This window comes from Sarcophilus harrisii, chromosome 4 (genome assembly GCF_902635505.1).
Source record: "Sarcophilus harrisii chromosome 4, mSarHar1.11, whole genome shotgun sequence".
In the NCBI taxonomy this organism is placed as follows: Eukaryota; Metazoa; Chordata; class Mammalia; order Dasyuromorphia; family Dasyuridae; genus Sarcophilus; species Sarcophilus harrisii.
The window spans coordinates 354530219-354650511 of record NC_045429.1 but is presented as its reverse complement, the minus strand read 5'-3'; the positions used below and the strand labels follow the sequence as shown (position 1 = coordinate 354650511).

Genomic DNA, 120293 nt, shown 5'->3' with positions numbered 1-120293 from the left:
GTGCTTTAATCTAAATACAAAAACTAAAGGCCTCAGTTGAACCAGATTGGGCCAGGAGCATAAAGTGCTGAGGATCCAGGAGCTCAGGAATCTAGGCAACCATTGCAGCCAGTACAGCAGTGATGCCCTTAGTAGCAAGAGTCTGGGAGTCCAGCCCTCAGAAGCAGCAGCAAAGTCAGCTTTAGATATGAACTTGTTAGGACCAGTATTACCTAGAACTGAGATAAATGATCAGCCTGCCTGGCCACAGCTACTGGGGGACATTCACTGATGAGAGAGGAAACAGATATAACCTATCTAGGGTCCTCAAACTATTTAAATAGGGGGCCAGTTCACTGTCCCTCAGACTGTTGGAGGGCCGAACTATAGTAAAAATAAAAACTTTGTTTTGTGGTCCTTTAAATAAAGAAACTTCATAGCCCTGGATGAGGGAGATCATCGTCCTCAGCTGCCACATCTGGCCCATGGACCGTAATTTGAGGACCCCTGCCGGCTAACCCCTTGTGTTGGAGAGCATCAGAGAACTGCATGCTCCTTGGTTGGATCTAAATGGATTGGTTCCAGCCACACACATTTTCTATATGTGAGCCTCTCTACTTGGGACCTCAGCATGATGTACCTGAATGTACCTGCGGGAAGAATGCACCCATTTATGGTAAAGGCATTTAGTTGCTTCCTTTTTGACTCTGCCAAAACATTTCTTTCAGCTGATAACTGAAAGGAAAACACATTGGTGGGGGCTAGTAAGCAACACTGTTAGACGTACAGAATGACAGAATACTCTGAACCTGAAGTCGTCATCTTCTGAAGAATCTGTCCTGCAATTTGGGGAGGGGAGGAGACGGTTAAAAATAACCAAATGCAGAGAGAATTATTAGGGCTCTATTGTAACAGTTCAGGCTTAAGGTAATGGGGGATGGAACCATGGCTTTCTAAAGTGATCTATATTTACTTAGCCACTACCTAAGGAGCAAAATATCAATAATTGAGGAAGTAGTAAAATCTAAATTAAGACAGTGAGAGAACCCGAATATTTTTGCAATAAATATTTATTTAGACTCACAGGGCCTTCTTTTGCACATTTTGATCAGACTAAGGATGTTTGCTTTTTCAGTCTGCCCTGATGGGCTAATGGGCTTCTAGGCTTCTCCAGAGAATCTCCACCCTTCCAGAAACCCCAGGTTATACAGCTCCCATTCCCTCCTGGCAGCCGACCCATGTTGCCACATGTGCCGGAATCCAGCAGCCTTGCCTAAGAGCTCTTTCTCTCTCTTCTAGTTTCCATGGAGACGCAACAGTTTACTTTTTCCCCAACTGTAAGCCATGGTTATTTTTGAAACACAAAACTCTGAGCCAGGTCACAGCTGGGATCTGGATGATGCAATGACGTTCATATCCACCCTTTTCTCCCACAGACTCTTCCTTTCTGCAGTCAGGGATGAGGGTGGGCGGAAGAGGGAAGCAGGCACTTCTCAGAGATTTTTCACTCTTGTGTAATTCTTCCTCATAAAGTTAAAGCCATGCCCTATAGTACCTTCTGATAGTTGAAGCTATGAGTAAATACCTGAATGGTATTTACCATTCCATATCCATGGTCCCAGGATCATAAGTCTAGAGGTGGAGAGGCCCCTGACAGGCCATTGAGTTCAACTCTTTCATTTCACAGACCAGGAAACTGAGACCAAATGAGGTGAATTACTTTGCCCAGGGAAGCACAGCTACCTTAGGATCTGAGATCTTCCTGACTCCAAGTTGCACATCATATTGCTGTAAAGACTCAGATTGACTCAATGGGGTTACTTCTCAGTGGCTGGGTTTTTGGAAAATATGCTTTGGTCGATTCCAATAGACTTGTGATGAAGAGAGCCATCTGCATCCAGAGAGAGAACTGTGGCATCTGAATGTGGATCACAGTGCAGTATTTTCACCTATTTATTGTTGTTTGCTTGCTTGTTTCTTTCTCATTTTTCCCCCTTTTATCTTATTTTTCTTGTGCAGCATGATGTGCTCACACTGGAAATTGTAATTTTTAGCCAGACAGTTCCCCCAAATTAGAAGACAAAATAAGGAGGTCTGACTGGTTGTAACGGTTCACATTGGCATAAGGGTTTAAAGTTTGCAAAATACTTTTCCACATATCTTATCTCTGGATCTTTACAACAGCCTGGGTAAGATAAAGTGCTATTAACTATTATTGCTATTAACCATTTTGCAAATGAGCTAAGATTCAGAGAGATTGAATAATTTATCCAGGGTCACACAGCTAATCTCTGAAGATGCATTTGAACTATCTTTCTATGTCCAAGTCTATTCCACCCAGCTGCCTCTGTACATTTAAGAAATTCTCTTTCTAAATCTTTAAATCCCTGAAGTCTCCAGACTGGAAATGCCTGGAATGGAAAGGCCTAGGCAAAGGAAGTGGGAAGGGAGGAAGGTGGACTCGAACTTGCTTATTGGGTAACACAATCTTAGGAGGGGATGTTAAATAAGGGATTCACAAGTTCCATTTCAATGTCTGCTGACACTAGAAGGGAAAATTCCAAAGAAATAGTTGTCTGAAGCTTAATGGAAGACAACTAAAGCTCCAATCCCCTGATATAATTTAAGAATAAGGGAATATAAATTGGCAGAATTGCTGTTGGAGGAGGAGGAAAATGGGGAGGAGGAGGAGGAGGAGGAGGAAGAAGAAGAAAAGGAGAAGAAGGAGGAGAGGAGGGATGCATTAGAGGTGTCAGGAGTTAGCGCTTAGCTGTCAGTTCCCTCCCTGAAGAAGGGTGTTAAGATGACAGCATTTTTAGCATCTTTGTTTGGATGAGTTAGGGCTTAGGAAGGAAGACAATTCTGAGTCTTTCTTTCTTTGCCTTTCTCCCCAGTGGGTGCCAGGTGTGTTTCCATATTCCCAAAGGCATCCTGGAAGCTTTCTGCTTAGTAAAACTTGTGGTCCCCCCAGGTCAAAGCTGAATGAGAAAATTATTGGTTGGGTAAAACAAGGAGATTAATCCAGCCCAGTGAATAGTTTGGGACCACAGAAATCCATCCCTTGAGCTCTGGTGCAGAAAACAGCCATCACACACAATCAACCAGCTGTAAAACAAAAGCAAGGAAGTTCTTGCTGCCCCGAGCCCTCCCTAGGGTTTTCCCGGATGAGGGAGATGAGGCACACACACACACTAGAAGCACCATTTTGGAAGCAGCACAGATTTCTATATTCTCACACAGCCTTCAGCCTGTGATTCTTAAGCTTTTCAATTGTACCTACTCACCTGGCACTATCTGCATTCATCCCCTTTCTTCCTAAGCCAGGATTGCAGCAGGAAGGATCTCTGCAAGAGTGATAGGTTCGTAGACTTAGAAATGGAAGGTGACCCTGTGAAGTAATAGGTGATTAAACTGAGGCTTGGAGAAATGAAATGACAAGGTCGCCTTGGCCAAGCTGGAACTAGAGCCCGGGTCCTGGCACTTCACTGTATCTTACTGCCTCCCATGACAAGTGAGCCAAAATGACATGGGAGGATTTTTTTTTTTTAATGTCAACTTCAGTGGACTGAGCTATCAGCCTTTTCCAAATGTAGCCACTTCGCATTTACAAGTTTAGTAAGTGGCTCAAAAGGCAGTTAACACCCTCTCCATAAAAATGACTGACATTTAGATAGCACCTGAAGATTTTCAAAGCACTTTACATATATTATCTTATTTGATGCCATGAAGTAGGCTCTATTATTATCTCCATTTTAAATATACTTAGACCATGATAGGTTATAACCTGTCCAGGATTGGAGCAGGAAGATTTGAACCCAAGACTTCCTGATTCCTGATTTAGCTTTCTAGTTATTACCCATACTATTATGGTAATGGTCAAAAAAAAAAAAAAAAAGTAGACCAAGAATCCCTCTGCCCACAAAGAGCACTGGGGATACAAAGAAGGCAAACAATATCCCTGTCACTTGACTCTTTTCAGCAATGAGGTGATTCAGGTCAATTCCAATAGACTTGTGACAGGGGAAAGCCATCTGCATTCAGAGAGGGGACTGAATGTGGATCATGACGTAGTATTTTCACCATTTTTGCTGTTTGCTTGCTTTTTTCCTCTCATTGTTTCCTTTTTTATCTTATTTTTCTTATGCATCATGATAAATGTGGAAATATGTTTAAAAGAATTGTTTAACCTATATCAATTACTTGCTGTCTAGGGGAAAGAGTTAGGAGAAAGAGAGAGAGAAATTTAGAACACAAGGTTTTACAAGAGTGAATACTAAAAACTATCTTTGCATGTACTTTTGAAATAAAAAAAAAACTATTATCAAAAATTTCTTTTAAAAAATTCATTCCTGTCCTCAAGGAGCTCACAGCTTAATGGAGGAGATGAGTTAAGTTTTGCTTTCCTTCCCTCCTCTTGGTTTTTTTGCTCTTTTGGGAAAAGTTGAAACTCATGGTTAAACACTAGTCCAGTGGAATCTAAGAGCTGGTCCCAGGCTCAAGAAAACATGGTTTTACGTCCAGCCTATGACACATTCTGCCAGAGGATTCCAGGCAAGTCAGACCCCAAACCTCTCAGTGCTCCAAGCAAGTCTCTTGGACTATAAATTGCAAAGAAAGTATAAACCTCCAGAGTGAAGCAATTTTCTCACAAAATCTTTTAACAATAACAGAAAGATAGAATTTGCATTATGGCTTATTATAGTTTACAATAAAGTATTTATGGGGCAGCTATGTGGCCCAGTGGACAGTGCACTAGTCCTGGAGTCAGGAGGATCCAAGTTCAAATCCACCCTCAGACAAAACTAGCTGTATGATTCTGGGCAACTGACTTGACAAACAAAACAAAAAAGCCCCCTAAAGTATTTGCTATATGCTTTCTCATTCAGACTTCACTATAATCTTGTGAGGCTGGTACAATTATGATCCTCATTTAAGAGGAAACGGGCAGAGATGAAGTGATATGCCCTTGGTTACACACCTAATTAGTATCTAAAGTCACAGTTGAACTTGGGGCTTCCTGACTCCTACTCTAGCATTCTATCCAGTGTACTACCTGGCTGTTTGTCAATGTGGATGAAATTATAGGTTAACCTAAAAAACAAAAACAAAAACAAAAAGACCCTGCAGATTCTTAGTTATGCACCTATTCTCTCCTCAAAGACAGCATGATGACAAAACAAATCCCACATTCTGCAGACACCTTCAGGCAACTGCTTAGAAATAGCTACTAGAGAACACAAGTATTTCTATTTAATTTTTACTCCCAAAGAGTATCAATTCGGGGGTAATCCTGATGAAGGAGATTCCTTTCATTCCTTTGTCATACCTACTATTATTATGAAACTAAAGGGAATGTTCTTCCTGAGCCAGAATTGCCTGGGAGACCCTTTCACAAATTTCTTAAATCTTAAACGTGGAAAGAGGTCATCTTTAGAGGCAGTCTAATCCAGCTGGCAACCCCCTCCCTCTATGTTATTGTTCTTCATTATTTTTTAGTTGTGGATGACTCATCTTGGGAAAGATACTGGAGTGGTTTGACATTTCCTTCTCCAGCACATTTGACAGATGAGGAAACTGAGGCAAACAGGGTGAAGTGACTTGCCCAGAGTCACATAGTTACTGATTGTCTCAGACCAGATTTGAATTTAGGAAGATGAGTCTTCCTTACTCCAGGCCCAGCACTCTATCCATTATGGCTCCTAGCTGTCCCCCTCTCCCTCTATACTTGGTAACAAGGGTTGCTTGTCAACACCTATTATGTGCCAGGCACAGTGCTGAGCAAGTGGGGGTCCAAAGAAAGGCAATCAAGAGTCTCTGCCTTCACTGACACTTCCATTTCAGTGGGAGAGACAACATGTAAAGGAAATAAGTTACATATAGAATAGAGAAATTATTTTAGAAAGTGACACTTGAAAAAAAGCTACTCTTGAGTTGGACCTTGAAAGAAAGTCAAGAATTCTAAATCAAAGATGAAGGAATGAGGACATTTCCAGGCCTGAGAGGCAGCCAGTACAAAGACCCTGAAATAGGAAATGGGATACCCAGTGTGAGGAAGCCCTGGGTCTATTCAATTGGATCACAGAGTGTATAAAGGGGAATAAAAATATATGAAGCCTAGAAAGGCAGGAAAAGGTCAAGTTTTGAAAGAAAATGGCATTCTCTCACTGGACTAAAGGGGATCTCTTCTAGCTGAGGAAAAAAAGACAGCTGCCTGGATAGTAACTGAGAGAAAAGCCAGGCATTCAGAACAATTATCGAAGAAAACATTGGATCCTAAAGGCAACACTTTTCGCTACTATGCTACTAGAAACTTCTTATAACTGTACTAATTTCTTCATTAGATCTACAAAACTCAATCTGGTTCCTAGGCTTCCAAAATGTCCCACTTCCTTTGGGTTCAAATTGGGGTAAAGGTGGGTTCTTCTTCTTAGGTCGCTTCACAGAGCAGTTTATTCCCAGGAGGGCTGGCTTTACAAAAAGAACATTTTGAAATTCTAGACTTAGTTGCAGGACAGAACTAAGAGATGCCATGGAAATATACTTGGGAGTAGATACAGAAATACTCTAGAAGGCTATTTGGGAACAAAAACAAACTGCCTCAAATATGGTAGAAAGTCATTTTTCAAGGTGAATATATGAAATAGAGAGTTTCTGACTAACGAAGTCATTTGACATTTTCACTGACTAGTTATAATTCCCTTGATGCATTTTTTCCTAAAACTAGGTTAATTTAACAAGTGGTATTTTGTTGTTGGGAGGCACAGTGATACAATGCTGGATTCAGAAGCAGGGATCTAAATTTGAATTCTCCCTCTGTGAGATGCACACAATCTCCTTTACCTTACTGGTTCTGCTTCTTCATCTTTAAAATGAGTGTGGTTCTATGATCTTTCTACTTCTATGATCCTAGGATGTCTTTGAAATTCTGATTTTATTTAAATCTGTCTCCATTTTTTTCTGTGTGTGTGTATTGTGTTTAAATTTATTAATTTTCAACATTTACTGTTATTGCATTTTGATTTTCTTTTATTCTTCCTCTTCCTCCCTTATCCCCTCCCCAAGAGGGGAATAATCTGATAAAGGTTATACATGTATAATTACATTAAACATATTTCCACATTAGTCATGTGAAAAAAAGAAACAGAATTAAAAGGAAAAACAAGGGGAAAAAAGTGAAAATAGTATACTTCGATCTGCATTCAGACTCCATAATTCTCTCTGAATATGGATAGCATTTTCCTCTTTTCATCTTTTTTTCTAGCTAACTATCAATGCATGCTGATAATTTATTAAATCAACAGGAAGCTCACTGCTCTCACTAAGGAGTCCCAGGCATTAGGATTCAGAGAATTCAGAGGAAAGAAAGAATAGTGAACAAAAATGTTTAATTATTTTTTAATAGCATTTCCCTCCCATTGCATGTCGACAATTTTTACCATTCATCTTTATAAGATTTTGAGTTCTAAATATTTCTCCCTCCCTCCTTGCCTGCCTTCCCCTCTTCCTAAAATGGTAGGCAATTTGATATAGTGTTATACATGTGTTACCATATAAAACATTCTCATATAAGTCACAATTATGAAAAAGAAAAAAAACCATGAAAAATAAAATAAGTGAAAAAAGTACCCTTTTTATGATATAAAAAGTATCCAGAGTCCATCAGTTCTTTACCTGGATGTGGATAGTATTTTCCTCTGCAAGCCCTTTACACTTAGATCATCAAGGTGCTAAGAAGAGCTAAATCATTCATAGTAAATCATCCCACCATGTTGTTGCTGCTGATACTGTCTACAATGTTTTCCTGGTTTTGTTCATTTCACTTTGCATCAGTTCATACAACTCTATGTTTTTCTGAAATCTGCCTGTTCATCATTTCTTATTGCGCAATAGTATTCTATTACATTCATATACCACAATTTGTTCAACCATTCCCCAATTATGAGCATCTTTCAATTTTCAATATCTTGCCACTATGGAAAGGGCTACTATATATGTTTTTGCACAGATGGACCCTTTTCCCTATTATGTGTTCTCTTTAAGATACAGACCTAGTATTGATATTGCTGATCAAAGGATATACCCTCTGGGTTTAGTTTGAAATTGCTCTCCAAAATGCTTAGTGTCCCAATTTTCCCACATCCTCTCCAATATTTAACATTTTCCTTTTTTGTCATATTAACCAATATGATAGGTGTGAGGCAATATCATAGAGTTGTTTTAATTTGCATTTCTTTAATCAAAAGTAATGTAGAGTGCTTCTTTGTACGCCTATAGATAGCTTAAAGTTCTTCATCTGAAAACTTCCTGTTTATATCCTTTGACCATTTGTCAATTGGGGAATGAGTTTGATCCTTTTAAGTTTGACTCAGTTCTCTATAGATTTGAGAAGTGACCCCTATGTCGGAAACACTTGCTATAAAGATTGTTATCCAGCTTTATGCTTTCTAATCTTGGTTGCATCAGTTTTGTTTGTGCAAAAACTATTTAATTTAATCAAAATTATCTATTTTACATTTCATAATACCCTCTATCTCATTTGGTCATGAACCATTTTTTTCTTGTGAGGCAATTGAGGTTAAGTGACTTGCTCAGAGTTACATAGCTAGTAAATATTGTCTGAGGGTGGATTTGAACTCAGGTTCCCCTGACTCCATGGGCCAGTACTCTATCTACTATGCCATCTAGCTGCCTCCTTCTCTCTCCTTCCCCCCTGACTAAACTTAAAGAATTTGGATACTGTATCACTTGAGATATATATGTATATTTAGTATTGATATTACTTCATTGTCTATGGTATCTTTTAGCAAGATGTAGTTTCCTTGTTTTTCTCTTTTAATTAGGCCTATTTTTGCTTTTGCTTTATCTGAAATCAGATTTTTTTTAACTTCAGCTGAGCTATAACAGATTCCATTCTAGCCCCTTATTTTACTCTGTGTGTGTGTGTGTGTGTCTGCTTCAAGTGTTTCTTATAAATAACATACTGTAGAATTCTGGTTTTTGAGCCATTCTGTAATCCACTTTTGTTTTATGGCTGAGTTCATACCATTCACCTTTACAGTTATTAATATTCATATATTTCCCTGTATCCCATTTTTCCTCTCTCCTTAACAGTATTTTGTTTCTATTTATCACCTCCCCTGATCTGCTCTTTTTCTTTCAGTCCCTCCTTCCCTTTATTTAATCTCCCCTCCTAAACTTTCCTGTTGGGTGACACAGGTTTTCATATTCAACTGATTATGTATTTTATTCCCTCTTTGAGTTAGTACTGATGAGAGTAAGATCCAAGAGATGCCTGTGATCCACTCTCCCATCTTTTCTTCCTCTAATAGGTTTTTTTGTACCTCTTCATGTGAAATAATTTACCCCATTCTACCTTTCCCTTCCTTCTGAATATTTTTTTTGTCATTTTCTCAAATTCACCTTATACCCCTACCTATCATGTATATTCTTTCTACCTATATTGTAAGTATCATCTTCTCACATATGGATGTAAACAGTTCAACTCCATTGAGTCCCTAAAAAAAAGGGACTCTCTTTTTAAGAGTTCTCTTGGGTGTTGATTGGAGATAATATTTTTGTTCAGTTGTAGTCTTCCCCTTGTGAGAGCTTGAAATCCTTCTATTTCACTGAATGATCATTATTTCCTTTGAAGTATTAAATTTAATTGTTCTGGGTAGTTATCCAGATTCTTATTAGATCCTTTGCCTTCTGAAATATCATTTTCCTTAATCTCTGATCCTTCAAAGTTGCAGCTGCTAAGTCCTATATAATCCTAATTGTGCCTCCCCAATATTTGAATGGTTTCTTTCTGGCCACTTGATGTACTTTTTCCTTGACTTTACAATTCTGTAATTTGGCTATAATGTTTCTTAGAGTTTTTGTTTTGAGATCTCTTTCCTGAAGTGATTAGTAGATTCTTTCAATGCCAATTTTGCCCTTTAATTTGAGGATATCACGATCGTTTTCCTTGACAATTTCTTGAAAGAGGTTGTCCAGGTCCTGTTTTTGATTTTAGCTTTCAAATAGTCCAGTGATTCTGACATTAACTCTCCTGGGTCTATTTTCCAGGTCAATTATTTTTCCAATGAGGTATTTTATTTTCTTCCATTTTTTCATCCTTGTGAATTTATTTGAAGATTGATTCTTGATGTTACAGTCACTGACTTCTAACTGCCCAATTCTAACTTTGAAGATGTTTTCCTCAGTTATCTTTTGTACTTTCTTTTTCATTTGACCAATTCTGCTTTTTAAGCAATTTTCTTTTTCAAACTGTTGACTTTTCTCCATGATTTTATTGTATCATTCTTCTTTCTTTTCTCAGGTTTTCTTGTATTCACTTATATAATTTTTAATCTCTCTTTTGAGCCTCTTCCATTTTTTTTTTTTTGAGTTTGACGCTACTTCTTGTTTTACTTTGGGGGTTGTTACTAACCTCTTCCGAGTTTGTGTCTCAATCTTCCCTGTCACCATAATAGCTTTCTATGATCAGATTCTTTTTTTGTTGTTTTTTGCTGATCTTTATTTTTGGCCTTTTTCCTTTTAAATTTGAGCTCAGCTCCTAGGGTGGAAGAGGGACTGTCTCAGCCTTCTTGTGCCAGGCACTGCAGACCCTGGCTGTTTACCTGATGCTGGACTGATGTTTCCCTCAAGCCCACAGCAGACCCTTGTATCTGGTGCTGGCTGAGGCGATAGGGAAGTTGGAGGCTGTAGCAGTCTGGCAGTTTACCTGGTACTAAGCCTAGCATATGCTAAGGCCAGTGGGGTGTTTCTGCATTTCCCCAGCACTGAAGTCTGGCCACTGGATTGCCTGTTTCCCCAGGGCTATGTTGAAGCACATGACGGTTCTCAGAGTTCAGAATGCCCATTCCCCTGGTTATGCTGAGGCATGTAGGGGGATAGGTGATGGTGTTTACCTGTTCCATAGCACTGGAGCTCCCACTGCTTTGCTGAAGTGGGGTTGCTACTGGCTTGCTGGGATGCTTCCTTGTAGATTCTCTTTCACCTGAGACAAACCTTTTTTTTTTTTTTTTTTTTTTTTTTTACCAATCTTCCAAATTTCTTGGGCTAGAAGACTGTTTCATCCCACCTTTGTGCTGGTTCTGATGTTCTAGGATTTGTTTGGAGGTGACTATGGAGGAAATCCCATGATTTATTGCTTACATCATCATCTTGCCTCCAATTGTCCAATTGTTTAGGACCCCATTTGGAGTATTCTGGGCAAGGATATTGGAGTGGTGTGCCACTTCCTTTTCTGGCTCATTTTACAGATGAAGAAACTGAGGAAAACGAGTTAAGTGACTTGCCCTTGATAACACACCTAACAAAGTGTCTAAAACCAGATTGGAACTCACGAAGAGAAGTCTGGCTTCAGGCATGGCACTGTATCCCTTGAACCATCCAGCTACCCCCCCCCCCCAAAAAAAAAAATAGGGCTGGGAATTGGGATCTGGGAAAAGGGCCAAGAAAATGGATAGCTAAATTTTTTAATTTGAGGGGTTCTATGAGCAGGCTTAAAACCAAAACAAGAATGATTAAGATTAGACATATATTAAGAATTTTATTTTATTAAAAATCTCAAAGCAGTTGATTGAGTTACAGAAGAAGGCTAAAGAATCTCCCTCTTTAACTCTTTGAGATTAAGAGGGAACTACAGCAGAACAGGTTGGGTTACCAGATGGTAAGTGTGGGAAAAAGGGATTTTAGATGCTTTTTGGTGGATCCTCCTAGCTCTAGATTTACAGGACAGAATCAAGTGACATAAAGATAGTCTTCACTAGGTAACAACAATGTGGGAGGAAATGGTATGTAAAAGATGGTCACAACAGACGCAGATAATTGCTTTTTTACTGCTAAATATGCAGAATGGTAACAACTCAGTGGTTCTGTAAAGACCCGTTTTTCATCAGAGCTGGCCAAATATGGTGGTTCTCAATTCTACCCAAAAGAGGGACCTTGGCACTTCCTAAAACAGCTCCTCAAGCAGCCTTTTTCACTCTAATTAGTTGTTTCAACCTTTCCACTTCTCTTCTTATAACTGTACTAATTTCTTATCAGATCTACAAAATCCAATCTGGTTTAAAGGCTTCCAGATTATCCCGCTTCTCTCCCACTCATAAGTATCCCAGCTGCCCTTTCTGTTCTAACCAAACAAATTACTAGGCACTTCTCTCCCTCCCACTGCTGCCTCCACATCTTCCACCCACTGTCTAAAAATGTCTTCCCACTTCCATCTGCCAAGCCATCCCTCTTTTCTCATTCCCATTATTTCAAAATCCACCTCCTCCAGGGAGCCTTCCTCAGTTGATAGAATAGGATAGAATAAGAATAGCAGAACTCCATTCTCTAATCAAAACTGATGGGATGGATTGCAAATTAAACTTGAAATCAGGGAAAATGTCCCCTGCCCCCAACACACACACACACACACACACACCTACACACACACACACACACGAGAATCCCTGGGATTCTATTTCAATAGAATGTTCTTTTTCCAAAGACAAAGAAGATCCTGCAGGGTCAATCAGTAATCTGATGGAGAGGCAACTGTAGAATGGTACAAAGAACAGTGTTTGGATGGATAGGTGGATAAAAAAGCATTTTAGGCATTTACTATATGCCAGGTACTGGGGCAAGTGATGAAGCAAATATAGATAAGCAAAGGTAATCTTGCCTCTGTAAGGAACTTACGATTTAAGGTTAAGATCTAAGGTCTAAGCACAATGCCTAGCACATAGTAAGTGCTCAATAAATGTTGGTTTAAAAAAAAAAAAAAAAAAGAGCTGGGAACATGGTAGGATGATGTGGAAATTGCCAAGAAGGAATGTGAGAGTGAAAGTTCACCTATCAGAATCCACAGCCCCATGGGAAAAGTAAAAGATTTGTGGGAGGGATGAGGAAGGCAGCAAGGGTGGAGGCAACATGGATGTATGTACGAATACATCCATCCATACCAATGTGTGATGTATCTAAGTTTAGAGAAGGTAGACTATGAGTTTTGGGGGGAAGGAAAGGAAAATCTCTGCAGAAAAAGGAACGTTCAAGGACAAAGAAACCGAACTATAGTGTCGTATAAACAGAGACAGCTCCTCAGCAGCATGACAGGCCTATTGACTATCTTGAAGGAGGTCAGCATTATTAAGAAACTTTCTTCCTCCTGGAATATTTGACAAGAGTAAACATTTCATTGTTACAACCTGATCTTTGGAATCTCCATAGTCCCCAAGATTAACCCTTCTGACCCCAACCTTAACAAATTCCCCCTCTGAATCATCTGCATCCTTTCCCTGTTGCTCAACTTCCCAAATAAGGAAAGTGTATGAGCAGCCTCTCAGTCACCTTCTTTGGCTTCCTGAAATGTCACCTCAGACTGTGTAAAAACCCCACATCTATATGCATCTTTTCTTGTTCTATAGAGTTGCTGTTGATCCCATCAGCTGAGGCTAATTAAAATTTTTCTCTTCCAAGATTTACTGCCCTGCAGTCAAACTGACAAAAGATAGGAGCTCCAATTTGGAATTATGCTCAAAAAGTTAACAAACTGTGATCCAGCAGTGTTTCTATTGGGCTTACATCCTAAAGAGATCTTAAAGAAGGGAAAGGGACCTGTATGTGCAAAAATGTTTGTGACAGCCCTTTTTGCAGTGGCCAGAAACTAGAAACTGAGTGGATGCCCATCAATTGGAGAATGGCTGAATAAATTATAGTATATGAATATTATGGAATATTATTGTTCGGTAAGAAAAGACCAGCAGAAGGATTTTAGAAAGGCCTGGAGAGACTTACATGAACTGATGCTGAATGAGATGAGCAGGACCAGAAGATCATTATTTACTTCAACAACAATACTATATGAATATCAATTCTGATGGACGTAGCCAGCTTCAGCAATGAGATGAATCAAATCAGTTCCAATAGAGCAGTAACGAACTGAACCAGCTACACCCAGCGAAAGAACTCTGGGAGATGACTATGAACCACTACATAGAATTCCCAATCCCTCTATATGTCCGCCTGCATTTTTGATTTCCTTCACAGGCTAATAGTAAGCCTATTTCAAACTCCAATTCTTTTTTATACAGCAAAATAACTGTTAAGACATATATGCTTTAACATACTTAACATGTGTTGGTTAACCTGCCATCAGGGGGAGAGGAATGGGAAAAGAGGGGAAAAATTGGAATAAAAGGTTTGGCAATTGTCAATGCTGTAAAATTACCTATGCATATAACTTGTAAATAAAAAGCTATAATAAAATTAAAAAAAAAAATAGGAGCTCCAGGAGGATCTTAGGAGTTTGAGGAATTCCCCAATGTGAGTCCTTCCTGGAGTCTGAGGACCTTCCCAAATGAGTCTCATCTCCAAATTATATTCACTATGTCCCAAATCCACATAAATCCCATGTCTACTTACTTCATTGTATTCCTGTTGATGTGAGCTTTCCCTCTACATTTTTTGCTGACCTTGCTCCTATGAGGTTGTATTTACAATGGATATTAATTTTCTTGACTCATTTTAGGACAATGGAAAGAGCACCAGTATCACCTCTGCCATCTTGCCACCTGTGTCACTCTAAAGCTTTCTGAGATTCCATTTCTTTATAAAAATGAGGGAAAATGAGAGCCCTTCCAGTTTTGAGTTTGATCCTATGAAATAATATTCAAAATGCTATTCAGAGTAGAGATTGTTTCTTCCTTCCTTTTTCTCTTTTCCTTCATTTTGACTGATTTATTTTGCATTTATATGTCTTGTGCTGAACCTGACACATAGTTCATTGCCTATAAAGTAACAAAATCAACTGGGATTCTTTCCAGTCATACTAGGATTCTCCAGAAGCTTCCTCCAACTCTACTTCCATCTTTAAAGAGTTCTCTATTTTAATTCATTTGCTAGGAGGTTCTCTTTCCATTCTTTCCATCTCTTGAGGAAATGGGATCCATCTGCTCAGTTTACAAACCCCTCAGAAGCCAAAAGGTCTGAGCCTTACTCAGAATCCAAGGAGTCCAAGGCTGCTTTCAGGAGAAGCTTGGATGGCAAACAGAAGTTTGAATTTCAGTAACAAAGGGTTTGGCCCAACCAAAGTTGCTGCCTGGCGCAATGTTTCCAGGAAGGGAGGGCTGTAGAGCAGGCAGCCTGATTCTGTGAATTGACTGGGAAGGCAGACTGAGACCTCAGTTTCAGGTTTGGTCAAACTTCCCATCCTTAGACCTGCAAAGGGACATATTTGAACTGGCCACTGTTCACTGTTGCATATGCTCTGGTTTTCTTCCTTTTTCAGCTACTATATTTGTATACCCATAAAAGTTTGGAATAGTGGACCATGCTAGGCTTGGAGTCAGGAGGACTTGGTTCCTGGCCAGTCTTCAACATCCTAGCAGTGTGATTTACCCAAATCACTTAACCTCTTGTTGCCCCAGCAAACTTTCTAAGACAATAAATTAATAATCAGTTGCAGATTTGCATTTGTGAAGCGAGTTTCTACACTAGGAATTCCCTACATGGATAAAATTATAGATCCAGCCTCCCTAACAAAAAATAAAATAAAGTAGCACACTTCTTGCCTTTCGTCCCTGAGATCTAAGGTTCAAATCTCACAAATCAGGAACATCATTTCCATCCATCAGGGTCCTCAGGTCCCAGGGTGAGATAGGCAGAGAAATCTAGGTAGGTCCTGTTATAGGGTATTCATTCCCTTGAGGGGTGGCACCAAGTTTTAATTCATATCCTCCAGAGATTAGCACATTAGTGAGTTCTTAATAAAGGCTTGTTGACTGACTGATAGTTGGGAGGGGAAGAGAGTTTAAGGGGGAAGAGCCAGTGCCCGGCTCAGAGCTCTTCAACTGCACCAGCATTTGACACACCCACAAATTAAATAGGAAAACATTTTAATCCATTAGTTCTAAAAATAACAGAGACAGCTTCCAGCCGGTGGGCGCCACACTCTGCCACAGACTGATTAGAGAGCTAGCTTGACTGCAGTAAGTACCAGGCTAAAACCAGTTGATTGGAAGACACAGTTCAAGACAAAAACGACACAGACACAGGGAGACTGGCAGTCCCTCTCTCACCAGGATCAAGGGAGCTTCCAGTTGTTGGCTTAAAAAAATAAACTTAGAAGGGTCAAGTTTCCTCATAATCTCTAAAAACATTTCCTTGTCTTCAAGGCACTACCCTCTCTGACTGTAAGGTATTCAAAAAGCTTATGTCTCAGCTACCAAGCTAATGAGCTGGGCCCCTGCGCCCCTGGACTTCTGGGCCCCTGGGTCTGGTGCTAGTTTGACTAGCACTGCCATGCAAGGTCCTATGATTCTCATTTTAGTCACCAAGAGGCATAAGGAATAGATGCCCACTCATGTTAAGTAACAGCTTGGCTGGCACACAACTCTGTAGCGGAATACTGATGATGACGATGGGAGCCTTCTAAAGCAGGGTGGGGGAGAGAAAGTAGACACTCTGATACAAAACTGACAAAATGCCCACGTCCCCAACACAACTCGCTGGAATTCCCTCGGCCATCCTTCCATCGACCACATTCCAAGCACCTGTGATCTGGTCCCAGGCCCTGCAGGCCTCATGCTTTGGTGATGTACCCTTCTCGAATGAGGAAGTCATAGATTTTCCGGGTCTTGTTCACGTCTATCTTGATGAGAGCTCTAGCCTGTGCCAGTCTCAAGCTGCCCTGTTTGTTGCACTCGTTCACTAGAGCTGATTTGTATTCTAAATAGGCTCCAGGGACCAACCTCACCATCTGACAGAGCTGGAAGACATGGCAAATTTAATAAACATTAACATCTGTCACTCTCATCATTTTACCCAACAGGTATCACCAAAAAGACAGAGAGTGACTTCATCCCATTGGTATTTCCACAGGAGCCACGGGCTGGCTGAGCTACATTCCACCAAGGGCTTCTCCTTTAGAACAAGCCCTAAGGGGAGAGAGCGACCTGGGAGAGAAAGCCAGGGCAGGATGCTCAGAGAGCTCAGGAAGGAGGCTGGCTCTCGGCCCGGTGCTGATTGGAGGAGACCCAAGTGTTCCTGGGGAGGTAGGAGACCTCTCTCTCCCTAAGGAGATAACAAGCTCCATTCACACTCATCTCTCAGGGCATATGGCCAAATGTGGCAGTGAGGAGGGAAAAGGTACTCTGATTTCCAAAGCCAAGATGCTTTTTAAAGTCTCAACCAAAAGAAAAAACTCGACAATCTCTTGCTTTGGGGCAAAAATTCCCGTCACCAGGGGTTATGGGGAAGGAGGGGCGGAGTGTTAACAAATACTATGAGAAAGCAGCAGGGGCTCCAATAAATATAGCAATACAGACCTATGTCAGTGCACTGGCCTGCCTAATTTGAACTCCCTAGTCATTCTGCATTGAAATTAATCTGGTCTGGGCTCCTCAAACCAGAGTCAGCTAAAACCTTAAACTGTTTCCACTATCCCTAGCAGGGACAAAAAGTAAAACAAAACAATCCAAAACCTCAAACATCAATCAAACAAATATTTTTTTAATTTCTTACTATGAGTTAGGCATTGTGCTAGGTGCTGGGAATATAAAGGAATTTTATGAGAACATCACTCATCCCCCATACCCCCCTGTCCCCAGCTCCTTCTAATCTGGCCTGGAATAAAATAGGTCTCTCACTTGTGTAGGAAGTTTGATTTTGATTGGTAGTTTAAAGACCAGACTAGATCCTCTGAACATGAGCATGCAAACTCACTGCAAGTAAAAACTGCTTCTTCCTTTGTCTAGCACAGTACTAGGCACATAAATATTTGCTGATTGATCAATTAAACATTCCTCACCCTCAACCCCACCCATTACTCCAGTAGAACTCAAGCTCTAGAAGAGCAAAGAATGCTTCATTTCTATCTCAGGTATCCACAGTACCTAGCACAATGCCTGGCACATAGTAAGTACTTAATATAGAATTGAATTAGCAACCCAGATATTTATTATTAATATCTATCACTCAGGTTAGGTGAGAGAAGGGTTAACCCTTAGGGAAATCCTCAAGGAACTTTAAGAGAATATTGAAAAACACAAAAGGAATTGTAGCTTTGACAGAGCTTTTGACAGTGAATCATTTTTGGAAACAGCCAAAAGAGCAATCAAATAAAATGGTAAATAAAATGGGCAATTAAAATGAGCTATATTATTTTTAAATCAAAACATACAAAATGGCATGATCATAACTTAAACTGATTTTCCTAAGTGACTCCAAGTATCTGCATTTAAGCAACTTAAAAAAAAGGTATTGCAACTAAGTTCACCCTAGAATAAGCTTACCACCTTTCTGGAGGGCTTCTTTTAAAGAACAATACTTATTTAGATGTGAAAGTTCTGTTCTGCTGGGGGGGTTTTTAATCAGTCACAGTACTTTCTAATTTTGTGTTACCAAAGAAATGGAGTATCCTTCTTCTACTCTTGCAAATATCAAGAGTCAGAGGGAAGATTATCTTAGAGGCCTGGACATGTATTCTTGCATTCTTCTCTGCCTGGAAACACCAAGAAGCCCAGACAGCCCTCTGCCTCCCATTTCTCCCTGGCTGGGTCACGGCTCTGCTATGTCCAGCCCTGAATTCAGCAATTAGGACAAATTAATTCAGTGAGAAACCAGCCCCAGTACTGTGGATCTTGCTCCTTTTGTTACCTCTTTTTCCTTCTCATTTAGCTTCTCGGTGCCTGGGAGGCCAGTGAGATTCAAGGGAGGTGCACTCCGTCTACCTATAGTCAATGAAACAAACAGACACTCAGTAAGCCTAGCAGTTGCACAGGGGCACATGCAACACGTCTGGGGACCACAAGAGCACAATGAAAAGAAAGATAAATTTGGAGGCAGAGGACATGGGTTCCAATCCCAGGTGGCTCTGCTACTTTTAGCTTTGGGTACGTCTAAGAGCCTTTTAAATGAAAAGGTTGAAATAGATGACATATAAGGAAGGACCTTTCTGATTCTTAATCAACCAATTAATAATATTAAGGACCAATTAAATGCCAGCTAGCCACTGTGCTAAGGATTGGGGAGACAGAGACAAAAATGAAACATTCCTTGTTCTCAAGGAATCTATATATGTATGACTCCATACAAAATAAAGACAGGATGGTTCTGAAGGATGGCACTGGCAGCTAGAGAAAGAATAAGAAAAAGCTTTATGTGGGAGGTAGTGATTGAAGGGAGAGTTGAAGCAAACAAAGGAGTCTAATAGGTGGAGATGATGTAGTTAGACTGGCAAAGAAAATATTGGTATCTATCTAGAGACTGTTGGGCCTGGACCCTTGGGCCTCTGTCAGCAAAGGTGCTATATACATAATGCTTTGGGCATGGTAGCCAGAAGACCAAAGATGGAACTAAGACAGTTCCATCCCTCCTGGGCACCCCCTTGTCCCCGTCCCAAACATACATACAGACACTTCATGAAATTCACACAATAATAAGGAAAGGGAGCAGCCAGGTGAGGCCCCCACAGCCTCCTACTTTAAAAGGATTCACTTGAGGAAAGATTATTTTCTATTCACCTTATTCAAATACCCCAGTTAAACACTGTCAATTCCCATCTTAAGCTAAAATAATCAGTTCTAATACTTAGGGGCTGGATGTCTGGGTAAGTCATTTTTTACTACAGCAGCTTCTATCAATGAAGCAGGAAATCCCATCTATCATTTTTAGAACAAACTTTATTGAACTGTTGTTTTTTTAATCCACTTTCATTTCCAAATAGCACCATGCCCCTGCCTAGTAGGCTATTTCTTGGAAATGTAGAATAAGAGAAAAAAAAGTTGAGCAAAACTAACCAACCTATCAACAGAGTTTGCCACTCTATACAGTGTTCCATATCCATAGTCTCCCACCGCTGCAAAGGGAAGGAAATGTGGTTTTTGTTTTTTGTTTTTTCTTGGATCAGACCTGTTTTTCACTGTCATGAATGCCCAGTAAGAAACTTCCCTTTAACAAGGCAGAATTTGTATTTCTTTAGTAACTTCTTGAATCCTGGGAGCACTGGGAGGCTAAGTGATTTGTCCATGGTCACCCAGCCATAATGTGTCAGACTCAGGCCTTGAACCTGGGTTTTCCTGACTCCAAAGCCAGGTCTTGATCCACCACTCTCCAGTATTTTCCCTCTTTCTTCACTAGGACTGAGTCTAGTCAGTATAATTAAGCAACATTCAGATTTTGGATTTCTGTTCTTTCCCTTTGCATGGTTGTTGTCGTCACTAAATATCTTGTTTTCCTGATTCTCCATACTTTACTCTGAATTTTTCCCAATCATCACTTCTCAAGGCACAGTAAAGTCTGTTATGATTTATTTACCCATTTCCCAGCTCATGAATACCCTGTTTCCAATTTTTTGCTGCCACCAAAAATGTTGAAGAGCAGTCTCCTTAACCCAGCTGGAAAACTTAAGAACCAGTCCTTCTTGGCTGCCACCTCTAAAATGCCAGGCTGAAAGAGACATTGGTTCCCCCACACAAGCTTGCCAACTAGCTGACCTGCAGGACAGGGCTAAAAGGGTAATTATCCAGACACTATTTGACTTTAGATCAAAGGGAGACTGTTTGGTTTTCTTATTTACTATATGAGGGAATATCTGCTCTTTCTATACCTGCCCTGTTTACCTGAGAGATTCAGGTAATGAGGCACTCATGATATAGGATATAGCCTGGGATTACCTCAAATACCGGAGTAGAGAATCAGAACAGCAGATCCCTGGGAAAAATGCTGTCCTAAATAAGGCTTTTCATCTGAATCTGGAATTTTGATTCAAGAACAGAGGAGAGTAGAGGGTAGGGGACAAGGGGACAAGAAGTCTGTTTAACCTCTGAGGCAAAAAGACTTTAACAAAGGCCAGTCTGTTAGAAAACAGGCCCTTCTGTAATATAATCAGAAAGGATGAGGGCCTCTTTCCAGCCAAAAGGCCTAACCAAACATGGTCTGGAGAAAAGACAACCATTAGAGGGTGACCACCAAAAGAGGGCTGAAGTCTAGGATATCAGGTTTAAGGAGACAGAGAACAATACAGAAAGGGCAGAGGAAAAAGGGTTCAAAAGTCTATAAAGCACAAAGTACTGAGTCTAGCCCAGCAAGCCTCAGGGCATAACTGAGAGAGTTAAAAAACTAAGGTCAAATTTAGGGAATCAGGGCTTCAAGATTTAGGCCCAAATTAGCCAGTCTGAGGTAGATGTCTTGCTTAAGATTTTTTTTTCCAGTTTCTAGCAAATAAGCAACCTAGATCTAACTGGTTAAGCAATTCCATAAAATGTTGGCTTTTTCTGTTTTATTATTGAAAAAATAAAAAAGCAATTAAAAGAAAATAGATCTGTAGAAAATTTAGTGCAAGACATGAGAGTAAAACTGGAATATGTTCAACAAATAGATGAAAGGAAATAACAGAAAAAAAATTTCTCTCTCCTAGCAGTGGAATGTCCTCTGAGCAGTTCATTTAAATCAAAGAGGGCTTGAAAGGTCCTTTTATGACTTAGGTCATGTCACTTAATCTACTTGAGCCTCAGTCTCTTCATTTGTAAAATGAAAGGGCTGGAGACCTGATGGCTTCCGAAGCCCTTTCCAGCTCTAGAACTATAATCCTATGACTAATTGTGAATGAGATGGCAATAGCTTCTCTTTCAAGTCTTCAAAATGCTAAAAAAGTTTAGGGTGAAATATATATATATATATATATGAATATTATATGTATGTAGAGAATATTCATAGTAGTACCTTTTATGGTAGCAAAAAACTGGAAACGAAGTGGGTGGCTCATCGCCTGGGGAATGGTTCAACAAACCAAGGTCTATGAATATGAATGTCTGGGATAACAACTAAAGAATTCAGAGAATCATGAGAAGACCTGTAAGAACTGATACAGAATAAAGCAAGAAGAACCAAGAGAACAATACTGCAGTAATACAAATAAAAATGACACTGAAAAGCAGCCAGACTCTCATTGATTTTAATGATCCAATCTAGTCTAGGAGATAGAAGATGAACATTTTTTTCTCCTTTAGAAAGAGAGACAAAAGGGAACCAGAACTATATGATGTTCTATATACTATCAAATATGGTGACTGGGTTGATTGGTTTTTCTTAATTTTTTTTTCTTTTTCACTAGGGAGGGTTTTATAGAAAGTAGGCATATTTGGAAATGTCCATAGTATCAGAAACAAAAGCCACCACTAAGTCTTAGAATGGAATTTCTCAGTGTTTAAATCCCCCTATGGGGAAATCCCACCATGAAGTTGTCTGTCCTGGTTAACTAAGAAAACAATTACTCCACTCCATGCAACCAAGTGGAATAGAGATAGAATTATGTTTTTAAAAAAAAAAAAAAAAAAAAGGAAGAAGCACTATCATCTTTTATATCTTCTAACCAGTATTTGATATAATACCAGACATCATAGATAAAGTATGCTGGGTTCACTCTCCAGGCTGTCCCATACTGAAGAGGGAAAACACAAGAAATGCACACACACTACATTTATGAAGTATTACATCACCCTTGGGTTTCTGGGAAGGGACATTCTTCTTGGTTGGCATATAGGCTGTATCACCTACAATTAAGAGGCAGTGTGGTGTAATGGCTAGAGCACTGGACTTGGGAGCCAGAAGACCTGGCTTCTAGTCCTGGCTCTGTTATATACTAGTTGAATGACCTTCAGCAAGTCACAACCTCTTTGAACCTGTTTCTTCATCTGCAGAACGGGAATGATAATATTTTCACTCTCTACCTCCCCAGGGTTGCATGAGGATCTAGAAAGTTAATGTTTTATGTCAAGTATTCTGTCTCCCAGAAAGTGCTCTACATATTTTTATTACTGCTACATATCTAGATGGGATAATTCCCACACTTTGCAGCAATAACTATGGTTAACAACTACGAGTAAACAAATTATACTAAAGAAAGTGTCAACTGGAAAACAAACAAATAGAAAACCCCCACCTGCAGGTCTTCCCTCCCCAGTCTCAACATAGTTGGAAGAGGAAAGGAAAAGGAAACTCTATGAATCTGATGACAAGAACCAAGGAAATACAGTAGTATTTGGATACATGGGTCACACTAGAACACGCAGACTCTGGCCATAGCCCAGAAGATATCCTGAGTTGATGCTATTCCTGCCACTCTGGATCTCAGGGATGAAATAGTAATCCTAAGGACAGACAGGCAATCAAATTTTCATAGTCACTCCAGTGTGAGACATAATTACCTGAATTTGAAGACACTGGAACTGAAGGATTCAAGCCTGAATCGCTATAATGAAGAAGAAAAATTTGAGCTTATGTTATATCACATCAAGAAGGCAATGGTCACAAAAATGGCCCTTGGGAGTCTTCTGCTATTCCAATGATCACAACAAACTCTTATTTTCTAATCATTATTTTGAATGACCACAATGAAGCTGGGCCCAGGATCCCTTAGAGGCACATGACTACATTTATTCATGAAGCAGGAAAACTCTCCTGGGGGAAATAATGGCCTGGACTGGCTGGAACTGTGTAAGGGCAGGGTACACCATCCTCAACTGAAGTCTTAAGACATCACTGGGATGGGAGGGAATATCTTTTTACATTTTAATAGAATCAAAATGATCAAGCAGAATAAGAGGACAGTCATATTTCCTCAAATTAGGAATAAATCACTGTTCCTATGATGGGCTATTTGAGAAAATTCTTAGGGCAGAGGGGTGAGAGTCAGCCTGGTGTGGTGGGAAGACCACTGCCTCTAAAGTGGGGGACCTGGATCCACTGTGTGACCTCAGGCCAGTCACTGCATCCTGTTAGGCCTCAGCTTCCTGAGAGGGTTAGGATAATCACTAAGGGAGGCAGTGGGCACAGGGGGAAAAGAGGTAGATTTGAAGTCAAGAGGCCTGGGTTCAAATCCTCCCCCAGATGCTAATTAGTTATGTGGCCTTTGGGCAAACCCCTAATTTCCTTATCTGTAAAAAGTGGGTATTGGACTAATGGCCCCAGGATCCCTTTTAGCCCAAAGTCTGCGATCCCATGACGTCTCCCCACTCTAAATCCTATGACACTGGGCTCTACAGGCCCCAAATTCCCTCAGCTGTGGACTATGGCCATACATGTCAGCTTGCCGACGGAGCCACTGTTGGCAGGCGCTGCTGTCCTGAATGTACTGCAGGACCTCCGACAACATGGTGCGCTTCAGGCGCTCCTCCTCTCGGGTCTTCTTGAGATGATCATAGGCTCTGGCACCTGAAGAAGAGGCCAAGATCATGAAGTCCCTACCCACCCGGCAGGGCTGCCTCGGCCCTCTGCCCAACCTCGGTCCTGGCTGAGCTGCTGCTGCCACTTTCTTTAACAAAATTATTTATTGAACTGGAGGAAAATCTAAAATTTTTCTTGCCACGGGATGAAGACTGTACAACTTCCCCAAAGCATAGGCTATTTTGAAACTGCCCAGAGGGTTTTCCTTTTCACTGTGTATTAGAATCTCTGATATGCAAAGACACCCAAAGTCTGATCCTATTCCTCCAGGGCTACAGCATCAGAAATACCTGGGGAAGGGGGAAGGGAGGAGGAAGGACAGCTTTTAAGGACTAGAGAGATAACAGGGAGGAAAAGGGAAGAGGAGGCACTGATCTGGTCAAAGATCTTGCCTTCCTCTTTTGTTTGTTTTCCTAATGCTCCCCAACCTTTCCTGCTCCAAATAAACTTAACTGAAGGCACCTCAGATTCTTGAAAAACTTGTTGAATGGGGAAGGACCAGATTCTCCATCTCTGAAATAAAGAAGATACAAGCTGGAACCTAGTACCTGATAATCTGTATCAAAAATTAAGAGCTTAAGCATAGGCTCAGGTCTTAAAGGAGAACCCTGGCTCTAGAACTGGTGAGGTTCTTGACCTTGTTTGGGCCCTGGATCCCTTTGAGAGAAGTCTGGTGAACCTATAGACCCCAGAATCAGGTTTCTAAATGCATAAAATAATATGCATGGGATTAAAAGCAAAACAAGTAGTTTTAAAATAATTATCAAAATATTTAAAACAGCAAGTTCACAAACTCCAAATTAAGAACCTCTGTTCTACATACATTCTCTCTTTTTTCTCTGATGACATCTTCCATCCTGAAGGACATACATGACTATTCAAGTACAGACCTATGTCAGGAAGTTTTAATCTATGGTTTATGAACTTGTTTTTTGTTTTTTTAAAAAAAAATATTCTGATAACTATATTTCAATAGAATTGATTCACTTTGTAATCTTATGTAGCTTATATTTTGCACTTAAAGACAATATTGTGATGAGGCATTCTTGGGTTTTATCAGACTGCTCTAGGATTTAATGACCCAAATGAAGGTTAAGAACTTCTAATTGATTGAGGCTGCACAGGAAAAGAAGGAACTCAATCTGTACCAGTAAATCTTGAAATAACGCAAATCTGCTCCAGATCCTGGACAACACCAAATCTGAAATGGGGGCACAGGGGTCAACCTGAGTTACTTACTACAAAAATTGGTGATTCCAGCTGTCCTGTACTCCTGAAGCCGCTTGATTTCCCTTCGAAGCTCAAATTCTACTGTCTCCCCCCCAAAAAAAAGAATGAAAAAGGACAAATAATAGAAAGATAAAATGATAAGTCGGCAAACAGTTCCACTGGCATTCCCACAAGTGAGTCATTCTATCATACCATAAGAGCAGGTTGGGGAAATTCTATTTTGGGAGGCTTATTTTTAAACTCCAGCTTTAACCAGAAGCTGATAAAAAACCATTACAGATGTTTTCCAGCTGTTGTGTCTAGATGCTTACAGGACTGTTGTCTCCAAGGGAGCTGAGAGTTAACTGGCTTCAACTAACTCTCCTGAAAAAACAAAATCCACTTCTGAAAAGTTCAGGTCCAGAAGACCAAATCCTTTCACCCATGAGGTCTGTCTCTGAGAAGAGTTGTTGTATCCCTTCTTCAGGGAAAGCACAAAGGCCCCAGATAGTATTTCTTTGCAGTTTTTCTCATAGAGGGACAAAAGAGCAGTTTGTTTTCCACAAATCCAAGGTTTTTGTCTACCCTGAAGAGACAGATTAAGTTGCATAGGTTGGAATGTTAAGCAATGGAGCACTCTAAGCCTGGAAGGATTTAGTTCTGTCAAAGAAATGGCTCAGTCAATTGGGAGGGCCCCATTCCTGAGGAATAACATAGGAATAGGGTTAGTCCAAGCTGGGGTAGGAAGTGAAGAATCACTTCTCAGGACAAACCACACATGGACAGAGAGCCAAAAAGGACCACAAAATTGGTTCAGACTGATGCACACAATTCTCATGCAAGCAAATATTTAAGTGATGAGACACTGGATAAATATGTTGGTAAGGTGCCTTCCCAAAATCCACTTCTTGGTAATTTTGGGCAGGGTAGTAACCATGTACACAGAGCCCACAGTTAAGGCTATACATTTGAGTAATCCAGTCTGTGGTAGTTTAGTCTGCATCTCACTGCCCAGGTTACCTGGGGCTTTAGGTGATGGTGGAAATCAAGTAAGGGAAGCTGTTTTCTCAGAAACTTTATATAAAGAGAAGTGAATACTGGTAATGCCATCCGGATGATTCATTAAGTCTCAGTGCCACTGAAACACCTTGTGCTTCCCCAGAGAAGTCACTTAGAAAGAAGCTTCTCATTACTCACTCTTCTTCCACCCCCAGAGCTATAAAATTATCTCTAGGGTCATAATAGAAGACCTAAGACAGAAATACCCTCCTATTAAATAAAAGTATATGTTAACAACAGTCTAGAGTGTCTCTCCACTTTATGCAAACACACACACACATATTCACAAATATTGAAGTTCATTGGTTCCCTACATGCATAACTTTCAATGAATTTGTCATGTTCAACTGGTCCCACAATCCTTGCAAACCGCCGCATTGTCTCATAAAGATCTTGGACCTCTTTGGGATAACGCCGTTCCATCACTACAAGAAATAACAAAACATGACCATTGATACCATAATGAAAGGAAAGAGGTCCCTAGGTTATCTATTTCCCAAGAGGGAAGGTGGAGGGAAAAACAGCAAAAATAATTCATTAAGCACATCCTATGAATCAGGTACTGTGCAAAGTGCTTTACAAATATTATCTCATTTAAGGGAAGGGAACAGTTTCAAACTACACGTGACATAATTTGTTCATGAACAGGAAGCAAACAGGAAAAACTAAGAATACAAAACATTAATTATAATAAGAACAGTCAGCTTATAACTACCACACATTGATATTATCACAGGAGAGCATCTCCACAGAGCACCAAAATGACTGAATAGACCTTGTGTGTCCTGGTCAGAGGAACATACTAATGGGAGATACAATTGAGGGGTGACACCTGGCTTGGCTGAGTCACACTTTTTGATGATATATGTTATATGATGCATTGGACCCACCCAAATTCATAGCTTTGTTTACTTCTCCAGAAAATCCAATAGCCAAGCTAAAAATGTTGTCTTATCTCTGACACACACATCCCCATATTAAATTATGTCTTTCTATGTGCCCTAAGTAAGGGCCACACTTCTTCATTGTATACATAGAGCATTTTGAACCCTGATGATAAAGGTGTGGAACTTGGCAGTTACAACCATTAAGAATGACATTTGCCGCCTCATCCTTCAGGCAGGCCAGGCCCCCATCCACAGCAGTCAAAGCCAACAGCTTTACAAGTCACTTTCTTTTCAAGTGTGTGAAGCAATAGGGAAGGGGACTGGGGCGCTGCAGAGGAAGAACAGGGCCCACCTAGGCAGGGCATACCTGACACTGTTCTCAAGGCTTTCCTGAAGTCACTTGTTTTTTCAACTTCTGAAAAAAACATCATAGGCTTAGGAAGAAACCTCTGTTTTTGCCTGAGATTAAGATGGTGTCTCCTTTTTGGGGGAAATCACTTCCCAGGCAGAAGACATTCTTCCTGTTAAAAGTCCATGATCTGATGAACAGCTAACAAGAAAGAATCCTCTAAAACTACATGGGAAATGTATTGATATCCTCTCACGATATGAGAGGACAGAATTTGGCCATGAGACCAATTTGTTCTGGACTTTGTTCAAGGACTTTGACTGTACATGGAAACTTAAAAGTTGACTTTCTCTAAAAATGTGTCAACTTATGTACTCAGTATCCTGGCAGCTGAGCCCTTCACACCCTCCCTGGCATTCAGCAGCAACAAACCAAACTTTTGTACTTGTAGTACAAAGCTGTTGCTAATGAAATAATAAGGCTGGGGAGATATCTTCCCATTCAATGATAATCAAAACAGGGATGACCAGGCAATCTCTATGGTGAGTAAAGATCAACATACAAATGGTTTATGAGCTTGGCTATTTTACCCTTCAATATGCAGAGAAACTCTAACTTCCCCAGCTTCCTTCAAATTTCAGTTAAAATCTGACCACCTGCAAGAAGTCTTTTCTAATCCCTTTTAATGCTAATACCATCCCTTCATTGCTTATCTCCAATTTATCCTGTATGTATATATCTATCTATCCATCCATCCATTTGTCTGTCTGTCTAAATGTTGTCTTCCCCATTAAACTGTGAGCATATTTTTGCCTTTCTTTGCATCCACAATACTTAAAACTATGACTGACACTTGAGGCACCTGATAAATTCTTGTTTGACTTTATCATGGGACCAAAAGGACATTATGACATCAATTTCACCTAGGAGGTAGCCCCTTAAAGGTGAATGCTAAGTTACCTTCTAGGGGACAAGATGAGCCTAGGAGGTATCAATTCAGGATTTGTTATTTATACTATAAATACTGAGCCAACCATTATTATTAGCATTATTAGATTCTCATCTTATTTTACTGAACAAATTATACTTTGCTGATAGAAAAATACATCATGAGTTTTAATCTGGCTGGGCTATCAGACATACCCTCTAATGACCCCTTAGGTCAATACTGTGGCCTTGAATCCATGCCATGAAAGGGTTGATTAAAGGAAGTGTGAGTATTACGCCTGGAGAAGAGAAAACTAGGAAGAGATCATCACAGTCACCTTCAAGGATTTGAAAGACTATTCCATGGATGACAGATCAGACTTGTTATGCTTGGCCCCAGAGAGTAAAACAAGAAACAACATGTAGGAGTTGCAAGAAATAAAAAGCAGACGTCAAGAAAAACTTCTTAACAATTAGAGCAAATTGGAAGTGACAACGGACTGCCTTAGAAGATATTGGGCTCCTCTTCAGTATAGGTCTTCATGGAAAGGCTAAAGGCTCATTGGATGTATTGTGATAGAGATTTGGAGGGGGGCAGGAAAGGAATGAATTAGATTAGATGGCTCCTGAGGCCCTTTTAACTCATCTGAAAATCTGGATACTCCAAGTTAGGGTTCATGATAGTTACAGAATTTGACTTTAGCATCACTAACCAAAAGTGTTTAGCATTCCCTTATGTTAAGTCCTTTCTGTTTCACAATATACAATTAATTCAGAACATGATTTTTTTTATAAAACATGTATATAATTCAAAGATCAACATATTTGTGTTATTATTATTATTTAATAGGTGATTCCAAAACATTTCATCATGCAGTTTTAGAAAGTGATCTAGTTAGCTATTCTACTAATATTATGACTTTGCCCTTTTAATTTTAGAAATTACTTTGTCCCAAACCAGAGAGAGTGCATGATTAGTTTTAATCTAGTCATTCTCTCTGCAAAGAATTCTTCATCATTCATTCTGGCAGATATTTTAAAATAAATATATTAATAGTACTTACATTGAAATTTTTTAAGGTTGATTAAGCCATGATCTCGTATGATCCTAAAATGAAAAAACATGATAATAAATGTGGTGTATCCTCCACCAAGAGAGGCAGGAAAGGGTAATGGATAGAGCTAGCCTCAGTCAAAAATGGATCTAGTCATTTTGAGTTCATTTAATCTCTCAGTAATTCAGTCAACTCTCTAAGATAAGAGATCTTTTTTTTTTTCCCATTTGATCCTTTTTTTTTTTTTTTTTTTTTAGATTTAACATATTTTTTTTTTTATTTAATAGCCTTTTATTTACAGGATATATGCATGGGTAACTTTACAGCATTAACAATTGCCAAACCTCTTGTTCCAATTTTTTACCTCTTACCCCCCCACCCCCTCCCCTAGATGGCAGGATGACCAGTAGATGTTAAATATATTAAAATATAAATTAGATACACAATAAGTATACATGACCAAAACGTTATTTTGCTGTACAAAAAGAATCAGACTCTGAAATATTGTACAATTAGCTTGTGAAGGAAATCAAAAATGCAGGTGTGCATAAATATAGGGATTGGGAATTCAATGTAATGGTTTTTAGTCATAAGATAAGAGATCTTAACTCCTTGGGTTCCAAGGATAAATTTAGCATTCCATGAACTTAAATAGGAAAAAAAAAATTATAAATTATTTTCACTAACCTCTAACTTAAATTTAGAATTTTTTGCAATTATTCAAAAACATAATTCTGAGAAGAGATACATAGGCTTCACCACACTGCTCAAGGGGTCCATCATATAAAAAGTAATTAAGAACCTTTGCTCTAAAACTATTAGTTGCCCAGCAGGTGCTAATTTGCCTTGAGAGGGAATTTCCTTGCTGGGGGGAAAAATCCACCAAAGTCCTTGTTTCCTCATGTATGGAGAAGCCAAAAAACCTCCTTGAGTTCTCAAAGTTTAGACTACCTGAATGTGAGTTCTGGTATGTTTACCCAGTTGTTTGGGCTGATTGATGAAAAGCTTCTCGGACAGGCTTGGCGATGAACTGTATATCTACTATCTGCAGATCTGCCTATATAAGACCAGAAACCACTCTTGAAAACCAACTACTAACAGGATAGCTGTGATATGCATTGATACTGTCTAGATTAAATAAGAGAGCTAATAAATAAAGAAGTAATTTAATGGAGAGCACTACTTTCTATATACAGTATTTATTAGGTTAAAAACACTACATGAGGAGGTAAAGAATAAGGAAACTGAGTCCCCAAAAAAGTGAAGTTATTCTTTCTAAAGCTCTCTAAGCCAGTGAATTGAGAACAATATCCAGAATCTAAAGTCTCTGATAAACTCAACTTTTCCATAAATCCTTTTTGCACTGTCCTGCCTCTATATTCCTGGAATACTTCTATCTTCACCTATTGAAATTTTACCTGATTTTCAAAGCCCAATAGAAATTCCACTTGTTGCATCAAGTTTTCCTTGATTCCTGTCCCATTTCCTAAATCTGGATGTAATCCCTCCTCAGTGCAAATCTCACAACACTTTGTACATTTTGCTGAACTTAATTATTCTGAATTCTAGTCCTTTGTGGACATGCCTTATCTTCTCTGCTAGACTATCAACTCCTTGAGGGCAAGAACAGGCTCTTATTTCTGAATCCTCCCTAATTTTCCAGTGCTCTGCACATATGCTTTGGTAAATGTTGGTTGCATCATATATTGTTTTCTTGTCTACAGATAGAGTAGTTGCTTAATAAATATTTGTTAAATGAATGAATCAATCTAGGACTGCATTTCCTGGGATAAGGGATGTGTGCCTGCTACTTATGAGGATGCATTCCAGGCCAGGAACACTGCTAAGTGAGAGCTGGAAAAACCACTTAAGTCACTAACTTATTAGTCAGGAAAGGGTATGATTAACAGCCATTCTTTTACATAATGCTTTAAACTTTTTACAACAAACATTATTTACTTCCAGTTATGTGAAAGGCACTGTGGAACTATGAACCATTTCTTGCCTTCAAGGAGCTTCCATTCTACTAAGTAAGTATGGCATTTACATAAATATGTATAATACAAGATAGAAAATGATGGAGGCAAAGGAAAGATGAAGACAAATTAACCTAAGAAAAGCTGATCTTCAGGGATGAGGCAGGCAGCATGTGACTGGCCATTGGAAGATTTTGACAGATGGGGATGAAGAAAAAGTGCATTTAAAAGGAGTTTAGTATAGTGAAAAGGGCACTGGATATGAAACCATACTTGGTAGTTCTGTTGTAGTCTTCTCCTTTGTAAGGGGAGAGGATGGGACTCCAACCCCTTCCAGCTCAAAATCCATGTCTTAGGGCCTAGCTGTATGAGACAATTTGTGAGAATGCAGAGAAAGCCACTAAATATCTTCCTGTATAATCCTGGTTTAATGGAGGGAGCAGGATTGTGTGCTGCACACAGTCTGCCAGTGAACCATCAGAGGTTAATTAATGTCAGTGCTAAATGAGGCTAACACCAACATCTGAGTCTCGGCTCTAATCCCCACTCTCTATTACTCTTTGTCCCTAATTGTGTTTCAGGCAGAACAAAAGCTTGTCTTCTCAGGAACAATGAGTAGCTGTTTGCTATTTTAGAGCTTTCTAGCCCAGAGAGCGTTCCATTCCCACCAGGGGCACTGGGCAGATGGGACCTGTCCTAGAAGGGAGGGCAACCCTAGGAGGCTCAGAGTCCCCTGCATGGATGCTTTTCTCCTTCACTATTGTTTCCTGAGTTCCAACTCTAGTAAAGACCATGTTAATCCACACTGTCTGTCTGTCTGTCTCTGGTCACTCTCTCTCTGATAAAGTTCTTCCTTGAACAGATAGATACACATACACTCCATACAATTTAGATCATCTAACCTAAACCCATCATTAATCAGAGATGTGAGCACTGGGGCCCAGAAAGAAGCAATAAAGTCTCAGTACAAAGGCATCAATCAATCAGCAATCATTTATGAAACATCCTTTGTGTGTCACATATTGTACTAGGCACTAGGGAAACAAAGCTAAAAACCAAATGGTCCCTGTTCCCTAGGGAGAGACCAAGAATTCTTCCCACTTTACAGATAAGGAGACTGAGGCTTGGAGGTATTAAGTAACTTGCCAGCAGTGGCACAGCTAGCAAGAGGACAGAACCAGGACTTGTACTCAGGTCTCCTAATTCCGAGTGCCAGGGACTTTCTCCACCCCACTGTTCAGTCTCTGTAAGCAAAGTGTGTTCTAGTATCCCAAATGTAAGTCTGTTTTGGGGTCTATTGGAACACAATCAGAGAGATACTTAGGAATTCACCTCAAAATTATCCAATGTCTCTGAAATTCTTTTGAATGAAAGGCTCCTTATATAGAAAAGCACTTGGTCATAAATGAGAGCATTTAGAAAACAAATAACAAAAAAACCCCAATAATCTGTGCAACACAAACCCCCTTGGATTTAGATCATGCTTCTCTTCCTGGGAGATCAAAACTGCACACCTGTATCATCTCCTCTGTCATCATGACATTCCTATGAGGTTAGGAGGGAGTAAAAATGGAACGAGGATTATTATCCCTCTGACAGACGGAAAATGGAGGCAGAGGGACTTGCCCAACGTCACAGAGTGAGTCATAGCTCCAACGTGTCCCATGCATATTTCAATGTCAGGAGATTAGAGTTGGTTGAGTAAACTTACTTTTTCCGCCTCTGCCTCTCCTTTAACCTGGAGTGATAGATATCTACCACAGCGATCTTCAGGGCTGAAAACACAAAAGCCATGACAAAAATAAATCTGTTATTCAACCTCCCTGGTCCTTGAAGTCCACGTGGACAAATGATGCATACTTAATCACTAGACAGTTTATCTCTGGAAAAATGAAAATGTCCCTCAAAGTTCTCTAGCAGCAAATTCTAGCCTAGGATCCCAGGTCTTCATGCCTTCTCCCATACAGGTATAAATTTGATTATTTGATAAGAGAAAATAATAATGGCATCATCTTGAAGTAGATATCTTCAACAAAGAGAAGATTTAATTCAGTTCCAATTGATCAATGATGGACAGAAGCAGCTACATCCAGAGAAGGAATACTGGGAAATGAGTATGAACTGTTTGCATTTTTGTTTTTCTTCCCGGGTTATTTTTACCTTCTGAATCCAATTCTTCTTGTGCAACAAGAGAACTATTCGGTTCTGCACACATATGTTGTATCTAGGATATACTGTGACATATTTAACATGTGTAGGACTGCTTGCCATCTAGGGGAAGGTGTGGAGGGAGGGAAGGGAAAAGTTGGAACAGAAGTGAGTGCAAGGGATAATGTTATAAAAAATTACCCAGGCATATGTTCTATCAATAAAAAGTTATTTAAAATAATAATAGCATCATCTTTTTTGTAGAACTTTGCCTTTATCTTTCTGGCCATCTCTCTAAAGCAAAAGTTCAGTTAAGTATATACAAGATAGACATGAGACTTGGATATTTTAAAGTAAATCAATAAAGTAATTCATCAGTTTACCATTGTTTGTATTCTTATAAATCTACAAGTATTCATTAAACACCTTCTATGTACCAGACATGTGCTAGGGGATATGAATGCAATGAATGGAGCAATGCCTGTTTGCAAGAGGATCATAGATGTGGAGCTGGAAGGGATTTTAGAGGCTATCTGGCCCAGCTCCCACATTTTAAATAAGGGGGAAACTGAGACCTCTCTTTTAATTTTAATTAAGGTTAAATGACTTGACAGATAGCCAAATGTCAAAAGGTAGGATTTGAACCAAGGTTCTTTAAGTTTGTAGCTGGTGCTCTTACAAATGTGGTAAAAAAACAAAAATAAAAACAAACAAACAAACAAACAAACAAAAAAAACAACCTAACATTAATTGTAAACCCAAACGATCAGGCATAAATGTAGGATTCCCACATGAAAAGGGAGGCAATGAAGTCAATAGGTAATATGAAAATGGGACTGATGTAAACTATGGTACAGTGAAGTCAGGAGAGGACATGGAAAGGGGGACAGCATTTTCATCTACACTGGGACATAGTTGGTTTAATATAGATCCACTGGGACATAGTTGGTTTAATATAGATCTTTTTTTTTTTTTTTTGGCAGGGGGGAGAGGAAGGAATATGGAGAAGCAAGGAGATAGATGTTTTAGGAGTAAAGCTTTGCATCTGGTTTGTAAGAAACTCTACTCCTCCTATACTAAAAGCTGCTTCTAATCACTTGAACCCCTCCCCTGATTTTGCTTACTACAATCCTTTTCTCTCTAAAATCTTCTGTGAAGCTATGGGGAAAAGAAAGACAAAGGGAAGCAAGAAAGGAAAAAGGTGCAATTGGATTTGTCCAGGGATTAGCACAGTTTGTATTAGTACTAGGTTCCAATGCAAACTAGGATACTGAATAATACAGTAATGTTCATCTATGAATTACTTTTGAGGCAGATTTGCCATATCTTTTTCTTCTCCCTATTTTATGGCCCTGCATTCATAAGTCTATCTCTAGATAGTCTATCTCTAATCATTTTTTCTCAAATTTAATTATATTTCTCCATCTACCCACTGGATATCTTCCCTAATTCCTGGTCATCCACCTTTCAAGTTATCATCTAAAATTGAACTCATCCATTCCAAACCAATTTCTTCTCTTGATACCCATGTTTCTGTCAAAAGTATCCTTTTGATGCCAGTAACCTAAAATCAAAACTTATAATTTTTGATTACTCCAAAAGTAGTTACTATGGCCTACTGCTTCTTCCTTTATAATGTATCTCATTCTTGCCTCCTCCTTTCCATTTCCATAATTACTATCGTAGACAAGGTGTTCATTTGCACATCTTAATTACTAAAGTAGTCTAATACTTGATCTTTTTCCTCCAGTCTCTCAATTTCCTAAAAGAGCTTCCATTATATCATTCCCTTATTCAAAACCTTCGGGAGTTCCCCATTACTTGGAGGATAAAATCAAAACTCTGGTTTATCATTCAAAGCACTTCACAATATGAACTTTAACTTACTGCTTCAATTTATCTCCTACCATTCTCCCCAATAAATTCTTTACTCCAGGCAAAATCACCTTCCTTCTCCTCCCTTTATCCTTGCCTCTGAAGATTCCTTTGTTCTAGCAGTTGTTCCCCATTGAATTCTGTCCATCTACACTAAGACTCAATGTCTTCTAGGCTTCAGGAAAATATGAAAATTGCTTTCAGGTATCTGAAGAGCTACCAGGAGGAAGAGATATTAATTTTAATTAGGCTGGTCTCAGAGAGCCAATGAATTAGAACAATCAGAGCAATCAATAAATAAATAAAAACAATTAGAGCTGCTCATAAATGAAATGAACTGTCTCCAAACATCATAAGTTCTTCATCACAGTAGGTCTTCAAGCAGAAGTTAAATCATCATTTGTCAGGAGGGATGCAGAAAGATTTTAATTCAAATTGAATTGGAAGACTTCTAAAGTCCCTCCCAAGTCTAAGTTCTCTAATTCTTCTATGTTAGCTTCCCTGATCTCTCAATTGCACAGGAACCTTTTCTTCTCAGAACCCCTAATATTACTTCGAGGCATTCAGGTAGCATAGTGGATAAAACATTAGGCTTAGTGTCAGGAAGAATTGAGTTCAAATCCTGCCTCAGACACTTTTTTGCTATGTGACCTTGAGTCCCTTAATCATTGTCTGCCTCAATTTCCTCATCTGTAAAATGGAAATAATAATAGCACCCATCTTATAGGGAGATTGTGAGGATCAAAAGATATTTGTAAATCACTGTGCTAACTTTAAAGAACTATATAAAGAGCCAGCTGTTGTTGTGATTATTGTTGCTAGTACTGGAAACTTAGCCATAACATTTTATAATGTTTCTTATAGTATTGCCTTGAACACTGGCAAAGTTAGTTAATATTTTATATGACTACATCTTATATTAGAGCATAAATTAGTTGAGGATAGGACAAATATATTATAGGTCTTTGTACCTTTATGGTGTCTAATACAGTACTATTGTCCACTGTGAGTCCTTCATAAATACATGTTAAATGAATGGTAAGAGACAAAAGCTAATTCTGTTACTTAATAACAGCTCTTAAAAAAAAAAAAACTTGTGTAGAAAAATGTCAACACTATTGTTCAACAGGTCCTTATTTTTCATTATCTATAGATTTAATTTCTCTGTTTTTCCTGTTTCCTATTACCATGGTAAATGAGAATGGAATTCTTATTTTGAAAGAAGAGTCATATGTGAAATATCCTCAGTCTCAGATTTTTAAATCAGCAAGTCTCTAGAGAGGAAGAAAGCAGTTGGTTAAGAAAGACAAACTCTTGCCAACTCTAGGAAAAAAATGTGGGGAGCTAGGGTGGGGGAGGGTGATCATGTAACCAATCCATGCTACTCTGAATCATTCTTCTCATTTAGATTTCCATGGATTCTGAAGGCAACCTAAGGTTACATTTTCTGGGTAGGTCCTAGAAATATCTTGATGAATTAGTATCTCCTTAAATAAGCTTTGTGTGGGCTGGTGGGACTTTTTTCTTTTCTTTTTTTTTTTTTCCTTTTTTTTTTTTTTTTTTTGGCTTTAAGTGAGCCAGCAGAGATTTTCTTGCCATTATTAAGTGCCAATGTATTCCCAAAAGAAACTGGGCTGGGCAGATGTCCTATCTTTAATGCTTTGAGAAACCACAATGCATTAGGCACTTAGAAAATGTTATCAGAATTAACAAACAATATACCAGCTTCTGGTGTGAGGCAAGGTCTTTAGCTGTGTCTGTTTTGTTTTTTCCTTTCTTCCCAACATTGGAATCATTTCTTCCAATGGAATTGTCCTAGTTCAATGACACAGTTTGGCACAGTCCTCTCCCTAGAGACTAAAGAACTCTGGTAAATTCAAATCACAATCCCTTTGACTTCTCTTCTAAGGAAGTTGAAAGGCAAGCTCACGTTAAGGTGATACAAACTTAGTCCATGACAGGAATGAGTCATCACTCAATATGCATTGGCACTTTAGTACTGGATTTTATAGTAGGAAAAAAATATACAGAGATCAAGATCCAAAGGGAAAAACCAAGACCAGACCATGTCATCAGATCTGCCAATTTGGAGCCAAGGTGTATTCTCAACACTAAGCTGCCAGGAAATAGTCAAAATAGTTGGCATTTACATAACTCTTTGAGATTTACAAAGCATTTTACATACATTATCTTTTGTGAGCCTCACAACAATCCTGTAAAGTAGGTAGTGGAAATATTATGTGCATTTTTTATACATGAGGAAAACAAGAGGTTCATGGTTCCACATCAGGCAAGCAGAGGCAAGGTTGGAAGCCAGGACACTTTTGATGCCAAGCCCAGCACACTTTTTATTATACCATACTCCTTAAGGATGTCAGATAAATTGTTCTGGAGACAGCAAATAATGAAGGAAAAGAGTGTTGGTAATAGGTATCTGTCCATCACTTCATCCTCAGGAAATTTTCAAAATTATAAAACAACTGCCTAAAAGATGTGTGTGGATACAAACTAGTTCAGGAATAAATGGGCAGCAAGGCCTGAGACTCAGTCATGAGGACGTATCCACACAGCCCTCCTCTGTTCTGGTCCAAAAAGAAAGACAGCCTGAGTTACCACAAAAGGCATCTGGAATAGTAATTTTAAACTTGTATCAGAGTTAAACAGTCCCTGCAATAAGCACTTTGCATTTTGCAGAGAAAACACTGGACTCAGCCAGGAACAGCTCTTCTACTTTTTGCCTTTGTAATTTTGTATATCAGTTACTGGCCTCCTCTGAGCCTGAATTTCTTCATTTATAAATATCGGCAAAAATCCTTTAATTGTTTAAAAAAAGAGAGAGAGCACAATGCTTGAAGAAAGAAGCAGAGTTGGGTTTTCATGTCCAGTTAGGACAGTCCCTAGTGGTGTGACTCGGGAAACCAAAGTTGAAAAAATACTGGGCTGGGAGTTAGAAGCAGACCTGGGTTCCATTCTGGGTTCAAATCTTTCCTAGTTACATGATTCTAAGTAATATAATTTCATTTCTCAAAACATCAATTTTCTCACCTGACTGTGTTGTTGCACTAACCAAGTCAAAGGAATTGATTGTGGAGAACATTTTGTAATTCTCAAGATGTTAGTAAATGGGAATTATAATAACTATTATGCCTGAGATAAACAAAAAAATATTCAAAGATTTCATTGATGGTTCATTTTTTTTCTTACTGACAGGATACTTTTCCCCAGGCTTTTGTCCTGCATGACCCATCAGCCTGAGTTCCTCTCTCCCTGGGCAGGCACATAGTTTCCTGTGCTGTTGTGACAAATGGTGACTCTCTTCTTCCAAAGTGATTCTAAGACTTGCCCCTTCCCCAGACACCATGTAATAAGACTAACACTTTTATTTTTCTTTCTAAATTTTATGGTTTAAGGATATTTTAGAAGACATATTAAATATGACCATTCTATCTAAAAATTTAGATAAATGAGAACTCCCATAAAATAAGTGTTGAAACACAAGAATAATGCTCCTATCATCACTTTCAATGTTATGCTGACATAAATGATTAATAATAATAACAATAACAGCTCATATTTATCTAGTACTTTGAGTACTAGATTAAGTTTGCAAAGTGCTTTATATAAAATGATCTCATTTGAATCTTACAACAGACACATGATAAGAACCATGTGACTTCCATCTGACTCGAAACTGAAGCCTTCTTTGGGTGCTGTCTCCCCAATTAGAATGTGAGGGTAAGAGCTCACATTTGTATTTTGCATGTGGCTTTTATTTGTATCTCCAGTGTTTTGCACAGAGCTAAGTACTTAATAAATTATTTCTTCATTCAGATAGAATAACCCGTTTCACAGATGGGGAAACTAAGGCTAAGAGATGTTAAGTGACTTGGCCAAAATCACAGAATTAGGATCAGAGAGAGGATTCAAATTTAGGTCTTCTTGATCCTAAATCAGATACTTGTGACATTCTACCACATACATGATCTCTCCACTCCATACATATTCTCATTATACACATGGGAACATGTGTTGACATGAAGTAAAGCCAGATTCATATAAAATCAAGGCATTTTTAATGGTGTTTCACTGTGTTTCCCATTAGGTTGGGCATACTTAGGGAAGCTCAGAGCTTAGGACAGAAAGACGAACAAGGGTAGTGAGTTCAGCCATCTGACAAATTCTTTTCTTTACTCTTTTAACTTCCAAGACACTAACCTACCATGTTATTTTTCTGGGATCTGTGTGGGAAGGACTTAATGAAAAAACATAAAGAGATTGTGTTAGAAAAATTCTATAAATACTGGTGATAATCAGCCCTGTTGTTTGATCATCTCAGTAAAGTTGAAACTTGTACAACTGGCTTTAGGGAAGGAAAAAAACAAAAGAGAAGAAAGAGAACGCACAGGCCAGAAATAAATGGGAAGAGAAGAAAAACTGGAATCTACCCAGAGTAAAATTCTTAATCAAAGCATCTCTTTTCTTTATAAAGTACATTCAGAGAGATGTGACTGATTACAAAATCTTGAATAACTCAGAGACTACCACAGTAATGCAAGCAGAATAGGAATAAGAAGAGAGACATAGTCAAGTATAAGAATGACTGTTTCATGGTTTTCCCTTAAAACAGCTGGGAGAGAAGGAGAAAGAGCAAAAGCCAGATAGCCTACCAGAAAACACCAAATACCATCACCTAACAAGCAATACACACTGATGCAAGACAGCTGAAATCCCCACTTTGGAGAAAGAGCAGTCTCTGATCACATGGGTGACCAATGGTGAAGGTTTTTAAATCACTGGCCTGAAAATATTTTAAGAGGTGGGCAGAAGTCAGAGGCACTCCTGCCCACTACATTATATTTCCGAGACTGTTCAAAATAGCAGACAACATGCTTCTATTTTTCTGACACCAGGCACTTATTACTTGCCTGGAGGGGGAAGGGGTGTTGGGGAGGGAGAAGAATTGACTTGATGGCCCCAGAGTAACCAGACCAATTATAATCTCTGTTGCAATCACAGCAGTAGAAACCTGTGGGTCAGGTATTCCCTGGAAGAAGGGGGAAAATCTTCTTTAGTCTTTTCCTCCATGACCTCCCTTTGCAAGATGCATGCCATTAATCTGATGGGAACCGATGGTATGACTAAGTGAATAAAAACTCCGGTCTTGGCTCATTCCCTGACAATAGGACCTTAGGCAAATCGCTCATGTTAGTGTGGGTGGGTGTGGGTGAGTGTGTGTGTGTCTCTCTCTCTCCCCTTCTATGAAATGGTTTTTTAAATACCTAATCCTACATCACAGGAATGTTGGAAGGTTATATGAGGCAACTAATGTGAGAGAGCTCTTTGGAAGAACCACAAAAATCCAAGAAATGTATAATATGCCTATAATGCTTTAGACACAAAACTGACAAATTATCAACAAGGATGAAGTATTGTCAACAGATGAATGGATGAATGGACTACAGAGGCCCAGGCTAGATCTCTTAGTGCTAACACACGAAGAAGAGATGGACTAGAAGGACAGATGGGAGTACAATGGACAAACCACTGAGCTTGGAATCAGAAAGACTTATCTTTCTGAGTTCAAATCTGGCCTCAGACACTTCCTAGCTGTATGACACTGGACAAGTTACTTATCCCTCTTTGTCTCAATTCACCTGTAAAATGAACTGAAGAAGGAAATGGAGAACTACTGTAGTATCTTTGCCCCCAAAAAATGCAAAATTAAGCCACGAAAAGTAGAATATGACCAAAATGACTGAACATAGTAACAAAGATTAGAGACACCGATCATAACAGACAAAAGAAAACTTGAGGTCCATGTCTTGGGGAAACAATCTTGCTAAAAGTTTTGTTTCTCAAACAGGAGAAAGGTAACCCAATGTTGGAAGAATCCCTTGGAATTCTATTGAAGAAATCCTGTGACATCATTCTTGCCTGCACTTTGAGGAACTGGTGGTGGCAATGAAAGATGCTATATCTAGTACTTGGGAACTCACAAATGCAAAAGTCGCATGAAAGGGCTCCAACACAGGAAGAGGCTATCATGGATAAGAGGGTAATCTTAAAGAATCTTAAAGAACATAGAATCATAGGAAGGAAAGCTAAAGATCTCCTGTGTTGTATCTTCATAAAGCAATAAGGGCTTCCCTCTTGGTAAAAGACGGGACCATAATAAGTCCTACAATCTTCCTTCCCTCATTCTCTAAACTGTTTGCAAATGGGTCTCATTGCTCCATTTCCAGAATCATAAAATCATAGATCTAACTGAGCTAGAAGCATCTAGAGAGGCCATCTTGGATTCCCACCTTCTCATTTTATACAGGAAGAAACTGACTGAGGCCCAAGGAAATTAAGCCCAAGGTCACAGAAGCAGTAATTGGGATTTGAACCAAGTCCCACTCCACTCAAGAGCCAGCATCCTTTCCATTTCATTCCCTCGTTAGTCCTTTCTTAAAGATCTTCCTAAAGGGGCTAAGATGGAATTAATTGTCTCTCCATTGTGAACTAGACCTCCACAATGGAACAGAGTCTGTTTTTATTAAATAATAGTATCTGGCATTTAGATGGTGCTTCTTAATCTTTGCAAAACCCTCTGTATATGTCATCTTATCAGCTGCTCATCACAATCCTGTGAGATAGGTATTACCAGTATTACATTTTTACAGATGAGGAAACTGAGGATCAGAGAGATAAAGATTCTTTCTCAGGATCACATTGCTACTTTAATAGCTCTTCCTTACACAGCCCATCATTCTTTCCAAGAGACTGCCTGTCTACAATAAACTCCATGAGTAAAAACTTCATGAATCAAAGTCTTTGTTGGGGTACCACAAGGGGTAGCTTGGTTTGGAGGCATCAGCCATTCTTCCACATGCTACCAAGTTACTCCTTTTAAGTACTGATGAGTGGGAAAATTTAAAAGGGATGCATTTAACACCAACTAAAATTGCATAATGGGGTAAAGCAAAGGTAATAAAGCCACTTTAGGTTATGCACCATCTTTTTATCCAAAGCACACATGCTGACTAATCAATGTCACCCCTTCTTTATTAGCAGCAAAAGGACAAAAGGGAGGTTCCAATGGCTTACCTAAGATTACTTAATGAGTCAGAGACAAGACTGGAGCAATGCCACAGTGTCTCTGTTTCCATTGCAGTCACAGGGCCATGGCAGCTCTCACTTCCCATTATCCTTCACCTCTCTTTGGAAACCTTCCTCAGCTTCTCTTTTCCTTTCTGTCTTGTATTCCTGTTATGTGTTGGGAGGAATGGGGCTGCACAGGGGAGGAGCCATTTCCCAGCCCACTGACCCCTAAAGCAGACACTATGCCCTGCTGCCTCTCAACTTCTTTAAAGTCCAAGCATCCTTCAGAAGTGCCACAGCTGAAAAGTCTGAGTCTGCCAAGTCACTTGGAGGCCACCATGGAGGGTATAGAAAAGAGACATGGAACTGACTGAGGAGTCCAGAAGGCACAGGCTCAGGTACAGCCTTAGACACTCACTGGCTGTGTGACTCTGGACAAGGCAGCCCCAATTATCTCTCCGCTCCCCCCCAAAAGGTCTGCTATGCATTGGTAAAGGGAGTTCGCTATACCAATGAAACCCTAAGTCCAGTTCCTAAATGTGTCCAACATTGTGCTGCATGCTGAAAAGTAGTGAGTAAGAAAAGGCAGGAACCTCCTGCTGGAAGATGGACTGGGAATCAATTAAGTTTCTTTTAACCTTACTCTTTTTAACCTGTTAATTGTAGTTCTGACAATCTCATGTCCAGAAGAGGCTAACAACAAATCCTATGGGTTCTGAGAATGGTAAATCAAATGAAAAACCAAACACAGCCCACTATCGCTGTGGCTGCCTTATGAAAGAAAGGCACATTCAAGAGCAGCCACTAGTCGCAAAGTGAGGCAGACATGGGGGTTCAAGTTTTATTCCGGATGCTGACTACCTGTGTAATCCTGGGCAAGTCACTTAATCTCTACATGCCTCAGGTTGCTCCTATAAAATGAGGTTGAATATGATGGCCTCTCAGGTTCTTTCCAGCTCTAAATCTAAGATCCAAACACAGCAGCAAGCCCCACTCTCATTAACTCTCATTCACACCATGTTTTAAAGTCTGTAATTTTCCACACAATAATTCTATAAATTCCCCTATAAAGGGGAAAGCCCAAGGATCATAAGCCCCACCATATGGAGACACAGAGAGATTATGTGTCTTCAGCAAGACAACTAGTAAGGAAGAAGTGGACCCCAGGGCTCCTGAGACTAGTGCTCTGTCCACCCCACCCCACATCATAAAGTCAGACTTGTGCCTTCCTGGGGCTCAGATTTCTGAAGAGCATCTCGCAGAAAACGTTTTCTACAAGGCTGCCCTCTTGTGATATGGCATCCCAGCAAAAAGGGCTATAAACCAGGCAGTACATGAGGCTCTAACTAAAGTTGATTTGGAAGAGGGATTTTTGAAGAAGGAACCCCAGAGGAGGTGAGAAAGAGCAATGTCATGAATCACTGAGACTGAAAAGGAAAAGATACTGATGGGTAAGACAGAACAAATATAAGGAAGCTGACAAGCCCCAAAATGACTGGCTGTTAAGCTTTCCTCTTTTAGTTGAAACTGACTCACTTCGACTTTCTGCAAAGTCATGTGGGAGGGAAGAGGAGGGAAAGAAATTGCCAAGAAAGCCTCTAAGGTAATATGTTGAGAAAAAAATTAAGTTAAAATTTTCATGGAGGCTCTCCTGGTCACAGATAGAATCTGTCAAATTCCTAGGGTGCTTCCCTGGAGTGAACAGAATCAAGATACCCTTCCGGTGACAGAATAGGCTTTAATTCAAAATGAAAAAGTGACTTAGGATTCAAAAAGGATCCTCAGATTAGAGCTGGTCATCTAGCTCAAAGGGATATTTATTTACCTCATGTATGTTTTGTATTTTCTCATCTGGGTTTATGTGGCAAATCTCCCCCTCCTTCCTAATAAAATGGAAGCTCTCAAGAATTGTTTTGTCCCTGGTCCTCTACAACTTAACACAGTGCCAGCCCATAGTAAACCTCTTAACAAATGCCTGTTGATCGATGAATTGAGTGATGTTTTCTCCTCCAAGAGGATGTAAGTGTCTTGAGAGCAGGGACCTGTGTGTCCCCAACATCTAGCAGAGCATCTTGGGTATAACTTAAAAGCCTGCTGAATTGAATTCCTTCTAAGATAAGATAATCAAGGATTAGAATGCTTAAATGACCTGCCCAAAGTCACAAAAAGTTGGTGTTGGGAATGATGACGACAAATCCAATGTCCCACCTGGCTGCTTCTTCCCACTTAAGGAATGGCTTAAAAGGAAATGGGTATTCTAACTGTGTGACCCTGGGCAAGTCACTTAACCCCAAATGCCACAGCAAAAAAAAAAAAAAAAAAGGAAATGGGTAAAAGAACACTCACAAAAAGTGAAGAAACTGGATGGAATTTGTCCTTGTTATTTATCAGCTATATCCTGTTGGACTCTGGACTGCTGAGGAAGAGCACACTGATGTTTGGAGTTTTTTTGAATATGCAATTCATCGTGGATGGTCAGGAAAGGAATAGAGACAGTATCTCCTATTCTTTAGGGCCCTTTGGCATTCACAGTTTAAGTAAATAGAAAAAGACAGAAATAAACTATAGAAAATTAGGGGAAAACTCTAGAGATGTAGGCAAAAGGGTACAGAAAATTCAACAGTATTCATTGTTTCCTGGAGGTTCCTCTCAGCCAAGAGGAAGACCATACTAGAGGTAGAGGAGGTTTCAAACCCTGTCCACAGGATGATTTACCCCACCTTCATTAAGGCCTTACTCAGTCTTTGGCCAAGAATATGAAATGGGAATATCTGGGTTTGAATCCTATATTTCTGGCTTCTTACCTACATGATTTTAGGCAACTCATTTTAGAGAGCTAGCCCCATCACCATCCAGGTGGCCATTTGACCATTGGGTGATGAATCTTTTTGATCACAGTTATCATAAAGATGTTCTACTAAGGAGGAAAAGACTGCAATTGGTGTAGATGGAGGGAGTATTTATACTGATGAAATAATGGATCCCTAAAGTAAAGTTATAATTTAGGTCAAGTAGCAAGAAAGACCCAGTCTAGGTCCTCATCTGTAAAATGTGGAAATCAGATCAGATGATCTCTATGGTCCCTTTTGTCCCTACATCTATAATCACAGGGTTTTGACCAAAGGATTCCCAAACTCACCATGTAAAATGTCTGAGTCATCTTCGACAAAATCAATATCTCTCAAGTCCCATTCTGCATAATTGTCAAACTCCTGTGAAAACAGACACAAAACCCCAACCCAACCCCATCCACTTGAGTTAATTATTTAAGTTTGGACAGGATCCCAAAGGAGATAGTATTCAATGGAGCACCTATTGCAAGCACACTACATAGCAAGAAGCTAGAATATCCTTCTTTTAAGTAATTAATAGTAAAGTAAAGGGAATCTGGGGATGGGATAGGGGAGTTACCCAGAAGAAAAATACTTAGCAATGGTAAAAGAGAGTACTCCTGAGAATTCCAAAAGAAATAATCAAGAGAAGCCAAACATAAGCCAGTTTAATTTCAAAAATAAAATTGAAGCCCACACCCTGCAGCAAACCCCCAGGGTGTTAAATGCCAAGGTAACAATGTCAGCTTTAATTCGTTCCCTGAAAGCTGTGCTCCTCTGTTATACTATGTGTTGACAATGTACATAAAAGGCAATGCTGGTTGTGTTGATGGGTTGCTTCACAAAGCTAAATGCAGGAGTGGTAAGGGCAGTTAAAGTACAATCAGACGCCACAGATGTAATAGGAAGTCCTGAGATCAGGGCCATTTAATGGCAGGTCAATAAATTTTAAGAGGGAATCTGCAAGGTTACTGAACGTCCTGCTTGGAGATGTCACATCTTGAAGAGGACTCTGAGGTCTCAAAGGGGTATTTTCATTTTGGCAGATCTCATCATGCTAGAAAAACTTCAAATACAGGTCCAGAAGCAGAGAGAAAGACAGACAGAGCCAGAGAGAGGGAAAAAAGACACAGAGAGACACAAAACAGTAAAGACAGAGAGAAAGAGAGAAAAGAAAAGAAAAGAACAGATAGAAGGGAGAGGAAGAGAGGGAGAAGGAGAAGGAAGGGACAAAGAGTGTGTGTGCAATCCAGGAATCAACCAGGCTAGCCTTATCACCATTCTTGAGTATATTTGGTCATTTGGCCACTGGATGACAAATCTACTCATAAAAATTTTCCTCTAGAGAGAAAAGGATTGTAATCTGTACTGCTACAAGGAATGATTACACTGATGATATTATAAATCTAGACTGTAATTTAGATGAATCAGCAAAATGGCAACAGCATGAGCTGCTGGACCCCTTTTGCTTCCATGGTCCTTGAATTATGTCAAAATTCATTCTTATAAGCAAATATGGTTTTATATGTATATATATATATATATATATATATATATTTATTTTGAATCAGGACTGTGATTTAATTAGTATGGGGAACTTTCAATGGAGAAACTCCTTCATACAAATCAAATCAGCACATCTTTTGTCATTTGTCTCAGAGAATTTCCAAGGCCACTGAAAAGTTAAATGTAACACAACTAGAAGTGGGCCCTAAGCTTAAGATTTCCTATCCAGCTCTCCATCTCTTTGTCATTCTTCCCCTGACTAACATAGAAAAGGCCTTTAGGAAATGCTTATTGAACTGAATTAGTGTGAAGATAGTAATGAGTACTTTTATTACAACATAAGTGAGGCTGTCATGTGTAATAGAAAGGGAAGTCAAAGGATGGCAAGCCTACACTTCCCCAATGGGTATTGGAGCTCAGTGAAATTCCAATACAAACATGTGAAAATGCATTCCCCTGGGTTACTTGGGGACAGCCCACTCTCAGGCCTGCGGAACTCCCAGGTTTGAAGTCAAAGTTCTCAACAGAAGAAAATACTATCTTTGTGCCCAAAGAAAGAATAAGGTTTTCCTACCTCAATGAAGTCTGCCCGGGCTGGCATATACCCTGCCATGTCCCGAGAAAGCAGCGAATCAAAGGCAGGCCTTGGAGGATCATCAGTAGCTGAAAGAGTATGGAGTTACATATTAAAACACACACACACACACACACACACACACACACACACACAAAAGAAAGCAAAAAGAAATTCAGAAGAGGATGCAAAAAACACAATTTTGTTACTATTTTGTTAAAATTAATACACGTTTAAAAATTACATCATAAAAATTTACAATTTCCTCTACAATCCTTTTTTAAATTTTTACTATCAATGCCAAATTCTCTCTCCTTCCATCTCTTCCTCTACCCATTGAAAAGGCAAGATTCAACCCTCTTTTTCAATTTTTTTATGTATATCAAAATATTGATGACTATTAATTATATAATAAGGAATTGGAACTGGACCTGTAATTTCATTAGCAAAGGAAATTCCTGGACAAGAAAACTCCATCAATGCAAATTGCACCTTTCCAAAATGTACAGTCTCAGAAAATTAGCTAAAACACAAAGAGGTTACTGTCTTGCCCAGGGGTCTGGAAAAGTTATTATATATTAGAGTGGAACGTGAACCCAGTCAGAATTTAGGATTTTATTTAATCACTTAACAAAACAGTTGTATGAATTTGTAACTATGCCCATAGGATTATAAAACTGTGCATACCCCTTGGTCCAGCAGTGCCATTACTGGGTCAGAAATTCCAAAGAAATCATAAAAGAGGGAAAAGGGCCCACATGTGCAAAATGTTGACAGCAGCTCCTTTTGTGGTAGCAAAGAACCAGAAAATGAAAATGCCCACCAATTGGGGAATGGCTGAATAAGTTACACTATATGAAAATAATGGAATATTATTGTTCTATAAAAAATGACGAACAGGCTGATTTTAGAAAGGCCTGGAAAGATTTATATGAACTAATGCTGAATGAAACAAGCAGAAACAAGAAAACACTGTTCACAGCAATGGCAAAATTGTGTGATGATCAACTATGATGGACTTGCTTTTTCTCAGCAGTTCAGTGATCCAAAACAATCCCAATAAACATTGAATGGAAAATTTTTACGACTATCTGTGTTCCAAAAAGAATCACCACTCGGTAAATTCAGAGAGAAAACTTATGGAGACTGAATGTAAATCAACACACGCTATGTTCACTTTTTTTTTTCCTTTTTCTTCTACATTTTTCCTCTGGTAGTTTTCCCTTTTGTTCTGATTTTTCTCTCCCAACATGATTTATAAGGAAAATGTGTAAAAAAAAAAAAAAAAAAAAATGAATGTACATGTATAACCATCAAAAAAATTGTTGTTTCTATATGTAACTGGGGAAAACAAAAAATTTTAAAGAAAGTTGCATGAGAAAACAACACAAATAGTAACTTAACACCAAGAAGGGATGTACAACAGATAGGATCAAGAAATGCTCAAGAATAAATGAGAAAATAAAGAATCTGGATATTCCTCCTCACCTTAACTACTTCAACACAGTAACGTTGTTTTTATTCAACACATTTTAAACATTCTTTAGCAAATCCCCTTAAGAAACTTTGGGGAAAATCCCTCATTTAAACACTGAATGTGAGGAAGCTTTTATAATATTCTCCAGACCCAAATATTCACTCTTCTTCCTCATGTCCCTCACTCCATAGAACAATTCTCAATTTACTGATCTCAGATGAATATTATTGAATTTCTTTTTCATTTTCCATTGATTATAAAGCTCTGAATCAGACAGCTATAAAGTTGTGGCTGGGGCAGTTTGAGACTAGGAGTGGGGGTGTGGCAGAGGAGAGAAATGCACTGGTATCTTGTTACTCTTGTACTTTAAGCCATTGAGAAGCAATGCTCATTCATAATTCATCATGTTTTTAGTTATGCTTATAAAGGGGCCCAGGAGTCCCTAAGCCACAACAAACTAAAAATACATTATAAAGAAAAGCCACCTTTACTGGTACTGACAAAAACAATGCATTGCCACATGGCTTTAGTATTGGATGATTAATAATCAAACACAGTGCATGTCCATAATGCGCCTCTCAAAATAAACTCTGCAGGAGACACACTAAGTCTCATCCTCATGACGGCCCAGTGAGGTGGGTCACTTTTTTTCAGGTCTCATCTTACGGATGCAGTCATTGAAGATAATTGATACTCCTGAAGGGGTTCAACGAGTAGGTGTGGAAGGGCAAACAGGACCTAGGAGCCCTGACTCCCAAGTAAGCATTCTGTCCACAGGGACGGGGCCCCTCCCTGCCACCTCATGGTATCGGTTCTGAACAAGTGCCCTAGACAACTCCACCTTTCTCTTTCACCAGGCTCTCCCAAGTCCCAAAGCAGTCAGTCATCCAACCATTATTATCCACGATTGTCACAGAACAGGCTGTGGGACAAGCCCAGTGTCCTTTGCAACACAAGGCAGGCACTTACACTGGAATGGAATAGCTGTATCGGCAGTTTTCGCCTCCTCTGCTTGCTTGAGGTTGAGCAGGGTAGAAGCAAAAAGAGGGTTGTTGATGAAATGTTTCATGTAGTGTTTCTCACATTCTTCCTTGGTCTTGGTGCACATCTGATTGGCCACATCCTGCCTAGAGGGAGGAGGGGGGGGAAACTATGTATTGGGGGGTGAGGTGGTAAGGGGACTTTCAAATGTGGATAACTTTAGGCAGCACAGTCTGTCTTGCCTTTTTTAAAGTCATACCTATCAGAGGACTGAATCTGACACCAGCAGCCCCAAACTAGCATCTAAGAGGCAGCAGCAGACAAATGAGACAAGTAGACATCTGATCTAAATCCAACTTGAACTTTGAAATTCAGCCAGTCTGAGAAATACAAGCAGAGGACTAGAAGTCCTACTTCTACTACCCCTTATAAGAAGATATTACTTACTACCCCTAGCCCTAAAAATCTGGGCCCAGTGACTTGCCACTAAGGAAAGAATCATTACCCAAAGATGGACAGTTCTGCTGCCTTGGATTTCCTTTTCTGACTGCACTGGGAAGAAAGGGATGCCACCAACCTTACTCCATTTCATTTGGGACTGTACTGGGGTAGAGAATAGGGAAAAAGATGATGAAAGGATTAACTCAAACCTGCTTTGAAGGAGGAGAAAAATATGAAGGACAAGTCAAAGCCTGCCAGTAAAATTCTCAAGAATAGACACCACTTTTTCTCTCTTACCATTCCTAATAATACTAGGACCACAAGGGCAGCTTAATAGAATGTAAGCTCTTTGAGGATATGATATTTCCATTTTTGTCTTTATATCATCAGCATCTTCTAGAACTTTGTCTGGTGCATACTCAGTATTTAATAAATCCTCATTACTCAAATGGGCACTTGATTAAAAAAAGTTGTGGAATAAATTAATTTTTGAAGAAAGAAGAATCTGGGAACTATTGCAAAGCCTTCAGCCTTTACACATTATAAAAATAGACAATGCAGAAGCATTGAAGTCAGCAGACCAGGATTTACTGACAACTAGCTATATGACCATAATCAACTTATTTCTCTCATTAACTCCCATTCCCTCATTGTAAGATGTACCTCTCTACCTACTTCTCAGAGGTGTATCCTGAGGAAAGAATGAAACTATGTAAAGAAAAGGACTTTGAAAAAGCATGAAGTTCTAGGCTAGCTACAAATCTGAGCTTATTATCTCAAGAAAAAGACCCTGCATGCTGGACAGTTCTGCCCAGCACAACCCAGGACCACAGCCTGAGAGTAGGGAAAAAATTTTAATTCCACTAAGGAATTTGTGGAAATTGAATCACCAAAAAGTGAGAAAGATCTACCCCAGGAGTCTGACTCCCTTAAATGAGATTCAGCTTTGTAAAGCATAGGAGTTGTAAAAACAGACAGAAAAATGACCTATTTAAGAAAATGAAACTCCCCTTATGTTCAGAAAAGAAAAGCTAATGCTTTTTGTGAGAATATAATCAAACAAATGTTGTATAGATCCCCTTAAGCATCCTAATTCACTCTGTGAGTTCATCCATCAGCAAGGAACAGAAGGAAACTAGAACAGTAGTAATGGTAGCAATAATAATAACAATCACAACAATAATAGCTCTCATTTATATAGAATTTTAAGGTTTGCAAAGTATACATGTTCTCTCATTTCATCCTCACAACAACCCTGTGAGGTTATTGTTGTTTAGTTGAATCTGACTCTTCAGACTGTCCATGGGGTTTTCTTTGTAGCCACTGGAGCTATTGGCCATGTCCTTCTCCAAGGGATTAAGGCAAACAAAGGTTAAATGATTAGGCCAGGGTCACATGCCTAGGAAGATGCTATTATTTACCTCTATGTTACAGATGAAAAAAGTGAGGATGAGAGAGGTTAAATGATTTCCCAGGATCATGCAGCTTGCTATATATCTGAGGCAGGATTTGAATTCAGGTCCTCCTGATTCCCAATCTAGCACTTTCTCTACTGCCTCAGGTAAGGAGACCAGAGCAGAGTTCCAAGCAGCCAGAAGCTTGCTTCCAGGACTCCTCGTTCTGAAGGCCCTGTCTATCCGGTGGCCACTTCTCTCCTGGAACATGATGAAGAAAATACCATGCAGGGCAGGGCAGTGGTAAAACTCTCACCAGTTTCCAAAGCCACAGTCCATTACAGCCTCCAGAAGGGCCATTTCCTCTTGAGCAGTCCAGCTGGGATCAAGAACAGGAAAGTCTGAAGTCTGAAGGAAAAGTGATTTTACAAAAATCAATTAACTACACTGATAGAAATGGGTCCTGGTAATTCTGACCATTATTTCTGGTCTTGTTGAATGCTTTGCATTAGAATGGTGCCAAAAGATGCCTGAACTGAATTCCTCTAAGTTGTCACCTCCCACCTCCATTTCCCTCAATATAAAAGCCTCTCAAGAAAGCATGATCACCTGACCAAAGATGGGGACAGTCAGTGCTGGAGGGAGAAGAGCTGTGAATTGGTCTAGACCTTGTAGAATTCAATCTGGCCTTATGCCAAAAAAAGGATTAAAATGTCCATTCTATTTGACCTAAATATCCTATTCCTGGAAAACATGCTCCAAAGAGGTCATCAATCTGAAAGAAATTCCCATATACATCAAAATATTTACAGTAGCAATTTTGTAGAAGGAAGAAATGAAAACAAAGTAAATCTCATTGATCAGGGAATGGTTAAACCAATGAACATCATAAATATAACTTGGCTGTAAAAAAAAAAAAAAAAAAACCCACCAACAACCAACAATAACAATGATGAATATAAAGATCACAGAAATGCCTGAAAAGACTTAAGATGAACTCATAAAAGATGAAGTAAATGGAACCAAGAAAATAATATGCACAATGATTACAACTGTACAAAAAATAACAATAAAACAACTGAAATTGAGCTCTTTAAAATAATAATGATCATGCATGGTCCTAAAGAAGAGACTAGAAAACAGTTCCTTCTTTGAAGAAGTGAGCAAGCATGGGCATGTGTTCCATACAACATCCTAAATCGCACTTGGTCAGTGTAGAGGCTAGTTTTGTTGAATTGTTTTCTTATTTTTCTTCCCTGTTAGAAGGGATGGCTCTCTGAGACAGGCAGGGAGGAAGAAGCACTTTGTCAAATGTAGGGGATTTATTTATTATCAATAAAAGTATTTTAAAATGTTAAAAAAAAAAAAAAACTTTTGCCAGCCACCATTGTCAGGTAAGGAACAGAAAAAAAAAAAATTTTAAATAACCTTTCACAAGAAACCCTCTGAAGTCTAGACATACGTCTTTTCATATGAAGATTAAGAGTTTACTGACATTACACTATCTTTAATGAGAGACTTAGCACTGTTAGGAACTAGTCAGAACAAAAGAAACATGACATAGTTCCCACACATGGAGCCTCAAAGTAACTACTACCAATCTGAGGACTAGGAATAGGACACTTAAATACAGCATGTCATACACCTACTAAAAGTCCTGAGAACAATGTAAAGTGTTTCTATCACTGTCAACCTTTGAAGACAACAGATAATCAAATAGATGTGGAGAAGTTTGCAAAGTAGTTTCCTCATGTCATATGACAAGGAACTATCTGAGCTGGGATTCAGACCTGATTCCATATATAACCTATTCTTTCCACTACATCATGCTGCATCTCAAAGGACTTAATCTACCAGTCCTCACCAAATGCAAAATGAGGCAAACAAGTTAATAATGAACATCTGGTTAGTTGTGGAAGGAACTACTCAAGAATGTAATAATCAAATGACAAAAAGGTGCATAGCCTGTGGGATTTCTGATTCATGCTCCACCTGCTACAGCACAAATAACTTGTTAATATGAAGTTAAGAAATGATTGAAATCCCCTCTCTCTCCAATTTTTTTGACATGATCTAAAATTTCTTATTTGGAAAAACAATAATCTTTGTTACTGCAGAAAATAAAATTTGGAAAAAAGTTGAGAAAGTCAAAGGGAAAGTTCCCCATATGAATGGAAAGGCCAGAAATGTATAAAATCTTAAAGGAGCAACTAATATCTATCTACAAAAGGCCTCTCCTATAACCCCAGGATCCCTATTCATCCTTTCCCCATCCCCAAAAGTAATAGGAAGAATCTTTAAAACACACACACACACACACACACACACACACATGTATATGGTAACAAATTGTTACCATACCATAAAAAGATGTGTGTATGTGGGGAAGAGAGGGTAGAGAGAGAAACGGATGATATAATTGGAAAAACTAAATAAGGAAATAGTTGAACCTACAAGAGAAATTTGGTTTCCAAGGGAGATGAGGCCCAAACCAACTGACAAAAGAATCTGGCCACTTTAACAGATATATCCTTATAGTGGAGAAATGTGACTCATCAGGCCAAGCAAGTTTGAGTGAATCATCCCTTTCAGACCTTTACTCTCCTCTGATCTCATTCTGTATACCCACCAATGACTTTTTAAATCTTAATTCAGTTCTTCAAGTAGATTTTCCTACTGGGAAGAGAAAGCAGTTTGTAAGTGTTAGAAATTAATATTTTGCTGCTTCACATTTTATATTTGGTGTCAGTAAGATCTGAAATTTTATCATATTATTATAAATTAATAAATTGACATTCTAGTGCCAGTCAGTCTTTTATGAGTTTGAAAAATATGATCTAGTTTCTCCTGAATCTATGCGACTCTAACAAAGTTGGATGGTAAAAGGCTTAACCCTGGAAAACAGAAGAAGTAAGTTCTATGGAAGGGATTTTTAACCTTTTTTCTTTTTTTTCTTATTTTATTTTAATAGCATTTTATTTTTCCACTTACATATAAAAATAATTTTCAATATTCACTTTTATAACATCTTGAATTTTTTTCTCACTTCTTTCCTTACCCCTTCCCCCAAGACAGCAATCAATCTTATATAAGTTATACATACACAATCATTCAATCTGCATTCAGTTTCTGTAGTTCCTTCTCTAGATGCAGATGGCATTTTCAATCCCAAGTCTATTGGAATTGTCTTGGATCACTGTATTGCTGGGAAGAGCTAAGTCTATCATAACTGATCATCATGTGATCTTGCTGTTACTGTGTACAATTTAACCTTATTTTTCTCATGGATCTCCTGAGCAGTCTAGTCTGATGAAATCTATTAACCCCTTCTCAGTATAACGTTTTTGAATGTATAAAATAAAAGAACAGGGTTACAAAGAAAACAAATTATAGAAAGAGCAATCAAAATATTTAAAAAACAAATACAAAGACCCTAGGTGAAAAATTCTTGGACTACAGAAAAGTTCTCTTTTAATTGTCTTAAAATTACCAAAAATGACAATAAAAATCATGATTTCAAAACCTTATTGTAAACAAAAATTTCCTAGTGTTTTTCTCTATGAAAGATAGTGGAACCATCACAGTGGGAACATACCATCACAAAACCAAAAGTATTTAAAGAGAAAATAGAAATGATACTCAAGAGAATGAAGATCAGAAAGGCAGCCAAATTAGATCAAGTAGTTAGAGGAGATTGATGATGGAGTTGATACAACTGTGAGAGCTCTGGGGGACTGATTAATAAAGTTTCTAAAGGGAACATACCAAAAGAGTGGAAAAAATTTCAGATCTTACTGACACCAAAAAAATTTATCAAGAGAATATCAACAATTATCAACCTGTGTGTCTAGCTCCCATCTATATAATGAATGGATGAGAGTATGTGTAGAGAATAAACAGGCTTTCAAAAAGTTAACAATGGAGCATATCTTTGCTATTTCACAGCTTAGTAACATCCCACTGTGCTTATTGATTGGTGGTTATCCTTTTCCCCCAGTTTAAAAAAAAAAAAAAAGCTTTTAACTTGTTAGAATGAAATAGTACTATGTAAGTTACTTTAAAATGTATTTAAATGAAGAACTTCCCAGAGAAGTTCCCTTAAGACTCTTTAGAACACATAAAAATAATAAAAATATACATATTATAAATAATAATAATATATAACAAGGTTACCATAATATATAACATAAAATAAGAAAAAATAAGAATAAAAAAATAAGAAATAATCCTGCTCAATGGTCTTATAATAAGTATAAGGGAAACTAAAACCACGGAAATATATTGGAAGAAGGCCAACAGTCTTCTCCACTGTGATGAGAGAGATCTAACACAGAAACCAGGTAAAGGAGGGATTTCCTGTGGATGTGAGATACTTCAACTGCTCCTATTTGCAGATGACATTGGGCTAAATGTAGCAAGCCCCAATACAATGCAGAACTTCCTGGGAAAACCCTATAATCATGCAAAGAGGTCTGGTCTGCCCATTCACACAGGACACACTAAGTGATGAAGAAAGTCTATTACCCAAATCTCAATATGCATGGACATCTGAATGGACATCCAATAGACTGTGTCCAATAGCATGGACAGTACAAATGGATGATGAGCTGTTCCTAGAGTTGAAAAGAAGTTGAGAAGCTGAAAAGAAGCACTTGAGAAAAGTGCAGGTTGAACTACTCTGGAGAAATTACAAAGCACTTTTGTCAACACTAAGTTTCTCATAACACCAAAATTTTTCAATACAAAATTTTTTCTGGTATCACTGTATGATGGTAAAACCTTGGAACAGCATTGCTTCTGAAAAACTAAAGATAAGATATTTATAGAAGGTCACAGAAAGGTGTGTGGTAGGTGTGAATAAGAAATTCCAAAGAATAGGAATGAAAGCGTTAAATATAATAGAAAGAGAATATGGATTAATTATATGACAAGAGGGAGATATAACAGGGATTACTACAGGATTCTATTGATACCCTCAAGATGTTGAAGAAAAGTGAGGAAAATTTATAAATGTAACCATTTATAAAATGTAAGGCAATTTTAAATATGCCCCTAAAGTCATTATGTTATAAATGCCTTGTGATCCAATGATAATACTACTTGGAATGTATCCCAAATCAAAGAAAGAAAGAAAAAAGCCATATATACAAAAAATTTATAATAGCTTTTTTCACAGCAGCCCCAAACCGTAAATTAAAGGGGTACCTATTGCTAAATAAAATATGGTGTATGAATATAACTGAATGTTATTGCGTCATAAGAAATTATACAATGGACAGTTTTAGAAATAAATGGGAAGGATATGGGAACTGATGCAGAGTGAAGAATCAGAAGAACAATTTATAGAATGATTACAATACTATAAAGACAAACTCTCAACAATTAAAACAAAACAAAAAAAAAGGCATTATTGGATTTGGCCAATGAAGGAATCCACTTTGCCTAACTATGCATATTTGTGATGATTTTGTTTTTTCTTTTTCTTTGCTGGGTTGACGGGGAGGAGTAGTAGGTAGGAGAGAATAAATGCTTTCTAATATATAAATAAATGTTAAAATTATCTCATAGATTTATAGAGTTCTTTAAGATCTGAAGATCTCTGAAGCTATTCTGAGGTCTTGGAGGCTTTGAAGGGCTCCATCACTGATGTGTAAAGTAAAAGTTTTAAGTCAAGATATCTTAGTAGATAAAGAAGCTTCTTTAAAAATTTACTGGGCCACTATTCTTGAAATCAGAAAAGATAAATACAGAGGAAAAAAATGCCAGAAAAACAAACATGATAAGAATAATAAAGATGGATTACAATAAAACTGAGGCTGAGGAGAGTTAATGTCTTTTTGGCCCTTTGCTGTAACTGTGAAAATGATGTGCAGGCCCTATTTCCTTTGATCCACCCCACAACCCTGTGAGGTAGTTAAAATAAACAAGTTAACTGAGTATCAAGAAACAAAAGTAACTTGCCTAAAGAATGATGGATCAGCAGTCTCCTGACCTAGGCATGTGTCTCAGTGGCTATACTAAATGGGTGATCTTGTTCTGAGAACTTGTTCTCAGAAATGTATGTTCTTACCATTATTTCGTAAGTGTGAGAAATTTATGTTCTTACCATTATTTCATAAGTGTGATCGCTTTGATGCTTTTTGTACTCAAATCCTCGGGTGAAGCACTGTAAAACAGAAAAAAACAAGTGACTCACAAGCTTTTCCAAGTGCTTCTTTACAAGTTCAAGAAATACAATTTTTTTTTTCATATTTGTATATGTAAGATAGTATGGAATTGGGGACTTGAACTTGTGAATTTGCTGGAAACAATCACTTTTCAAGAAAGGAAATGCTCTCTACAATTGCAGGTAGATACCTTCTCTGCAACCTAGGATCTTTAAGAGTTGTGTAGAGTATCGGATGTTAAGGGGTTAACCCTGAGGAACCCATATCCAGGAATATGTTAGAGGAAAAACCTGAATTCAGGTCTCTGTAACTTCAAGGTCAGTTCTCTGTTATGCCATACTACTTCCCAGTTTTCATGATTAAAAAATGCTTTTGAAGCCTTTTGTTTGAAGCTTCAATCAAACAGAATAGTGGCTGCCTTAGCCATTGGCTGATTGGCCCTCAATAGGAAGACAAATCCAATGGCCTTAACGTGAGGCTTCTGTCTGTACCTCTAGGAACTGGTTGGACTTCCTCTCTGGCTGCCTGAACTAATCTAGTCTGTAATATCATGTCTGCTTTCACTGCCATCAGGTTGAGAGAAAGCAGTTATCTTGAGTTATATCAGGAGCAGCAATTCTTTCCCTTGGCATATATTTCCTATCTCAATGCTTTAACTTTCCTAGATGTTTCTAGATGTGACTTCAGAGGACTGATTGTGAAGCATGTCTCCTGCCTCTGAGCAGAGAGGTGCTGAAGGTACTACAGATGGGAAGACATACATTTTAGATACTGTTTGTTTGCTCAGCTATTTTTTATTATAAAGGAGGGCTAATGGTGGGAGGGAGAACTCACTAGAAAGTGACAGTGATTAAAAAAAAAGGAAAGAACATCAATAAAATGTCATAGAAGAAAAAAAGAATAAGAGATGCAAATGTCTGGGCTACTTTGTGAGTTACCTGCAAGCAGAGGAGAAATGGAGGAGGTCCACATTCAGCACATTTAATATAGGGCTCCATGAGATAGGAAGAACATCCCCGGCAGGGAGGCTTATCAAAGGGATCATCTAGAAAAGAAAAAAAAAATTTTTGATTGTGGCTATTTTTGTCTTAAATTTTTTTTTTAACATCATCTATCATCTTTTCTAAATACATTCTACTGGTTCCCTTCCAAGAGAGCCAACTTTTATAACAACAACAAAAAAAAAAAAAAAAAGAAAAGAAAAGAAAAGAAAAAGAAAAAGAAAAAGAAAAGAAAAGAAAAAGAAAGAAAAAAAAAAAAGGAAAAATTAGTTCAACAAAACTAACCATTCATCAGGTGAATCTGGCAATATATGCAAGATTCCACATCCAAAGATCACTACTTATGCAAAGAAGAGGGAAGATATATTTTCTTTTATCTTCTTTATGACCAAGGTTTATCATTAATTATATAACATTCAGGAGTTTATGGTTTATCTATCCATCCTAATTTTTAAAATTTCAGTTATAGACATAGCTTTAATTATTGTGTAAATTTTTCTCCTGGTTCAGCTTCTTCACTTTCCTTTAGTTTATAAAATTCTTCCCATGAAAAAAAATGTTACTTTATTAGAAGACATTCAAGCATTCCTGACAAATAATCCCAATGCTGAATAGAATGTTTGAAAAACAAACACAAGAGACAAGAGAAACCTAGAAAGGTGAATATATAAGAAGACCTGAAAGGTGTTAAATGATGATTAAGTGCTTATACACTAATAGGAGAAGAAAAGAATGTCCCTTAAAAATTTTATTATACTCTGGAGTCATAAAAATAATTTAAAAAGAAGAACAGATCCAGGATGTGGGTTTGCTCTCTTTTGTGGTTTTTAAAAGAGAAACAGAAAAGGAATATGAAATATCATGAAGAGAAAGGAAAAGAAATAATTTCAATTAAAATAATTATAGAATGTATTAAATATCTGGCTATCTACACACCAAAAAATAGGAATTAAATGAATATAACTACAAAATATTACTTTAAAAAATATGACTTAAAGAAAAAGACTTACAATAACCATGGTTTGATAGTGTTTGATAAACTCAAAGACTTCAACTGCTGGGATAAGAACTCACTGTTTGATAAAAATTGCTGGGAAAATTGGAAAATAATATTGGAAACTAGACACTGACCAACACCTAACACTGAATACCAAGATAAGGTCAAAATGTGTTTATGATTTAGACATAAAGGGTGATCTATAAACAAATTAGGAGAACAAAGGGATAGTCTACTTCAGAATTGTGAAGAAGGAAGGAATTGTTGACCAAAGGACCAGAAAACATTCTGAAATACAAAATGGATAACTTTGATTATATTACATTTTAAAAGTTTTGTACAAACAAAACTAATGCAGACAAAATTAGAAGGGAAGCAGAAAACTGGGGAGAGGAGGGGGAAATGTTACATCCAAGGATTCTGATAAAGGCCTCATTTCTAAAATATATAAAGAATTAACTAAAATTTGTAAGAATACAAACCATTTTTCAACTGATAAATGGTGAAAGGATATGAACAGACAATTTTCAGATGAAGAAATTAAAACCATTTTTAGGTCATATGAAAAAATGCTCTAAATCAGGGGTCCTCAAACTACGGCCGAGGGCCAGATGCGGCAACTGAGGACAATTATCCCTCTCACCCAGGGTTATGAAGTTTTTTTATTTAAAGGCCCACAAAACAAAGTTTTTGTTTTTACTATAGTTCAGCCCTCCAACAGTCCGAGGGACAGTGAACTGGCCCCCTATTTAAAAAGTTTGAGGACCCCTGCTCTAAATCATTATCAATTAGAGAAATGCCAACTAAGACAACTCTGAAATACCACTACACACCTCTCAAATTGGCTAAGATGATAGGAAAAGATAATGACGAATATTAGAGGGGATGTGGGAAAAGTGAGACACTAATACATTGTTGGTGGAACTGTGAAGTGATCCAACCATTCTGGAGAGCAATTTGGAACTATGCCCAAAGGACTATCAAACTGTGCCTACCCTTTGATCCAGCAGTGTTTCTATTGGGTCTGTACCCCAAAGAGATCATAAAAAAGGGAAAAGGACTCACATGTGCAAAAATGTTTGTGGCAGCTCTTTTTATAGGGGCAAGAAATTGGAAACTGAATGGTTCCCCATCAGTTGGAGAATGGCTGAATAAGTTATAATACATGAATATTATGGAATTTTATTGTTCTAATAAGAAATGATCAGCACGATGATTTCAGAAAAGCCTGGAGAGACTTCCATGAATTGATGCTGAGTGAAGTGACTAGAACCAGGAGAACATTGTAACGCAGCAACAAGAAGATTATGTGATGCTCAAATCTGATGGACATGGCTCTTCTCAACAAGGAGGTGATTTAGGCCAACTCCAATAATTTGTGATGGAGAGAGCCATGTGCACCCAGAAAGAGGACTATGGAGACTGAATATGAATCACAACATAGTATTTTCATTTTTGTTGTTTGCTTGCTTTTTTCTTTCTTTCTCATTTTTTCCTTTTTGAACTGATTTTTCTTGTATAGATAGATGTGGAAATACGTTTAGAAGAATTGTACACAGGATTGTATATTGGATTACTTGCCATCTAGGGGAGGGGGTCGGGGAAGGGAAGGAAAAAAAATTGGAACATAAGGTTCTGCAAGGATGAATGCTGAAAACTATCTTTGCATGTATTTTTTTTTAACCTTTTTTTTTTAATAGCCTTTTATTTACAGGTTATATGTATGGGTAACTTTACAGCACTGACAATTGCCAAACCTCTTGTTCCAATTTTTCCCCTTTTTCCCCCACCCCCTCCCCCAGATGCTTTGCATGTATTTTGAAAAAAAGCTATTATTAAAAAAAAAAAAAAAGAAATAGACTTAAATAATTGGAGAGAGATTCATTACTCATACTTAGTCTGCACCAATATAATAAAAAAGGCAATAATATCTAATTTAATTAGAAAATTCAGTGCCTTATTATTCAAATTCCCAAAGACATACTTTACAGGATGAACCAAAAGATTAACAAAATTCATGAAGAACCAAGCTTCTTAAACTTTTTCCACTGGCAACCCCCACATTCAGTTATAAGACCTCAGTTGAGGCCTATTTAAACCACAATTTAAGAAGCTGGGATCTGGAATAAAAGGTAAAGAATCTCAAAGGAAACCATGAAAAAAAGTGGAAATAAGGCATGCCTCCAACTACCAGATCAAAAATTACACTGTAAAACAGTATCAAAACTAGTTGGTATTGGTTAAAAGAAGAAAGTTAATCAATGGAACAGATATGGAAAAACTATACATATTCAATAAAACAATCTCAATTTCTGGATTAAAGACTTACTATTCAACAAAAATATTTGGAAAAACTGGAAAGTAGTCTGGCAGAAATTGGATTTAGATTAGTAGTACACAACATATTCTATAGTAAATTCAATGGATACATGATTTAGATATAAAGATTATATCATAAACAAATTAAAGAAGAGGAGATATGATATTTTTGCAACTACACGTAAATTTTTTTAACTAAAAAATGAATAGAGATGACTAAAAAATGTGACAATTTTGATTAAATAAATCTGAAAAGTTTTACCACAAACAAAATCATGCAGTGAGAATGAGAAAAGAAACAGTTTCTATCAAATGTCAATAATAAAGAGCTAATATGGGTAGATAATGAGGAAACCAAATTATCACCCTTTGCAGATGATAGATGGTATACTTGCAATAGTAGAGAATCAACTAAAAAACTATTAGAAATAATCCACAACTTTAGCAAAGTTGTAGGATACTAAATAAATCCACAGAAATCCTCAGCATTTTTATACATCACTAACAAAACCCAACAGCAAGAAATACAAAGAGAAATTCCATTCAAAATAACTGTTGATAGTATAAAATATTTGGGAATCTATCTGCCAAGGGAAAGTCAGGAACTACAAAACACTTTCCACACAAAATCAAATCTAAACAACTAGAAAAATAGCGAGTGCTCTTGAGATTTATGTTGTCAACTTATGTTGAGTGAATATAATAAAGATGACAATACTCCCTAAACTAATCTTCTTATTTGGTATTATATCAATCAAACTGCCAAAAACTATTTTACTGACCTAGAAATAATAACAAAATTCATCTGAAAGAACAAAAGCTCAAGAATTTCAAGGGAATTAATGGAAGAAAAAAAAAAAAAAAGCAAATGAAGGTGGCCTACCTATACCAGATCTAAAATTATATTATAAAGCAGTGGTCATCAAAACCATTTGGTACTGGCTAAGAAACAGAGCAGTTGATCAGTGGAATAATTAGATTCACAGAAAAAAATAGCCAATAACTATAACAATCTAGTATTTGACAAAAAACCCAGCTTTTGGGAGAAGAATTCACTTTTTGACAAAAACTGTTGGGAAAATTTGAAACTACTATGGAAGAATTTAGACATTGTCCCACACTTAACACCATATATCAAGATAAGGTCAAAATAGGTTCATGATCTAAACATAAAGAATGATATTATAAATAAATTAGAAGAACATAAGATAGTTTACCTCTTAGATCTATGGAGGAGAAAGGAATTTGTGACCAAAGAATAACTAGAGATTATTACTGATCACAAAATAGATAAATTTGATTATATTAAGTTAAAGAGTTTTTGTACAAACAAAACCAACGCAGACAAGATTAGAAGAGAAGCAATAAACTGGGAAAACATTTTTACATTCAAAGGTTTTGATAAAGGCCTCATTTCTAAAATATATAGAAAATTGACTCAAATTTACAAGAATTCAAACCATTTTCCAATTGATAAATGGTCAAGGCTATGAACAGACAATTTTCAGACAAAGAAATTTAAACTATTTCTAGTTATATGAAAAGGTGCTCCACATCACTATTGATCAGAGAAATGCAAATTAAGACAACTCTGCAATAACACTACACACCTCTCAGATTGGCTAAAATGACAGGAAAAGAAAATGACGAATGTTGGAGGGGATGCGGGAAAACTGGGACACTGATACATTGTTGGTGGAATTGTGAATATATCCAGCCATTCTGGAGAGTGATTTGGAACTATGCTCAAAGTTATGCATACGCTGAATGATTTATTCTAAGGAAGGACAGCAAATACTGCAGATGATGAATGCTGAATGTGAAGTTCAGTTCCAGACTCAGAACGAACTAGCTGTGTGACCCTGGGCAAGTCATGTAATCTACCTTTGCCTCAATTTACTAAACTGTAAAATGGGAATGTCTTAAGGCTCAATTGAGATAATATTTGTATTTAGCACAGTACTTGGAACAGCATAGGTACTTAATAAATATTAGTTCCCTTCTCCTTCCCTTCTCTTATTCTGGGAGAGAAATTTGAGGAAGGAAATTAAAGAGAGATTTAAAAAAATAATAATAGTCAATGAAACATTTAAAAAGGACAACTAAGTACCAAATATCATCTTAAGAGATAGTAATTACTAGATAATAGTAGAGTGTACCAAGCAATCTTAGTATTTGGTAATAAGTACTAGATAGCTACTAGTTACAGTTCTATATACAATCTTTTTCTCTTCTTTGTTAACGGAAATGATGTTTGTCAAGTTCATTAAAAAAGAAAATTTAGGAAAAAATCAGTATTCCCACAAATCTCTGTATTATTTTAGTGGTAAGGTAAAATACTGTTATAGTATTGTAACACAATTTATTTTAGCTGTTCCCTAAATGATCGATAACTCCTTCGTTTCCAATTATTTGCTGCTACAAAAAGTGCTGATATAAATATCTTAATGTATATGGTGGCCTTTTTTCTAATTTTACCCCTTTAGAATAAATATGTAGCAGTGGGATCTCTGAAACAAAAAATATAACAGATGTTTTTAGTCATGGGTGTGTGTGTGTGTGTGTGTGTGTGTGTGTCAGGGAGGGGGGAAATGGGGGGGAGAAGAGAGGTGTGTGTAAGAATAATTCTCAATTGTTTTCCAAAATTGTCTGACCAAGATTGGCTAAGATGACAGGAAAAAATAATGATGAATGTTGGAGGGGATGCAGGAAAACTGGGACATTGATGCATTGTTGGTGGAGCTGTGAACGAATCCAACCATTTTGGAGAGTAGTTTGGAACTATGCTCAAAAAGTTATCAAACTGTGCATACCCTTTGATCCAGCAGTGTTACTACTGGGATTATATCCCAAAGAGATTATAAAGACGGGAAAGGGACCTGTATGTGCCCGAATGTTTGCAGCAGCCCTCTTTGTAGTGGCCAGAAATTGGAAACTGAGTGGATGCCCATCAACTGGAGAATGGCTGAATAAATTGTGGTATATGAATATTATGGAATATTACTGTTCTGTAAGAAATGACCAACAGGATGATTTCAGAAAGGCCTGGAGAGACTTACACGAACTGATGCTGAGTAAAATGAGCAGGACCAGGAGATCATTATATACTTCAACAACAATACTATATGATGACCAGTTCTGATGGACCAGGCCATCCTCAGCAACGAGATCAACCAAATCATTTCCAATGGAGCAGTAATGAACTGAACCAGCTATGCCCAGAGAAAGAACTTTGGGAGATAACTAAAAACCATTACATTGAATTCCCAATCCCTATATTTATGCCCACCTGCATTTTTGATTTCCTTCACAGGCTAATTGTACAATATTTCAGAGTCTGATTCTTTTTGTACAGCAAAATAACGTTTTGGTCATGTATACTTATTGTATATCTAATTTATATTTTAATGTATTTAACATCTACTGGTCATCCTGCCATCTAGGGGAGAGGGTGGGGGATAAGAGGTGAAAAATTGGAACAAGAGGTTTGGCAATTGTTAACGCTGTAAAGTTATCCATGCATATAACCTGTAAATAAAAGGCTATTAAATTAAAAAAAAAAAAATTGTCTGACCAGTAAATAGCTCCTCAACCTATAGTGATGAGTATGTGAATATTTCCAAAATCCCTCCACCTTTTCTGGCTAATTTGCCAGGCAAGAGGTGGCAATATCAAGAATTGTTTTGCTTTCCCTCCCTCTTACTCTTAAGTAACTTGGAATAATCTTTCACATGGTTGTTTCTTTTTAAGACTTATTTGTTCCATTCAATGAATAGTTTTCAGTCTTACATATTTGTATAATTCCATATATCTTGAATATCACATCTTTATCACAGAAATTGGAGAGATAATTTAAAATAAGTTTTTTTTTTCTCAAATCAAGAGCTAGATTCCTTTTCTATTCTAATGGAATTGATCTTGTTCCTGGAAAAAGCTTTGCAATTTCAACTAAAATTATCTGTTTAATCTTTGCCAACAGCCTCTCTTCCTTGTTGAGTTAATAATCTCTCCCCAGTCACGGCTATGAAAACTACCTGTTCTGGTTCTCTTCTAATTTTTCTTTTATACCATGATCTTTAATATTCAGGTCACATAGACACTTTTCTTTTTATTGTGGTATTTGCTATAAGATGTGAATCTAAAACTAATTTCTCCTAACCTGCTTTATAGTTTTCCCAGAAGTTCTAATCCAATAGAGAGCTCTTTCTCAAGTAATTTATGTTGGCAGGTTTAATCAAACCGTGAGTTATTGAGTTTGATTGTTTCTGATTCTTCCTTATCTAGTCTGTTCCACTGATGTACCTTGTATTTTTTTAATAACTAGTGGCAAACAGTTCTAAAGATTACTGCTTGACAGTGTAATTGGAGGTCTGGGCATTCTAGCCCCCACTCCATTCTACTCCTGAGATCCAAAACTTTTTGTTCCTGTAAATATATGTTGTGAAAACATTGTACACAGCAACAAGATTATGTGGTGATCAACTATGATGGACTTAGCTCTTCTCAACAATGCAGTGATTGAAGGTGATTCCAATGGACTCAGAATGGAAAGAGCCATCTGCATGCAGAGAGAGAATTATGGAGCCTGAATGTGGCTAGAAGCATAGTATTTTCACCTTTTGGTTTGTTTTTTTCTGAATTTTGTTCCTTCTGGTTTGATTTTTCTTCTACAACATGACAAATACGGAAATATGTTTAAAAGGATTATACATATTTAACCTCTATCAGAATGTTTACTGTCTTAGGGAGGGGGGAGGTAAGGAAGGGAAGGTAGAAAAATTTAGAACACAAAGTCTTATAAAAATGAATATTAAAAACTATCTTTACATGTATTTGGAAAAATAAAATACTAATGAAAAAAAAAATATTGAGAGGCACAAACCTGCAGTCCCCTAAACACAGCTTCCCTGCAGTTTGAGTTGCCTTAGAAAGGTTGTTTTCTGAAATGGAGGATAAAAGTTTGAGAAAATATAACCTCTGAAGAAAATGAAAAGAATCTGTAGAACCTGGGGCTTGTTTTGAGGGGCTTTTAATGTAGTATTTACCACCTGAAGCCCAGAAAACTCTGCTCAACACCCAACTACCCCCTAGTCATGATGTTTCTAAATGAAGTTCTAGAGAAAAGTGACTGGGAAAGAAATATGTCCTTTCTGATATAAGCCCTCAAATCCATGCATAAGAATAGAATGGTATGGAATCAGAGAAGGGACCTCAGAGCTTATCCAGCTCAAGTTCTATTCAATCAATTTTCTACTGGATGTAGGGATTATTACCCACAACATCCTAACCAGTAATCTGGTGGCCTATTTGAATGCCTCTAGTAACAGAGAACTCACAACCCAATGAGACAATTTTGTGCCCAATTTCTTCTCATATTAAACTTGATTTAAGGATGGATGATGCATTAAATATTTAACACTTCATTGCAGAGGCCAATATTTTGCAAAAGAAGGTTGTTTTTTATGAAATCCAAATAATTTTCTTCCTTGGTCCTTTATACCTTTTCCTATAATATGGCTGCTTATTCTTCTTGAGTCAGGTTTCAGAATGATGAATCACAAATTTAGAACTAGAAGGGACCTCAGAAGACATTGAGTTCAACTCCCTCAATTTACAAATAAGGAAACTGAGATTCAAAGAGGTAAAGCAAGTTGCTCAAAGTCATATTGATGGTTTTTAACCCAAGAGAGGCTTTTTCCATGAATTTTCAATGTTGAAGTCATTTAAGAAAGTAGAATAACCCTCAAAAGGAGACAGACAGAATTAGAAAGAAACTGAATGGGGATTTCCTGGAAAAAACACTGCCAGAGAAATTAGGCATGGGACCCACACTTAACACCGTATACCAAGATAAGATCAAAATAGGTCCATGATTTAGGCATAAAGAACAAGATTATAAATAAATTAGAGGAACATAGGATAATTTATCTCTCAGACTTGTGGAGGAGGAAGAAATTTGTGACCAAAGACGAACTAGAGATCATTACTGATCACAAAATAGAAAATTTTGATTACATCAAATTAAAAAGCTTTTGTACAAACAAAACTAATGCAAACAAGATTAGAAGGGAAGCAACAAACTGGGAAAACATTTTCACAGTTAAAAGGTTCTGATAAAGGCCTCATTTCCAAAATATATAGAGAATTGACTCTAATTTATAAGAAACCAAGCCATTCTCCAATTGATAAATGGTCAAAGGATATGAACAGACAATTTTCAGATGATGAAATTGAAACTATTACCACTCATATGAAAGAGTGTTCCAAATCACTATTAATCAGAGAAATGTAAATTAAGACAACTCTGAGATACCACTACACACCTGTCAGATTGGCTAAGATGACAGGAAAAAATAACAACAAATGTTGGAGGGGATGTGGGAAAACTGGGACACTGATGCATTGTTGGTGGAGTTGTGAACGAATCCAACCATTCTGCAGAGCAATCTGGAATTATGCCCAAAAAATTATCAAACTGTGCATACCCTTTGACCCAGCAGTGCTACTACTGGGCTTATGCCCCAAGGAGATACTAAAGAAGGGAAAGGGACCTGTATGTGTCAAAATGTTTGTGGCAGCCCTGTTTGTAGTGGCTAGAAACTGGAAAATGAATGGATGCCCTTCAATTGGAGAATGGTTGGGTAAATTGTGGTATATGAATGTTATGGAATATTATTGTTCTGGAAGAAATGACCAGCAGGATGAATACAGAGAGGCTTGGAGAGACTTACATGAACTGATGCTGAGTGAAATGAGCAGAACCAGAAGATCATTATATACATCAACAACGATACTGTATGAGGATGTATTCTGATGGAAGTGGATTTCTTTGACAAAGAGAAGATTTAACTCAGTTTCAATTGATCAATGATGGACAGAAGCAGCTACACCCAAAGAAAGAACACTGGGAAATAAATGTAAACTGTTTGCATTTTTGTTTTTCTTCCCGGGTTATTTTTACCTTCTAAATCCATTCTCCCTGTGCAACAAGAGAACTGTTTGATTCTGCACACATATATTGTATCTAAGATATACTGTGACATATTCAACATATATAGGACTGCTTGCCATCTCGGGGAGGGGGTGGAGGGAGAGAGGGGAAAAATTGGAACAGAAGTGAGTGCAAGGGATAATGCTGTAAAAAAAATACCCTGGCATGGGTTCTGTCAATAAAAAGTTATTATAATTTAAAAAAAAAAAGAAAGAAAGAAAAAGAAAAAGCACTGCCAAGAGAATAGAAATGATCATGCTTAAAGCCTTTTTCCATTTTTTGGCCCAATGAATCCCCCAAATGCAATAACAGAATTTTATGTTTCAAATGTCAAGAATATTTTACTGTGAAACAGGGGAAGGGAGAAACAGAAATTTTCTGAATGAAAGAAACTGCCTGAATTTAACGAAGAAGGTAATTTCTTACAGATTTCTTTCCTTTATCCAACAAACATTATTGCTAATAATGCTCGATTCCTTAATTTAAGTCTTACTCCAAAGTCCCATTGTGATATAGATATGACTCTAGGTTCTTAAAGGAAAAATTAGTAGAGTTCTATCTTTGAAAAGGTCTCCCCAACACAGAAGTACTGGATTGCTTTATATGTGTCTGAGGACCAGTCTAGTGAAATTCAAAGAATCTCCTCAAAAAAGAGCTGGCCAGTAGCTGATGAATTGTTTTTAGCCACAGAAACTCATCAAATTATTCAAGACATGGAAGAACTGGAATCTAAACCAGTAGAACATGAACTCATACTGATAAAAGCAAATTCTTAAAATAATGATTTATATTGTTATTGTAGTTATTAGGTCTATATTCTAAAAAAACAATAAATTGCACCTAAAAAGAGACATTTTATTTTTTCTTCAGTTAGCATGTTATAATCACTGGTATATCACCAGCGTATCATTCAGGCTATGTCTTGAGAGATTCTATTGGTAAAATTTTATTATTGGTTTTTAACATAACTTTAATTTTAAAGTATATCTCTCTTCTTTCCACCACACAACATGCCATTCCTTCAAAGAACAAAGATGTGAAAAAAAGAAAAAAATTAGTTAAAAACAACCAATACACAAGCTAAGCCTGACAGTATATAAAATGTTCCGTATTCACAGTCCCCTAACTCAACAAAAAAAGGAAATATATTTTATTATTATTTTTTGAGGAAAAAGTTAGGGTTTTAAAATTATACAGTGTTGATTTTCATTGTTGTTGATGTTCCCATTAATATTGCTGATGTCACTGAGTATTATTTTTCTGATTATGTAAATTTCATTCTGTTACAAAGTTTCAGAAATCTAAATCTTCCCACATTTCTCTACATTCATCAAAGAAATCCTACTGCTTTTTAAAATCAAGGTTTAGCCTGAAAAGACTTAAATGAAATGATGCAAAAAGAAGTAAGCAAACCAGGAGAACATTGTACACAGTATTAGCAATACCATACAATGATAAACTGTGAATGACTCAGCTATTCTCAGTAATAAAATGATCTAAGAGAGTTCCAAAGGACTCATGATGAAAAATGCTATCACTATTCAAAGAAAGAACTATGGAGTATAAATGCAGATCAAAGCATACTATTTTTCACTTTTTTTTTTTTTGGTGGAATTTTTTTTGGTCAGTCTTCTTTTACAATATGACTAATATGACTATGCTTGGCATGCTTGCATATATATAACCTATATCAAATGTTTGCCATGTCAGGAAAGGGGAAATGGAAGGAAGAGAAAGAGAGAATATAGAACTCAATTTTTAAAAATGAATGTTAAATATTGTCTTTATTGAGGGGAAAAAATAACATTTTTTTTTAAATCAAGGTTTTTTGTGGGAAAATAACATTTTTTCTAAATTAAGGTTTAGGAAGATTTGAACTTGAAATAGGAACAAACAAAATGAACACCACATAATTCTAATGACCAAGGTTGGCTGCAGAGAGCTGAGAAAATGCCTTTATCCTTTTATTGCCAAGGTGGGAGACTATGGATATGTAATGGTACATGCTGTCTGTGCAATATGGCTATGTTGATGTATTGATAGGTTTTACTGACCTGTGATCTTTTCCTTTCTTTTAAAATCTTTGTTACAAAGGATGACTGGTTAAGTGTAAGTGAGGGAAGATTAGTTTAATAAATAAATATGATTTAACATGTATTGGAGTACCTGCCATCTAGGGGGAGGGGGTGGAGGGAAGGAGGGGAAAATTTGAAACAGAAGGTCAATGTTGAAAAAATTACCCATGCATGTGTTTTATAAATAAAAAGTTTTAATAAAATAAAAAAAGAAAAAAATAAATGTGATATAAAAACAAAATATAACAATAAAAATAAGAAAATTGCTAGTAAAAAAAAAGGGGGGGAGGAAATAATTTCAAGCTTTCAGATGACCATTCTAGCTTCATAGTCTGGTAGTTTTCTGCAGGATTTTCCACTAATTTTAGAACAAGGGTACCTTATCACTACCTTACAGGGACTGAGCAATGAACAGAAACATGTATAATTTTTATCCAGTCTGATGCACTTCAAACCGTTTCAGAATCAGATGCACAAAAGGCCTTTACAAATGCACAATAGTTTTCATTCCTGCCCTCAAATGATGGTCCTAAATGCAACCAACAGTCAGCTGAAGTCATACTTACTACTGAAGGAGCCCAATCTGTCCATCCCCACACTGACAGAGGCTACAGCTCTGGTGGTCCTCCACGTGGGAAGTCTCCTTCACAGTCTGATCCTAGTGGTGGCCAACAAATCCCTGGGAAAGTGGCAATCCTAGAAACAGACAAAGTCACTGCAGGTGGCATACAGCTGAGGGAAAAGAAGGACGGGATGAAGAAGTGCCCAGGCTAATAGAATAAGAATCAGAATTCCTGAGTGCCAGCCCCAGGCCTGCCCAGATTATTAGCAAATCACTCTAGTTATTTTGTATGTACTTATATCTGGTCATATTGTCACCCTGACAAAATATAAATACTTGAGGGTAGGAACTGTTTAATTTTTGGTTGTGTATTTTGAGCATCTAGCCAAGTACCCGCCCCCCAGCAAGTACTTAAACGTGTTGAGTTGTTCTCAACTCTTCATGACTCCTTTTGGAGTTTTCTTGGCAAAGGTACTGGAGTGGTTTGCCTTTTCCTTCTCCAGCTCATTTTATAGATAAGGAACCTGAGGCAAACAGGTTCAGTGACTTGCCCGAGTCACACAGCAAGGAAGTGTCTGAGGCCAGATTTGAACTCACAAGGATGAGTCTTTTGGATTCCAAGTCCAGTATTCTTCCACAGTTGAAGACAATTATTCACCAGGAAATGAAGGCACTGAGACAGAAATAACTGGAGAGCAACCCATCAGAGAGGGAAAAGGAGATGCAAACTTTTTACCAGAATCTAAATATATGGGTGTCAGTGGGTTTTTCCAAATTTCCATCAAATTGAACCCCTTTATATACTCTATTCTAGCCAAACTGACCTACTCCCTTTTTCCAGGACTAACTATCTGCTAACCACCTCCCACCTCTAAGTCTTTGCACAAGCTGTATCTTCCACTCTTGGAATGTATTCCTTACCCTCCTTCAGCATTTAGCATCTTATGCTCCTTTCAAGACTCAACTCAGTCTCCATCTCCTACAAAAAACTGTTCTTCATCTTCCCATTTCAATCATTGCTTCTCCCCTTCCCCCATTAAGAGTATATACTTATTAGTGTAAATGTCTGCACCTGATAGAATGTAAAATCTTTGAGGGCAAGGTTTTTTGTTTTAGCCTTATGTCCTCAGCTCCTAAAGTAGTAGGAATATAATATACACATCTGTTGTACAAGCAAGTAAAACACATTTGTTAAACTGATTTGTCTGCATTGATTTTATCAGTTGGATGGATTTCCAGGAGGGGCAGGTCTTCAGGGATAAATAAAGGATGGTATGTGAACCAATTGATTGACTGTTGTCCAGCCAAACAATTAAATGCAGGCTTATCTGTTTCAGATACTGCTCCTTTCACATCCAGAATTCTCAACCTGAAGTCTGGGAGTTTTTTTGTTTTTTTGGTTTTTTTTTAACTAATAAACTGTATTCCAAGCTCATTAATTTCCTTTGTAATCCTATGTAATTTCTTTTGTGCATTTAAAAATATGATTCTCAAAGGACTTGCCCAAATTCTGCCAAAAGGGATCCAGGACACAAGAGCTGCAAAGAACCTCAAATGGAAGGATGATCTGGAATTGATGAGGTAGCTACTGTAGAGAAATCAGAGGCAGTAGCCTCTCCATCCTCACTGATGACCATCTGGCCATCTATCAGAGAGAATCTTACTCATGAAGGACCAGAGACATGACCTAATCCCCCACAGCAGAGTAGAGGATCCATCGAGGAGGTACTTTTAGACTCCACTCCTCAAGCCACAGAGTAGCAGGACGAAGTCCCTCTAGCCCATTCTCCCATGCCATACATACACAGTGACTAGAACTGAGACTCAAACCCAGATCCTCTAATATCAAATCCACAGACCCACCATTGTCTGTGGGGTCAAATTAAAATGGAAAGAGGGCCACTAAACACTACATAAAAGTCTCTACAGATTGCACATCAACTCAGAAAATCACATATCAACATTATGTTTTATTGTGTATTTCTCTATTTTCTCTATTTAAAAATTTCCCAGTTATATTTTAATCTGGTTCAGAAAACTTAGAAGCCCAACAGGCAGCATGTTTGACATGTCTGGCCTATGTTAGACCATGGAAAGGCAGGACACTGGCCAGATCCAGGGACACACTTAACAAACATGTGAACAGAACGCTGGATTTGGGATTCCAGAACTCAGCTCAAACCCTACCCCAGCCATGTCCTGAGTGAGCAATTCTCATACCCTCCCAAGCCTCAGTTTCCTCATGTGTAGCACTCACCCCAAAGTAGTATATTGTCGTGTAATATATGTAACACTGAAAAATGCCTTGCAAAAATGTTTGTGGCATTTGTTTGTAGTGGCTAGAAAGTAGAAAATGAATGGATGCCCATCAATTGGAGAATGGTTGGGTAAATTGTGGTACATGAATGTTGTGGAATATTATTGTTCTGTAAGAAATGACCAACAGGATGAATACAGAGAGGCTTGGAGAGAGTTATATGAACTGATGCTGAGTGAAATGAGCAGGACCAGGAGATTAGTATACATGGCAACAACAATACTGAGGATCAATAATTGAGGATCAATTCCGATGGACTTGGCCCTCTTCAGCAATGAGAGGATCCAAATCAGTTCAGGAATGAACAGAACCAGCTACACCCAGCAGAAGAACACTGGGAAATGAGTGTGAACCACAAAAAAACATTTACACTCTTTCTGTTATTGTTTGCTTGTATTTCTGTTTTTCTTCCCAGGTTATTTTTACCTTCTTTCTAAATCCAATTTTTCTTGTACAGCAAGATAACTGTGGGGGGAGGAGGGGAAAAGTTGGAACAGAAGTTTTTGCAAGGGTCAGTGCTGAAAAATTAGCCATGCATATATTCTGTCAATAAAAAGGAAAGAAAGAAATAAAGAAAGAAAGAGACAGAAAGAAAAAAGAGAAAGAGAGAGAGAAAGAAAGAGTAAGAAAGAAAAAGAAAGAGAAAGAAAGAAAAAGAAAAAGAAAGAAAGAGAGAGAAAGAGAAAGAAAAAGAAAGAAAGAGAGAGAGAAAGAAAGAAAAAGAAAAAGAAAGAGAGAGAGAGAGAAAGAGAGAAAGAAAGAAAGAAAAGAAAGAAAGAAAGAAGAGAAAGAGAAAGAGAAGGAAAGAAAAAGAAAGAGAGAAAGAAAGAAAGAAAAAAAAAGAGAGAGAAAGAAAGAAAGAAAGAGAGAAAGGGAAAGAAAGAAAAAGAAAGAGAGAGAGAAAGAGAAGGAAAGAAAAAGAAAGAAAGAGAGAAAGAAAGAAAGAAAGAAAGAAAGAAAGAAAAAAAAAAGAAAGAGAGAGAAAGAAAAAGAAAGAAAGAGAGAGAGAAAGAGAAGGAAAGAAAAAGAAAGAGAGAGAGAAAGAAAGAAAAAGAGAGAAAGAAAAAGAAAGAAAGAAAGAGAGAGAGAAAGAGAAGGAAAGAAAAAGAAAGAGAGAAAGAAAGAAAGAAAAAAAAGAGAGAGAGAAAGAAAGAAAAAGAAAAAGAAAGAGAGAAAGAGAAAGAAAGAAAAAGAAAGAGAAAGAGAGAGAAAGAGAGAGAAAGAGAAAGAAAGAAAAAGAAAGAGAGAAAGAGAAGGAAAGAAAAAGAAAAAGAAAGAGAGAGAGAAAGAAAAAAAAAGAGAGAGAGAAAGAGAAGGAAAGAAAAAGAAAGAGAGAAAGAAAGAAAGAAAGAAAAAGAAAAAGAAAGAGAGAGAGAAAGAGAAGGAAAGAAAAAGAAAGAGAGAGAAAGAAAGAAAGAAAAAGAAAAAGAAAGAGAAAGAAAGAAAAAAAAAGAAAGAGAGAAAGAGAAAGAAAGAAAAAGAAAGAGAGAAAGAGAGAGAAAGAGAAAGAAAGAAAAAGAAAGAGAGAAAGAGAAGGAAAGAAAAGAAAGAAGAGAGAGAGAAAGAAAAAGAAAGAAAGAGAGAGAGAAAGAGAAGGAAAGAAAAAGAAAGAGAGAAAGAAAGAAAGAAAGAAAGAAAAAGAAAAAGAGAGAGAGAGAAAGAGAAAGAAAAAGAAAGAAAGAAAGAAAGAAAGAAAGAAAAAGAAAAAGAAAGAGAGAAAGAAAGAAAGAAAGAGAAAAAGAAAGAAAGAAAGAGAGAAAGAAAGAAAGAAAAAGAAAAATTAAGAAAGAGAGAAAGAAAAAGAAAGAAAGAAAAAGAAAAAGAAAGAAAGAAAGAGAGAAAGAAAGAAAGAAAGAAAGAAAGAGAGAAAGAAAGAAAGAAAGAGAGAGAGAAAGAGAGAGAAAGAAAGAAAAAGAAAGAAAGAAGGAAAGATTTTCTTTTAATGTAAAGTTTAAAAAGTCCACACTCATTGCCGTGTCCAACTCTCCGTGTCGCCATTTGGGACTTTCTGGACGAAGACACTGGGCCGGGTTCGCCGCGTCCTTTTCCAGCCGAGGAGACCGAGGCAGGCAGGGTTAAGTAAGCTGCCCACGTCAGGCCCTGACTGCGGCCCGGACTGCAGGCCCAATTCTCTGTGCGCTTCACCACCCTCCTACTAGGTGTTTAATAACCGCTTATTGACTCTTCCCGGAATAGCTTAACAAACTGCAGGCACTAACCGTGTCCCTGCATGAATAATAATAATCGGTGACGTTCACAGAATCCGGTGCCATTGCCTCCTTTGACCCTCACAACCATTCTGGGAGGCGGCCGCGATGATCACTCCCATTTCACAGATGAGAAAACTGAGGCAGATTTGAGTGACTTGCCCACAGTGTCCGGGGCTGGATTTGGATTCCGGAAGAGGAAGCTTCCTGAACTCTTTATCTGCCCTGGTAAGTGCATATTGTCCGCTGCAGTTAAAATACAGTGCCAGACCTGGAATTAATAGTGAGCCTGACCAGGGAGACCTTGGACAAGCCACTTAACCTGTTTGACTCAGTTTCCCCATCTGTAAAATGTTAAAAAAAAAAAAAAAAAGAAAGAAAAAAAAAGAAAAAAAATTACCGCGTGCGCCCCCTGGCTGTTGTGAGGATCGAAGGAGAAAATGCTGGTAAATTGTTTTTACAAACCTTTTATAACGCACTATATATAGTCGTTATAAAGTGGAGCAGGCTGAAAGCCAACCAGTTCCGGCTTCTTCCCTTCACCGGTTAAGAGGTTAAGTGACTTGCCCAAGGTCACTCAGGCAGGTAATTTTTGGAAGAAATGGGAGGCTCCCATTCCCCAGATGGAAACACTGAGGCTGACGGAAGGAAGGGAGCATTAAGAGGGGAAAGGTCCTCAGCGAAGGGCATGCTGGGAGGTCAGCGGGGTCGCGTGCGCCGCTCCCGGGGAGCTCCCGCGCGCCGGCTTGCTCCAACCTGCCCCGCCCCGCCCCGCCCCCCTCCGCTCTACTCCCGTCGGCGCGGTCGCTGCGTGACCACGCGTGCTTCCCCGCTCTTTCCACTACGTCGGCCTCGACGCCTTCCTCGGCCCAAGACCCCGCGCCCCCCCCCCAGCCTAAGACCGCCAGCCACGTCCCCTCCTCCCCCCACGTCCGGGTCCCCGTGCTCTCCCCGCCGTCCCTCACCTCGTGGCCTCGTGCCTCCCCTCGCCGCGTCCCCCTCCTCCAGACCCAGGAAGCCCGCCGCCGCTCGCGCGCACGCAGACGGGGAATGTGCGCGCGCGCCTGTGGCCCTTCCCCTCGCTGCTCCGCCGAGCATGCGCGCTTCCCCGGTCTCGGGGGCGCGTTGGGCGCTTCCTGAGTGGCTGCCGCCTACCTGCGTCTCAAGCGCGGGTGTTTTAATCAGGCTCGGCCTGTAGGCCTGGAAGAAGTGGCTTTCCTGCATAAAATCCAACGAGCGCGCGTCAATCACCTACTGTGCGTCGAGCGAGCCCTGTGCCCGGAAGCTAAGGACAAAAAACGCTCCGTCCCCAGACTCGGGCGTTTCCCCTGGTTCTCCCGTCCCAGGAACGCGCTCTCTTGTCAAAGGCCTCGGCTAAAGTCTTGCCATCTGTCAGAAGCTTTTCCCGGCCCTCCTTCGTCTTGTCAACATAAGATCTTGTGATGAACGTTTATTGTCTCGAATTTATCTGGTCTATTTTTTCTCCATACGTCGTCGTCTTCACGTCTCACCCTGAGAACCCCTCGAGGGGAAGGACTGTCTTTTTTGTCTTTCTTTGTGTGATCAGTGCTTAACACGTGCCTGGCGCATAGTAGGCCCATAATACATGTTCTTTGATTTGAAGCAGTCTCTTTCTTCAAGGAAGCTGCATTATATTGAGGAACACAGCCTGGCTTCTAGGCAGTACTAAATATATTGACATTAATTTTAACAGGGATAGAGAGAGATCGTTGGGGAGAATTAGGAATGGCCAATCCAGATTCTCCAATCTGACTTTAATTTCTTTTTTTTTTTATTTATTTAATAGCCTTTTATTTACAGGTTACCTGCATGGGTAACTTTACCTGACTTTAATTTCATTTATGAAGTGTCTACTACGCGGAGTTACTATGCTAAGCACTTACATCCTGCTCACTTATAGCTTTGTGACTGCGGACACAAGTAGATGATTTAAGTCCCTTCCAAATCTCACTTGTTATAATTTATTTATAAATTATTTTTTTATTTATTTAGTTATTTATTTAATTCTATAGTCCTGAGTCATTTATCCTTTCCGGGCCTCAGTTGTTTCATCTGTAAACCAGTGATCATAATACATTATGTATCTGAAAGGGAATATTCTATCCTTAAAATGATAGACAACTGGGAGTTTAATTCGGATTACTATTACTATTAATAGAAACCTAAAAAGAGATGAAATGAAGGAGAAAGTTGCCCTCCCTGAAATCAACCCAAAAGATACAGCTTTCCCAACTTTTCTTAGTTATTTAGAGATTAGGGGATTCAGAACTGGAAAGGGATTTTAGATTATTACCTGATCCAATAAAATAATTTTATAAGTAAGAGAAATGCCCAAGGTCACAGGTATCAGATACAGGATTGGAACCTAAGTTTTCTTGACTAAAATTTAGGATTCTTGCCATTATTCCACCTACTCTAGCTTTATGCCCCAAATTTGTTTATTTCCTGAAAAAAAATTTTTCTATTGTGTCTATACAGATTGGACCATTGAATGTTATAAGTTTATGGTTACTCTGTGACCAAACTTCATTCATTCAGTAGACATTTACTAAGAGCTGAACCATCCTTTTTAACAGCAGTATTCTCCCCTCAATGCCATATGGCAACAAATTATGGGACACAGAAACTGTGGAAGATTTGAACATATGGGCCCTTCAAAGGTCAATGAAGAAAGATGCAGCACACCTGAGTAGGATGTCATATTACTAAGAATGACGTATACAGGAAGTAACATGAAAGAGATCATGGAAAAAATCAGAAAAGGAAGTCAGTAAGTCTTGTAAAGCTAGTAAATAGCTATCAACAAACATTAAATGGCTTTTAGATGTGTTCAGGTACTATATTAACTGATGGGAATACAAAGATGAAAACTAAACAATCCCTATCTTCTAGGAGTTACTATTATTAAAAACAGTATTAAGCCTACTGTATACTAGGCATGTGTTCTAGGTATTAAGAATATAATGATAAAGAAAATGAAATAATAAATACAAGGTAGTTGTGCATACCTAGGTACAATAAGGTGGAGAAGGGATAAAGAGATTTCTCCCTTTCTCTGATAACAACAACAACAACAACAAAAGTGGCAATTTGCAGGGAGAGCACATGGTGAGGGGCCTGTGCTTGCCCAGGTAATCTTGAGTAGGAAGTTTTCAGACCTCCAGTTTCTGGATACTATTGTCTACTTCCTATGTCCTTTTCTGAGGACACGTCAGAGACTAGCAATCCTAAGAATGGACATTTCCAGCCTTCCAGTCTGGCTTCAAGAGTTTTCAAGTTCTCTAGTCTCCAAAAGATTTAGAATTCCTGAGTTTGAACATCAGGCCCTCCCATAAGTGGTTAAAAGCCTGTGAGACCCAAGAGAACTAAAGGACCTGTTGGCAACGTCAGTGATAACACAAGAAGAAGAGAAACAGGATCATAAGTTTAGAATGAAAAGAAATCTTTGAAGAAATCATTAAATATCCAAAGTTATTGAGACTGAGAGAGATTAAGTGACATGTGGCAAAAGTAGGATTTGAACCTAGGTCCTCTAATTATGAAGCCCAGGCTTTTTCAACATGGATAATTAATCATCTATTACTACAAAGAGTAAACAAGGGGGGCACCTAGGTGTCCAGTGGGTACAACACCAGCCCTGAAGTCAGGAGGACCTGAGTTCAAATGTGATCTCAGGCACTTAATACTTCCTAGATGTGTGACCCTGGGCAAGTCACTTAATCCCGATTGCTTCAAAAAAAAAAAAAAGTAAACAAGGATGAAGACTGATTTGGATGGACACATGAGAGATAACTATGCTCAAGGGAGGAAGGTAAAATTGGGGAGGGAAGGAAAGCGGGGAGCAATTGTTGTATATAATGTTACCATTATAAAATCTATCAGTCCATGTGTTTTGCCTAAAGCAGTGGTACAGGAAAAGGACAGAAAAATATGAATAAATGTAAACTACTACTGTTCACTGAACAGGAAAATTAAAGTGGATCCATTTGTCATGCCAAGAGAAAGGAAGGGGAGAAGCATTTATTGCCAGGCACTTTGCTAAGAGTTTTAAAGTATTATCTCTTTTGATCATCAGGACAGTCATTGGAGATAGGTGCTGCTGTTATCCCCATTACACAGTTGAGAAAACTGAGGCAAACAAAGATTAAATGACTTGAGCAGGGTCTCATAGCTATCTAAGTAGCTCTCTAAAATCAAGCTTACACTCCTTAACTCTAGACCTAGCACTCTGTGATTTCCTCCTTGGAATTGTCTGCTGGGTAGCCAATCCCAGCAGGTACCATCGGCCTCCTGGGGCAGATAGAGGCAGCTTTCACCTTCTCAGCTAGATTTTAACCAATTTGATAATATCCCCATCCCCCCCTCCCTTCCTTGCCCTCCTCCAGGCATCTCTGGGATGACTTGTTACTTCTCAATATGTACCCCAAAGTTCTGGAGACATAAACCTCATGGAAGCACAAGGGCCCAGAGGAACTCTGTGAGCTCAGTAGGATTTAAAGGTTGGGAAGATGAACAGAGATGTCCCAGAGACAATGTGTGACACTATTGGTGATGTTCCTGGAAGGAGAGAAAGCTAGGGAGTTGGGCTTCCCTATGATGGAAGTACACCTTCCATTTGGGATTTCCACCAAAAGATGCCAGTGGCATAGGTGGACCTTGTTTCCTTCAACCAGACAGTTTCATAACACTTTCGGGTTGGCAGAGTCTTTGCAACCATTCTGTGAAATAGGTCCTGTGACCTCCCTTCTTTTTAGAGTCAGAGGACAATGGAACACTATTATCTTGTTTCCAGGGATCCTCAAACTACGGCCCACAGGCCAGATGCAGCAGCTGAGGACATTTATCCCCCTCACCCAGGGCTATGAAGTTTCTTTATTTAAAGACCCACAAAACAAAGTTTTTGTTTTTACTATAGTCCGGCCCCCAACAGTCTGAGGGACAGTGAACTGGCCCCCTATTTAAAAAGTTTGAGGACCCCTGTACTATTTGGTTTGGTTGAACTGGACCTGGAGTCAGGAAGACCTGAGATCAGATCCAACCTCAGACACTTGCTAGCTGTGTTTCTGAGCAATTCATTTAACAAACATCTCATGGCCTCAGGTTCCTCACCTGTAAAATGGGGATAATAATGGTCCCTACCTCTCAGTATTGCTGAGAGGATCAAATTTGTAAAGCATTTTGCAAATATTAAAACTACACAAATGTAAGTTACTATTACTATAAGTATATTACTCTATACTGCATAAAGGGAAGAAGGTGATTTAAATTTATTTAAATACTTAAATTTTAAATAATTAAATATTCCAATAAAATTTTAATTAAATGATTAAATTTACATATTGTTTAAAATGAAAATGATGTTAAAATCAATTAAAAATAAAAATAATTAGGTGGTACAAGTAGTAATATCCACATTTTTCAGCTGAGGAAAATTATATTTCAAGAAGTTAATTGACTTGTCCAGGACCACATAGTTAGTAAGTATAGTAAGTATATAATGTAAAATACCAAATCCATATTGCTCCAAACTTTTTGGGAAACTAGTGAGCTCATAAGTGATTAATTAAAAAACTGTTAGGCAGCTTTGAGGGCTCAATTGAGGGCTCAAATTGACTAGCATAGTTAGTACCTGGAGGTACTCAAAATGATTTTGTAGCTTTTTTCTACTAGCACTGTTGATTAGAAAATAAAGGTGAAGAACATAGTTATCCAGGGTTGGGGATTATCAAAGTTGGATTGTTGGAAGGAAAGGGCCTGAGGGAAGAGGAAGAATGGTAAAATGGAAACAGTTGGAAGAACCAGGTTCAAATGCAGACCCTGTTACTTTCTACTAGTAGAATTGTGGGTAAGTCAATCTCAGTTTATTTCATCTGTAAAATCAGGGATTATATTAGATAGTAAACTTTTTTAATTTTGAAATTAAACACCCCAAAAAAGAGCATTTCTATTCTCACAGCAGAACACCAAAAGTGGAGGGTCTCTGAAATTGTGAATCTCCATTTCATGCTGCTTGCCTTGACTCACTCTTTGAATTGGAGCTCTATTGCTAACATCCTATGGATATGGATCCAAAGGTACAGGACAGAATGGGGTTGAAAGTTCAAATAATGGGGAAAGACTGGGTAAGAAGTGAAACTGAACCAAAAGTGACAGAGAAAAAAAGGAGGAACCAAAAGACCAAAGCTCATAATAAGGATAAAGAGAAGATTTAGGACATGAAAGGGCAGGAGACTATGGTCAGAGGATGGGAATTTCAAAATTCTAGACCTTGAAGAGAGAGTAGTTTGAAGTTATAATGAGGGCTGAGGTGTGACTGCTTTAGGGGATGGTTTACACAATTCATAATTGTAGAGGAAATCTGTAAGATAAGTGATCAAAACATATGAACAAACATTTTTCAAAAGAATTGCAAAGTATTCCTAGCCACATGAAAAAATGCTCCAGATCACCAACAATAAGAGAAATACACATCAAAACAAGCCTAGAATTTTAACATGTACCTTTCAAATTGGCAAAAATGACAAAAAAAAAAAAAAAAAGGCAACTGTCAATGCTGGAGGAATTGTAGGAAAGTAGGCACACTAATACATTGTTAGTGGAGTTGTAATGTTGATGGGAATACATTTTGGAAAGTAATTTGGAATTATGCACATTAAGTGGTTAAAATTGTCTATACCCTTTAAATCAGAGACTCCATTGCTTAATTTATACTCAAAGGGAGCCATAGCTTAGAAAAAAAAGTCCAAAATATTTATAGCAACACTTTTCACGATAACTGAAAAATAGAAATAAACTACTGCCTTCAATGACTGTTGGAACAAAATTTTCTCATCCATCCATTCAGCTGTAGAAAGTTTAGACATCCTAGAGTAAATATCCCCCTAACTCACCTAACTCAATGTATAGTATAGACTTAAGTATAGGACAGCTTTTTATTTCTTCCATAAAAAAGAAATTCTTCAAATACAAAAGCTTCACAAGTACACATTGACAAAGACTTAAACTTGAAGTAGCATATTATAAATACTTATACATTTTTCTCCTTGACTCCCACACCATCACATTCAAAATTATCAAGAGATGAAATGAGCATGTTAACGATACACTTTACCTTCCCCTTCACTCTGAATATCTGCTCTGGCAATGTTAGACCAGGAGTTGTTATAATCTATCCTTTTGTCAATCAAAGGTAGTTTTCTCTAAGAATTTTAGAAAGTATAAAAGAATTGCACAAGTTTAATATATATTGGATTACTTGCTCTCTAGTGGAGGGGATAAGTGGAAAGGAGGTAGAAAAATCTGGAACACAAGATTTTGTAAGGGTGAATGTTGAAAACTATCTTTGCATGTATTTTGAAAATAAAAGATTATTATTATTTTTTTAATTTAAAAATTTTTTTAAATGACTACAGAAGCCAGAGAGCTTCTTTTGCAAACTATATTGGCAGCTCTACTTGGTCCACTAGCCAGTCCTCTCTGGTTCAGCCATCTCCATACTCCTCATGGGATGAGGAAAAGTGAGGAAATGTAGTCTATAAAAGCCTGTTGCATTTGCCTTTGTTAGGGGGCTTACCAAAAAGTTCCAGAGTCTTCAGAGGAATTCCAGCTCCAAGGATGGTACACAGAGCAATGGAAAGAACTCAGTTCAGGTATACTTCATGGGGTATACTCCAGGCAGAGACAATCAATGGGGGACTCTACTGATTAGTATTAGACTAGATTACTTTTAAAGTGCCTTCCATATTTAAATCTATGAGCTTTTTTTGCACTTAAAATTTTTATTATTTATTTTTAACAATATTTTTAAATTTTGAGTTCCAAATTCTCCCTCCCATTTCCTCCAATACCCACTGAGAAAGCAAGCAATAAAATAATGATTATACATGTGAAATCATGCAAACCATATTTCTGTATTAGTCATATTTTTTAAAGCAAGAAAAATAAAGTGAGAATATAATACTTCACTTTGCACTCTGAATCCATCAGTTTTCTGGCTAGAAATCGGTAGCATTTTTTCATTATGAGTCTTTGAAATTGTCTTGGATCGTTATATTGATCATATTAGCCAAGCTTTCACAATTGATTATCATTAGTGTTGCTATTACTGTACAGAATGATCTCTCAGTTCTTCTCACTTCATTTTGCATCAATTTGTATGGTCTTGCCATGTTTTTTTTTTTTCCTGAAATTCTTCTCTCCTCATTTCTTAAAGCAGAACAGTATTCCATCACAATCATATGCCACAACTTGTTCAGCCCTTCTCCAATTAATGAGCATCCCCTTGATTTCTTATTCTTTTCCACTAGAAAAAGCTGAGTATAAATATTTTGTACATATAAGTCTTTTTCCTTTTTCTTTGATCTCTTTGGATATAGACCTACCAGTGATATTGCTGGGTCAAAAGGGATGTACAGTTTTATAGCCCTTTGGGCATAGCTCCAAATTGTTTTCATAATGGTTAGACCAGTTCACTATTCCACTAACAATTCATTATTGTATCTCTTTCCCTCATTCTATCCAGCATTTGTCATTGCAGGGAGTATGAAGTAGTATTTCAGAACTGTTTTAATTTATACTTGTCTATTCAATAGTGATTTAGAACATTTAAAAATATGCTATAGCTTTGATTTCTTCTACAAACGTTGTTCATGTTCTTTGGCCATTTATCAATTAGGAATTGGCTCTTAAATTTTATAAATTTGACTCAATTCTATGCTCAATATAAATTTGAGAAATGATGTCTTTAACAGAAAAACTTGCCGTAAAATGTTTCAATATTATTTCATTGTCTTTTAGTAAAATGTAGTTTTACTGATTATCTCTTTTAATTGGGTCTATTTTTGCTTTTGCTTTGTCTGAGATCATGGTAGCTACTCTATGATAACTGAATTGTTTCTTTCTGGTCGCTTATTTTTTTTCTTTGATTTAGAAGCTCTGGAATTTGGTTATAATGTTCCTGGAATTTTTCATTTTGGGATATTTTTCAGAGATGATCATTAAATTCTTTCTATTTTTTCCCTCTGCATCTAAGATATCAGGATAGTTTTATTTGATAATTTCTTGAAATATGGTATCTTGAGATTCAGGCCAGTTCCAGTGATCTTGTGATGATGTGAGCCATCTATACCCAGAGAGAGTACTATGGGAAGTAAATGTGGATCACAATATAGCATTTTCATTTCCTTTATTATTGTTTGCTTGAATTTTATTTTCTTTCATTTTTTTTCTTTTTGATCTGATTCTTCTTATGCAACTAGATAATTGTATAAATATGTATGCCTATATTGGATTTACATATTTTTTATTATAGCTTTTTATTTACAAGACATATACATGGGTGATTTTTCAGCATTGACCCTTGCAAAACCTTCTGTTCCAACTTTTCCCCTCTTTCCCCCACCCCCTTCCCAAATGGCAAGTAGAACAATACATGTTAAATAGATTTACATATATTTTTACCATGTTTAACTTATATTGGATTACTTGCCATCTAGGAGAGGGAGTAGGGAGAAGTGGGGGAAAGTGTAACACAAGCTTTTGCAATGGTCAATGGTGAAAAATTATCCTTGCATATGTTTTGAAAATAAAAAGCTTCAATAAAAAAAATAGAAATGTGATGTCTAGGCTCTTTTTTTTTATCATAAGTTTCAAGTAGTCCAATAATTCTTAAATAGTCTCTCCTTGATAAATTCTCCAGATCAATTGCTTTTCTGATGAGATATTTCATATTTTCTTCTATTTTTTTCATTCTTTTGAATTTGTTTTATTAATTTTTAATGTTTCATGGAGTCAACTTCTGCTTGCCCAATTCTAACTTTTAAGGAGTTATTTTCTTCAGTAAGATTTGTACTTTTTCCATTTGACCAATCTTGCTTTTTAAAGATATATTTCTTCAGCTGTTAACTCTTTTTATACCTTTCTTGCATAACTCTTTCCCCAATTTTTCTTCTCCACTCTTATCTCTTTCTTTTATTTTTCCAGGAATTCTTGTTGGGCTTGGATCCAATAAGCATTTTTTTGGCCCTTGTGAGGGAGGTGGGGTAGAGGTTGTGCTTTTTACTTTGTTGTTTTCTTCTGAGATTATATCTTGTTAGAATTCCCTGCCACTGTCGTTGTTTTTTATGGCCAATTTTGTTGTTATTGTTTGTTCATTTTTGCAGTCTATTTCTTGATTTTGAATTTTATGTTAAACGTTGAGCTCTACTCACCTCCGGGTAGAGGGGCATTGTCCCGAGTTTCAGGGGTTTTTTTTTGTTTGTTTTTTTGTTTTTGTTTTTTTAATCTGTTGTTTTCAGAGCTGGTTCCTGAGATCTGCAAGTTTCCATTGATACTGGGAGAGATAAGGTCACTGTTCTCTTGGTCTGAACTCTCTCCTGCAGGTACATGTCCTAGTGCTCATCACTGTTTTGATACTGCAGCCAGGGTTCCTGCTCTCTTGTGACTGACAACAGTGCTCCTCTCTGTCCTGGAATTGCAACTTAGAACTGTGTAGGGGCAACAGAGTGGTGAATTAGCACCAGCTCTACCCAGTGCCAAAAGGTCTGCTGTGATCCTTTCTGATCAGCTGCACAAGAGTTCCTAAAGTGACTGCGGTGCTACTGTTGCCACTGAGGCATATGTGGGCTCTCCATCACAGTGTTACAAACTTCTTCTGACATCCTCTTAAGTTTTCTTAGCCTAGAAAACTATCCCCCTCTGACTTTTGTTGGCGCTGACACACCAAAATTTGATTTGAGGTGTGGTTTTAAAGTTATTTAAAGGGGAATGCTAATGGAGTTCAGTAGGGTGACTACCTCTACTCCATTGTATTCTAAATCTGTGATCTTAAGAGCCTGTGGCTTTAATGCATTAGAGGGGAATGAAGTCTTATCAGTGGAAAGTGTATACAGAAGGATGAAGGCCTATATTAAGAGCCTGAGGATGAAGAAAGTTTGTTTACAGTAGAAAGGGAGAATCAAAGAGACTTTTGAAGCTTGAACTAGATAGGGATGATGATATGTGAGAGAGGAGCAACGGAAAGGAATTTCTGATAATTTGTCATGAAAGGAAGAAGCTGGATTCGGGAGAATGAATACTGGTCCTAGACTGAGGACCTAGATTCTAATTCTATCTCTGATGCTGACTGCTAGGATGACCTTAGACAAACTGATTAACCTCACTGTGCCTCTATTTCCTCATCTAAAAAATGAGGGGGCACTTTCCAGTTGTACAACTATAACCTGATATAAATGTTAGGAACTAGAAGAGAAGAAGGTATTGTAAAATGAATTCCATTTGGAATCAAAGGTCTTGGATTCAAATCCTATCTGTGTAACCTGGGTAAGCCGTTGGTTCTTCTGTGTGCTTCAGTTTTTTCCAAAATAATGAAGGTAGATCAGATGACTTTTTAATTCTCTTCCAGCTCTAAATCATAGATTTCTCTGTTGTAAATAATTCAGAGGGACAAGTGGCATACCTCATAGATACTGCAAGTTTGGTTCCAAACCACTGCAATAAAGTGAGTCACACAAATGCTTATATAAAACTTATATTTATATATTTATAGTATACAGTAGTTTATTGAGTATGCAGTAGTACTATGTCTAAAAACATAGTGTATATAACCTTAATTTAAAAATACTTTATTGGTAAAAAATGCTAATCACCATCTGGAGCCATCAGTGAGTTCTAATCTCTTTGCTACTGGAGGGTCTTGCCTCCATGGTGGTGGGTGCTGAAGGTCAGGGAGGCTGTGAGAATTTCTTAAAATAAGACAGTGAAGTTTGTTATATTCCTTTTGCCACTCCACTCTTGCTGTTACTTGAACACTTAGAGACCATTGTAGGTTTGTTGATTGGCTTAATTTCTTTTTCTTTCTTTTCTTTTTTTTTCTTTCTTTCTTTTTCCTTCTTTTTTTTTCTGAAGCAATTGGGGTTAAGTGACTTGCCCATGGTCAATACAGCTAAGAAGTGTTAAGTGTCTGAGATCACATTTGAACTCAGTTCTTCCTGACTTCAGGGCTGGTGCTCTATCCACTGCATTAACTAGCTGTTCCAATTGGCTTAATTTCAATATTGTTGTGTCTCAGGGAACAGCAAGGCTCGAGAAGAGGGAGAGAGATAGGAATGGCTGTTAGTGGAACTCAGAACACACACAGCATTTGTTGTTGTTCTCTGTTTTATATAGGCACTGTTTTTAGAGCCCAAAACAATTACAATAGTAAAATTCAAGATCACTGATCACAGCTCATCATAACATATATCATAATCATTAAAAATTTGAAGTATTGTGAGAATTACCAAAATGTGATGGAGACATGATGTGAACACATGCTGTTGGGAAGATGGCACCAAAAGACTTGCTGGATGCAGTGTTGACACAAACCTTCAATTTGTACAAACTATAATATTGGTGAAGCAAAACACAGTTAAAAGAACGTTGGCAGAGTAAATTCAAGAAAAAGCTTATAAGAATGAATTAACTCAAAGATTCCAGTTGTAGTGTTGGCATAATAGCACTCCTATGGAATTTAGATCCCTGGTCCACTTTCCCAGGAAGTTGGAAGCAGGCTCCCCTTGACTCTGTGAAATTCCATATGTATCACAGGATACTAGACCTAGAAGAACTTTAGATACCATTTAGTCCAATCCCTTCATTGAAGTTTTGCCCAGAAAGATCCAGGGATTGACAGAAGGCTCAGTGTAAGAGGTAGGATTCAAACCCAGGTTTTTCTGGCTTGAAGCCCTGCATTCAATACGCTCTGCCAAGTTGTCTGCTAACAAGTGGAAGAATTGGAATTTAATCATTTTAATCCTCTAAAATCAAAATCACTTGGAAAGTTTGTAATGTATTGCTTGAATAAATAATACTTTCCAATATAGTATACAAAACATCATCTTAGGAGCCATTCTAGCTATACATAATACATTTTTACATTCTTTAACAAAATAACTTGACTTCTATAAAGGATACTAAAAAAAAGTATTTCATATATTTCATAGCCCTTGAATTCTGAAATCTTTATTTTTGTCAGGGGAAATTTAGTAATTTTACTGTACTAATCAGATGGGAAAAGACCCTCAGCTGGCATGAATCGGCTGTTTTAAAAGATTTCATATTTCCCTTGCCCCCCAAACCTTAGTAAACCAAGAAGTTTATGTTATTGATGTTCACAGTGAGTGCTTGGACTAGCTCTGCTAAAGGCTGGCCATCAGCCCAGACTTAATATCCTCAGCCCCAGCTGAGGATGGAGACTTCTGGATATTAGGGACCTACCAAAGAGAATGGCTATATCACACTCTGTAGGATCAGCAGGCAGAAGGGGAGGGCAAAATTAGCCATTACTAGCTCAAGCTCCATAACTTCCAAACTACTGCAGCAGGAAAAACAAGCAGCTCTGGAGTTTATCTCTCGCCAGGAACATTTATTACATCAATACACATCATCTCTTGGCTGCCTTCACATTTTGCCACATTCCTCTGGTCTTGTATTCAATTCAATTGGACAAATATTATTAAATACCTAACATATGCAAGACACTGGGAACACTTGGATGCATGAGTACCACAGGCAGACACACACACACACACACACACACACACATACACACACACACACACACACACATATATACACACACACACACTTCCAGCCATCTACTTTGTATATAAACATCGTTTTTGCAGCCCTCCCTTACTTCCACTTACTCTCCCTCATGGGGCTGGAGTAATGATCAAAGGACCACTTAGGGGTACCATAAATGCGAGTTATGAGGATGGAAAGAGCACTCACATTTATGATGAGATGGTGGGTGGATCATGGAAGATGGTAGCTGAAGGAAGGAAGGTGCAAAGTAAAGTGGGCATAGCTAGAACAAAATTTATCCAGTGACAACAACATGGTAAAGATAAACAACTTTTGAAAGAATTAGGAGCTCTTATCAATGTAATAACCAACCATGATTCCAGTGAAAATGCCACCCCACCTCCTGAGAGAGGAGTAAAAGACTGAGTGCAAAAATTTTTGCTTTTATTCATCTAGCCAATGCAAAAATTTGTTTTGTTTGACTATACAGGTTTGCAATAGGGATTTCTATTTATTGATTTATTTCTTAATTGGAAGTAGAGTAGGAGGCAGTTAAAGCAGATGTTTACTATTTTAAAAAATTTTAGTTAAGAACAAAACAAAAAAATGGAAAAAATAGAGTACTTTGAAGCAAGAGCAGGTTGTGGGAAAAACAAAAATAAGACCCACTTTGACTATGTTAAGTTTGATATGCCAACAGATATCTCATGATTTAACTGACACTTTAGTTAAAAATCACCAAGAAATGTTAACTTTATTTCTAATTAATTATATGATACTTGAAATTCTTTTGTATCAGGCATAGAAACTTGTTGCCAGAAAGAATTATTTGGGCTGCTAGAGTTTTGAGAAATCCAGAATATCAGATTAAATGAAATGACTTGCCCAGTGTCACACAGATAGTACCTGAGGCTGGATTTGAATTCTGGCCTTTCCCAACTTCAAACCAGGGACAATATCTGCTGTACCACATACCTGCTTAACTAGAAGAAATTAGGCAGATTTGTTGATATATATCATACAATTTCTTCTAATTTTTCAATCTTTGATTTTGTCTTAATATTCCTTATTGTCCCCAGAGAAAGAACTCTGGGAGATGACTAAAAACCGTTACGCTGAATTCCCAATCCCTATATTTTTGCCCACCTGGATTTTTGATTTCCTTCACAAGTTAATTGTACAATATTTCAGAGTCTGATTCTTTTTGTACAGCAAAATAACGGTTTGGTCATGTATACTTATTGTGTATCTAACTTATATTTTAATATATTTAACATCTACTGGTCATCCTGCCATCTGGGGTAGGGGGTAGAGGGTAAGAGGTGAAAACTTGGAACAAGAGGTTTGGCAATTGTTAATGCTGTAAAGTTACCCATACATATAACCTGTAAATAAAAGGCTACTAAATTAAAAAAAAAAGGTTAAAAAAATATTCCTTGTTGTCTCGTTGAGTCATAATTTTTTCTAATTTTCTGGCCCATTCTAATTTTCAGGGAATTCATTTCTTGGTGAGGTTTTATCCCCAGATGTTCCAAGCTATTTTTTTCCTTTTTATTTTTGCCTCCCTCGTTGTCATTTCCTTCAATGTTACATTTTATATATCTTGTTTTATTTTTTCCAGGTACCCTTGTTCTTGTAGTCAGGTGATTCTTTTCTTTTCTACTCAATTTGGTCTTAATGTAGTTATTCTTTTCTTTGGGTTTTCCACTTGGCTTTTTCTCATTAGGAGTTATTTCTTCACTGTCTTCTGTTCCACATTGTATTCTACATTCTTTTCTGTTTACTCATATTTCCTCAGTTTCTAGATTGGGGCTTTGTGATTGCATCAGACTCATGCACAGTGTGCATGATCCTGCTTAACACAGGGTACAGTGGTTAAGATTAAGCCTCTTCTCCTTCAGGAATTCCTAGCTTTCAGTTCACTCTCCTGGAGGCTGGGTTTAGATTTTGATCTTGGTTCCTCTTTCTCTGGCTCCTTAAACAGTTTTGATTAAAGAGTTGGCTCTCTCCCTCTGGCTGTGATTCTTCTAGGCTCCAAGCAAATGTTAATTGTACTGGCAGCAGGCCTCCTCTAAGATTCCAAAGCTAGTGCTTTACTTGCCAATTACTGCCCTGGCCCCTTTTCTTGTTATATCTCTTCTGTGGTCAATCTGCCAAGACAATTGGTTGCACAGATGTTGTTCTGACTTTGTTTCTTGCTGTGGTTCATGTTGGATTTCATATTCTTTGGCCCCATTGATCAGACTGGTCTGTCCCTGTCTTGTGTATGGAGGAGCTTAAAGCAATTTCTCTTAAATTTTTTTTTATTACTATTGCTTTTGTTGCATTTTTAGATCTTAACTGGAATTCTTGGCTCTAATGCACTGTTAATTTCCACAGTTACCATAGATAGCTTTGAAATTTGAAGTGACTGGTGCAATTATCTGTAGCAAAATTTGCTCTGTTAAAATATGTTGCTTCTTAGATTAGAAGAACTTGAAGAAAATTTTGATGAGCAGTTCACCCCTTTCAATTTTACAGAAAATGCAATTAAGGCACAAAATAGTAAACTTGTTGAAAGTCACATAATTAGTTAAAAAACAAAACAAAAAATGGAAAAAATATTCCATTGAGTTAACATTAGGATTCTAACATCTCCCTTGAGTTATCACCTTGTTTCAAGTTGAGTTAACACTAGGATTCCAACAAGAAAGGAAGGAAAGAAGGCAGGAAAGAAGGGAAAAAGGGAGGGAAGGAGGAAGGGAAAGGAAAGAAAAAGAAAAAGGAAAAAAGGGAAGGGAAGAGAAGGGAAGGGGAAAGGGAAAGGAGAATGGAGAAAGGAGAGGAAAAAAGAAAAACAGAAATTTTAGTCATTGAAGTCTCTTTAATCCAGGGAAGAAAACAGAGGAATGTCTCCAATGTTAAAACAATGCCTCAATATAGACAAAGGGATAGAATGAAACAAAGTTCTAGCCCAAAACAACTTAGAAGGTTGTCAGGAAAGGTCTGGTTCATTGAGGTGAGAGTTGAATACTGTAGTAGCTTCTGGACCTCCTATCCAACAGATAATAAGGGGGTTGGATAATTAGTCAGAAGGTATTATATGGATCCTTTTGCTGGCACTGGATGAAGGATTTTATCATATTGGCCATATAAGGTCTCCAGTTGCAGGCCTAAGGCAAGGAGGAGTACTACTACCCTAAAGCCTGTGGGTATAATAGAATGGGAACTTTTCTCACTGTTCCAAAGTGGAAAAGAGTGTTTGTGATCACTTACAAGTCATAGGCCAAGAGAGTAGTGACCATATCTCTTCTTAGAGCATACCAATCTTGGAAGAACTGAAAACTTTACAGACTCTCAGAATTAGCCTTCTACCTAAGGAGCAAAGTCAAACTTCAATATAAAATCAAGAAATAAGCTAGAAAAATGAACAAATAACAAAAAAGTTACAATAGTGGCAGGAAAGATCAAAACACAAACTCAGAAAAATACAACAAAGTCAAACCAACTACATCCGAAGCCTCAAAGAAAAACATAAATTGGTCTTAGGCAAAAAAAAAAAAAAAAAAAAAAAAAAAAAAAGCATCAAGAGATTGGTAAACGCATAAAAAAATACTGAAGAAAATAACATCTTAAAAAATAAAATAGGTCAAATGATAAAAGAGGCATTAAAATCCTAAGAAGAACCCCTTAAAAAGAAAAATTGACCAAATGATAAAAGGTTTTAAAGCTCACTGAAGAAAATAATTCCTTTTTTTTATTTATTTATTTAATAGCCTTTTATTTACAGGATATATACATGGGTAACTTTACAGCATTAACAATTGCCAAATAATTCCTTATAAATTAGAATTCAGCAAAGTGGAAGCTAATGATTCTTTGAGATAGCAAGAAATAATAAAACAAAATCAAAAGAGAAAAAAAGAAATGTGAAATATTTTATTGGAAAAACAATTGATCTGGAAAATATGCCAAGGAGGAATAATTTAAGAATTATTAGATAACCTGAATTATTAGATTAAAAAAGAAACCTAGACATCATCTCTCAAGAAATTATCGAGGAAAATTGCCTTGATATCCTACAACAGAGATGAGGAACCAATTTTTTCTTAGGGACATTTGGATGTTTAAAACAAAGTAAAAATACCTGAAAAATAGAAGAAAATGTGAAATATATCATAGGAAAAACTGGCCTGGAAAGTAGATCAAAGAAAGATAACATAAGAATCACTGAACTATTTGAAAGCATCATCAACAACAACAAAAAAGTCTATTCATCATGTTTCAAGAAATAATAATTTTAAAAAAAAAAACTGCTCAGATATCTTAGAACCAGAGGACAAAGAATTCAAAAGAATCTACCATTTATTTTCTGAAAGGAACCCCCCAAATAAAACCTTCTAGTATACTGTAGCCAAAATCCACAGCTCTCAGGTTAAAGAATAATGTTGCAAACAAGAGTACTGAATGTGAACTGAACATTCAGAGAACGTAAATTCAAATCCTGCCTGTGATGCTTAGTATTTGTATGACATTGGACAAATTACTTAATTTCTTTCTGCTTCAGTTTCTTCATTTATAAAATAAAAAATTGAACTAGATAATGTCTGAGGTTCCTTCCTACTCTGGATTTATGACCCTGTTTGTATAGAATCATAACCCTACTCATGTGTGGGGTTCCTTTTTCTTTCATCATTCCCCAGAGCATAGTTCCCCAAGGTTAGCCCATGTACTCCCATAGTGTCAGTTTTTTCTTGTGCTTCATCTCTTGCCTTCATCTCGTCTTCACATATAGTTTTTAGTTTTTTTCTCCCCGATATACTTTAGAGAATCTTGCCAACAAATTGTACAACATGAGACTATGGATCTCTACAAGGAATGGGAAGCAGAATTACTAATTCAAGAAAAGAAAGATGACATACAAGAATTTAAGGATTAATTTGAAGGAATTAGAATGATATCCAATACCAAAAATGCTGGGAGCTTTGGTTTTGTCATCTCTTTCCCAGTGGAGAGAAGATAGGTCATGATTATGAAACCTCAAAAGGTTGATGGCAGAGCTGTTGGGCCAAAGATGGCCGTCTTCAGAAAGAAATCTCAAAGATCAGATACACATTTAACCACAAAAAAATCTTTGTGGTTGGCATTAAGGAAAACTGAGGAAACCTGAGAAGACTATTTCAAACAATGCTGACAGACATGTGTGACTTGAGATCACACAAGATTACTGAATTGACTAGTAGAAATATTTGTTTTAGCGCTTTTATTGATCACAGCTGATGGTCATTCAGAAATGATATGCTGTTCTCATACTGTTGGAGTTACTAACTGGACAGCACACATTCTGGAAAACAACTTGAAATTTTGTAAGAACAATCACAAAACTGTTCATACCTTTTGACAGAAAGATCACTTCTGGGTATGATTTTGACAGAACGGTCACTTCTGGGTATGAGCTCCCCAAGGAGGTTAAAGACAGAAAGACCCAAAGATACTAAAATATTTGTAGCAGCCTTACTTTTTTTTTGGAAGTAGAAAAGAACCAGAAAAAACAAGTATTTGCCTTTCCTAACCACCATGCCCCAACCAGCTGTGAGGGCCATCTCCTCCTTAACTGATTTTATATTCCTGTCTCCCTGAGTAGTCTATAAGCCCCTTTAGGGCAAAGATTGTTTTGTTATGAATTTTTTTTATCTCTGTGGATCTAGTGTCTAGTATAATATCTGGGACATAGTGGGTATATAAGAAATGCTTGTTGATTGTTTGGAAATGATTGAACAAATTATGGCATATAAGTCTAATTGAATCTTATCTTGATGTAAAAATTGATGACCATAATTATAGAATTCTGAGAAACATAGGATAAGAAGATTTGTATGGACTAATTCAGGATAAAACAAGTAGAACCAGAGTAACAATAGATAAAATGACAGTGACAAAGTAAATGCTAAAATGAAACTGCATAATGAACTGAACCAGCCAAACCCAGTGAAAGAACTCTGGGAAATGAGTATGAACTACTACATAGAATTCCCAATCCCTCTATTTTTGTCCGCCTGCATTTTTTATTTCCTTCACAGGTTAATTGTGCACTATTTCAAAATCCGATTTTTTTTGTACATCAAAATAACTGTATGGACATGTATACATATATTGTATTTAACTTATACATTAACATGTTTAACATATATTGGTCAACCTGCTATCTTGGGGAGGGGTTGGGGGGAAGAGGGGAAAACTTGAAACAAGTTTTGCAATTGTCAATGCTGAAAAATTACCCATGCATATATCTTGTAAATAAAAGCTATAATAAAAAAATAAATTAAAAATAATAATAATAAATAAAATAAAATGAAGCTGCAGAGTATCAATAAAACTTTTTTATAGAAATAAATTGTAATCAGTGATCTTGGCACTCATGAGCCACAATCAAAGGATTTTGTACATTTTCCATGTTTTCCATTTAAAGGAGTGCTGATGGCTACCTATGTAATAGATATACAAACTGAATCATATAAACCAAGGCTATGGTTACACAAAGATCACTCTCAGTCCTGAACTCAAACTCTTGATTGTTGTTTAAAATTTGGTTTTAATATTAAGTGGCAGTGTATGAACTGTAGGAGAAACTTCCATCCCTTGCAAAAGATAGGGAGAAGACAGAATAGGAATATTGATCACTGGTATATAGTGTACAAGGCTGAGTAAAGTAGTCATCTATCCGTGCGTAAAAAGAGAGGTTTTCAGAAATATGTCTGGTGAATAATAATGATCTCAGATAGGTTTTTTGGAGAAGAAGAGTTGGGATCTTCAGTCCTGCTGAGTCCAACCTAGAGAAGAAGAAGAAATATACAAAATAATGGAGAGGCTATTCCATGGGACCCTCTGTGGGCTATGTGTAATAGGGTTATTGAAAGGAAGCATCTCTCCTGTAATACTGGGGTCATTTCATTCTAGTCTTTTGTGCCATTTGCTCCTGGGAAGAAGAAGCAGAGTAGCTTATTGCACAAAGCACTGATCTTAGAGCCACGAAGACCTAAGTTTAAGTTCTATTTCTGAGATACACTGACTGTGTGACCCTGAGGAAATCATAGACCTTCTCAATGCCCTAGTTAACTCTCTAAGACTAAAAGTTACAGAGCAGACACTGATTTGCATTAGTTGAAGGGACTCCTTACACCAATAAAATCATAGATCTGGGAGGAAAAAAAAGTGTAGAAATACTTAGTTGTAGACAGGATAGAAACTACAGCCCAAATTGTCTACTTTTGGCTGATCCTCTCTGTAATGAGGAGAAAGGATTCCTATACCTGCAACCACACTAAGAACCAAATGCTAAGCCATGAGCACCTTTTTTATTTTCTGCATCAAGACCTAGGTCAAATGAGCTATATTATCAAAAGGGATATAGATTTTAAGCCTAGTGGATCAGCCATTCTTATTCCTAAACCAGTCCTTTGGATTTTTCCATCATGCTCCCAGGAACTTCATCATAGTTGCTTTCATGTTGTCTTTCCCATTAGAGTGGGGTCAGTTTTGTCTTTCTTTGAATCTCAAGGATTTAGCCCAATGTCTGGCACACAGTGAGTACTTAATAAATACTTGTTGATTTGCTGTTGACTGAGATAGAGCATTTAGGTTTGCAAAAGGCTTTATATAAATGATTTCAATGAGTCATTCAGTAATCCTATGAAGTAAGAGACTACAGGTGTTCATATACTCATTTCAAAGATGAGGAATATGAGAAGTGAGATGACATGTCTTTGATCACACAGCTCATAAAGGTCCAAGGCAGGATTCAAATCCAGTTTTTCCTTATGGTAAGTTCTATGTTGTGTGTACAACACAAGGCAAAGCTTAGAGCAGCTTTTGGAGGCAGATAGCAGGATTCACCATTACTACCTGGCCACCAACAGGTCATCTGAGAAAACTCCCGGGAATCAAAATGTTCAAGTTCTTTTTACTACATTTCTACATTCCTGACAGACTCACTTGTCTCCAGCATATGATATTTCATTTCCAACTTTCATTCCTTTCTTTGAACAATTTCAATAGAACTCTTTTTCATCTTAACTCTTTTTCTTGGAAATCCTTGAACACTCTTAATTTGCTCCAGTTTTAGGGCTTCTGGGTCCCTGAAATTATTGTCTTTATTGTGTGTGTATTTAATTAATTATTTGTATATGCAGCACACCCTCCCCAGGTTAGCTCTTTTAAAAAAGGACTATTTCTTTTTTTGTCTTTGTATATCTAGTTGCACATAGTTAAAACATAGTAACTGCTTGTTAAATGAATTAATAAAGGAATGAATGAAACCACAATTTGTTTAAGCTTTCGAAGAATTAAAGACCCCCATATTTTCATTCCTGAGTAATATTGACAACAGTATTTTTGGGAAGGGAAAGAAGAAATCTGATCTTTCCCCCAAATCTTCCTTGTACTCAAAGTGGGGTTTAACTCTGGGAAAGAAATTAATCTGTGATGTCAAAAAGTGATTGTGGTAGCTGTACTATTTGTATTAGGCAGCAGAGGGAGCCAGTAGCACACACAGCCTTGATGCAAGGGTGGAAAGGAGCAAGAACAAGGCAGCTGGCTCCCTAACAGTTCTTCAGGGCTTGAAGTGCTTTAGGCCAGTCCTGCCTCCGACCGGCCCGCTGGGGATCCCGAGATCATTGACCTGGAACTCAAAGGAGCTAGTTCAAAGTGACATAGAGGTCTTCTAGGAGGAAATGGAGCTCTAAGAAGTCCCCTAACTTGCCCAAGATCTCAAGGACAAATGCTAATTTCTGAGGGTTACAAAACACTTAAATGTATTATCTCTTTTACAGATGGAGAATTTGAGGCAGAGAGATTAAGTGACTTTGTAGCATTGCTGATTTCTGATGTGTAAATAAATGTTCACATTGGAACTACAGCATTTGAACTCAGGGGCTTGCAGATTCCATGTCCCCGACACTACCCACTGTGACACCCCCTGGTTGTCCCACAATTAAGTGAATGGTGGGGGGGTGATTTGAACTTTGGTCGTCAGTATTCTACTCTCAAAGCTGTATGCCATCCATAATGGCAGAATCACACACAGAATCTCAGACTTAGAAGGGACCTCAAAGCCCACGGAGAATTTGGCTGAGAATCTCCCCTCCAATATCTCCAACAAAGAATTAACTGGCCTTTGCTTAAAGACTTGAGTTGTGGTGGTGGGGACCTCACATGACCTCCCTAAGACAATTTAATTCCCATCTGCACTGCTCTCATTGTTGGGAAATTGTCTTTACTTGCTATCCCTGCCATCTCCACCACTAATGCTAGTTCTGCCCTCTGGAACCAAGGATAAGAAGTCTGATTCCTGCCCAACTTCCTTCTGGATAATAGACACCATTAGCCTGTAGGGCATCCTTTCTATGTAAAGGGTACATTATGAAAAATATGCAACTTTCCTTCTCAAGCTTTCCGGGTATTGGGCCTCCTGGTACCTCAGGCAGGGGCCCTTCCTGGACACTATCTTCCTTCAGTCTTCCCCACTGTTGACAATGGCACAAGTGCCCAGCTCCAGGACAAGAGCGCTGAGGGCAGAAGATAGACTCAGTTAATACTCAATTAATGATATTATCCCTATCCCCCAAAATGAGCCAAAAGGATGCCTTGAGATCCAAGTTTCAGGGACTGTGGGAGGATGACAGACAGAAATCTCCCTAGACCCCTTGGGCCATCAGGTGCAAACTTACTGAACAAGGCACTTCAAAAATGACAAAGATGATTATGACCATTCCACTGATCAGCAGGGTGACAGCAATGAGGGCCTTGACCACGATGCTCCACCTCTTCCTCAGAAGCAGATCCTCCCCTATGTCTGAGTAGGCAAGAGAAGGGGAGAAGAAAGACAAAGGCTGATCAGGACTGGACAGGACTCTGGTGCTTATTCACTGATGGTAACAGGGTGACTACTGGGTCCTCAAGGGCACTGCAAGGAAGGCGCTTAATGGAAACTGAATGGATGTCCATCAGTTGGAGAATGGCTGAATAAATTGTGGTATATGAAAATTATGGAATATTACTGTTCTGTAAGAAATGACCAACAGGATGATTTCAGAAAGGCCTGGAGAGACTTACACGAACTGATGCTGAGTGAAATGAGCAGGACCAGGAGATCATTATATACTTCAACAACAATACTAGATGATGACTAGTCCTGATGGATCAGGCCATCCTCAGCAACAAGATCAACCAAATCATTTCTAATGGAGCAGTAATGAACTGAACTAACTATACCCAGAAAAAGAACTCTGGGAGATGACTAAAAACCATTACATTGAATTCCCAGTCCCTATATTTATGCACACCTGCATCTTTGATTTCCTTCACAAGCTAATTGTACAATAATTCAGAGTCTGATTCTTTTTGTACAGCAAAATAATGTTTTGGTCATGTATACTTATTGTGTATCTAAGTTATATTTTAATATATTTAACATCTACTGGTCATCCTGCCATCTAGGGGAGGGGGTGGGGGGGGTAAGAGGTGAAAAATTGGAACAAGAGGTTTGGCAATTGTTAATGCTGTAAAGTTACCCATGTATATATCCTGTAAATTAAAGGCTATTAAATAAAAAAATAAAATAAATAAAAAAAAAAAGGAAGGCGCTTAAACTACCAGCATCTTACAGAAGGGGAAACTAACGCCGGGGAATTTAAATGAATTGCTTAGTCAAAGAGCCGGGAATGTGTCTGAGAAGAGACTGGAACTCAGGTTCCAGTCTCCTAATCTCTGACTCCTGCCCCATTTCCCTGCCTTCAGCCTGTAAGGTGAAAAACACCCACCTCTCCACAGAGATGATGAAGTCGGCATTATGTGCATGGCTCATGTGGGAATTTGTTTAGCTAGCATATCCATATTTGTTTTTGAGAGTTTTAATTTCTATTTTTTGAGAGGGGAACAGTAGGAAGAAGAAATAATAAATACTTTCAAAAACATTAAAAAAAAAAAAAAGAATCTGTCTGTCCATCAATTGGGTAATGGCTGAAGAAGTTGTGGCACATGGAGGTAATAGAATATTATTGTTCTATAAACAATCATAACAATGATGAACAAGCTGATTTTAGAAAGGAAAGATTTACATGTACTGATGCTGGGCAAAATGAGCAGAATCAGGAATACATGGTATACAATAACAGCAAGAATATGTGATCAACTATGAAAGGCTTTGTTCTTCTCAGTGATTCCAATAGACTTCAGACAGAAAATGCCATGTGCATCCAGAAAAAGAATTAAGGAGACTGAATGTAAATCAATACAAGCTATATTCACTTCTTTTTTCTACTTTTTTATCTTTCCTATGGTTTTTCCCTTTTGCTCTGATTTTTCTCTCTGATACAATTCATAAAATGATATGTATTAAAAATAAGCTAAAAAAAGATCCATCTAATCTCCTTTTATAAAAAAGGACATTGGAGCCCAGGAAAGGGAAGGACTTTTCTGAGGTCACCTAGAGAAGATAATGATAAGATAATTTACTTTACTTTAGAGATAGGAAGGACCCTAAAGGCCATTGGTCAAATCATTTCTCTTTCTTTTTGATCTGGACCTGTGATTTTATTGCTGCAGGGAATGCCACATAAGCAAATTCCCTCTCCCAGGCAAGGTCAGCACTTGTTTTGCAGCTGAGGGTCTTGGGAGTGGGGGTGGTTGGGGGATATCACGTGTCCAGGGTCCAGGAATATGCTGGGAAATGGTTCTCTGGAAACACAGGCCGTGCTTAATCTGAATTGTTAACATTTTTTCTATCACTTTGTTTGGTCTAGGCAATTGACAAAACAAGAAATCAAGCCTAATCTATAGCACTGCTGATTTCTGATGTGTAAATAAATATTCACACTGGAAATTTAACAATAGATTCTCTAAGGTTAAGCTGGTTTCAACATAACCCTGCCAGGGTCCTGCTACTAGTGTATGTAAGGGTTGCACCCTTCTCACTCAGTCATTTTATAAGGGAAGAAATTGGGACCAGAGAGTGTCAGAGTCAGATCAGAGAATCATAGACTCCTATTTAGAACTGCATGAGACCTTAGAAAACATGAGGAAACCAAGGCCCATATCTATGTGTTTCTGTAGGCATATATATACAAATACACATATACATATACACGTGGCTAGTAGATGTGTATGTATGTGTATGTTTATATAATGTGTGTGATATATGTTTGAGATTCAGCACCAAATGATGAGATTGACATAGACACCAAAAAAAAAAAAAAAGACTGAGGAGAGCAATTGGCACTGAATGTTGGGGTTTGGTACCAAATGTTAGAATTCAACCATGTGATGAATTCAGAATGATCTTTCTCTTTGGCAAAAGGTAGATTTATTTAGGAGAAGAGGTTACAGATGAAATGAAGAGGTAAAATAGGCACCAGGAGAGGTAAATATAAAATAGATTTGAGAGAACATATAGTTAGCAAGGAAAGGGATTTTACCAGTTAACAATGGAAAAGGCAAGTTCCCTAGTGTAACTCACAATTAACCAGAAGAAAGAAACTACTTAATGAGATGGGAGCACACCTTTGATTGGTGGGCTAAATCCAAAGTTTAGCACCCTAAAAAAGTTAGTTCTAAGTTAGTTTCTAAGGAGAAAGGCATCATAAGGCATGGGGGGAGATGAAGAGAAAGACATCTCCAGGCAGGATACCTTAGCAAGCTAACCCAAAAGGGATCCAAAGATGGCATAGACCAGGGACAGATTTATAGGGGAAATTTAACCTCAGGGGTTTGATATAACTTGACTTACTGATTAAATACAGTAAGGTGGGGTTACCCAAGACCTCCCCAGGGAGTGGGACTGTAGGGTAGAGCTGATGCCCTTCTCTGCTTGTCTCATGGAGTAACCTTATCAGTACTTCAAGTTGTCTCTACTAACACCACTTAGTAACTCAGGACTTCACACCACACACACACACACACACACACACATACACATATGCAGACATATATATAGATAGATAGATAGATCTTTGTGTCTATGTGTGTGTAAACATACATACATTTATCCCTCTATATCTATCCATCCATCTCTATCTCTATGTCCTTTTATCTTTCTATCTAGAGCTTTATCTCAGAGACCATATTCCAATCCATATATCGCTGACTCCAGATCCTACATACTTTCCTCTAGTCCCCAGCAGCTTTTCTGTAAACTCAAGTAGTTTCCTGGCTTGGATTTGGGGTGAGAGAAGATTCCTTGAACTTCCTTAGAGATTAGTTGTCTTGTTCAGTCTCCAGTCCTTCATTGCTCTCACTGCCCCATATCCAGTCGGTTGCTGAGCACTGTCAGTTGTTCCCTCCTCCCTGACTGCTAGCACCTAGTTCAGGCCCTCATCACTTTTCCCTGCACTACAACAATATTCTGCTGTTTGATCTCTTTGCCTCAGCTATGGCCACTGCAAACGCTCCTACCCTGGGCTTTATCTTCCTAAGGGATGGGTCTGACCAATCTCAACCTCCTACTTGCACACAATAAACCCCAGTGGTACTCTATTACCTGTAGGATAGGTTACTTATCTGACCAGGAGATAGGAGGATCTAATCTAACCCTTTTTTTTTTTTTTTTTTTTTTTTTTTTTATAGATGGTAAAACTGAACCTCAAAGTGATAAGATATCTCACCAATGGGATATACAACTAGGGAGTGTCCGAGACATGATTGGAGACCAGGTCTTTCTAAGTGTAAATACAATATTTCAGAGATGGCTAGAGAGCAGAGTGCATTGAGCTTGGATCTGGAGTCAATAAGACCTGAGTTCAAATCCAACTACAAACATTTCTTAGCTATATGGTCCTGGAGAAGTCATTTAATTTCTGTCTACCTCAGTTTTCTCAACTGTAAAATGGGGATAAAAGTAGTACCTACTTCCCATAAAAATAAAAAAATGGTAGGATAAAAATGATAGGTGCTTAATTAATGCATATTTCATCTTATCCCCCATGCTAAGCTACATCTTCTAGTTCAACTTCACCTGAATTGAGGATAGAGTCTTTGGCTGTCAGTGATGCCAGAGTACAAAGTTGCCAATTCTTTTGTGTATTTTTTATACAAGCTAATTTTCCCAGGTGGCATAATAGATAAGAGGTTGGTCATGGGGTCAGTCAATTAACAAATAAAAAAATACATTGACTGTCTACTACATAGTCGGCCCTAGGGATTCAAATGCAAAAGTTAAAAAAAAAAAAACATTAAAAGAGAGCTAGGTTTGAACTTATTACTGATACAAACTATTTTACAAGGCAAATCATCCCTCCAAGTCTCAGCTTTATCAACCATAAAATGGTGATTCTAGTACTCACTTTAATGAGTTGGTAGATTCAAATAATACATGGAAAGGGATTTTTAAAGTTTAAAGGGTTCTTATATAGCAGGTCTGTCTTAAAGTCAGGAGTCTGTCTCTGACATATATTGGCTATACTTCACTGTGCTTTAGGCATCTTTCTAAAACCATAAAATTTTCCATGGGTTCCTAATTTACATTGGTGAAATATGCCCTTGTAGTCATGAACTTGCAGATATAGAAGATAGATAAGTAAATAAATAAATGTCAGTTATTCTTCTCATTATCTTTAATATAAACTTTATGTTTATCACAAGTTTCCAGAAGACTTTCAAAGAGTCTTCCCAAAGAGTTCCAGGTTGCTCCTGGATCCCCCTTATTTCTCTTCCCTTGGCCTAGTTTCATGATCTACTTTCAGTCCCAAAGAGGGACAACAACCATTACCAGTAATAGATGATTCCTCCTCTTCTCTGTCCTCTGTGATGGGAGTGATGATGGTGGTTGTAGACAGTCTCTCCAACGGGGCTTCAACCATTGGGCCGAACTTACAGTTGGAGATATTGGGTAAGAATACTAGAGAGGGAGAAACAATTAAAGTGGATAAGATATTTGAGACTGTTCTGTTCTGTTTCTCTCATCAGCCGGTAAAACCTCAAGTATACACACAGTCAACTATACCATGAACTCATTGACCCAGCCCATAGTTACAGGGTATGGGCAGAAGGCAGTACCAGGATGAATAAGGACAGAAATATTGAGTAAATAGACAAAGGAGACCAATGATTACAAGAAGATTAGACAGTGGGAATGATGATATCCGGCTCCTATTATCACTCTCAGGATCATAATAATAATGTTATTGTTGGGAGTTATCCTTGGAAAAATATATATATATTTAAATTAAAGACTCTTAATTTCAAGGCTCCAGGAGATGGTCAAGCTGCCACCTCCCTGAGCTGGACCAAAGTCAATTGAATGCTCTGGAAAGGACCGATGGAAGAGCATGAGACATATTAGTAGGGGGAGGGAGAAGCAGTGATTCAGCTTCTTAAGTCTGAGGGAATCTCCAGAGTCCAGCTCGCTGCAAGACCTTTGCTTTCCAACATGGCTAGGACCAACCTAGTTGGAACAGAAAAGCCCATTGTTTTGGAGCTATAGCATGCTTTGGTCCTGGGATCTAGAACTGAGAGAGAATTAGAAGTCATCTCTTATTCCATTTTACATGGAATATTGCATAATCCAATTCTATTTTACATGGGGCCCGGGACTGGCAAAGAGCGCTGGATTTGAAGCCAGGATTTGCATTCAAGATTAGTTGCACCATATGTCCTTAGTTCACTCATATTTTTAAAAAAGGAGCTTGGACTTAGGTCCCTCTAGTTCTAAAACATAGAATAAGGTTCTTCATAGGATGAAGTAACTTGCCCGGATCACACAGGGCAGAAGCAGAAGCAGGACCTAAATCTAGAAGCTTTAATTCCAAATTCAGCCCCTTTGTGAATGCACCCCAGTGCAAAGCATTCTGGCAAAGGTTCCTAAGTTCTGTCTTTTCTTTTCTAACTTAATTCATCCTTTGAGACCTGAATCTATAAAAATAACATGGGAAGTGCAGGGTCAGGAGACCTAGAGAACAATAAGATTCCTTTGATGTGCCCTATAGATACTATAGGTACAGTTCCAGAAGAAAAGAAGAGATATTGCCCTTAAGAGTTTTCTGTTTATTCTAGAACACCAATTTGTCATGAGAAGAGATCATACAGATAGAGCTAGGCATGAGAAGCCAAATTATAAAGGAAAAACAGAGAAATTGGGCAATTTCAGTGTGATGATTCTATCAGTGAATACTCAGTTTTAAGCTTAAAACTGCACTCAGACTTTTGGGACTTTGTAGGCTTTGTCTTCCCCCCACTTAGGATGTGAGCTCCTTAATAAGATCAAGGAATGTTTCCCTTTTTCTGTTTGTAACTTGGCACAGTGCTTAGGCATAATAAATTTCAGAAATATCTTTTCATTCGTTCCTCACTGATATTGAGAAGAAAAAAATTTTTGTTTACTTTTTCTGGCCCCTTCTAAGAGCTCTGGTTTCTCTGGAAGTTGCTAATATTTCATAGAATCATAGATTTAGAATTGGTTGGAATTTCAGAGGCCACTAATCTATTGAACTCATTTTACAGATGTGTCTTGCCCCTGGAGGTCACCTAGTATTAAGTAGCAGAATACACCTTCCTCTCCAATCTGTTACTATTGCAAAATCCAGCTTGTAGGAACAAATGGTCCGTGTATTTTTAGGCCTCCTTATCCACATGTCAACATTTTGCAACTTGGATTTCTCAGTGTCATCTACTGTGGGAGGTGACTGACGAGAGAACCCTGACTTAGAGATTTTTTATTTCTTGGGCAAAATGAATGGAAATATGCTAGTTTTTCTTTACCTAAAACTCTCAAAAGTCAGACTAGTATAGAAAAAAAAGATACTTTAAAAAAAAAACCACTTGCAGCTAAGCTGTATATATATATATATATATACTATACCTGGATTCAGAAATCCTGCACTCAGGTTCTGGATATACTACCCAGGGGTCCTCAAACTTTTTAAATAGGGGGCCAGTTCACTGTTTCTCAGACTGTTGGAGGGCCGGACTATAGTAAAAACAAAAACTTTGTTTTATGGGCCTTTAAATAAAGAAATTTCATAGCCCTGGGTGAGTGGGATAAACGTCCTCAGCTGCAGCATCTGGCCTGCAGGCTGTAATTTGAGGACCCCTGCACCACTTAACCATTTAGTTCAGTTCAATAAAAAAAAAACAAAAAAAAAAACAATGATTTCTCTAAGCCTCAGTGGTCTTATTTCTGTTAATTAAAAAAATATACATACTACCCAGATATATAAATTATGAGGAAAAACCCTGAATTAGATGTAAAACCTGGAATAAGAGTCGAGGAAAATACATTTTTGTTCCTCTCTTTCAGAGGTAGGCTGCTATGGGTGTAGAATGTTGCATATAGTATCCCACATTCTTTTTATGTGGTGTAGGTATTGGTTGATTTTGCTAAATTGCTTTTTCCCCTTCTTTCTTTTGAAATCTTTGTTAAGGGGCAGCTCTCTGGAAGGAGTAGGGAGCTTGGATATGTTGGGAAATGAAGATGATGTAAGAAAGCTAATTAGTATAATGAGTGGGAGTGCTGGCTATGGTGTCAGGAAGACCTGAATTCAAATTCTGTCTCACAAGCTTACTGACTGTGTGATACTGGGCAATTTATTTAACCTCAGTTAAATAGCCTCAGTTGTTTTGTGCATGAAATGGGGGTGGTAGAGTGCCAGGTCTGGAGTCTGGAATACCTGGGTTTGATTCTAGACTCAGACATTTCCTTAGCTCTGTGACCCTGGGCAAGTCATTATCACTCTGCTTCTGTTTCCTCACCTGAGTAAAATGAGCTGGAGAAGAAAAAGGGAAATGATTCCAGTATCTTGGGAACTGAAAATGACTAAATAACAACAAATAAGAATCAAGTTAAAGCACTATGCAAATTTTAGCTATTATTATTATGTATCAATACACAGATATCAATAAAACTAAAATGTAAAAAGTGAAAGACTCCAAACATGTGACAATAGTGCGCAAGTCACTTGATCCCATTAAACCTCCAATCTCTAAGACTGGATAAATTTTACCTGTGGATCAAATAAGAAAATGTTTGTAAAGCATTTTGCAAACCTTAAAGCACCACATAAATGCTATTATAATTAATTTATACTATCTAATTTCACAGTATTATGTAGAATGCATTTTATCATCCCAAACTAGAAAAGGAGCCTCCCTTTCAGAACCTCAGCTCCACCAAAATCCCACAAACTAAAGAGCTGTTTGGAAGCAGTTATTCAGTTTACTGAATTGTAATTTTCTTTGAATGATGAGCCTGCCTAATCACAAGGTTGACAAGGGTACTTAACTGGGTCAGGGTTACCTCTGTCCCTGAGGGTTTGAATTCTCAGCCTTATGAGTTCAAAATCTCCACTTCATTTATGGAGTATTAAGGTTGAAAAGGCTTCCAAGGATCAAGAACTGGGCTTTGCACTAGATGAACTCCAAAGTCCCTTCCAGCTGAACCAGATGAGGTGAGTTCTTTCTTTCTTTCTTTTTTTTTTTTTTTAATTTATTTAATAGCCTTTTATTAACAGGATATATGCATGGGTAACTTTACAGCATTAACAATTGCCAAACCTCTTGTTCCAATTTTTCACCTCTTACCCCCCCACCCCCTCCCCTAGATGGCAGGATGACCAGTAGATGTTAAATATATTAAAATATAAATTAGATACACAATAAGTATACATGACCAAAACGTTATTTTGCTGTACAAAAAGAATCAGACTCTGAAATATTGTACAATTAGCTTGTGAAGGAAATCAAAAATGCAGGTGGGCATAAATATAGGGATTGGGAATTCAATGTAATGGTCCTTAGTCATCTCCTAGAGTTCTTTTTCTGGGTGTAGCTGGTTCAGTTCATTACTGCTCCATTGGAAATGATTTGGTTGATCTCGTTGCTGAGGATGGCCTGGTCCATCAGAACTGGTCATCATATAGTATTGTTGTTGAAGTATATAATGATCTCCTGGTCCTGCTCATTTCACTCAGCATCAGTTCGTGTAAGTCTCTCCAGGCCTTTCTGAAATTATCTTGTTGGTCATTTCTTACAGAACAGTAATATTCCATAATATTCATATGAGGTGAGTTCTTTCAAAACAGTTGTGAAAATTGAGTAAGACTTCATCTACTTCAGAGTTTGAGTAGGCCTGGAGGACTTTGAAGATTGAGTCAAGGGCATACCTAAATCCTCTTTCTATTATCCTCCTATGACATCAGTGTCTTTCTGTTTAGGTCAAATATGGGCAACTACATACTTATTGGTCAAGTTCAATTTCTTGGGTAGTTCCCTCGTTTAGAATGTAAGATCCTCAGCCAATAAGGATGAGGGTCAGTGGTGGGAGGGGGTATTTGCGTAAGGGATTAAAAGCCCCCATGGTGCTTCCTCCCTTTGATTGTCTGCTCAATCGGTGGGAGGCCCCATTCTCTCGAGAACTTTAATAAACTTTTCTTTGCTTCTAGAGATCTCTCCAGATTCCACCCATAATCTCTGTCTCAAATTTTTTGGGTCTTGGGACCCCTTAACTTTCTTTGGGGGGAAAAAAAAGAAGAGCTTTTGTTTACATGGGTTAGATCTGTCAATATTTGCTACATTAGAAATGAAAATTTCTTTTTATTATTAAACTGATAGTTTTGACTTTGTGGGGACTTTCAGGAATTTTTGGACTTCACTTTCAGAACCACTGGTTTAATCTAACTGGTTTAAGAAGAGGCAACTGAAGGCAGCATAATGACTTGTCCTATGTACTCTGAGAAAAAAGAAAACAGGTCACATCTGCTCACTCCCAGTTCAGGCCGTGGGTTGGTCCTGGCAATAATCAGGCCCTAAGAAGTTGATTCAAGATAACCAAACTCACTGAAGCCTGATTAATAAGTGCCAATTTATTGATTTACAATGGAGATGACAGGTATTAAATGGATTAAAAGGTTGCAAACCACCAAACAAAATCACCAACAGACTCTCTTTCCTCCAATAACTCTTGTGTCCAGCCCAGTTCTGTTGGCTTTTCCTAGAATTCCAAGCTGGAGCAGCCCCTGTCCCAACATCTGGTCTCTTGGAGTACATTGAGCCACCAAAGTCTCTTGGCTTAAAAGTGGAAAATCTCTTTTCTCTTTACTTCAGCCACCTTAGGATTTGAATTTTTCAAAGAGCTTTTACCAATAAGATAAGGGAAAAGCCAGTCCCCTAAAACCTAAAACTATACTTGCTGAATCTAGATTCCTTAATTAATGTTTAGCCACTACCTGACTTAATCTGGCGCAAAGCTTGATGGGCATGCTCTTTCCCACACAAGCACACGAGTCCCCACTTTTGTTTCTATCCACAACCCTGCCTTCCCTGATTAATTTGGCAATAGCATATTTACTAGTTGTAAATTTTTTTTTTTATTTAATAGCCTTTTATTTACAGGATTTATACATGGGTAACTTTACAGCATTAACAATTGCCAAACCTCTTGTTCCAATTTTTCACCTCTTACCCCCCCCCCCCCTCCCCTAGATGGCAGGATGACCAGTAGATGTTAAATATATTAAAATATAACTTAGATACACAATAAGTATACATGACCAAAACATTATTTTGCTGTACAAAAAGAATCAGACTCTGAATTATTGTACAATTAGCTTGTGAAGGAAATCAAAAATGCAGGTGTGCATAAATATAGGGATTGGGAATTTAATGTAATGGTTTTTAGTCATCTCCCAGAGTTATTTTTCTGGGCATAGCTAGCTCAGTTCATTACTGCTCCATTAGAAATGATTTGGTTGATCTCGTTGCTGAGGATGGCCTGATCCATCAGAACTGGTCATCATACTAGTTGTAAATTTATCACCCTTCATTGAGGTTTGGTTTTTTCATAATCTAACAATATATAATGAGTCATAAAACAATTCTTACTCTTTGACCCAGTCAGTGATCCACTAAGGTCTATACCCTATGGATCAAGGAGTTGTAGATTTAGAGCTTGAAGGGATATCAGAAGCTTAATTTAATTTTTTCTAAGTTTTGGAAACTGGACCCCAGAGAAATGAAAGCTTTTGCCCAAGGTCACACAGGCAATAAAAAGGTAGAAACAGAGACAACTTGATGACAAGTGTTGGAAGAGTTGAATTTGAATCCTCCCTCAAACACTTATAAACTGTGTAATCCTGAGCAATCTGTGCCTCAATCTCCCTATCTGTAAAATGAAGGAATTAAGTTTTCAGTTCTAATTCTAGGATCCTTTGAAATTAGGTCATCTCACTGCAGACTCAGAGTTCCTTCCATTACATCATGTTTAAATATATGAGAGTATTATATCCCAATCTTATTCATAATAGCAAAAAAATAATAGTTGCATTTCCATAATGCTTTAAGGTTTCCAAAGAACTTTACAAGTATTTCATGTGATCTTCACAATAATCCTGAGAGAGGGAGGCTCAGTGTCTTGCCCACGTCACACTGCGAGGATGTATCTGAGACCAGATCTGAATGCAGATCTTTGTGACTCCAGATCCAATGCTGAGCCACCCTAGTTGCCTCCTCTCTCCCTCCCCAGCTAATTATGAGGAGGAGGCTCGAAGCTCAGGCTGCTGCTTAGGACCAGCCACATCCTTTTGTTGAATGCATCCTTCCCTTCCGGGTGGGCCAAGCCCCCAGTCAGCATCATCCCAACTAGTTATTCCATTGGATTCAATGCAACACAGATTTATTTAACACTTATTGTGTGCCAGTGGTGCTCCTGGGTAGGGGTATATGAACAAAAATGAAACCAGTCTCTGTCTTCAAAAGAATAAGGACAAAGTATATTTAAATGAAGACAAAATAATTAACTAGGGAGAGGGAAGTAATTATGGCACTAGCACCTGGGGAGGGAAGAGGGGAACCAGGAAAGGTCTTTTGGAGAAAGTGGTTCTTGAGGTGAGAGGTAAGGAGAGAGAGCATTCAGAGAGTCTATAGAAAGGGACTGAGAGTTCCAATGGTCTTGTGATGAAGAGACCATCTACACCCAGAGAGAGGACTGTGGGAACTGAGTATGGACCACAACATAGCATTCTCACTCTTTTTGTTGTTTGCTTGCATTGTTTTCTTACTCATTTTCTTTCATTTTGATCTGATTTTTCTTATGCAGCAAGAGAATTGCTTAAATATGTTTACATATATTGGATTTAACATATACTTTAATATGTTTAACACATTTTGGATTACTTGCCATGTAGAGGAGGGGGTGAGGGGAAGAAGGAGAAAATTTGGAGCACAAAACTATGCAAAGGTCAATGTTGAAAAATTGTCCACATGTTTTAAAAATAATAAAAAGGAAGGAACTGAGACAGATGACAGAAAGACATGTACAGAGAACAGCAAATAAGCCAAAGCCCTGGTAGGGAACCACTGGCTGGTTTCAGCTGAGTATGAGCCCTCTGGCTTCCCCTGAGCAGCTGATGTGCAAAACCTGGAGAGGAGAATGAGTTGAGGAGGGACTAATGGGTCACTGGCAGAAAAAGCAAACAAAAAACAAAGTCTGGAGTCAGAGGGTGCTTTATGTCAAACAGAGGAGTCTGTGTTTGATCCTGGAGGCCATAAGGGGTCAGGGAAGCTTCTTAAGTAGGGCAATGACATCTAACTGGTGCTATGATTTTAATTGGTTTGTTAAGCCATTACTGGCCAGCCAAATGCTGACTGACAGTTCAATCAGCCAGTGACGTGGCTAAAAAAAGAAGGGAAGCCTTTTCCTTTCCTTTGCCCGCATTTTCATGTACTCTGTTAGTACAGGCAGCTACATTTGTCCCTCATCTACAGGTCCTTGTCCCTTCACACCGGATGTTTCCTTAGCCTTGTCTGTCTGGTTTATTTTTCCTTAGTGTATAATGGCCACCCAATATTCATCTTCTTGGGGTCCATCTCCTTTTTTCTAATCACAATACACTTAATATTTCCTTACAACTTCCCTATGGCACTTGCCAGTAGTGTATCCTAGTGGTTAATGCTTGACACTGAACCCACAGTCAGTGTTGGATCCAAAAATTTCTAAGAATTTGCAGCCTAGTTGGAGAAACAGCACATTACACACACTTACACAGGGACTTAATGAAGCACCCAAGGCTTATAAATAACATGAAGCAACAATATTTTGGTGGGATTTTTTTGGGGGGGATGTGTTTTTTTTCGGGGGGGGTTGTTTGTTTTTTTGGCAATCAGGGTTAAATGTTAAGTCTGAAGTTAGATTTAAACTCAGGTCCTCCTGAATTTAGGGCCAGCATTCTATCCATTGAGACATGTACTTGCCCCAACAATGTTTTATATAAACAAATGCACGTTAATCCAGAATAAGAAGTATTTTTTTGGACATAATAACAATGACTAAATTTATGTGCCAGATACTTTATAATCATTAACTCATTTGATCCATACAACAATCCTGGGAGGTATCATTTTTATTTCCATTTTTACAGATGAGAAAACTGAGGCAAAGAGCAATTAAGTGACTTGCCCAGGCTCACACACACAGCTAAAGACTTTGGTCTTTCTGACTCTAAGCTAGCCTCTCTATCCCCTGCTTCTGATAGGACTCTCAATATGCTTCTGGCTCTCCCAGATTTTGCGGCAGGTTGCCTTCTTGTCAAGGACCTAGGGCTTATCTCTCTGCCACACCAGCCATTGGAGAGTTCCTTTTGAGGCTGCCCTTTGGGAGTCCATACGGGCCAGCCCTCCCTCCTTCCCTCTCCAGACCTTAGGTACCTTCCTTTCACAAGCCCCCTTTCAGGGCCTAATTCCCAACTAGAATGGAAGGTCCTTGAGGGCAGTGATGCCGCAGCCAGTTCTCGGTATCCCTAGAGAAAAGACCCTGAGCCCTCCCCAGACTATGGCCCCGTGACTCACCCTGGACTGTGACATGGAGCCCGGTTGGGGACCACAGTTGGGGGACCGTACTTAAGCAGCAGCGTGGCCCAGGGAGGCTGTCTCGGAGAGGAGCCGTCATGACGCTCAGGCTCTGCAGGCTGTACCAGGCCTTTGGCCTTTTCTCCCAATCCTGGAGGTTTACTGTTCACTTGGCTTCCTGAGCCACAGCACTGCAGGGTGGCCACCATCTGGTTTTGGCCCAGTGCTTCCCTCTGGGCTCCTCCCTGGGCTTCTGGAAAGAGAAAGGTAAGAGAAGGCAGATGGTTCTTGATCCTAGCAGTGGGAAACCCCGTGAAAGGCAGGAGCAAAGCCTTTTCAAAGGAGAACCTCACTAGCAGCTTGTAAATCAAATATAAACTCTGTTTCCTTTTTCTGTTCACCTTCACATCCTTCCTCCCCTCTCCTCCCTTCTCCCTGCTTCTCCTTTCCTCCTCTCCTCCCTTCTTCTTTCCTTTCCTCCCCTCTTTTTTTTTCTCATCGCTCTTCTCTTTTTCCCTCTTTTCCTCTCCCTTTTCTTACACTTCTCTTCTCTCCTCTCTCCTTTCCTCTCCTCTCTTTTTTCCTTCCTTTTCCTCCCTCTCTTTTTCCTCCTTTTCTCCTTTACTCTACTTTTACCCTTTCTTCTCTAATCTTCCTTCTCCCTCTCCTTTCTTCTCCTTTTTCCTCTTCCCTTTCTTTTTTCTCCTTTCTCCTCTCTGTTCTCTTCCTTTCCTCCTCTACCTTTTCTTCTTTTCACATCTCCTCCCCTCTCTTCCATTCTCTTCCTTGCTTCCTCTTTCCTTTCCCCCCTTTCTCCTTCCTCTCTTCTTTCTCTACCTTTGCCTTCCTCATCTTCTCCACTTTCTGGTTTACTTCCTTTCTCCTTTTCCTCCTCAGCATGCCCTTTTTACCAAAGTCAGAACAACAAGAGTTTTTAAACCTAATTTTCTCTCCTTTAGGTTTTAATAGACAACCATCTTGCCAGTTCCCTGGAGGAAGAGGCTGGCCCCCTGCCTGATAAAAGAGGTGGACACTTCCATGTTGTGACTTTGTGTGATGTGGTTTTGCCCCTGGTTTCCTTCCCTTTCTGCTCTGTCTTGAAATGATCTCTGATTTCTTTATTATCCTATCAGTAAAAGCTTTCTTCCCTGATTAGTGAGGGGATATTAGGGCCTAGGAAGGCCATGAGAGTTGTCAAGCTTGTACAGCCTTAGAGCAGGGGGCAGAAAGCAAATGAGTGAGGAGATGTGGGCAGCCCAGGGCCTCATAGAGATGAAGCTGAGAGACCCAATAAGTAATGATTTGCATGATAAGGGTTAACTATTACCTCTCTGTACTCCTGAGCTTGATCTCAGGACCATAGATTAGAGTGCCAAGGATCTCAGAGGTCATCTAGTCTCATCAATCAGCAGATGAAGAAACTGAGATCCAGAGACTTGGCCAGGGTTACACAGGTAATAAGTAGCAGAAGGGAAGGTTACACCAAGATCTTCCACCAACCAGCCCTCTTTCCATTGTAGCCTTCTTCTTCTTTGATTCATATTTGGCTCTGGGGCAGAAGATCAAGGAAAGTTTCAGGATGTTCCTAATTTTTTTAACTAAAATTGTTTTTTAAATTATGAAATCAGGTTTTTTTTATGCTTCCCAACACTGTTTACCTCTCACTTCTTCCTGTCATGAATCTTGAGGCTAGACTGCCCATTGGAAGAAGCTCATCTCTTCTCTGACAATGCCCACCTTCCTCCCCAGATGTGTCTGATATCTGGGGGTGTTTGTGTTCTGCCCTCCCTCTGTCTGACTGGCAGTGAGACCCATAGGGTAGGTATGGAGCTTCAGCCCTGCCCAGGATTATACTAGCTATATATTATCTTCTTTTTTTCTTTTTTCTTTTTTTTTTTAACTATTAAACCTTTTTATTTTCAAAATATATGCATAGATAATTAGATCATAAGTAATCCAATATATGTTAAATATGTGCAATTCTTCTATGCATATTTCCACAGTTATCTTGCTTCCCAAGAAAAATCAGATCAAAAAGGAAAAAAATGAGAAAGAAAACAAAATGCAATATATAAGTATCTTTAAAAGCCTTCAGAGGTCCTCCTTGGAGAAGCAGACCATCCACATAGTTAGGATTTGTGTAAGGAGAAACCCCTCTTCTAAAAGAAAAATTCTTCAGAATAGGGAAGTGACTTTATAAGGTAAGTCCTCCTACCTTGTAACAACAGCACTTTGGTGTTTCTCATGTTCCTTGGGAATAGTTCAGGAAACTGCTCTGTGTGATAGCTACTGCCTTTGAGTTCTGAGGAATATGAATAGGAAAAAAAAAAACAAAAAAACCATTGTTTACGGAAAGTCCACTCAGTAGATGCTTAGATGCTCTGAGGTTTTTCAGAGAGGGTTATCCTATCTGACCATCTTCATCCCACTGGAAATTTGGATCCTTGAGTTTGATAGGTGAACTTTTGCCATATTTTGCTAGGGCCCAGACTCAAGCATATTCCTTGGCTTTTTTTTCACTATACCCCATTGTATGGTCACCTTATCTTCCTTCCCTTCACCTTCTCCACTCCAATTTTCAATTGTAGTTACATAAAGATTCCTTTATATGTTATCTTCCCCTATTAGAGTATAAGCTTTTGGAGGTCAGAGCTATCTTGCTTGTTTAAATTTATATCTCTAAAACTTAGCACAGTACATGGCATATAAAATGTGCTTAATATATATTATTATCTATTTAAAGCATCTTTTTTGTCTATATGTATGGCACTATTACAAATTATCCCATTTGTCTCTTTCAACAAGTCACCTAATTTCTTTGTACCTCAGTTTCCTTATCTGTAAAGTGAGTGGGTTAGAGTCAATGGCCTCTGACATCTCTTTGTGCGCTAGATTGGAGATCTTTTCATCCTGGGGTTATATTACTTTGGATCACACTTGTATGAGCCTGTCCTAATACTCTGCTGAACACTATGCCCATGAGGGCATGAGGATTGTCCAATTTGAACCTCTTCTTTGTCTAGTGTGGTGCTCAGTATAACCCAGCCATTTAATAAATGTCAAATTTGTGTTTCTCTGAATCAAATAAACTTGAGATCATCGATTTAGAAGTCTAAAAGGATCTTACAGGTCAGCTTGTCCAAATCCCTCATTTTATAGAGGAGGAGACTCAGGCACTGAGATGATGAATGAATTGTCCAAGGCCACCCTGTCCTAAGGGATGGAGGTCAGATTCTAACGTAAGCTTTCTGACTTAGCTCCACTGAGTAATCCATCCCAAGATGGGATCCAGATTGAGTCATAACCTGGTAGATCATGTGGTTAGAGGGAGAGAGAGAGGAAGAGTATTTACTATACAGGTGGAGAGGCCAGGTATGGTCCTTGTTTTACAGTTGGAGAGACCAGTACAGACATGAGAAAAAAAGTTATAAAAAAATTACAACAAATATGAATTAAACCAGTAAAATACAAGTGTTAGGGAAGGGGAGAAGAGAAGGAGGAAAGAAATTGAGGACGCAGTCAGACTATATGAGAATTGCTTAAAGAAATGGAAATATTTCAACTGGAGAAGGAAAAACTCAGGGGGAACATGATAACCTTTTCCTAGAATAGGGATTAGACTTGTTCTGTATGTAGCCAGAAGACAGAAGTGGGTGGGAGTGGCAGAGACACCTTTAGGCTTGGTGCCAGGAGAATTTTTTAAGAAATAAAGCAATTAAAAGATGGGATTGGCTGTCACCCTCAACAAAGTTCTTCAAGAGAAAGTTACAAGAGAAAGTTAAGAATCCCTTATTGGGGTTGTTAAAGTAGGAATTATGTTTCATGTCCGGATTGATTCCGAGATCCTCTTCCACTCTGAAGTTCTGTAATTCTGTGCATTAGGAGGCAAAGGAAGCCTGTCTCCCATACTTCCACCCCTACTTTTTCTAGCCTTGTCTTCTTTCCCTCCCTTTCCCTTTTAACAAAGAGAACTTCAGATAACTTCTTGGGTATGGCTGTGGACAGGATACCTCTATGTAACTCCTCTTACCCACAGATCATAACAAATATGATTCACACAGAAACTGAATTTTCTTCATCTATTATATTTGTAATGGCCATAGCTGCCCTCACTCTGCCTTAGGTTGGACCAATGTGCTTTGGACAGGATGCTTTTCAAAATCGGGAAGACAAACAGTTCCCAGAAACTGGCAGTGATGCTGTCATTCAGCCAGTCAGTCAGATAGTAAACATATATTAAGCACCTTCTCTGTGCTAGGCAGTGTTTGAAGTTTTGGGGGTACATTGAAAGGTAAAAAGACAACCCTATTCCCAAGGAGCTCATACTCTTTGGTGCACACAACTCACAAGCGTGTGGATGTAGCAATGCATCTTTGCTCAATGTTGCAAACAACCAAGCTATAGAAAGGATAAATTAGAGATAATCAACAGAAGGAAGGGACTAGAACTAAGGGAGTTTGGGGAAGACTAATATATAGATGACAGAGCAAGTGCATGATGGATAATGGCTAACATGACCCTCATATTCTTGACAATAAGACCAAAGAAGCTGATGGTATTGTATTTGCCCATGAGCTTTTATCTCAGAAGAAACTCATCTGTCTGAGTCAGGTTAACACAGTCCTATCCAAAGCCAGGAGAATGGATGATTATTTTGTCCTCAGCATTCTCTGTTTCCACAACAGCAAGAAATGAAATTTTATAGACTGACTTTCTAAGATTGAAAACAAGATAAGAAAGGTCCTTACCTTTCTGACTGACATCATGGCCTACAAAAATCAGACTAAAGAATAGAATTGTATCCATATTCACAACAGCACATATTCCTCTTTGGGCAGTTGATCAGCCACGGCTGTTGTGGGAGTCCAGCTGATCCACTGCATTGCACTCACTGCCGTCAAAGCAGGTCTGATCCCAAGAGAGTTTTGTTCTGCCCAGAGAAACTGGCTTCATTTCTCAGTAATCAAGATTTTGAGCTGATATGAAGACAGATTGAATAATTTATTAATGATTGACTCAAGAGGTCTTCCCCTAACTTCCTCAAGATTGCTGACAAAGGAAATTGTACCTTGGGGAGGTTTCCCCAAGCCCAGAGGGCACATAGACACATACACCCATTTATACAGAGACATACATCAGTTTAGATCTGGAAGATCTAAGCCATAAGGTTTGCAACTGGAAGGGAGCTTAATGATCATGCAGTCCAATCTCCTCATTTTATAGAGGAAGAAAGGCACTGGTGGAAAGGTTAAGTGTTCACACAGCTATTAAGTACCAGAGCCCTGTGTATAGACACACGTAGACACATGCATACAGACCAACAGAGGAACTGGTCAAGGGACACACAGGATGAAAATGAATGGAAGGAAATACCACACAGAGGCTTTTATGCAAAGCGACTTGAAGGACTAAATCTAGTCAAATCAGCAGTGATTTATTAAGCACTTTCTAGGTGTGCTGAGTATGGAAGAAATATGAATTTGAATAACTTAACTATATATGAAAATATATATATATATATATATATATACACACACATATTTATATTTAACAAGGAGGTAGTATATAGATGGGGAGTTTTACTTTGGCTGCAAAGGGGAAAAAAGTGGATTAGGAGTCGGTTGGTTAGTTGAGCATCAGTTTCTCATCTGTAAAATGAGATTAGACTAGCTTCTAAAGTCCTTTCCAACTCTAAATCTGTGATCCTAAGACTAAGTTGCACAGGTAACTTCTGCTATGAAAGTTCCTCTTACAAATAGAGATCAGCAAGTCTTTTTGATTTCCAGTCTTATAGTTCCTGGGGCACTAAGAGCTTGCCACTTTCCCATAATCACACAGTTAGTATGAGTCAGATATAAGACTTGCACCCAGATCTTCCAGATTCCAAGACTAGCCTTGCATTCATTAAGCTGTGCTGTCTCTCACTAAGACCCATACAGTAAGAAGTGCTTCACACGGTGCCCAGCATACAATAGGTACTTAATAAATGCTTATTGACTGGCCGGCTGACAGAAATATACAGAAAGGCAAGCATACATCTGAGAGATGTATTAAATATATCAATGAATCTTTGCTAAACTAGGTAACCCCAGGATCATACAGAAAGACTGTGGAGACATAGTCATGTACCACACCCTCGCTCCCTGGAATACTCATATCCACATACCTCACTTCCCTCCTTTTCTCTCTACCAGCATTGTTACTGAGACAAGAGGCTGTTTCCCTGGTGTAGCCCCTTTTCATCTCTCTCCTGGACAATTGCAATACCCTACTAACTTATCTCCTTGCCTCATGTTTTTCCCTTTTT

The 120293-nt window shown here is 38.1% G+C and overlaps 2 protein-coding genes across 7 annotated transcripts; both read right to left on the bottom strand.

Moving 5' to 3' along the window:
• Nucleotides 1-449: 449 nt before the first annotated feature.
• On the bottom strand, nt 450-77684 carry TADA2A (transcriptional adaptor 2A). 6 transcript variants are annotated; one of them, XM_023502180.2, is made up of 18 exons: nt 77566-77684; nt 72081-72210; nt 59070-59176; nt 58071-58130; nt 52281-52372; nt 50118-50275; nt 47672-47760; nt 45900-45972; nt 33366-33429; nt 29688-29731; nt 26775-26885; nt 25432-25503; nt 24048-24180; nt 23175-23218; nt 22467-22520; nt 18625-18698; nt 3264-3367; nt 456-1870 (listed from the first exon to the last, which is right to left on the bottom strand). In XM_023502180.2, the coding sequence occupies exons 2-18, from the start codon at nt 72103-72105 to the stop codon at nt 1804-1806; spliced, it is 1371 nt and encodes a 456-aa protein (XP_023357948.2). In that variant the 5' UTR covers nt 72106-72210; nt 77566-77684; the 3' UTR covers nt 456-1803. The 6 variants fall into 6 exon arrangements, with proteins under 6 accessions (XP_031822420.1, XP_023357948.2, XP_023357949.1 ...); XM_023502181.2 differs by having other exon boundaries at nt 1785-1870; nt 3264-3323; nt 77566-77682; XM_031966560.1 differs by having other exon boundaries at nt 450-3323; nt 77566-77682.
• A 19222-nt stretch (nt 77685-96906) lies between these two features.
• On the bottom strand, nt 96907-118792 carry C4H17orf78 (chromosome 4 C17orf78 homolog). Its single transcript, XM_023502198.1, is given in 8 exon segments — nt 96907-96993; nt 99637-99726; nt 99889-100013; nt 104922-105050; nt 113987-114152; nt 114154-114239; nt 116202-116288; nt 118735-118792. Coding segments are annotated over 8 exon segments (828 nt in total).
• Between the last annotated feature and the right edge of the window lie 1501 nt (nt 118793-120293).

Coding starts and splice junctions, on each gene's coding strand:
- TADA2A (XM_012548104.3), bottom strand. CDS start 72,105: ATGGACAGATTGGGCTCCTTCAGTA. Junction 25,504..26,774: donor ATTCATTGAAAGTTATGCAT/GTAGGGAACCAA, acceptor GGGGGGAGACAG/TAGAATTTGAGCTTCGAAGG. Junction 16,736..18,624: donor TAAATGAGAAGGAAAAAGAG/GTAACAAAAGGA, acceptor CATGTCTTCCAG/CTCTGTCAGATGGTGAGGTT.